The sequence below is a fragment of the Cervus elaphus genome, chromosome 14 (genome assembly GCF_910594005.1).
Source record: "Cervus elaphus chromosome 14, mCerEla1.1, whole genome shotgun sequence".
NCBI lineage: Eukaryota > Metazoa > Chordata > Mammalia > Artiodactyla > Cervidae > Cervus > Cervus elaphus.
In genome coordinates, this window is record NC_057828.1 from 76,432,351 (window position 1) to 76,547,143 (window position 114,793).

Below are 114,793 nucleotides of genomic sequence, written 5' to 3' on the forward strand. Positions count from 1 at the left end.
AGTGGGCGGGGGGCGGGGGCTGTGACGGAGGAGGGGAGGGGGGGGCAAAAGCGCAGCAGAGGCGGGCACAGTGGTGGCTGCCGCAGTGAAGGTGGCCCCACGGGCAGGACTGCCCAGTGCCACCCTCGGACACAGCGCTGGGTGGGGGTTCCACCAGCTGGGGCCCCGGCTTTGCCCGAGTGTGGGCACTGCTCACTGAAGGTCTGGGTCTCCCATGCCTTCGTCAGCCTGAGGCTTAGAGCAGTCTAGGGGGAGGGAAAAACAGGTTTTTGAGGGGGAGGGTGAAAGCAGGGATATGGCAGCTCATCTCCGACGAGTTGGACCTGTGGTTTGTGCTCCCCAAATAGGTTCTATCTCTGGCAGTCTCCCCATGGGGACAGGGGGTGGGGTCCATGGCAGCTTTGACGATCTGTTTGGATGGCCCTGCCCTTTTCCCATTTTTTTCCCTCTGTGTTCCTCCGCACGTCCCCTGCCAGGGCCATGGTTCCAGCTGTAGTCTCCAGTGAGGCTTCTTGCCTCCCGTCCCTCTCCTTTCCAGGCCCTTCTGCGTGCAGCGGCCATCTTGTCTTTCTTGCTCAGAAATTTAAAATGGTTTCTCTTCGTCTCCAGAGCGAGATCCCTTCCCTTTAACAGGATGCTGGAGGCTGTCTATGACTAGTCCTGTCTTAGCTCTCTTATACAGTCTCACCTTTCCGAGTTTGCCTAAGTGGACCAAGTATTCCAGCAAAACCAGACAACTTACTTTTTCTTGTCTTTTCTCTGTTCTCACTGCTATTTTCCATGCCTCCTCCACTGCACCCACCTGCGGCAGCCCCACTATCTCCCAAGGACCTTCCCTGATTACTTTCACGAGAAGCAATCCTCATACCCATCCCTGCCCACTTCGACCAAACTCCCATTTCTTCATGCTTCTTTTATGCTACTTTAGATATGCTGGGGTTCTTTGGGTTTAAGTCTTATGTCACCTATTAGATTGTGAGCCCCAGGAAGCTAGGGGAAATAAAGGAAACATGTACCTATATGGCGTTTTCTGTTCGGCAGGTACCACATCTAGTTCATTGACGGCGGTTATTTCATTTATTCCTCACTGCAACCCTGCAAGGAGTGGCTGGTAAGTGTTCTGTTCATGATTAGAACCCTGGTGTCTCACAGCCTTTGCATTTTTCTTCTCTCAGTCTTCAGTATCGATAAAATGCCTCTTAGGAGGTAGATCCCCAGAACGTTGTCTATTTAAGGAGTTCTGTGAGTCCCTGATGCTTTGTGGGAGTTTGGGTGGCTCATCTTCCTGAACCCAGGGTCTGGGTCACTTAGCTCTTCCGTGCCACTCTCCCTGCGGCCTCATTAACTTTCTTCTCTTGCTTTGAGGATAGGTTCACGCAAGAGGGTGAGTTTGTTTTATTTTTGTATCTGAAAGTAATGGACTACCAAACCTCAGTTTTCCTCTTGGACGAGGAGGTGGCGGTGGAGTGGTTGCATTACCTTCAGGGCAGACAGAATAACCCCCGGAATCCAGAGATCGGTAGAGACTGAAGAAGCAGAGACGTGGCACTTTGGCAGAGCTGGGTCTACATCTTGACTGCCTCACTCATCTCGGTGGTTTGGGACATGTTACTTGATTTCCCTTAGCATCCCCGGTCAGTGAAATGAAGCCACTATAGCTACTACACAGAAATGCCTAATATATTGTCAAAAAAGTAAGCTCCTAAGAGAAAGAGATGCAGCTTCGTTCCCCCAGCCGAGTTGTCTGCTGGGGACTTAAGAAAGGAATACACGAGGTATCTCCAGAAGAAATGGGGAAGCAGGAAGCGTATGTGTCTTCAGTGGTATTGTAGGCAGGGGCAAGGAGGAGGTAACCGGGCAGTAGGCACCTGAAGCCTGCAGGTCGTGCCTTTCCCCACCGGGGCTAAATACCCGCTCTTGCATTAGAACCTTCTGAATCAGGAAAGCACCATGGAAACGTAGATGAGCCATGTGGTGGCAGACTGAGGGTTAACCAGTGAGCCTCCCTGGGATCCTTTTGATGCCAGGTTAGTTTCCCTTCTTTCCCAGTGCAGCGGTGGCTGCCCGCTTCCTGACGCTATCGCATCCCGTGGGAGGGGACTTGGACACCCTGAGGCCCCTCGTCACCAGTTCCGGGGCTGCAGAGCAGGGAGTGACGACAGCTCATGAGTCGTCAGCCGACGGCAGCGGGGACCCTGGTGACGGCTGCTTTGTTGTTTTTTTCCTCTTCGGATGATGACTCAGTGTGTCGGGAGCCGGGAGATGGAGCACTCAGCCGAGTGGCCAGGACGTTCTGTCAACACGAAAGCAGCAAAAACAGCTTGTCGCGGCTCAGAGCTGACCCTGGGCTGGGGTCATTTTCAGGAAGGGCTTAGCAAAGGAAAGGCGACCGCCATGTACTGGGTTGGCAGAGGTAATAGCGGGTAACTTAACAGGGCTCTGTAGATCCTTGAATTTTAGAACCTGAAAAGAAAACGCGGCCGCTTGTGTTACTAGATGAGCCTGGCAACCAGGATCACTTCTTGAGCTCCTAGCACTCGTCCCCGACAAAGAGACATCTTCCCAGGTCCAGAACCCCCCCCTCCCCCACCACCACCCCGGGGATTTCTTAGTGTGGCTCTTTGCCTTGGATGGAGGGCAGCTCCCTTTATTTTTTTGGTGGGGGGGGGGGAGGGAGCAAGGGTGGGGCCTGGCAGCCCTAGTGCCCGTTGTGGGGATGTGGTGCCTTGGGGGGGGGGGGGGGTTCCTCTGCCGGCGTCACGCAAAGATGGTGGCTCCCGCATCACTACCTCAAGCCGAAGACCAGCTCTCTCGGGCAGCCTCGCTTCAGCGTCCCCTTTCCTTATCCCAAATCCCAAGCTTTTCTTCTTCTTCACCATCTTGCTCACTTCCTCCTCAGGTGCCGTGGTGGGCCTTGACCTCCGCGTCTGTCTATGTGGGTGTGTGTGGCGTGTGTGTGGCGTGTGTGGTGTCATCATGGCGGCTCGGGCTTCTAGGCTTTTCTCGCGTCTGCAGCAATGCGCTTTGTGCGCGTGACGCCCCCGCGGCCCCGCCCCGCCGCCCAGGCCCCGCCCCGCCGCCGGGCCCCGCCCCACCGCCCGGCCTGTCCCTGAGACCCAGGGAGGAGCCGGCCCTCCGCTCTTTCGCCGCAGAATCTCGGCCAAACCACCATCATCCCCAGCATCTGGCTTCCCTTCTCTCCTCCCCCGCTGTCGGCCAGCGTCTGGGGCAGAGGAGCAAACAACTTGTGGGAGGGGATGATGGAGGGACAGACAGCCTGGCCGAGCTCTCTGGCCGCCTCAGCCTGGGTGCCATTTTTCTCAGCCTCCTGCACTCCTGTGGACGATGCCCGCTCTGACCTTTGTCGCCGCGCACCTCCTCTTCCCCCGAGGACCTCCCCGCGTGACTCGTTGGGATCTGGGGTCGTGGGACCTCAGAAGGAGCAGGGAGACCCGGCCCAGGTCCCAGAGGACAGCTGAAGAGACAGGCGATGGGGTGGGAGCTGGCAGACCCCACCCAAGTACAAAGGCGGCCCCATCACCACCCCCCACCCTTTTTTGCAGTCATGTCTGTTCCACCCTAAGTAGAGAGCAACTTGACCTGAAAAAATTCGTGTCTCTATGTGGGTGTTGGAACGTCTGCGGATCTTTGTCCGGAATCTGTGCGGTGCCGAGAGCCCAGGTTCTGTGCTTCAGGGAGCTATTGTCCTTCGGGTTTGTTTTTGCGGCAGTGTGATGGATAGGTCCTCCTCGACGAGCCCCTGTGCCCGCTGCGGTTGGCCTTTCTCCAGGACGCTGGGCCCGGCCGTGGCCCTGCTTCTTTTCGGTGGACGGGGCTCCGCAGCGGAGGGCCATGTCCAGGGTCCCAGAAGAGACCCCGATGATTGGGGCCGGCGCATGGTGCCTTGCCTGGTGGTCCCTGGGAACTGAGCCCACCTTTCACTTCTTTCCCACAGAGACCTCAGGGGAGTTCGGCTCCAGGAGTAGGTGACAGCCTGCTGGAGACTCCGCTGATGACGTTGCTGGCGTTCAGAAGACAGTCGTCATCCTGTGGGGTAAACGTGTTGCCCGTTTTGCGTGTCTTATTTGGAACACACACAGAAAGGAGTTGCCTGGCAGCCTGGCTCTCCGCAGTAAGTATCTGTCTGCATTTTTTTATCCCTTCGAATGTCGGAAGTGGAAAGATGCGGCGCTGAACCCAGCCGCCACTTGTGCCTTCTCGGTACTTTCCTGCACAGCCTGGCCCTCAACCCTCCAGAAGCGGGGACTGGATCCGTTTCCCCATGCTGCTGGAGAGCTGCAGAGAGCCTAGCACTCACTGTTCTGCTAGTGGGTTCAGGAGAAGTTGATTCTCCCTAAAATGGAGCCAAGAGGCCAGGTCCCCCCGAACTGAGTGTTCACAGGCTGAATGGAAGGGCCCTGCGTGTTCTCACTGCCCCCAGCAGGGAGGTGACTCTCAGTTGCCTGGCTGGGGGGGTGGGTGGGGGAGTGGCGAGGTGGGGGATGTGCTTTGCCAGCATCTAGCATGGTTCTCTGCCAAGTTCTAGCTCCAGATCGCTAGGCCGCTAGGAACCTAGACTATATATAGCATTGTGCTAAGCAATTCTTATCGGACCTGCCTGTCCCCTCACCCCCACGGGGACGAGAGCTTCTATCAGAAAACCAGAACCTGGAGAGAGTTAGCCACCTCCACGGGGCCTTTTATTCTGGGAAGGGGTGTGGGTGTGTGTATGTGTGTGTGTGCATGCACATGCATCTGTGTGTCTGTGTGCACGCGTCTGTGTCTGGTCATCTAGTTCAGGGCTGCCAAGCTTTCTTTCCTTCCCTGTTTCAGATGCTAGCAGATTCAGAACCTTGCGGGTGCTGACGACGTAGGCTGAGGGGCGGGAGGAGCTGGTGGTTCTCGAAGGATCCTGGGTTGGTTTGGAGGAGAGGCTGGCACCCAATGTGGCTGAGAGCACCGTGTGGCCTCCACTGTGTCTTAACAGCTCCCGGTTTGCCCTGCTTTGCCCAAGCATGTCTTGACCTCTCCCTTCCTTCTTTGGAGCCTTCTGTCTTCCCTGCCTTCCTCCAGCCCTGCCTAGTCCTTCCTCTGGTTTATTTGGGATGGATGAGGCAGCCCCAGCTCTGGGCATCCGGGAGCTTGTCTGCGCCCCGCCCTCACCCTCGTTTGGGGTTTCTGGAAGTCTGGCTTGACCGGCAGAAGGGGTCAGTCGTCCGCAGAGGAGCTGGGTGGTGAATGAGTGCATCGTGCTGGGAGGCACGGGGCAGTGTGGCCTGGGTCTCAGCCTCCTTCTTCTCAGAGGTGCTGTTGAGCCCACAGTTTGTGTGGTTCTGTGACCGTAAGTGCTGACAGACGTGATGCGACCCTGGGCTTGTCAGCGAGCCACCGCCAGGCTGCTTCTCGGAAACCAGTCAGGAAGGAAGATTGGATCCCGCCACCTCCCCGCCTCCCAGGTAAGTCAGGTGTGGGCCACGCTGTCCGGCCCGCCCCCAGCCCCTCTCTGTCTCCATGGAGGGCGTTCTCCTTACTCAGTGGAGAAGCCTCAGACTTCTCCATTCAGAATCTCCCAGACAATTGCTCTCTTCTTTGCATTCTCCTCCTCCTGGCTTTTCTGTGAATGGGGTTAGTAACCAGCGAAGGCTCGGGGGCTGGCGGGCGGCCTAAGTGATCGGAAGCCGGCGATGGTGGGGGTGGCAGCTGGCAGAACAACCATCGGGCCTCCTGCGGTCGCTGCCCTCCCCAGACCCCTGTGTCCAGCACTAGGTTCTGGGTGCTGAGCCCTCAGGGGGTCTGGGAGCTGGGCCGCCTTTTCCCCGTGTCCTCTCTTACCTGGACGCCGGGGCACCTTTGGCCTCACTGGGCCTTAGTCTAGGCCCGTGGCCTGGACTTTGTGGACTGTGGGCTGGGCACTGAACTTTGGGGTTCTTTCCCTACCTTAAGGTTTGTTTTTTTTGAGTGAGTTACTTTTTTCTCTGGGGCCTCAGTGCCTTTCCTTTAAAATAAAATCCTGGCCCAGTGAGCCATTGCAAAGCATCTCCAGGCAGTTGACGTAGGAATGTTTTTCTCGCTGCCGCACTAGATACTGGTCACAATAACAGCGATGGTGTTTAAAAAGGATGAGGCCTACGGAGCTGGGAGGTCTGTCACTTGATGGAGATGGTGCAGACTGAGGCGCTGCACGCATCCTCAGGAGATCTCTCTCCTGTCGAGTCGACTCCTGCCCCGTCTGAGCCAGTAGGGCCGGATGGAGTGAGCTGACAGCCGATCGTCTGGGGTCTCAAGACCAAAGGGATGGTGCCGGGGAATTTTATGATGTACTCAGATGATATCATGAGGCCCCTGTGGGATCCCAGCTCTCCGCTTGTGCCTCGTGGATGAGGGTGGTGTTTCTGCCCCCACCCCCCGCCCACCCCTTTCCCCGGGAAGTCTGCTGTATGCTGCCTCCCAGTGTTTCATCTTCGCCTCTTCCCATCTGAGAAGAGACTCTGAGTTCCTGAGCAGCCTGGGATCCTTGCTGAGCAGATTTGGAAGAGTCCGATGTCTCTTCCTTCAAGGAATCTGAAGCCTCAGCCCCTCTGGCAGGAACAGAGTGAGGGATGGCTAGGAGTGTTGGACCTGGAACAGGAATAAAGCAGACAGATCAGCTCTGGTGCAGCTGGGGAGATGAAGCGGGAGCTGGCCAAGTCCCTCAAGATGTGCCGGCTAGAGTCTGGCCAGCGCTGGCTGCCGGGCTGGATCCAGATGGAGACGCTGGCCGTGCTGGGGAGCCGTGGCTCCCTGTGCTCAGCGCCTACCCCGGCCTGGCTCCGGGTGCCCGCTGCCCGCGTTCACAGCCCTGCCCCTGGCTCATCGTCAGGGGGTCACCAGGGTGCAGAGGCGAGTGTTGCTCCCTGAGACCCCATTGTCTCTGGGGCCTCTGGTATTCCCCCGGATTGGGGCTTGGTGCTCCCCTGCCGACTCGCCCAGCTTTCTCCCTCATCTCGTGCGTTCCTTGCTTCCTGCTCCCCAGCTTGGCTGCTCCAGAGGTGACGTGGAACGTTGTGTCAGAAGCCGGGCTGGCAGAGCATTTGGCATCTCCCCCCCCACCCCGAGAGGGGGGCCAGGCAGAGCCGGCGCTTCTCTGTTGACCTTTGAGTCCCCGCGGTCTGGGAGCTGGGAGGCGGTGCAGGGGCCTCTCTCCAGCTGGGGTCCAGCCGAGGTTAACAGGGCTGCTGGCCCTGGAGCCGCGCTGGTGCGGCTTGGCCGGGAGGCGTGCGGAAGGGGCCCTGCCAGGGGGCCTGGTTGGTCAGCACCTTCCTCTCCATCGGCTCCTGGTCTGCTCAGGACCGCGAACTGTTTCATGCACAGCTTGACTTTGTCCCCAGGCATGACTGCCCCCTGGGGCTGCAGCGGGGCTTAAGTGAGCATCTGTACTGCGTGCTGGTCACTTTGTTGGGCATTTTGTTGCTGCGCTCTTCCCCCCCCCGCCACCTCCGAAATATGTGAGAGTGCCTTTTCCACTCGCCGGCTGTCTGTGGGAGGCCCTCCTCATCTTGCGTTTCTTTTCTGGGACTTGGAGTGTCTGTCAGGAAAGTGTAGACGCGGTTTGGTTCCTTGCTAGCTCCCTCCAAAGGAGCTGCTCGTGGGCAGATGAGGCCAGAGAACGCCTCCAGCCCCCCTGGGCAGGTGCAGCCGCGTGGAGCCCCGGGCAGGGGCGGAGCAGGGGGGCGGGGATGGAGAGCCAGGCGGGGCCGGGGGTGGGGGTGGGGGAAGAGTTGTGCAGCATCTGACTGCAGGATCAAGGCTGGGGCTGGTGGGAGGAGGCTGCCTGTGGCAGCCTGAGCAGACACGTGTGCGTGGCGCCCATATTGGGGTCTGTAACGAGGCCCGAAGGCCTGAGACAGGCCTCAGAGTCCTTGGTCTTAGCATGCAGGCCAGGGAACCAGCCTTTGTTAGGCCCCCTTTTGCCTATCTGATTACATGCTCAGAACAATCCTTTTATGATTGAAGACACAGTGATGTGGGTAAGTGACTTAAGCAAGGTCACACGCCTGGTGGGTGGCTGTCCTGAGATTTAAATGGGCACCTCTGAGTCCAAAACCTGCACGTTTTCTTCATGCTCTTAGGCTGAAGTCCGAGCTGAGATCCTCGGAGGATTGGCAGCCAATGTGACCCAGAGGGCAAGGCCAGATGCTCTGTGATCCCCGTGCACAGGCAGGCAGATACATTCCTTCCACAAGGTGTCTTCAGGCCTCTGCCGTATATGTGCCAAGGACAGTGCTCAGTGTGGGGTTGCTGGACTCAACAAAACTAAGTTTCTGCCCTTGGGGGGTGTATATCCTCGTGTGGGGGAGATACCGTTAATGCTAGTAAACAGGATTTAAAAACAGAAGTATGTGGAAAAGAAGGACCTTCATCCTTATGCAGAAGCGGGATCCAGATGTTGGTCGGGGAGGGAACTGGGGAGACTGAAGGGCCTCGGCCCCCAGGGAAGCCATGTTGATTGAACCTCCGGAGAGAGCTGACACGCATTCTAACCCATCTCGTTTCCCACCAGCTGGGAAAATTCACCTGCGGCCCACAGGTGAAGCCTGCAGTGGGTCAGGAGTCAGGGTGGCCGTAGCTGTCAAACCTTTGGTCACCAGAAGACTAGGGGTTTTTTTCACCCCAATAGCCACGGCTACTCCTGACCTCCTGTCTCTCCCACCCTTACCAGGCGCCAGCTGGCATCTCCCCCGGGGCCTGGTCACCGTGCCCCTCGCTTGTCCAGGCAGTGCTGGGGGACATGCAGGGTCAGTGTTTGCCGAGTCACTAGGAGAACATGTGCCCACAGGAGGCGGAGCTCCACAGAGCTGCCCCTCTGCCAGCACGCATGGTTCCAAGAGCCTCACAATAGGGAAGGGAAGGGAGGGGAGTCCCTCGGTATCAGATGCTCGGAGGAGCTTTGTGTCCTGAGAGGTTGAGGCAGGTCGGTAGCTGGGGACGGGGGAGGGCGCGTTTCCTGTGTGCAGCGCCGGGACCCGGGGCTTGTTTACACGCTAGGAGTGCCGTGGCTGCTGGGCCGAGCTGAGGCAGGCCACGTGACCCGCCCGCTCTGGCACCACAGTCCTGGCGGCCCGGCCCACCCTGGCCGTGCAGGCTGCCACCTGCTGCCAGGGGGCCAGGGTTGCAGCGGCACCGAGTGTGGGCCTCGGTGGTGCGTGCCTGTGGGGGCTCACGGAGCCCGTAGACGAGTCAGCCGGCCTGGGGTTCTGGCTCCCTTGGTAAAAAACGTGCTCCCTCACTTCACCTCTGTGGGCCTCAGTTTCATTATCTATAAAAACGACAGGGGCTGAACCAGAATCTTCTCGGAGGTTCCTGTCAGCTCTGATACGGACGCTCCCTGGATGTTTGTGGAGGTATTTGTCTTTTTTATTAATATTGTTTATCTATTTTTGGCTTTTCTGGGTCTGCGTGGCTGCGTGCAGGCTGTCTGCAGTGGCAGAGAGCGGGGGCTGCTCCTCATGCCCTGCTTGGGCTCCTCATTTCCGTGGCTTGTCCTGCCGCGGAGCACAGGCTCTAGGCCACTGGGCTTCAGGAGCTGCAGCACGTGCGCTCAGCTGCCCCGTGGGATGTGAGATCCTCCTGGACCAGAGGTCAAACCCGTGTCCCCCTGCCGCATTGGCAGGCAGATTCTTAACCACTGGATCACCAGGGAAGCCCCGTGGAGGTATTTCTTAGCCAGAGACTCGGGACCTGCGTTACTAGGAGAGGGGAGGGACCCCAGAGACTTGTCTGCGTGCAGCGGTAACCATGTTGCCTGAAGGGACACTGTTGGAGTGAATTAGGGCGGGCGGGTGGAGGCACTTTTCGAAATACCCCGGAAGTAAATGCGAAACGTGAAGACCGTGAAAGTGTCTGCTGAGGACCCTCCGGGTGACCGAGGACATGGACCCCAGCTCCTGCTAAGAGCTCGTCTGGAGACGGGCCATGTGGGAACTGCTGTGGGCTGGCAGGGCTGCGGGGGGTGACCTGACATGCTATGCTCCCGGAGAAATTTGCCCTCCCTTTTTGGCCCTAAATCCTGGAGAGGACATAGGTCTGCAGGATCCCTGTGTCCTCTGTCTTCCGTGAAACTTCTCAGGGTCTGTGCCCCTGTTGCTGTCAGGAAGTTTCCCTTTATATTTAGCCTTCTTTCATGTGATTGTTAAAGCCCTTCCATTTAAAAAAATAAAAAATTACAGGAGCAAAGAAAACAGAAATATCTCAGAGCCACCAGTTCCATTTTGCCTTTTTAGTCTTGAGCTCCTCCTTAAAAGACAGCAAAAATGAAATACATGTATGGCAAAGCGCAGGGTCCCAAGCCCTTCTGGACTTGTGTGCAGAGCCAGGCTGCAGCCAGGCGTGGCGGGGCCCCGGCCTCCCTGCTCCACGGTGGCCTTGGTCCCTGACGTCCATTGTGTCTCTGGGGTGCGTGGGCAGGAGCCCCGAGGCGGAGGCACATGCTGTGCAACCCGCTAGACAGAATGCAGAGTTTTAAAAATAGCTGCGTTTCTCCCAAGATGCTATCTGCTCGCCACTCTCTAGGACACTTTACCTGGGGTTCATCACTATGAACCCAGCCTCCTGGACTCCGAGAATGGTGGTGGGAACGGGGGTTGGGGCTCGGACGCAGGCAGGAGAGGAATTGCCTGGTAAGCGTGGTCTCACCTGCCCCGCGTGAGGTTTCACGGTTCTCTTCACGTTTGCCACCTTGTCTGACCTGTCACGCCTTGTGAGGGTGCGTGGGTGGTATGAGCCCGGTGGCTGATGACCCTGAACTGGAGAGAATCCTGCTTGTACCTCCGTAATTCGGGACACCGTGCATCCAGGTCCCCTGACTCTGGGTGTTCTAGCCAGGGGACCCATGGGGAGGGGCGGGGACGGAGGTGGGTCTTGGGCAGTTGACTTGGACATTCTAGGTCTCGGGTCTTTTGTCTTATGTATTGAAGGGGCAGGAAACCTCAGGATATCTGGGTTCTCCGTTTTTTTCAACTCTCTCGGAGCTCTCGTGAAGACTGGCGTGCACTCTGTGGCTGGGAAGCCAGCCATGCACCATGCGTTTTTGGTGAGGTTTCTTGCATTTGGAAGCTTCTGGAATATGCTGTGCTTCCGACCATTCTGACACGTCTGTACAGCACTTCATGTTTGCGCATATGGTCTGTTTCTGCCAAGTAGCGCTCTCAGAAATGAGGCCTCACGGTGGGGTCTCTGAGACTTTTTCTCCACCGGACTTGTAAGCATTGCTTATGGAGCTCTGCCTAGCTGCTCGTTACCTGTTTGCTCGCTACTTAACGTGCAGCACCTGCTGGAAGAGCCGGCTCATGTGGGATGGAAACGCTCGCTGCAGCTCTGATTGTTTGCATGATGACTGATTTGAAGAAGTAGGCCTTTCCCGTGGAGAAGGTGATCAGAGACTCCTTGGGCAGCTGTGTTTTCTAAGTACTGAGCCCAGCCCCCACCCTCCACAGGGGCTTCTGAAGCAGAGCGTGGGCTGCACGACTCCTTGGCCATGTGGCCCTCTGTGTGGTCTGCATTTGGTTAGGAAGGGGGAAGGAGTGTTTGTTTATAGCATATTTAACCAGGGTGGCTTAGGCTTTATCTGGGGGGTGTTTGAGGAAGAATTGGGGTTGGGTGGGGGGCAGCACACTTAACATGTCTGCACCATCTGTCCATGCGTATGCCCTGAATGCGGCCCTGGCTTGTAGAGAAACCCTGTGATGGGGAAGCCACCTAGGAGTTGTTTTGGTGGCTGCAGACTTCAGGGACTTGACGTGTGAACGTTTGTCATTCTGGACCCCGTCTGTCTGGAGGATGGAGCGGAGGAAGTCTGAACCAGCACAGGGAGGGGGTTTAGGCTACACTCCGGGGAGGACCACCATGGCACCCTGATGGCTCCCGAGGAGAGAGAAGGCTTCTCTATCTGAGAGGGGTAGCCTGGCGGTCCTCGGAGGGTCCTTGGGGCCTGCGTCTGTGAACGCCGGAGCAGCACAAGATGTGGGTGCTAGGATCCGGCGTGGGCTCCGCTAGTCCTTTCTGCCTCTGAGACATGCCTGAGCTCGGGATGGGGAACACGCGAACATTGTTTCCCTTTGTGGAGAGAACTTTTGGCACCGACCCTGTAGGACTGATCGTATTTGCAAATAAAAAGGGAGAAAGGCACATTTGCCCCTCATCCCTGCCGGGAGAGCGCTGAGCTGCTCTGATCCTGATTTGTATCAGCCCCGCCGCCATCCTGCCGGCTGGCTTCTCTGCACTCTAGGGATCGCTGACAGGCGTCAGAGATACATTGTGTGAGAGTGTGTGTGTGTGTGTGTGTGTGTGAGTGTATATGTGAATTGTGTGTGTCTGTGTACGAGAGAGTGAGTGTGAACTGTGTGTGTGGGAGAGAGTGTATATATGAATTTCATGTGTGTGTGTGTGTGTGTGAATGCGGCACGTGAGGCAGGAGGTGGAAGAGGAGCTCTCAGCGCAGGTCCACAGCTCTGGGACCCACCGGCATTGCCGGCTCTTTTAAAGGCATGGGGGTGTGTTGAAGCACACCTAACATACAATTTAGAAGTGACCAAAGTCCAAAAATCAACCAGTTCACGTCTGAATGAGGGTTGTGTTAAATAACAGAGAATCGTATATCCTTTAGTATTACTACCTTCTGCATGTTTAGCATCGAAAGACCTGACAAGTCAGGAACCTTCCACTGCCGCCGCCCCCCTGCCACCACCGTCTGTAAGCTGCTTCTTTCATGTCAGTTTTTGGTCTCCCTTCTTGTCTGTTTCCCACCCTCGCTCACTCCTTAGGCATACAGGAATATCTGTCCTTGCGTCTGTGGTATCGTTTCCTTGGGGACCTGTTCTTCCAGTGTTTCTGACATCCTAAACGGTGTTCCCTTCGTTTCACATGTGAACACGGCGCAGGCTTGCTGCAGAGGTGAGCCGTTTCTGAGACGGGGCAGCTCCCTGCCTGGTCCCGGAGGAGGTCGTCTAGACCCCTGAGGAGAGCAGATCAAGGGTACCCACGTGGGGGCCAGCTCGGGGCCCCCCGCATCAGGCTTCCTTTCTGGGGTGGGAGTTGCTCAGGCATGAATCCCCCAACCATCCTAGCTGTTGCTGCTTCTCAGCTTGAGCCCTGAGTAGCGGCCTTGAAAGTCTGAGACCCCGTTCCCCTGCTAGGTTGAGTGCAGGCAGAGAGGGTCAGAGAGGAAGTGAACATGGCTCCTGGCCACGGGCCTCCGTCCGAGACAGGTGAGCTCTGTGTTCAGAAAGGAACTCATCTAATCTTTTGGCCCTAATGGCCCTATTTGTGTTTTTTCTCCCTCTCTCTCTTTTTTCTCCTCCCTCTCCCTCATCTCCCTCCCCCGCCTCCAGAAGAATTTAATCTGCTGGACAACAAACAATACTGTTATAAAACTTGGAAAACAAGAGGGCGAGGCCTCCCTGACAAGGGGAAGGGCATGCCGGGTAACTGCCAGGGAGCCTGCCAGGCCTGAGACGGAGCCGGGCGAGGGCCCAGTTGGCTGGGCACCTGGGCACCCGCCCGGGCCTGGCCCACCAGCCGTGCCATCCCCGGTCCAGAGGGGAAGGAACCGAAACACAAGTGGGGGCCCAGCAGCGCTTGAAAAGGGGAAGTAGTCGGCGTTCCCCTCTCCGATCTGATGGGAATGCACTAGACTGTGAAACTTCCTCCTCCCTCCCCTCCCTCCTCCCCTCCGTCTTCCCTCCTCCCACTCCCTCCTCCCACCACTCTCTGTTGCAGGTCCCGGACTGGACTGGCAGACCGGGGTCCTGATAACAGAATGAGGCTGGTATAAGCAGTTTAGGCGCAGCTACCTGCTGGGCCAGCTGCAGGGGAGGCAGGAGAGGAGGGTGCTCCGGGCTGGCCCGGCACTGCAGACCTACCCTCTGTCTGCCCTCCCCCACCTAGGGAAGTGGAACCAGGTCAGGGGCGTGCCCCGGTCCACGTGCTCCGCCAGGTGTGGGCCCAGGTACCGGGTAGAGTTGCCACTGGGAGGTCCGTGGGTGCTCCACGAGCTTCCTGGAGCCCACGGGGGGCATGCTCCCGGGAGGATGTCCAGCTCCGGGAGAGGCCCCGCTCTCCTTGCAGGAGGAGTCGGGCAGTGCCGCAGAGGCTGGGCACGCCTGTGGACCCGTTCCCACGAACGGACACAGTGCTTCTCCCCACAGGCAGGCGTGTGGCCCTGTGAATGGGGCTCCCCGGGGGGCCCCGCGCCTCCTGTTCACTCCAGTGGCAGGGACCCTGGGCTCTGGGTGTCTCTTCCCCCAATGTCCAGGGTTAGGTTTCCCCTGAGCCTCCGAGTGCATCCTCACCGGGTCAATAAATGATGTTGGGGGGGACAAGCGGGGAGTGTTGGTGGCTGCTTCTGGGGACCTGCTCTGGCGCGGAGCCGCGAACTGCGGTGGGCATCGTGCATGTGACACTGTGCGCACGCTCCCTTTCCTGCTTGTGGAAAGCGCCAGCTTCCGTGAAGGCAGTCCAGCACTGGCCCACGCCCCACCCAGGCGGAGCCACTCTCTGGGCAACAGGGAGCCGTCCTTGACCCCGTCGTCACCCCCCGCCCACTGTCTCTCGCTGCCCCCCAGGCCCCGCGGCATCCCCGGGGCGGGGTAGCCTTTTGCATCCTCCCGGCGTGGGGCCTCCATGCCCTGTCCTGAGTCCGGGAGGTGGGGAGATTTCCAGACCCAAGCCTTTGCTGGTGGTGTCGAGGAAGGGACGGAAGCCTCAGCACATCGGCCCCCGCACGCCCGCCCCAGGAGAAGCCGAAAGTGCAGGTGCTGGGCCCGCCGCAGCTAAGAAGGCAGTGATTTCTGGCCTTGTTATCTCAAGGGCGTTGTGCGTGCGCAGTGGGGAGGGGTGATGGTTAGTAGGTCCACGCGTGCCACCCCCACTCTGGGATCCAGGGCGGGCGAAGCATGGTGGCTCCCAGACGCTGAGCCCTCCTTGCGGCCCAGCCGCCCGAGGAGAGCGAGCCAGCTCCATGCCCTCGCACCTCCCGGCTCCCTGTACCTACACCTGTCGTTTTAGCTCCCTTTCCTCTGATTCGTTAACCACAAGCTAGTTGGCCACAGGCCCCACCCTGACCGCTGGAGACAGAATGTTCAGGACACTGGGCCGGGGCTGGAGCTGAGGGTGGCAGGAAGTTGGGCATGGCCTCTGTGTTCAGACGGACAGTGGTCCAGGAGTGCCTCGAGGGCAGACCGCTCCCTGTTCTTCAGGAGGGCTTTCTCGGGGCCCCTGTCTCCCCAAGATGACTCTTCCTCACTACTGGGAGCCCCGAAACCAGCATTCCCAGCGGCAGGAAGATGGATGAGCTGGCCTCCACTTCCGGCTCTCCTCCCCCGCTCCGGCTGGAACTTGCGTCAGTCGCGTAAGTAGCTGTGACTCAGCACCCAGCGGGTCGGAGGGAGGGGGAGGCTGCCGCCTCCCAGGAACCTTCCCGGCTCTGGATCTGAGCACGCCATGGTGGCGCAGGACACGGCCGGTAGCCCTGGGTTCCTGTGTGTTCTGTGTCTCTGCTTACGGATCTCATAAACAAGGGTTCCTCTCCTTCCTGTTCTCCTCCTTTATTATATTTTTTGTGGGGGAGGGGGCACCATACTGGGCATAGGATTCTTAGGACTTTAAATGACACAGACAGCATCATTTACAGAAACGCAGTAGATACTCTCTTTGCCATCTCCAGACTGTCAAAGGCCCATGGGTTGTATTTAACCCTCAGGTGTTTGGTTCACTGTGTCTGACTCTGCGTGCCTCAGACTGACCAGCACCAGCGCACTTCACACTGCCGCTGCTTCCCTTGTTTCCTGCCTGACCCCTCCTCACGTTGGAAGGTGCAGTGACCAGTCTGCGCCTGCCCCTCTCTTTTCGGGTGAGCACCCTGAGGCCCGTTCCAGAAAAGTGCAGGCCCCCTGTTCTCAGAACCTGGGCCGAGCAGAAATTAAAGCCACTGTGTTCTGATGCGCTGTGCGGTGACCTTTCCTCCACCCTTGGGTCCCTGCCCAGGCAGAGGAGTTTTCCTAGGCATGACGGGGTGGGGAGAAAACCTCCAAATAGAACGTGGACACGGAAGTGGACTGGAGCAGCCCTGAGGCCCCCAAAGCCTCTTGGGGGTGGCACCGCCAGGGCTGATGCCCCCACTCCTCCAGGGCTGGTTCTCCCTCCTGGGCAGCCCACTGAGCCCCTGGCCACTGATGGGCTTTCCCGGGGCCGCTCAGTTGCGGTGGAAGGACCTGGAAGCTTCAGCAGACTGGGGCTTTCCCAAGCCGCCTTCCTCCAGATCCAGGAGGCCTCCGGGCTGGGTGCCAGGGAGAGCACGCCGCTTCCAGCCACCTCGGATCACCTGGCTGCGTGCAACTTGGGGACAGAACCCGCCGCTGGTTTCAGGTAAGCAAGTCGCTCCCTGCTCGACTGACTTGGAGAGAGAAGCTTGGTTCTGTCAGGAGGTCTGAGACTTCACCAGATCCTTTTTTCTGGTGGGCTTAGGAGGGCAAAAGCTTTGGATCCTAAGGTCTCCTTTCAGAGTGCTGCAGCAGCGTGTTGCTGCTGATCTCTGGTCTCCCTTTCCAGGGCACTGAGAGTGTTTCAGCTCCAGAGTTGGGAGCCCTCACTCGGGTTCACGCCCCGAGCTCCCTCGGCAACAGTTACCTGTCCGCCTCGCGTGGCCCATGCTCTGCACTCCGGGCTGACGCTGACGCTTCCCAGGGAACCGGGGAGCTGGGGATTAGTCGCTCTTGTGACCCAATGACCTAAGTGTGTCCTGAAGGACCAGAGCGGGGTGGAGTGTGAGGGGAGCTTAACCAAAAGCCGGGCTAGACTGGAGCACGTTTCTGAGGACGGGGCAGCCCCGCTGAGACCTGAGGGAGGACTTGAGACCACCAGGCTTACTGTGCAGGGTCAAGGCGGGTGGTTTAGGGCTGGGAGTTATGGGATAGTAGATGCAGAAGATTCCAGAAAGAGGGAGCGGCATGTGCAGAGAGGCCTTCTGGGGTGGGGAAGAGACATTGTGGGTCACCGAAGGACTCCTGTGATGCCTTTGGGAAGGGGGTGGAGAGTGGCAGCTGGAAGTTACTAAGGAAGAAGAGTTTGGCTGCAGTAGAAAGCAGCAAAGCTGAGAATTGCCAAATGCAGATCTTCAACTCCCTCCTTTTATATTTTATTCATATCCTGTAGTCATGACTCATGCTCAGTCTTGACCTTAAGCCTCAGCGATGACCTGATTCACACCCCGACCCCACTGACCTCACCTCTGCTGTTGACCGCAGGTGCCCATACTTAGAGCCCTCCCCTGCAGGTAGTGCCAACCCCCGCCCGGCCCGGACTCCCCGGTCTGTGAGTGAGGCCTTGCAGAGCCGCACAGGTTGCAGAGGCGTCCAGCACAGATGCTGCAGGGCCCTTCATCCCCCGCGTCTTCCCCACTGCCGCAGCCGCACCATGGGGACCACCCAGGCACGGCTTGAGGGAGAGCGAAAGCAGTGTCAAAGTGCCGGGTGTGCTCCCATCTCCCCTCAGGTTTAACCCGCTGTACAGTCAGCAACACCCGCCACTGCCGAGGGTTCCCCCAGCCCTCAGTCTTGCTCATAAGGGCGAGGGCAGAGGGAAACAGTCGGCAGGCTACAGAGCAGGCAGCAGTGGGCAGAGGGGCAGGAGCGCAGACGCTGGAATCAGACCTGGGTTGGACCCAGCTCACTAGTCACGTGACTGTGGACAGGCTTCCGAACCACATTGAGGATCAGTTTCTTCTCCTGCAGAAACAGGAATAATCCCCGGTTCGCCATACTGGTGAGAACTGAAGAGCACAACTTGGTGTTCGCATTTTATTTCCTTCTCTTCCCTAGAGCAGCACGTGATGCTATTTCCAGGAGGCAGAAAAAGCAATGCTTTTATCTGGAGTCCTGAAGAATTGGTAGGGACCCTGAGAGGTAAAGACTTTATGTCTCTTCCTTCTCTCGGTTATGGAATCAGAGGAAATACAGACATACTTTCTTAGCTTCACCCATAGGAGATGGAAGTCTGATTTGAACACTGCACATCTTATTTTCTGACTGAACTTGAAAACAACACAAAACTCCATTCTTGTATTAGAGAATTGTCTACTTAATACAGTTTTAGGACACCAGTTCTGTATGTCACAGTAGAGAATAAGGTTGGTGGTTCATGAGGTCATACTTGAATGTCCTGACCGCTCATCTGTGATGGGGAAGGGGGAGCCCTTGATCTTCCTCACTCCGGTTCATGGGCGAGTCAGCCTGGCCCAGGTGAAACCCACCTGTGAGTAGTGGTTAGAGCCTCCCAGGCAGAAAGGGTGCTTGTTTCCTGATGCAGTGAGATAACATCAGAAAATGCTTTGCAGACTGTGAAATAGTTTACGAAACAGGGCAAAACTAATGTGAATGTTCACACAGTTCAATGATAACTTACACTATTTTATTTCATTATATATAATAATATGTAGGAACTGGTTATGGAATTGAATAAATTAGCCTAGAATTCATGACTTTTGTATTGCGATTGTCTATGTAACTTGTCAGCTTTGACTTTCATGTTCTTTGAGCATCACTTTGTAACTCTTCTCTGTGCCTTTCGAATGGACCGTTATGATGTGTCCCATCACAAGTATAACTGCAGTAAGACAGCTTTTGCTCAGGCAAAGATCGCATCTGCCTCCATTCTTCAGTGAGAATCCTCTTCTTCTGGAAGCTGGTTTCACATGGTGGCTTAGATTTTTCCATCTTTGTATCTAGCACCATTTGAAATCAGTGTTTTAGGAGTAAGAATTGCAGCGCAGCCAAAGGCCAACCGCAGAGGAGCTGCTGCCCTGGGACCAGCTCCCCTCCTCCTGCCACCTGAGCTGGTTCAAGAAAAGAAGAACTTGAGAAGCAAAGTTCACTCTTGAGCGTATTGGGTGGTGGAAGGGGGACAGTGCAGGGGTGGGGTGGTGTTCGGTAGAAACTCCGGGGCAGCCATCAGCAGGAACCTGTTGGTGGGGTCTTTGAGCGTGTGATCGGGCATCTCCAGGTTGGGTACCTGATCGCAGTCGGCAGCGGGAGGGCCGTGGACCGGAAGGACTCTCTCATCGCACCAGCACTGCCCACCTGCTCCTACACGCCACGGGACATCCAGCTGCAGTGGCCGAGTAGGTGAAATCAGACTTGCCACCTGCACCGTCACCGTGTGGACCCCACTGAGCGCCGCCGGACCCATCTCTTACACAGGCTGACCGATTTCTCCTGGTGTTCAGAGTCTGTTTTTGTCTAGCACCATTTGAAATCGGTTATGATGTAGGGGGAAAAGCAGCGGCCTCGAGGTCTCACGCCAAGTCCGGTCGGCAGCAGCCTGTGGCTTCCCGGAAGATGGATGGGCAGAGAGGGGGAGGGAGGTTACAGCTTCTCCTGCTGACGTCCTTAACTACATCTGCAATACTTTATGCACAGGTAATAGATCATTTAGCAGATTTTTAGAAACAAATCATTGTAGTGTACCTAATGTCCTCAGTTTGCTAAAATGTGGTAGTGCTATAAACTCCGAATTGATTGCTATTATCTTTCTGTTCACGCATCCTGACCTTAATAAATGTTTTACTGTATTCAATTTATCATGTGTTTGTTTTTCATCGATTATTTTCCATTCGTAATTCTATGATGATAAGTGGGGTCCTGAAAAATTAATTTGCTATATGCAAATATTACCTACTTCATAAAGAGTTCAAAGTCTGTTACAGCAAACAGATATTAAAAATGTAGTCTGTTAAGACAAGAAAGAAATTCTATGAGCCAAGACATAAAATGAGAAAAAAGACGATAGATAAGTGTTGCAGACCCGAGCTGAAGGGGAAACTGACCTCAGTCCCAAATAGGCTGCAGCCCCGGAGCCTCTGCAGTCAGCGTTCCCGCAAAAACCTTTGCTTAACTGAGGCTGGACTCACATGGCCCCTAGAGGGAGGTGCGCTGATGAATTCAGCTACGTTAGGAGAGATGCAGGCGTTGTCTACTTTGGTTCTTAGTTTCTATCAACCCCTGAAGACAGAGTGAACCAGTTGTGTAAAGGTGCTCAGAGATGAGCCAGATTTGACTTCACAGGGGGTTTCTCTTGGGGAGTCTTCAGGTTGGAGGGCTGTGTCCCCTTGATTGACCTTTTTGAGCAGAAAGTGCAAGGCCAGCCCTGATCTTCCTGCAGGACTTTGATTTCACACCTGTTCTCCATACATGGTGGCACCTCAACCACCCGGGAAGCCTTTCAAGGTCCAGTTCCTGCCAGTCTCCCCCCAGCTGGCTGCCCTGCCCGGTGGGGTGGGGTGAGGTGGGTGAAGCCTCTGTTGGGAAAACTTCCCTGGGAATGGGGGGCACCTCCCACTGTAGCTGCAGGGCTATTTGGGGCTGTTGACTGGAGAATTCAGGTTCTGGTTCCCAGGATGTGGCGGGAGCAGTTAACGACCCTGGATTGCCTTATTCACCTCTGCTGAGGTAGCTACAACACAGACCTATGGGCATAAAAGCTTTGGGTCAACTGTAACAAACTGGACAGCTTCTGATTCACCTACTGTGTCCCTGGCTCCAGGCTATGTATTGCCAATAAAGCAAGTAACCCATGGATTCTGCCAGCAGGTTGCTATGATTCCAGTCTCCAAATGAGAAAGTGCCAGAAGATCTAGGTTTAACATGAAAGCAGAAAAACAATGACTTGGGACATCTTTTCTGTGAAAGTAGTTTCTGGAGTTCTCATGAATGCTTAATTTTAAACAAGTGCTCGTGGCTGTGTCATAAGAAGCAAAACGAAAGCCCCTTAGTTGTAACTGAAGGGCCACTCATGGAGGATTATTTTTCTTTATTCATCTGAAGGTTGACAGCTTTTTAGCTAAAATTAGCATCCCAAGGTAGTTTGTGCTAATAAGATTGCTGAGCAGTGTTTATCTTGAAGACATCTTGAATCTGCTTTTGTGACCACTTAGAAAATCCTTTGCCAGGCATGGGTCTACGTAAGTTACCACATGTTTATGGCTTTCTGGGTTGGCTCAGTCAGTAAAGAATTTGCCTGCAATGCAGGAGACCTGGGCTTGATCCCTGGGTTGGGAAGATCCCCTGGAGAAGGAAAGGGGCAACCCATTTCAGTATTCTTGCCTGGGAAATCACCTGGACAGAGGAGCCTGGTGGGATACAGTCCATAGGGTTGCAAAGAGTCAGTCACGACTTGCGACTACACCACCACATGTTTATCATGCTCTACGGGTTTTCTCGAACCAGCAAGTGAAGAATCAGGGTGGGTAACTTTCTCAGTGGGATGCAGACTTGGATCGATTTGGTCACCTCCTGCTGGTGTGCATACCAGAGGGAAGGAAGATAGTTTATTGACCACAGACCCCTGTATTATGCTTCCCCCTATATTATGCTTTCCCCATATGTAAGCCATAAGGGACTGAGATTAGCCATTTTTAAGGGTAATTCTTTAGAAGGTAAGTAGGAAAGAGCTAGTTATTTAAAACAGAATTGAAAATGACTTCTAGGTAACCCAGCAGTGACTAAAACCTCTGAGTTTGAACCAAGCAAAGAACTTGTCAAATGCCCTCACAGTCCACAGGAGGGCAGCAGTGTGGGGATTTTAAAGTCTGCCCACTACATTCCAAGGTAAGGTTTTCTAGATGAGCCTGGAAATGATGAAAGCAATGCCGATTGGGAAATACAAACAACATCCCCACCCGACCCCACAAATTTGTGTGAAGATCAAATGGTAATTCACTCCAGTATTCTTGCCTGGAAAATTCCATGGAGAGACGTCTAGTAGGGTATACAGTCCATGGACTCGTAGAGTCGGATAGGAGTGAACGACTAACACTTTTCAGTTTTGTATCATTTCTGGAAGGCGAAGACTTTTCATTATCACCATAAAAGCTCTTCCAGTATATCTTACGACAATTAAAAGAAAATACAGCAATTCCGTGGAGGACCACTGGTTAAAAATCTGCCCGCCAGTGCAGGGTTTGATCCCTGGTCTGGTAAGAGTCCACACGTCACAGGGCAACTCAGCTAACTCGCCATAATTGCTATGACCATGTGACGAACTAATGATGCCCTTGCGCCCTAGAGCACACGCCCTGCAACGAAAGAAGCCTGCACACCGCAGCCAGAGAGCAGGCCCTGCTTTCTGCAACTAGAGAGCCCTGTGCAGCAAGAAGACCCAGCCCGGCCCAAGACAGTAGTACAGTAGTCTCAGGTTCGGTTCAGTTCAGGAGCTCAGTCGTGTCCGACTCTTTGTGACCCCATGGACCGCAGCACGCCAGGCATCCCTGTCCATCACCAACTCCTGGAGTTTGCTCAAACTCATGTCCATCGAGTCGGTGATGCCATCCTACCCTCTCATCCTCTGTCCTCCCCTTCTCCTCCCGCCTTCAATCTTCCCCAGCATCAGGGTGTTTTCAAATGAATCAGCTCTTCACATCAGGTGGCCAAAATATTGGAGTTTCAGCTTAAACATCAGTCCTTCCAATGAACATTCAGGGCTGACTTCCTTTAGGATGGACTTGTTGGATCTCAGGTTACAGGTAAATAAAATTTGGCAAAATGTTCTTTGTAGCCAACCTAGTTCTCAGTGTTGGCATTACAAAGATTGCTTCCTTTCTTTTTAACCAGCTTCCTTTGATTAGCTGGGTGACAAGATCTTAATTCAAGTCTTAGTCATCTTCTGACTTAACAGTCTGAATTACAAAAACACAATTTTCTCTTGCAAATATAAGCACTTACCTTTGTCGTTACAAGTTTGTATGTGCAAGTTCACATGCAGACGTGGACTGTGAGGCTGAAGAACCACTGACGCAGAGGTTCTCCCTTAGCTGTATATTAGAATCACTTGGGAAGCTTTACAGATGTCTAATGCCCAGGTACACCTCAGGTCAACAGTGTGACAGGTATCTGGGGGAGGGTGTGGGGGTGCCCAGGCATTAGTAAAAATCCCCAGGGGATTCCAGAGTGCAGCCGTGGTTCAGAAACATGCTATGCTTTCATGGTTGGGACCTGGGTTTTTACTCAGCAACACCCATGCATAAAAGTGATGCGGAAGATATGTCTTCTACCACACACATAGACGTGTGTTCCCTCAATGCCAGGAAATCATGAAGGCTGAGAGCCAGGCAGGAATCGGGAAGGGCTGCACATGAAGGGCTCTGTGAACTGGGCCTGAGTGATGCCCAGGATCAGACAGGACCAGAGGCCTTCGGGCAACAGTGAACCTGGAATACAGCAGAGAGCACAGGACGGATTGTCTGGCTGGGTTGAGAGCAGGTTATCTGAAGTGCTGCAGGCGGACAAAAGCTGGGCGTTAACTGTAGAAAGGTTTCAAGTATCATGAAATGGACTTTATGCTGTGGGTAACGAGGTGGGACTGAACACCGTGAGCGGGGGAAGCATGAGACAGGCTGCGGGGGAGAAGCCTGGACAGACTTCAGGCTGAGATTGGAGGTTAGAAGGGGTGACTGTGGGAGGGGGATGCTTCCAGAAGGTGGGCCCGATTAGAGGTGCACTCTCATTTGAGATAAAACACACTGGAAATAAATGCATCATCACATATGAGACTTCTCCATAATGACATTTTATTTTCAAAATAGATTCAAAGGTTCACTTCTCAGAAAACAAACAATACAGACATGAGACGTCTCATTCCACTGGGGATTCACTCTTGCAGTTTTAAGTTTAAATTCAAATACACTTTCCCCTCTCATTCAGACAGACATTTCTAGAGAAAAATGGTTTCTCCATGTATTTAAGTAATTGACAAGTTATTTGCAGACAGAACATAATTTATATGTACACACATATTTCAATCTTACATGTAACTATGTTACCCTGGAGAAACTAAATTTGAAGTGGAAGCTATTGTGAAAGTCTATTCTGGTAAGCACAATAAACTTTGGTTGAAAACATTTCCTTGAGGTTTTAAGAAATATGTACCACAACCACCCCCTTGCTTCTGAGAAAGTGTTAGATTCTTGAAGAGTATGTGATAAAAGGGTACAGCAAAACTTCAACTCTGGATTTGTCTCAGAATTTCTAAATTTATTCTGTTCAAACTTATGTTCCAAGTGCCTTACCCAAGATTACAAAGGGAAGGACCACTTACAGAGGGCCTTACAAACATGTCCTTAGGGAGAAAAACAGTATTTACTCCTGTTCACCCTTGAGTCCTCATTCATACCTTTATAAGGAAACTCTTCTTTGGCCCAGTTTGTGCTACTAACTACGAAGTGTGAGGACCTTCCTGATGGCCCAGTGGTTGGGTTTCCGTGCTTCCACCACAGGGGGCATAGGTCTGATCTCAAGCTTGGATAGCTCTGCATGTCAAGGTATGGCCAAAAAATTTAAAAAAAAAAAAAAAATTTTTTTAACGTGTAAAAAAAACCTGTAAAACTGTGAGTTAGAGCAGAGTCCCTCATCTGTGGCCGCTGGTGTGAGGACAAAGAGGGCTGGGCCCTGTCCAACCTGAGTGAGCAGACCCACCTGAGCTGTTCTGTCTCTCCTCCCCTCTGCATGACCACAGCTAATCCAGAGTTGAGTTTGCTTTTTTGAAATACAGGGTTCGTTTTCACTCTGCCCTTTACAGATGAGGTGAGGAGCCCACAAAGACTTAAGATTCTGATACAACCTGAGGTTATCTGCTGAATTTATTCCCTTCAAAACTGCTCACATTCTGATGACATGTGTAAAGTAAGACATATCTTTATCCAAGTGGGGAGAGAAAACGCCCTGGAGCCAGACTCTAGAGTGGACTCTGATTCTCTCAGAGAGTAGAATTCTTCAGCAGAAACAGACACAACATTGTAAAAAAACAACTATAGTACAATAATAATAATAAAGTGGAATTCTTCTTAAGGACACTGTAAGGCCGCAGCGTCCCCTTTGTCCTGAGCTGGTGCTGTTGCCATGGGTGCTAAGAGTACTCTAACTTGGTACAGAAGCCGGAAACTGATGCTGAATTCTTGGTTTCTCAGACTGGCTTATTATAAATAAAAGGGGTGAAGAACAAATGCCAGACAAAAACTTAATAGCGTCTCTAAATTACCACGAGGTTACAAATTTTTAAAAATAGCATTTTAAATCTATTAAATGTAAGAGTAGTTTCCAGTAAGATTCTTAGTTAAGAAACTCAAAGAATGAACCTTAAGAATTGGTAATCACCTCGGAACAAAAAAAGACTTCAAAATCACTTTCTTTGCAAATGAAATGTAAGGTCATTTTGCAATATATTTCTCTGAGTTTGGAGATCTTATAGAAAAAACAACAAAAAAAAACATTTCCCTACCTTAGCACTACCGGGAATACCATGTTGACCTGCCGCATAAATCAAGTGTTATTTAAGGAAAAACAGGCAAGATGTTCAAAACTAAATTTATACATGTTTCAAAGAAGCATTAAAGAATAGTGACTATACTTCAGCCACATTAAAATGTTCTAATGTTCCTATGGCTATCACTTAGTTTTATTTCTGACAGTTTAACAAAGCAGCAAATAATTTTTATACTTTTTTTCCCTTCAGTATTGAGACAAAATTGAGAGAGAGCATTGTGTAAGTTTAAGGCATACAGCATGATTCAATAATGTCAATAACTACAAAAGACTTTTTTCTTCCATGTGATTAGAACTACAAAAAACTTTTTTCTTCCATGTGATTATAACTTTTTAAGATCCACTCTCTTAGCAACTTGCCAATATAAATACAGTATGAGTAACTCATGGTAGCCACTGTGCTGTAATTACATTCCACTACTTTCTCACCCTATAACTGAAGGTTTGTCTTTTCTGACCACCTTTACTCAATCCCACCCCTGCCACCCCCCCCACCGCTGACATCGACAAATCTCATTTTCTTTTTCTGAAAGCTTGTTTTTTCCGATTCCACATATAAGTGAGATCAGACAGTACACATGTCTTTCTTTATATGACTTATTACCCAGCAAAATGCCTTCAAGGTTCATCTGTATTGTCACAAATGGCAAGATTTCCTTCATTTTCATGGCTGAATGATACATGCGTTTCTGGAAACGGTTCAGTTCATCTATTCTGTTGAAGTGGCTGCTTTATCCTGATAAGTGCTGTATGTGGCGCTACATTCTGCTTTCCTATAAGGGAACAGAACAGTACGTACCGTCATATTGTGGTTCCCTACGAAGCAAGGTAAGAAAATAGCATCAGAGATGAACACAATAAGTACATACATTAATTCCAGAAGCCCATTTAGAATAGGGACAATTAAAAGAAAAAGCCAAAAAACAAAAAACTATATACTAGTAAGAGTCAATGAACTAGGAAATAAATGATTTTTAAAGTTACTCCAGTATTCAACCAGGCTCACTCTACAAACTCTTTTTTCTATTTCTGTATTGTAGTTTGGATTTCCTCCAAGACAAGAAATAGAGCAGTTGCATATACTTAGTAAATATCTCCCTATCTTAATTTAGGGCCAATGGGAGAGACTAGAGAGAAACATATTTTCCTAATATTCCAATTTAAAATCCAGCTCTGAGCCCATTATACAGAGTGAAGTAAGCCAGAAAGAAAAACACCAATACAGTATGCTAACACATATATATGGAATTTAGAAAGATGGTAATGATAACCTTATATGCAAGACAGAAAAAGAGACACAGATGTATAGAACAGGCTTTTGGACTCTGTGGGAGAAGGCAAGGGTGGGATGATCTGAGAGAACAGCATCGAAACATGTATACTATCAAGGGTGAAACAGATCGCCAGTCCAGGTTGGATGCATGAGACAAGTGCTCGGGGCTGGTGCCCTGGGAAGACCCAGAGGGATGGGATGGGGAGGGAGGTTGGGGGGGGGGCGGGGTCCAGGATGGGGAACACATGTAAATCCATGGCTGATTCATGTCAATGTATGGCAAAACCCACTACAATATTGTGAAGTAATTAGCCTCCAACTAATAAAAATAATTGGGGGGAAAAAAAAAGTCTTTCTGCATGATGTGACATAGAAGGCTCAGAGCAGGCCTCAAGGGTAAACGGGCAGTTTAACAGCGTGACTCTGGGAACTGAGGCAAAAGGGGTGGAGAAAGGGACGAGGAGTGAGGCTAGAAACCAAATAAGGGCCAGGTTTCGAAAGGCCTTAGGTGGCACATGTATTAATTAAAATTATGTTCTGCTCTAAAGATCTGAAAATCACACTCTAGCAGCTTAAGGAAGTATGGAGTTAGTCTTTCTCACATACCTGACAATCTGCGGTGTCTATTTGATAAATACTTATATGATGCCTGCTTTCTAAGCCTTTTACAAATAATAACTCATCAGATGCTGATAACGGTCCTTTGTAGTGTGTATTATTTTTATCCTTATTGTACAGATGGAGAAACTAAGGCATGGAATAGTTAAGGAATTTAATAGTGCACAAGTAAGTAATAAAGTCATGTTTGAGTCCAAAAATAAAAAAACAAAATAAAATCCAGCCAGCCCTGAGATGAAACTTTTACAAAGGTAATGATTCAGAGTGTTCACGTTCAGTAATGCTTCATTTACCCCTCACTGTCAAGGAAATCACATGTTCTGGTTAGAGAGTCTCCTAAGTAAGTAAAACTCACACCACACAGTTTTTGGGTTTTTTCTTTTTTTTTTTTATAACAAGGAACATCTTTCTAAACCCTGTTATTCAAATCCAGCGGTTTCCAAACAAATACAATGCAAATTACACAGGGAATTTTGAATTTTCTAGAAGCCACATTAAAAATGGGAAAAGAAAATTAATTTTCATATAGTTTACATAAGCCAATATCCATGGGTTGTACCTTTTCCCCCATGAGGTCTTTGACTCTGACGTGTACTGTGCACCCAAGCTCAATTACGGAGGATGAGCCGGTTTTGGCGTTCGCAGCAGCCACTCAGGACCACGGACTCTGGAGCTGCAGAACGCAGTTCCACTCCCGCTTAGGAAACTGACTACAACAGGCAGGCTACAACCAAACGTGGGCCCGGCGGTGACTTACAGCGTGCCTGCCCCAGCAAACCCTCGGGGGGCCCACCTCGCGGGAGAGCTAACTGTTAATCCTGGAGGCTGTGTTATTCCCCTGGCGGGAGAGGCTTCGCTGTGAACCAGCGCCGTCACAGCACGGCCCCTGTTACATGGCCGTGTCCTCAGGAGAGCACGTCAGCAGTCAGGCTCTCAAGGAACCCTCCAACGCCACTGTATTCTTCTACTTGCTGAAGGGAAAACACTTTTTTCCCCTCTAGTAGAACTCTTATTTTCTTAAATAGAGTCTTAAACAGAAATCCAATATATGAGAAGGATAAATAAGCATTTATATAAAGTTAAAGAAACAACTCATTGGATATAACAAGCTATTTAAAGATGATTAAAATGTGAAAGTGAGTTACTAATTACAGTTATATTACCTTCAGCATTCACTAAGGTAACTTCAAGTGTTTACAGACAATTTGAAGCTCACAGCCTGTCTGAAAACCACTTTCCTGGTTGGTTGTAGCCTCAAAGGACTCCTTAGAGAACTCAGCAGATATATAGGGCGGGGTAGTTGGTATGTTTTTGTCTTCCCCTCTGCCCCTGTGATCAAAGACATCGCTCTGCTTTTACTAAGAAACCGCCTGTCTTACTGGTCTTTGTGGAATCTGCTCTCAAGTTCATGACTGTCACCTAAGGTAGCGCCTTGCACGTGAGTGTGGAAATCTATCTCCTCTCTTCCTAACTATGCAGAGACATTCAGGCAGAAAAAGAACTTCCAATTCATTTCATTCAGAGATGGAGGAGATTAAATGGCTAAAGGGAATGCATTTCATATAAAATTTGAGGATTTTTGTTGGTGCTGGTTTATTTACTTTTTTATATGCTAAAAATATACTGACTGAGGGAATCAGTTAAATGCCTTTACAGAACTAATATTTACAAGCTGAAACTAAAATTCTTTATCAAAATTACATAAAATGTAGTTTGGTTTCTGTCAAAAAAAAACTAAAAGTGAACTTCAAGTGGACCAACTATCTGATGATTTCCCATTAGACTAAAAAAGTTCCCCCAGATTTGGATTCACAGCTGCTAGAAGGTAGAGCTGAGCTGTTTCTTTAGCTTTATATAAATGCTTATTTATCCTTCTCATATATTGCACTTCTATTTAAAATTCTATTTAAGAAAATAAGTGTTCCACTACTAGAAAGAAAATAAGTGTTCCACTACTAGAAAAAAAAAAGCCTATTTATTCACTTCACATGAATATAGTGATCTTTGAGGATTCATTGATAGGCCTAACTATTGAATTGCTCTCCACAATAGTCCTGAATAAACAGCTATATCAAATACTTGTTACAGTCTGACCAAAGGTCAAGGGGTCATTACTCTGTTGGTGCCAATGTCAAAGAAAAAGACTGTCAGTGCATATTATTTTACATTAAAACAGGGAAGGAGAAAATATAAATATCAATAATCTTGCAAAGGGGAACCAGAATTCAAATGCCCTCCTTGATGTCTACTGTCCACTTAGCTCAGCTCAGGATATCGATATCTAATGTTCATCAAATATTTTATAGAAGGACACCTCTGAAAAGAAACGCAGCAGAAAGCAGATACCTTTTAATGATAAAAGCAAACGTTTCTCTCATCTCTTCTCAGAGAGAAATAAAATTTATTGTCTGTGGCTCTCACCAGTTAGGTATGTGCTGAACAGAGGAAGGGAAAAGTGTGGAATAAAATAGTGAGGTCGCACCAAAAGGAAGCAAGAGTGGCATAAAAATGGGATAAAATCAATGAGGGAGGAGAAGGGAAGTAAAGCTGACAATTAGGTGCATAAACTATGTCTCTCCTGATTCTCATTAGGAAGTTGAACCAAGAATTTGGTGCAAGAAGCAACTTTACCCTTGAAGTCTTATAGATCATACAGCAGATAAACAGATTCTAAATTTGCATACAAGCTGTTTACTTCTGAAACCACCTAGTCTCAAGTGAATAATGTAAACTCCTTTTCTCAGAATGAGAGTGTGTGAGGAGACATCGTCTGGGTCTCCAGCACCATAGCTTTCGAGGCAATACATGGGGCCTGTATTAATCCCCTGTAATACTGTCTCAGAAACTGATTTTATGACGTCCTCCATTTGATGCACCTTTTGCATCAAGGACAGTTTCTTCCTGTGGCACAACTATTTTCACCTGAGGAAAGACCTCTCTAAAGCATTATATGACCTCCCATTTTTCTAGGATGGATCTAAATTTTGTAAATATGCTCTCTCAACTAATTACAAAATCTTTGTTATTTACTAGTTCTTGCTTAAAAATGTTAAAGCCTTTGTTGAATGGTTAAGAATTTTGAGAACCAGGTAGAAAAATGTTCAAGTTAATTTGACCATTCAAGTTTTGGACCATGTCGTTACACTCACCACCACCTGAACTGGATTTACCATTCACAGTATATCCAAAAAAGCTTCAGTAAGATGCATTTAAGCACACAACTTAAAAATTATAACATTTCTCGATCAATCTTTATTAAGATAACATTAAAGTAGTTTACAATTGCACATGTAATAAATATCCTTAATGGAAAAAAAGAAAAAAGGTATTTGGTTACTATTACTAAAACACATAAATTACTTCAATAATTCTACTAAACTTAGCAAACTCTCACTTATCCCCTGATGATTTAACCTGAGCAGAGAAAAATGATACATTTATTAAAAAAAAAACTTCACCACAAATAATTGAAAACATTCATGTAAACAAAAGACATCTGGTGTTTGGAACCACATAATCAGGACATGCAAACAGGACTCGGGCAGGAGCAAAGCAGAGAGCGAAGGGCTGTGGCTCCAAGTCTGGAAAATGTGGCAGAAGAGCTGGTTAGCAAAGGACGCTGTGTGGGAAAGGGAAGGGGTGTGCAGATGGAGCCTGTCAGCTCACCTGCGACCCTATTCTGTTCTCAGGTGACAGCTAAGAAACAGAAAACTATAGCAGAATGCTTTAACCTTGTGGCCATTTTTCATAATTTAATGATCTTAAAAAAATACACACACACTACTTAGGGGATTTCCCCGGTGGTTAAGGCCCTGCTCTTTCAATGCATGGAGCTTGAGTCTGATCCTTGGTCGAGAAACTAAGATCCCCCTGGCAAACAAACTACTTATTTTCATGCTTTGGTATAAATCCTGTAGGAGGGTAACTGTGTTCCCAAATTATCGAAAATACAAGTTCATATCAAATCCATTTTGTATCAAGTTTTAACAGCAAATGTGTGTTTCTGATTTGTTTTGAGGCTTGTAGGATCTCAGCTCCCCAGCCAGGGACTGCACTCCTGCCCAAGGTAGTGAAAGCGTGAGTTCTAACCACTGGACTACCAGGCAGTTCTCATTAATAGCAATTTTTGCACCTGGTATCCTGCTTCCAGAGTTATCCCTACAAATAGAGAAGGAACTGCATATAGTTTACAGTCTTGTAAGGGAGTTTCCAAAGCAATGAAAGCAATTTGGGGGGGCGGGGGGGAGAATGGACATTAAATAGTGCAAAAAATATATCAATAATAAAAATAATTACCTTTTTACAAGAAAAGAAAACTAAAGCTAGGTATTATTTCACATTCTTTTAAAAAAGCATGCACAAAAATGAGAAGTCTTTAAACAATCCATTTGATTGTCTTGAACAGGTGAACCATTTCCCAATAAGCTTGATTGTGCTTCCTCAAAGCTGAAGAGCGCGGGCACATCATTAACAGTCTACACCCTGCTTTTTCTAAGTGTCCTCCAGGCCCAGCAGCAGCCTCACTGGGGAACTCTTTAGAAATGGGATCTCAGAACTCTAATGCTACTGGTACTTTAAGCTGGGGATGTGATGCTCAGATACTTGTTTAGCTTTAAAAGACTCATTCACTGGTAGACAAGAGTTTGGTTAATATTTGTTAGGAAACTGTATTTTCGTGTAACGACGTTTTACACAAAGGCCAGTAAGGAGCAGAAAGCTATTTTGTTCTGCTTTCTTTAGAAGTTACTTCTAGTTAACAAATTTTAGACTTGTCAAATATTTCACTGATGGTGTTTCCGTGTTACACCGCCTGTGAATATGTAGTTTTAAAAATACACCACTGATAGAGAAATCAAACGTGCATATTATATGTTCTATAAGATTCAAGGTTCAAACAAAGGCACTGTGGATATTTTTAAAAGATGACCAAGAAATTAAAAAAAAAATTTAGCTCTTTATGAGTGAAGAATGTACTTTTATTACACAGTCCGAATGCAATGATTAAAATAAAAGGAATATAAATATCATAAACCCATTAATACCACTTTTAATTATTAGTTTGATTTACAAAGCAATAGGGAAAAAAATCACTAAAAATCAGAAATATCAAAGCACCTAATCTTGGTCTATGCGCCAGTTTTATTCTAAGTCTTTCATTAGATTTTAAATTACTTCATTAAAATTTAAGATGATGTTTAAAAGCTCTATTCTCTTTAGAAATTATACATTTGTACCTTTTTGCAATTTTAACTCTCTCCCTTATTTCATTTTTATAGATAAAAAGACAAAGTTCATGAAGTTCCTTATAAGTCTTACCCTCTCAGCAACTTTTAGTTTAACCCCATCAGTTTTACTTCGACCTAGTAAATTAAGAGAACATAAGAGGGAAATCAAATAATGTTGCTTTAAATTCTCCAGTTTAACTATAACAAATCTAAAAGAAAAAAAAAACAAATTTGGTATCTGAAAGAGACATCTATGTAGCTTCTCACAACTACCTACCTAAATTATATAGACAACTGACAACTTTCACTGTCAAAATTGCAGTGACTACAGCTATCAAAGTCTCCACAGGGAATCATTTTATATGTAATCTTGGCCATTAGTCCAGTCTAGGAAGTTGGGTATGCCTAGGGTAGAGAAGACCCCAAAGCGGTCCATGATTTATTTCAGCACTTACACCTCAAATCCCACAGAAATTTTTCTTACATCAGAATTAGCTGACGCGACCTGCACAGATTACTCTTACAGCAGTGGTATTAAAATCAGCTGAAGACATCTTAGCAAAGAAACGTAACTCACACAGCACACTCAAGCAGGCACAGCTTTTAAAGGCACGTAATACAGAGCACAAACAAACACTGCACAAAAGAACGTCAACAGGGAGAAGGAGCAATAAACTAAAAAAAACATGCTGTACTTTACCCTTTCTTCCTTTGTCTGCAAAGACAGTGGTACAGGCAAAACAATAATCCAATGCCAAGAGCAACTACAAGAAATCAACAGACAAACGTCACATGACCAAGAAAAATCACTGCCAAGATCCAAAACCTAGCAGAAAAAAATGAATGCTGATCACAGGTTCCCTGGAGGCTCAGATGGTAAAGAATCCACCTGCAATGCAGGAGACCTGGGTTCCATCCCTGGGCTGGGAACATCCCCTGGAGAAGGGAATGGCAACCCACTCCAGTATTCTTGCCTGGAGAATTCCACAGACAGTGGAGCCTGGTGGGGTTGCAAAGCGTCAGACACGACTGAGTGACTAACACTTTCATTTTCACGCTTTCAGATACCCATGGCCAGAAAATGGTATCTAATTTAAGCACATATATGTTTCTATTCCATTTGGACTCTTCAGTGTCTTGTATTCTTTGAATTAAACAGTATACAGTAAGTCAGAGAAATTCCTGATTTAGAAAATTACCCAAAGCATATTTGGGATGAAAACTCATATGATGAAAACTCACCTTTGAAACAACATATATTATTTAGAGTTTGTTAGTACGTGGACATGCAGAATAGAAAGGAATAGAGTAATACTAATACAAGGTAGTGTATTATGTAAAAAGTCAGGTTTTCCTGTTTTACTTAATTTCAAGCTAAAAAGCTATATTGAAAAACCTTACAAAAAAAAAACCACACTTCTTGAGAGCAATGTCTTGATTTCATTGGTATCAAACTTTCTGACACTTACCTACAGCAATAATAATGAGCACAATGTATCCTGTACCTAAGAAAAATGAAAACAGTTTGGGGGATAAGTAAGTATCTGGGATCTCCTAGGAGCAGCTGCATTTTAATTTCATCAGATCATCTGTAACTACAGAGAAAAAAACTACCAATCTAGTTTTAGCAAAACTGCTCGTGCTTCCAGGTTATTTGAATCATAGAACCCTTCTAATCAGATTCCACAGTTAGAACACACCTTTGTGACACTCTTAGTAAGGAACCTCACTTTTTACTGCTGTTTGCTCTGGCTACCATGTCAGGTTATTTAGTGAAGGTTAACCATTAGAATTCACTAGTTTAGAGGAAAACCATTTTTAAAATGTGAGTATCCAACTACGGTTGGTTTAGTTTGACATTCAGTTCTTTCATCACTTATGACTTTGTTAGACATTTAACATCTATCTTTCCCTCAAGTCTGTGGAATAAATCATAAAGAGTGCTCTGAACCCATGAAGAGTCTTCACAAACAAGACTTCATCGTATCCCCACAGCTGCGACCCCACTCTCTCCCCAGATGAAGACGTGGCCCTAACTCCCCAGGGAGACTCACTGAAAGTAACGCAAATGAAGAATATAAAGGGGACACCAGGGCACGTGGGTAACACCACGCACAGAAGCGCAAGCGCGCATTTCTGACCGTCCAGAGGGCTCTGGATGCACCGCCACATCTCCATTCTGGGAAATGCTGGTCAGGAGTGTCTCTGCCTCTAGACTGCCACTACTCATTACCTACAACATATAGCGTGTAACACAGCATGCAATGTCAGGCACAGCTCCGCTCTTCATTTCATAAATGTCATCGAATGTAAACATCCTGAGATGGCACTGGATTTGCCTGGCATAGCGCCAGTCTGACCACAGTTTTCACAGGGAAAATATAACAAGCCTAAAGTGCATTTTAGAAAAAGACTAACTAAACTAGTCTAGTGTAAAGAAAAGTAAGCCATTTTTCTTCATTCCCCTATCAGTAAATCTTTATATTTAACTGTCACAACTGTACTTCCATCAAGTTTTTTAACACATACTGTGTGAACGGTGTGTGCCAACATTAGTGTGCTACCCCACCCTTGTATAGAAAAACTAACCCGACTAATAGTACTTTAAGGCTTGTGTTTACAAGGTACCAACAGAAAGGAAATTCATCTACAAACAGCCATTACAAAGTAAAACTATTACCTGGAAAATAAATTTTATATATGTTAGACTACATATAGCCATATTATTAATATTTAAAAAAGCAAACTTATTATTAGGTATCCTAAGCTGAGCAGCCTCCTAAAATCTATATTATCTACATGTGTCTAAAAGTACCATTTAAAAGTGTCATGGGAGCTGAACCTTTAAAATTCCTTAAAATGTACAATTTTATAACTACAAATTGAACAATTATCACCAATTTTTAACATGTTGTTTTTCTCTAATTATAGAAAATGGTAATATTTCCACATAGAAAACTAGGGCCTTATGACACAAGGTTATATCAGTAACAAAATAATACCTAAACCCTGGGCATCGTTAGGGGGTGATGCATCAGTAGGACTGGGATATCCTAGAAAAAAGGAAAAAATGCAAGTTAAAAAAAAAAAGGAGATAAAACAATATAGCTTAAAGTCCTCTTAAGTTTACAGGTTTTGATTTTTTTCACTTTGTACAAAAACTCTTATAATTTCATTCTCCTTATATAAACTACATTAATGTTTATCATTAAAAGTAGTTATCAAAATCTTATAAATTTATATTCAATACCAAAGCATTCTACTTCTTGTCCAGTAACATTTCCTAGGACAATATTCTGTGGTACAGCAAGCAAATTTATCATTAGTGTGGTGTCAGAATAACCCTATGGATTCGATGTGATTATACTTAAAACTAAAATAGAAAAGTACACTTGTGGAGGATAAACAATATTCTACTAAAAAAGCAATGGATCACTGATATAATCAGAGAAGACATTTTTTTAAATATGTGGAGAAAACGAAAACAAGGAAACAAATCCAAAATCTATGGGATGCAGCAAAAAGCAGTTCTAAGAGGGAAGTTTACAGCAACATAAGTCCATATCAGGAAAGAAGAAAAATCTCAAATAACCTAACCTTCCACCAAACCAATCAGAAAAAGCAGCACAAAAAAGGGCAAAGTTAGTAGAAGGAAAGAAATCATGAAGATCAGAGAAGAAAGAAATGAAATAGAAATTTTCAAAAAAATAAAAAAAGATCAATGAAAGTAACAGCTGGTTTTTTGAAAAGATGAACAAAATTGATTTATCTTTCGCCATACTCATCAAGAAAAAAGTTGGCCCAAATTAACAAAATCAGAATGAGAAAAGGTACAACCCACAAACACTGAAGAAATTTCAGAAGCTACACAGATCAATTTAAAGAAGGACGTGAATAACTAAGTGTAGATGAAAAAAAAGCTCAGCCACTTAACCTGGATGACTTAGTCCTGAAGTCGTGGTTGGAGAAGTGGGCTTGGAATCTGGAATGGAAAATTACATTCAATTCTCTAGCCTTATCCATATAAAATTATGGATTTAAATTTGATATTTGATTTTTTAAAAAGACTCTCAAAATGAAAAATACATGTACTCCCTAAATTTTGTAATTCTACTTCTGTAAAGTTAACCTAAACACATATTTACCCAAGTACAAAGAATGTATGCACAGGAATGTTCACTGTGCCTTTGTATATAATGGAAATCCTATATTATATAGTGGAAATCCTAGAAGTTAACTAATAATAAACCATAAAAATAATGTGCTCAGAATAAACACATGGTTCTTTAAAAAAATACCATTCAGATAGTTTCCTGTTGTGTAAGTTGTATCCTTCTCCAGTTAGTATTTTGCCTACAGTTTTTCACATGTGCATAATCAGATCTACTTGATCACCATTATATGTTGCTAATGATCTTTTTCCTACTCTCTGAGGACAGAAAATGATTGACAGTCTCATGAGGAATTTTGATTTTTGATATTTTAAAATAATCCCCATAGTTTTATCTTCATTGTACATCTGTCCTCAGAATTCTTCTTTCAAACACTAAACTGTATTAGTGCTTTATAAATTCTTTATGAAATGCTTATGTCAACTCATTAAAAGTCTGCCCAGAATGATACTCTTCCCACCCTTCCTCTGGTCTCTTGCTTCTGCCGCAACTAAATACAAGCCAGAGATAGCAGCCCTGAACTTAGGAAAACAATTCCTTCCAACATAGCAAAATACTCATTCAAGTCTTAGGCAGAGGAGCTGATCAGGAGTCCCTGCTAGAATTCCTCCGTTTCATTCCAATAAGCAAGGGCTTTGTCTGCCTTTTAGTTGTTATACCACTTACTTTCTGTTGCCAACTCCATCCCCCTCAAAAAAACAAAAACAAAACTCCAAAACAAACAAACAAAGCCCAGTAAAGAGAAAAACAATAATTGTTACGAGTGGGGAAGTGACGGAGGTGGTAGAAATACTAGTCTCATTCTAGAGACAATAGAAATCTCCCAGTTTATAAAAAAGAACCAAGCTGGTCAGCCTGAGAAATGAAACTATAAAAAAGAACCAAGCTGGTCAGCCTGAGAAATGAAACAGTCCTGGACCCAGAAGACACCTTGTACGGTGTCAAGAGATCACTTTTAAAATGAATAAATTATCCAGGTTGATGACACAGAAAACATACATGCTAAAAAACAGAACTGCGGACCTTCCTCTACACTAATATTAATCTGAGTGTAATTGGAACAAGCTACCTTTTAAGAGCTTTCTAGATACCAGGGACTATGCTAAGCACTTTAAATGAATCCCATTTTAAATTTACTATCACTAAGTAAGGAAGCCAAAGAATTGAGGCTTTTGAACTGTGGTGTTGGAGAAGACTCTTGAGAGTCCCTTGGACTGCAAGGAGATCCAACCAGTCCATCCTAAAGGAGATCAGTCCTGAATATTCATTGGAAGGACTGATACTGAAGCTGTAACGCCAATACTCTGGCAACCTGATGCGAAGAACTGACTCATCGGAAAAGACCCTGATTCTGAGAAAGATTGAAGGCAGGAAGAAAAAGGGACGACAGAGGATGAGGTGGTTGGATGGCATCACCGACTCGATGAACATGAGTCTGAGTAAACTCCAGGAGCTGGTGATGGACAGGGAGACCTGGCGTGCTATGGTCCATGGGGTCACAAAGAGTCGGACACGACTGAGCAACTGAACTGAACTGAACTGAAGTAAGGACGCTTTGAAATCATTTTACAGATAAGTAAACGCTGGGCTGGAAGAAGTACAAGCTGGAATCAAGATTGCTGGGAAAAATATCAATAACCTTAGATACACAGATGACACCACACTTATGGCAGAAAGTGAAGAGGAACTAAAAAACCTCTTCATGAAAGTGAAAGAGGAGAGTGAAAAAGTTGGCTTAAAGCTCAACATTCAGAAAAAACTAAGATCATAGCATCTGGTCCCATCACCTCATGGGAAATAGATGGGGAAACCGTGGGTAACAGTGTCAGACTTTATTTTTTGGGGCTCCAAAATCACTGCAGATGGTGATTGCAGCCATGAAATTAAAAGACGCTTACTCCTTGGAAGGAAAGTTATGACCAACCTAGATAGCATATTAAAAAGCAGAGACATTACTTTTCCAACAAAGGTCCATCTGGTCAAGGCTATGGTTTTTCCAGTGGTCATGTATGGATGTGAGAGTTGGACTGTGAAGAAAGCTGAGTGCCGAAAAATTGATGCTTTTGAGCTGTGGTATTGGAGAAGACTCTTGAGAGTCCCTTGGACTGCAAGGAGATCCAACCAGCCCATCCTAAAGGAAATCAGTCCTGGGTGTTCATTGGGAGGACTGATGCTGAAGCCGAAACTCCAGTACTTTGGCCACCTCGTGCAAAGAGTTGACTCATTGGAAAAGACTCTGATGCTGGGAGGGATTGGGGGCAGGAGGAGAAGGGGATGACAGGATGAGATGGCTGGATGGCATCACCAACTCGATGGACATGAGTTTGAGTAACCTCCGGGAGTTGGTGATGGACAGGGAGGCCTGGCGTGCTGTGATTCATGGGGTTGCAAAGAGTCAGACACAACTGAGCGACTGAACTGAAACTGAAACATATTTAAAGCTTTTACTTAACTTGCTATCTGCTTCTATCTGCAGATCGCAAATAATTTTAGAATCACTCAATCTAAGAACTAAAAAGGCTGTTAATATTTCATTATTAAAATTGGTAAATGAATATAAATCATTGGAATTTAAAAGATTTTGAAAAAAAAATCACAAGAAATGTAAAGGATTTTGAAATATATAATCAGGAAGTTACTAAACCTGAGACACTGGGAATTGGATGTTGGGTGCTGGGAGGAGTCGACACTGGAAAACAAAATAAAAAAAAAATGCAGATAGGATCAAACATTTGGGAGTTACTACTGGCCTTTTCACCAGGAATTTTAAAAATTTTTGAAAAAATATATGTAGGAAGTTACTAAACCTGAGACACTGGGAACTGGAGGGTGGGTACTGGGAATTGGAGGGTGGGTGCTGGGAGGAGTCGACACTAGAAAACAAAATAATGTAGACTGAATCAAAAACTTGGGCATTAATACTGTCTTTTCATTCACATGAATTATGCCTTTAATTCTTGACTTATTTAGGTAAAACTCCCTAGGCTTCAATTTACTCTGAAAGATGACTGCTATCCATTTTTACATTTAAGAATGCCTAGCAAGAGAAATTTATACACCTGTGTTATGTACATGAAATGCTAAGACCCTACAAAGACAGAAAATCGCTGCAGCAGATTTCTTGTGAATTTGAAGTCATACAACTATAGAAATGAATACAACACAGTTAAATATGAAACTATTTCTCTTCAATTATTCTTGCATCAGTGATATTTAATGTAAAATAATAAAGAACAAAAACAAAAGGAAGACAGTATTTTTACCTTTAATACACTTTGGTAGCTCAGGCTCCCAGGTACTGTTCACACCACAGACAACTGTACTGTTGCCGTGAAGCTTAAAACCCTCATTGCATTTAAATACAACCGTCGCTTTGTAGTAATATTTTGGTCCAAATCCTGAGACTATCATTCCATGTTCAATGCTTGGATATACACATTTGACCACTGAAAAGTCAAGAAATTCCAGAATTAATGGAAAGCCGCTTCCACACGGGAACAGAAAAACTAGTGCAAAGTAATTCCAGAGGGAAGAAATAGGAAAGAAATGAAAAGATACTAATTGGGGTAAAAAAAAAAAAAAGAAAAAAGAAAGCTTTGTGCATCTGAATTCCAAGAGATCTGGAGAAATCTAGCATTTTTTTTTTAAACCTAGAACTGACTGTCATAGTTCATTTGCTTTTCTACATTTTCTTTCCATTACTGACAAGTTTTGAGAACTGTCTGGCTACCAGATACAAACTCAGGGTAAGGTCAAAAGTAATTTTCTTCGGTTCGGGGATTGTTTTAAGATCATTCTGACACTAATTACATACCTTGCTTTTTTTAGAAAGGGAGCAAAAGCTTTTCTGAGAAGGTAACAGTTTGAGCTCAAATTTATGTTGAAAAGAAGCTAGCCATGCCAAGGTATGAAAAAGAAAGTTTTCAGGTAGCAACAGAACAAAGAAGCTGGGATGTTCAAGAAATAAAGGTCAGTGGAGTTAGGGCAGTGTTTTCCAAACATTCTGGACTGTTACCAGAGATCAAGAAACACATTTTATGCTGTCAATCAGTATATAAACCAACAGGCCTGAGATAATCTTAGAAGTAATACTCAGCCTTCACACCAGTGTGCTGTGGCATTTCCCATTCTATTCCACTCACAAAAAGTACTCATCCTGACTCTCTTAGTTGACTTTAGTATCCACTAATGGGTTTGGCAGAATTGGGGGGAAAAAAATCAAGAAAACACTTGCCTGAGTAGTGAGTTCAAGAGAACATCTTATGAGATTAAATCTGAATGACAGATAAGGGGCAGATAATATACAGCCTTTTAAACCAGAAGAGTGCGCTTTCTCCCTTTCTTTGGGTCTGAATTTCCATCAGGTATCATTTCTCTTCAGCCAGAAGAACTTCCTTATCAATTCTTATAATCCAGGTTGTTAAAGTTGCTCAGTTGAGTCTGACTCTTTACGACCCCGTGGTCTATACAGTCCATGGAATTCCCCAGGCCAGAATACTGGAGTAAGTAGCCTTTCCCTCCTCCAGGATAATCCAGGCTGACTAATGACAAATTCTTCACACAGCATTCTACATGAACTGTTTTTGTTTGTTTGTCTGTTTGTTTTTCTTTCAGCATATTAGCAGAAATTGTCCTCTTGTTTCAATAGCTCCATAAGAAAAGTCGGCTGTCACTCTTACCTTGGGCGAGGAGAAGAAGGATACAAGGTTCTGGTCTGTGTCTCCCTCTCATTGGCTGCTGCTGCTTTTGTTTCTCCTAGTTCTAACATGCTGTGCTTAGCTTAATTGGGGGTTTCTCCGAAAATTTTAAAAATTTATTCTGCTAAGGGCAGTGAATTTCCCAGACATGTGGGGTTGTTGTTTGGGATCAAATTTACATAATTTTTGGCCAGTATTTACTGAAATGATTTCCTGCGTTGTTCTCTCTTCTGAAACTCCAATTAGATGTATGTTCGACTGTTTGCTTTTCCTCCCAGAGGTTTCTGTCTCTATCTCTTGTTTTAATCTTTCTTTCCAAACCATGCTAGATTTCTACTGTCCTGTCTTCAGGTTCCCTGATTTTTTTCACTGTTGGGCCAATATGCTTCTAATTGCACCTAATGATTTCCTTGTCAGTTAGGTTTAGTAGATACAAAGAGCATACAGTAAATCTCACCCTTAAGGTGTACAACTGTATCAGTTTTCATCAATCAAAATAATCATGTAATTACCAACACAATAACAAAAATTCCATTATCTCCAAATACTTCATGTCACTTTGTATCAACCCTCCAGTTCTCACACCTTCCCCACCCAGCCCACCACTCATCTGCTTCCTGCCTGATAGTGTTACTTTCCCAGAATATCCTAATGGAATCACAGCCTCTGAGTATGGCTATTTTACTTAGCGTAATGCATTGGAGATTCTTTTGTTGCATGATTCAGGAACTCATTTAGAGTATTATTCCATTTGCATGGATACAGATTAGGCTGTTCGTCCATTACCAGCTGAAGGACGTGAGTTAATTCCAGTGTGGAATGATTATGACTAACGCTGCTTTGAATATTCTCATGCAGGTTTCTATATAAACATACATCTTTTTACTTACATTGCTGAGGTGTATGTTAAGTGTATATTTAACCTTATAAGGGATTGCCTAACTGTCTTCCAAAATATTCATGTCACTCTGTATTCTTACCAGCAATGTATTAAGCATTCCTAGTGCTTATATTCTTGCCTATTAATCATATTGTTAGTCTTTAGTTTTTGGGTTTTTTGTTCAGCTATTCTAATAGCTGTTTACTGACATCTCATTGTAGTTTTAAATTCCATTCTGTAGTTTACTATGAACTGAGCAACTTTCCATGTATTCTTGGATCCACACATCTTCTTTGGTGCAATAGGTCTATTCATGTTACCCATTTTAAAAACCTGGGTTGTTCTCTGTGTTTTGAGAGTTATTTATATATTGTAGATTCACGTCCATTAGCAGATGTGTGCTTTGCAAATGTTTCCTACCAGTTTATGACTCATTTTATTCCTTCTTTTAATAGTGTATTTGAAGTAGAAATTTCAAATTTTAATAAGCCCAGTATATTAACATTTCTTCTTTAAAGAATCATGGTTTTAGAGCTGTATTTAAAAAATCTTTAACTAAGGCGCAAATATTTTCTATTGCTAAAGCAAAAATCTTTCGGTTTTAGATTTCACATTTAAGTTTTGGTTCACTGTGAGTAAATATTTGCAAATGGTGCTAACACAGTGTTGAGGGTTTTTTCCCCCAAAGGTTGTATTTTCCTGTTCCACGCTCTGCATGGCTGTCCTTTCACCAATACCACACTGTCTTGATTATAGTCCTCATAGTAGTATTTATCAGAAGTCTTGACAACAGGTAGAATGAGATGACTTTTTTTTTTCTTCCAAATTTCTACTGACATTTCTAGCTTTTATTTTTCTAAATAAATTTTACAATCTTTTTGTCAAGTTCTGCTGGGATTTTATGGGATTGTGCTGAATTTCTAGATCAATCATAGAGGATTGACATCTTTATTATATTGTATTTTCTAACCCATAATCACTGAATTTTCTCTATTTATTTGACTTTTGTTTGATTTCTTAGATTTATTTTTACCATTTAAATATTTCACATTGTTGTTAGATTTACACACAAGTATTTTGGGTTTTCAAGTTGGTGTAAATAGTACTTGAAAAATTTCAATTTCTACTGGTTTTTTACTAGTATATAGATGTACAGTTGATATTTGCATGCTGATCCTGCTAAAACTTCAGTCTTTCAGGTTTTCTACAAAAACAATCCTGTTGTAAGTGAATAAAGTCTATTTTATTTGTTACTCTTCAATATGTATGGCTTGTTCTACTATCTAAGAACTCCAATACAAGGCTGAGTAGAGTTCTAACATAAGACATTTTTGTCTTGTTCCTATCTTAGATAAACATAACCACTCTTTTACTATTATAGTATTAGCTGGGGAATTTTTATAGGTGCCTTTTGTCAGCTTCAGGCAGTTCCCTTATATTCCTCATTTGCTGAGCTTTATAATGAAAAGATAATGAATTTTGTCATATGTACTTTTTTCTCTGCATCTATTAAGGTGGTCATTTTTTTTTCTTTCCTTCAGTTTCTTCATATGGTAAACTGCACTGATTTTTAAATTTGAATCATTCATGCATTCATAGAATAAATTTCACTTGATTATGATGTACTTTTGTTTTTTTTAAAAGGATTTGATTTACTAATATTTTGTTTAAAAGTTTTAGTTCTATGCCCACTTTGGATACTATATAACACTTTTCTTGCAGTGCTTCTGTCTGGCTTTGGTATCAGAGCAACACTGTTCTCATGAAATAAGAAGTACTCCCATCTCTTTAATTTTCTTGAAGACTTTGTATAGGGCTGCTACTATTTATTCCTTAAATGTTTGGTATGATAATACCCTAGCAAGGACATGGGGCCTGCACTACACTTCATGAGGTTTTGGAAAAATATTTATTGAATACAGTTGATCTGCTATATTGTGTTAGTTTCAGGTGTATGGCATAGTGATTTGTTTTTTGTTTGCTTGTTTTTTTTTCCCCCAGATTATATTCCATATATTATTATTACAGATTACTACAGATATTGGATATAATTCCCTGTGGGTGCATGCTCAGTTGCTCAGTCGTGTCTGACTCTTTATGACCCCATGGACTGGAGCCCACCAGTGTCCTTTCCCCATGGGATTATTCCAGACAAGCAAACTGGAGAAGGCTGCCATTTCCTCCTTCGGGGATCTTGCCACCCCCGTCTCCGGTGTCTCCAGCACTGGCGGATGGACTCTTTACCACTGCGCCACCAGCGAAACTCCAGGTAATTTCCTGTACTATACGGTAAAATACTAGATGCTTATTTTAGGTGTAGTAGTTTGCATCTGTTAATCCTATGCTCCTGATTTGTTGTCCCTACCTAATCCCTTTGGTTAACTATAAATTTATCTACTTCATCTGTTTTTGTTTTGTATGTAGTATCATTCGTAATTTCTTTTTTATTCCACAATCAAGTGATATCATATAGTATTTGTCTGTCTGTGTCTGACTTAATTCACTAAGCACAATATTCACTAAATCCATCCATGTTGCTAAATACTTGTTGCTTATTTATTTCAGGTATAGCAGCTTGTATCTGTCAATCATCCCATGCTTCTAATTTGCTGCCCCCTTCCCTCTTCCCACTGGTAACTATAAGCCTGTCTTCTACATCTGAGTCTGTTTTTGTTTTACATGTAGAATCATTTGTATAATTTTTTTGATTCCACATTCAAGTAATATCATATAATAATTTGTCTCATTTATTTCACTAAGTATGATAATCTCTAAGTCCATCCATGTTGCTGAAATGTAAATATTTTATTCTTTTTAAAAAACCAAGTAATATGCCAATATAGACACACAAAAACAGAAAACATTTTAATCCAATCACCTGCTAATGGGCACTTGAGTTATTTCTGTCTTGGCTATTGTGTAAACAGTGATGCTATGAACACTGGGGTAAATGTACCTTTTTGGATTAGAGACTGTTTTTTTCACATGTATACCCAGGAGTGGGTCTGCAGATCATAGTTCTATTTTTAGGTTTTTAAGGAACCTCCAGACTGCTTTCTTTACTAGTTGTACCACTTTACATTCCCACCAACAGTTTAGGAGGGTTCCCTTTTCTCCACACTCCCTATAACATTTATTATTGATAGACTTTTTGATAATAGCCACTCTTTAAGAGTGTGTTTTTGACACTCTCACCTGACTGTGTTTTTGATTGCATTTCTCTAATAATTTATGATGTTGAACATCTTTTCATGTACATGTAGGCCATCTGTATGTCTCTTTTGGAGAAATGCTGATTCAGGTGTGCCCATTTTTTAATTATGTTGTTTGTTTTTTCAATATTGACTTACATGAGGTGTTTGTGAATTCTGGATATTAACCTCTTGTCATTTGCATCATTTGCAAATATTTTCTCTCATTCCATAGGTTGTCTTTTGGTTTTGTTTATGGTTTCCCATGTTATGTTAAAGCTTTTAAATTTGATTATGTGCCATTTATTTTTCCCTTTTTTTTTCTGCCTTGGCGAACTGACTTGAAGAAAATATTGCTATAATTCTGTCAGTGTTTTATGGTGTCATGTTTTACATTTAGGTTGTTACACCATTTGAGTTTGTTCTATATGTGCAATTTATTTGTGTATATGGTTCTATCTAACTTCACTGTATTACATGTAGCTGTCCAGCTTCTGAAGCACCACTTGTTGAAGAGACTGTCTTTTCCCCATTGTATATTCTTGCCTTCTTTGTCATAGGTTAATTGATCATAGGTGTATGGATTTATTTCTGGGCTCTCCATTCTGGTCATTGATCTGTGTGTCTGTTTTGTGCCAAGTATCACACTGATTTGATTACCGTGGCTTTGCAGTACAACCTGAAATTAAGGAAAAGATATACCTAGGGCTTTGTTCTTTTTCTCAGGATTGCTTTGGCAATCCTGGGTCTTTTCCATATAAATTTTAGGATTATCTGTTCTAGTTCTATGAAAAATGTCATAGGTATTTTGAGAACCATTGTATTAAATCTGTAGATTGCTTTGGGTAATATGGTTATTTCAGCAATATTAATTCTTCCAATCCAAGATCCAAGAGCACAGGATATTTCTCCATTTCTTTAAAAATTGTTCAGATTCCTTTATTGATATTTATAGTTTTCAGTCTACAGGTCTTCCACTTCCTTGGTTAAGTCAATTTTAGGTGCTTTTTATTTATTTTGGATACAATTTTAAATAGAATTTTTTTTTTTTTTTAACTTAGTCTGACATTTCATTATTTGGGTAAAGAAACACAACAGATTTCTCCATGTTCATCTTGTATCCTCCTACCTTGCTGAATTCATATATTAAGTTCTTCCAGTAGCTTTTATGACCAACCTAGACAGCGTATGTAAAAGCAGAGACATTATTGCTGACAAAGGTCCATCTAGTCAAAGTTATGGTTTTTCCAGTAGTCATGTATGGATGTGAGAGTTGGACTATAAAGTAAGCTGAGCACCAAAGAATTGATGCTTTTGAACTGTGGTGTTGGAGAAGACTTGAAAATCCCGTGGACTGCAAGAAGATCAAGCCAGTCAATCCTGAAGGAAATTAGTCCTGAATATTCATTGGAAGGACTGGTGCTGAAGCTGAAACTCTATACTTTGGCCACCTGATGCAAAGAACTGATTCACTAGAAAAGACTCTGCTGCTGGGAAAGGCTGAAGGCAGGAGGAGAAGGGGACGACAGAGGATAAGACGGTTGGAAGGCATCACCGACTTGATGGACATGAGCTTGAGCAAGCTCCAGGAGACGGTGATGGACAGGGAAGCTTGGCGTGCTGTAGTCCATGGGATTACAGAGTTGGACACGACTGAGCGACTGAACTAGAGCTCTTATGAAGACTTTAGCTTTCTCTATGTAGAGTATGATGTCATCTGTAAATAGTGACAGTTTTACTTATTCCTTCCTATTTTGGATAAATTTATTTCTTTTTCTTTTCTGACTGCTGTGAACTATAGGACTTCCAATACTATGTTGAACAGAAATGGTGAGAGTGGACATCCTTGTCTTGCTCCTGAATTTCAGGAAGGCTTTCAGCTTTTCACCTTTGAGTATTACGTTGTCTGTGGGCATGTTGTAAATGACCTTTATTATGTTGAGATATGCTCCTGCTATACTCAACTTGGTGAGTTTTTATCATGAATGGACATTTGACTCATTTGACAAAATTTCCTTCTGCACAAAGATGATTCAACATAAGCAAGTCAGTCAATGTGATATACCATAATAACAAAAGACAAAATCTGCATGAGAGAAAGGTTTAAGCTGTTATGTTTAAAGCTGTTTGTTTTATTCCTTTATTGTCATTTAAATGTCTACAGTATATTTCGTGACATCTCTTTCACTTTTGATACTAATAAGATACAGTAATCTGTATCTTCTGTTTTCTGTCAAACTGCATACTGATCTTCTACAAGAAGCAGGTGTTGATTTCTTGACTGTCTCTATATTCTCTTTTCAATTTCATTGCTTTTTTCTCTGTCTTCATTATTTGCTAGTTTTGGTTTATTTGCTCTTTTTCAGTTTCTTATGGTGGAAGTTTAGGTTACTGATTTGAGACTTTTCTCATTTTCCAATATAAGTACTTCATACTTTAACTATCCTTCAAAGCAATGTTTCTGTTGTATCCAACAAGTTCTGATATTTTGTGTCTTATTTTCACTATGTTTAAAGAAATTCTAATTTCCTTTGTTATTTTGTCTTTGATTTATTAATTGTAAGTGTCTTGCATAATTTTCAAATATTTGGGGATATTCTAGATTATGTTTTGATTTATACATTCACCCCATTGTTGATCAGATAATGTACTCCAAATGATTTCAATTCTTCAAGATTTGTAAAAATTTTCTTATTGCCTAGAATATGGTAATAAGAATGGTCCCTCTTCACTTGAGAAATATTTTGGTATTATTCAGTGGATCCTTTCTTTCAAGAGTAAAAATCCCTCCAGTGTCTCCCTGCTTTTTGATCATGCTTTAACACCTTAAATATTCTTTTTAAAAAAGATTTCCCCAAGCATTTATCAATCATATCTATGAGACAGTTTACATCTCTTACAATTTACACTACCATTTCCTGCAGCCACACTGTCATACTTCTTGTAATACGAGACAACAGTTAAGAAAAAGCGTGTTGAATTTTTGATGCTTTCATGGAAAACAGTCTTAACGCATGCAAATACATAGTAGTTTGCAATGTATCAACTGGAATGCCAAGAACCTGCCAGGTGAGAGGTTGGAAACTCTACAACGAGAAGTACTTTTTATTTGGTTTGACTGATATTAAATCAAACTAGAAACCAACTTAACAGAAGACTCAAGCACATACGACTGTTTTTACTTATAGGTAAAACTATTTACAAAGTTTCTACAGTATTTACAAATTAAGAAGGAAATAAATAGAAATATTATTACCTTTACACTGAGGAGGTTGACTACTCCATTCATCATTTCCAATACAAGTAAGCCTGCTCTCTCCAATAAGTGAATATTCATCTGGTCCATCTGAAGGATTACAACTATAAGTTACTACTTCATTGTATTCAAATGTGTCCTTGTCGCTATTGGTGTATTTTCCATTTTGAATTGCTTCAGGTGGTTTACACTTAATCCCTTAAAAAGAAAAAAAAAGAGAACATGAAAGTCTAAAGGGAAGCGTAAAGGATTAAACAGCATTAGTAAAGTCCTGTGAATTGCCTTCAATAAATTCATTACCATATGATTGCTATATGCTAGTTGTGAATCCACTATCCATTTAGAAGAAGCTTTTTATGAGAAAATATATTATCCTAAACTCAAGCTATTAATCTACAAATGAATTTCTAGAATAAAACTCATTTTCTTAAAATCATGAAATACCTACATGAGATACATATATTTACCTGTAAGGCCAAACTAAGTTTTGTTCTCATCATAAGTGATGCTGACAATTTAAAGATATAATATGATCATGATTAAAAACAGAACTCAGTGCTAGTTGAGAAATGCTTCATAATTTGTAAATGTATCTGTTTGCTAAGTCAGTTCTTCACATTAATACTAATTATTACTGTCATTTTCACTTTCATCCTTACAAGTGTATTGTGAAATTTTCCAGAGTCTATAAATTGTGTGATTTTTCAAGTGACTAAATCCTGATGCTTTCCTTAAAGCCAAACATTGAAGAAATTTGCAAAAATGTAAAACAAAACCATTAGCTAGAATGTTTTTATTTTTTCATTAAATATGTGTTATATACTAATAGGTACACATTTATTCTTCTTGAAAATGAATTAATAAATAATTATTTTGAAAACTTTTCAGGATTAATTCAATATAATAGAATTGACATAGCATAACTCATAAGATTATATGGATTACGTCTATACACATTGTTCTGACACTAGACATACCCATATAAACACAAGCTCACTGGTGTCTATGTTAGTCTGAAAGTATAAAGGAGTCCTGAGGCCAAAAGTTTGAGAATTGCTGCTCTACATTCTGACAACATACTTACTTTCACATGTTGGAGGATTATCACTCCAGTTCACACCATCTGCAGAAAGCTCACAATAAGAAATACTTGGCCCAGCTAAGTAGTAACTAAATGAGAAAAGAAAAGTTACTATATTCTTTAGTAGTTACAAGGTGAAAATAATAATGAAAACAATTTTACATGGCTGTTTTTCTGCACTAGAGTAATTGGAGAGAGAAGTTCCTTAAACAAAGTATAATGGAAATGCTTACTTAATCTGCAACTTAATCAAATAAAAGTTTCTGCATCTGAATGAATACACATTGGCCCACAGCAAAATGTCTGAATTACTCTGTCATGCTGCCTGGCATCTTTGCCATATCTGACAAATGCATCACACATTCACGTCTACGCTTTTGCTCACACCTTTCTGCTCCGTAAGAACTAACAGAGAGAAGGCCCTAGAGCTTGGATTTTGCCCACCCCAGCGCCTGCAGGCTACTTATAACCTGCTCCAGCGGCACATGCACAGATGCCTGCCTGGATTCAAGTTCCAGCCCCAAGATCGACTTGTTACCTGGGCTTGGGAAAGTCCATTAAAGTGCTCTTGTTCAGTTTCCTCATATATGAAAAGTATAGTACACACCTCACGAGACTGTTTTAAGGACTGTGTGCGTTAGCATCGGGCACAGTGAGTACCAGCTAACTTTCAGTTCTTATTAATAGTCTTTAGAGCAGTAATATTCAACATACAGGCATACCTCATTTCACTGCTGTTCACTTTATTGCGTTTTCAACAAACTGAAGGTGTCTGGCAACCCTGCCCCGAAAAATCTACTTGTGTTCATGTTTCCAACAGCGCTTGCTCACTTCATGTCTCTGTGTCACATTTCGGTAAATCTCACAGATTCTCACTTTATTACCATTATTATGTCTCTTATGGTGACCTATGATTTCTGTCTTTCTTGTGACTACTATGATTCTCTGGGGCTCAGATTACGGTTAACACTTTTTGGTAACATCGTATGCTGAAAGTAAGACATGTACATTTTTTCAGACATGATGCTATTGTGCAATTAACAGACTATAATACAGTGTAAACACATGTAAAAACACTCAGTTGATCTGCTTTACTGCAGTGACCTGGAAGTGAACCTGCGGTTACCTCCAAGGTATGCCTGTATCTTTCTAGTAGTAAAATGGTTTAGGAACACTACTCAATGAAATCTTCTCTGATCATTTAAATTCATACTACACTCTTCCTCCAGGACTCTCATGGTAAAGATCACGAAAATTATCTATTTGGTGCTTTTCATTTACTATTTTGTTTTGACACCTCTCTATATATTGTGTTTCTCAAGAAGGCTACAACTTCCTTGAGTCTCCTGGTACCTAACAGCCTCTTTCTTTCTATTCACTGGGTCTCCCACTATTTTTACTTGATCAAGTTAAAAAATACCCAGTGTATCTGCCTGTACCCACTTCCAGATGACTGTTCCCCAAGGGTTAGTGCACTGATTCCAGATTATAACGCGTTAAGTAAAGGACTCTGGGATGATGGGAAAACAGGTGGCAACGGCAATCTGTCTCCCCACCTTGACAACAGATTCACTGATAGAATCTGCCTGACTTCCACTGTTTTGGAAATCTGGAATCTCTTCATGGCTTGCACTTCGGAGGAGAAGACTTGAATAGGTAAGTTAACTTAATTCCGGTCAGTCTGAGCTCTCAGCACAGTGGCAGCTCCCGCCCCCCACCTCAGCAGCCATCTGTTCACACACAGCTGGAGCAGCTTATACGCGGCCTGCGGGAGCTGGGGCGGGCCAAGAGGGCCTGCCCTCCCCTCCAAGGAGCAGGGATTTATGCTCTTATCACTGCTGCTTCCGATCCCAGAGGTGCAAAAAAGAGACGGGCAGCCACTGTCGTCACACCTCCCCCAGCTTTTTCAAGCTCCTTCAACACTGGCCAAACGATTTCCAAGAGATTTGAAATCCAGCACCGCTTGCTCCCTCTTTCACTTTTTTTCCCCACTAGCAGAAGTATGAGTGAAAGTGGCTCAGTCGTGTCCGACTCTTTGCGACCCCGTGGACTGTATACAGTCCATGGGATTCTCCAGGCACGAATACTGGAGTGGGTAGCCTTTCCCTTCTCGAGGGGATCTTCCCAACCCAGGTCTCCAGCATTGCAGGCAGATTCTTTACCAGCTGAGCCACAAGGGAAGCCCAAGAATCCTGGAGTGGGTAGCCTACCCCTTCTCCTGCAGATGTTCCTGACCCAGGAATCAAACCGGGGTCTGTTGCATTGCAGGCAAATTTTTTACCAACTGAGCTATCAGGGAAGCCAATAGCAGAAGCTGGACATTAAATACTGCTGCTGCTAAATCGCTTTAGTCATGTCTGACTCTGTGTGACCCCACAGACGGCAGCCCATCAGGCTCCCCCATCCCTGGGATTCTCCAGGCAAGAATACTGGAGTGGGTTGCCATTTCCTTCTCCAATGCATGAAAGTGAAAAGTGAAAGTGAAGTCGCTCAGTTGTGTCCGACTCTTCGAGACCCCGTGGACTGCAGCCTACCAGGCTCCTCTGTCCATGGGATTTTCCAGGTAAGAGTACTGGAGTGGGTTGCCATTGCCTTCTCCGGTACATTAAATACTAGGATATTCCAAATATCCTAAATACAAGATGTATTTAGGAGATACAAAAATGTATCTCAGGTACATTAAATACTAGGATAATTGCCATGTGGAAAAAAAAATTAGAAAACGACTGTGCATGCCCAGAGAAAGGCTCAGAAAAGACCTGAATCAGCACTGAGACACCATACAATAATCAAAAAACAAAATCAAAATAAAAGAGGGGCCAAATCTGATTTTTCAGAGTTACCACACTGTTAGATTTCATATACTGATTCCAAAAAAAAGTCACATGGCATACGAAGAAACAGAAAAAGAACATATGGCTCATATAATGGAAAGACAAATTAGGTGGGTGCCGGTTCTGCCACCCCACTTTTTGTCAACAAAGCGGTCAGAGAGCAGACCTGCAGATGTAGATCTCTGTGAAGACCCTGATGGACAAGACCATCACTCCTGAGGTCAAGCCGAGTGTCACCAGGAAGAAGGTTAAAGTCAAAATCAAAACACAGGGCATCCTGCCTCACCAACAGAGTTTGACTTTTGCAGAAAAGTAGCTGAGTGGCCAAGCTTTCTCAGACTATAACATCCAGAAGGAATGCACCCTGTCCCTGGTGCGTCACACGTGGGGTGGCATCATCAAACCTTTCCTCTGCCAGCTTTCCCGCAAGTACTGCTGTCACAAAACGATCTGCTGCAAGCGCTGCGCTCACCCGCACACCCGTGCTGTCACCTGCCACAAGAAGCGAGGCCACACCAACAACCTGGGCCCCAAGAAGACCAGTCAAATACACCCTTTTCACTGGCTCATCTCTGCCCCACAGGGCGGCCCCCTACCTTGGCCCCGTGGACCTGGAGCCTCAGTGAAACTGGGAAGAAATAACAGTTGTTAAGATGGACAAAGAACTAAAGGAAGAAATGTAGAAAGTATAGAGAACAATATGTGAACCCAGTGGAAATATCAATTAGAGTCAGAAAACCTAAAGAGAATCCAAAAGTAAATTCGTAAGTTGCAAATTACATTAATGGAAAAGAAAAAGTCACTAGAAGAATTGAAGGCGTATTTGAGAGGAAAGAATTAGTAGAACTGATATAGGGCAACAGAAATTACTGACTCTGAGAAAGAAAAAAGATTGAAGAAAAGAGGATAAAGCCTAAGGAATCTGCGGGACACCAATAAGGAGACCAGCATATACACTACGGGACTCTCAGAAAAGGGACAGAGAGAATTCTTATAGAAATAACAGCTGAGGACTTCCCAAATTCCATAAAAGACAGGAATATAAATATGTCAAAAGCTCAAAATTCTAAGTAAGATGAATACAAACAGACCTGCACAAAGCCATCATAATCAAACTTTCAAAAAACAGAGACAAAGAATACTGAATACTGCAAGAGACAAGAGAAACATCGTATGTCAAGCATCGTAAATAAGATTATCAGCAGCTTTGTCATTAGAAATTCAGAGTCCAGAAGAAAGTTATTGATATAACTAACAACAACAAAAAACTCAACCAAAACCCCCCATCCAGCAAAACTGAGCATCAAAAATGAGGAAAAATTTAAGACATTCCCAGAATTAAAAACTTAAGAAGTATGTGAGTACTATACACTCAAGAAGAAATGTGAAGGGAGTACTAAAAAGGGAATGAAGGGTCTCAAAATCTTATGTATTAAAAAAAAAAAAAACTCAGCAAAGGTAATTATAAAAGCTAGCATTACTGAAACAGTGGTTAGCAACTACAAATTTTGCTTTCTATGTGATTTAAAAGACTAAATTACAAAATAAATAAATAGATTATTAAAGTAGAAGCTAGTATTACAATTATTTGTATAGACAGCAGTATGATATCAACAACCAAAAAGGGCAAGTATGGGGCAGTAAAGGACTGATATTGTAATTTATCAAATTTAAGTTGGTATAAATTCAACCTGGAGTGTTGTAACTATACAATGTTTTTTTTGTTTTGCTTTGTTTTGGTCATGCTGTGAATCTTACTGGATTCACTGCTTGGATCTTAGCTCCCCACTCAGGGATCGAACCTGTGCCCCCTGCAGTGGGGTGAAGATTCCGAACCCCTGGACTACCAGGGAATTTCCATGTAACAATACAGCCATAGGATATACATAAAAGGAAATGAGACAGGAATTTAAATATTTCACTACAAAAATCAACTACACAAAAAAGAAGACTAATGTAGGAAATGAGGGACTAGGAAAGAAAGCTATAAAGCATATAGAAAATAGCACAATAATAGAAATAGGTCCCTCCTTGCTCCAACCAAATCCTGTCTATAAGAGACTCACTTGACAACAGAAGACATAAATGGAGTGAAAATGAAAGGCTGGAAAAAGATATTAGTAGCCAAAACACAGTTGAGTAGCTATACTAAAATCTCACAAAATAGACTTTAAATTTAAAAAAAAGGTTACAAGAGACAAAGAAGGAAATTTTATATTAACAAGGGTTTAATACTGCAAGAAGATATAACAGTTATAAACATTTATGCACCTAATGAGAGGCCATCAAAACATATGAAGCAAGAAATGACAGAACTGAAGGGGCAAATAAACATTCCTACATAATAAGCATTTCTCCAATATTAGTTGGAGACTATAATACCTCACTCACAATAATGGACAGAACAACTACACAGAAGATAAGGAGGACCTTACTAAGAAAACAACCTGACCTCACAGATATATACAAAGCATTCTAGCCAACAAAAACAGACTATCCAGTCTTTCCAACAGCACATGGGATATTTTCCAGGATAGACCATATGCTAGGCTATAAATAAGGAAACAATGTTATTCAAAAATAATTATTTAACAAATAATACTGTTTATTTTATGCTACAAATTAATTTTAAGTAATAGATTTTAAAAGGTAGATATTATACAAAGTATATTCTTTGACCACACTAGGAAGAAGTTAAAAATCATTACCAAAAGAAAAACTGAAAATTCATGAAATTGTGAAAATTAAACAGTATGTTTTAAGTCAACCAATGGTTCAAAGCAGAAATCAGAGTGATTAAAACATACCTTGACAAATGGAAGTTAAAATATAACATATCAAAACTTACGGGATTTAATGCCAAAGGGGAAATTTACACCTATAAATGTTTACATTAAGAAATGATACCTCTGAAAGTTCAAACTAAGTTTACAAGTGAAGAACCAGAAAAAGAAATAAATCCAAGGCTAACAGAAGGAAGTAAATAATAAAGATTTATTATGGTTTAGTTGCCATATTAGAACAGAGATAAACAAACAAAAAAAGAGCAAAACAATAGAGAAAAATCAAAGAAACCAAAAGTAGGTTCTTCAAAAAATGCAAGAGTTGAAAAACCTTTAAATAGACTGCAGAGTTGAAAAACCTTTAAATAGACTAATAGTGATTAGACTCAAATTACTAAGTCAGAAATAAAAGTAGTAACAGCACTACTGATTTGACAGAAATAAAAAATACTATAAGAGTACCATGAACAATTTTATGCACTAGATAAAACAGACAAACTCCTGGAAACACAAAACCTACCAGGACTCAACCACCCAAACAGATAATCTGAATAAACCTTAACTAGTAAGGAGACGGGAGAAGGAAATGGCAACCCACTCCAGTATTTCCTGCCTGGAGAATCCCGTGGACAGAGCAGCCTGGGGGGCTGCTGTCCATGGGGTCGCACAGAGTCAGACACGACTGAAGCGACTTAGCACGCATGCATGCATTGGAGAAGGAAGTGGCAGCCCACTCCAGTGTTCTTGCCTGGAGAATCCCAGGGACAGAGGAGCCCGGTGGGCTGCCGTCTATGGGGTCGCACAGAGTCGGACACGACGGAAGCGACTCAGCAGCAGCAGCAAGCAGACAGACTCAGTAACGAAAAATCTCTCAATTAAAAAACAATTCTGGATCTAATGGTTTCACTGGTGAATCTACCATACATTTAAAGAAGTAACACCAATCTTTCCCAAACTTTTCCAAAAAGCTAAAGAGAAGGGAAGTCTGAGCTCATTCTATGAGATGAACATTACCATGATAGCAAAATTTGAAAAAGACACAATGAAAGTTAGATCAACAGCCTTTAAAAACACCAATGCAAGCAACCTCAACACAATACTACTAAACAACTCAACAGCATTTTAAAAGGATTAAACATCATAAGCAAGTGAGAGTTATCCCAAGAATGCAAGAGATGGCTCAACACATTAAAAAATCAATCATTGTAATAAGCTGTATCAAAAGAATGACAGAAAAAAAGCACATGATCACCTCAACTGAGGCAGAAAAAAAACTTGACAAAATTTGATCAGAACAGGCATGGACAACTAGTTTTACGACTTTTATTCAACATGGTACTGGAAATTCTAGCTAGAGCAATTAAGCAAGGAAATATATATATATTTCTACTACATAGAAAACCCTAAAGATTATGCATGCACACATAAATACAAAAATGTGGGACCTAATAAACTCAGTAAAGTACCAGGATACATAGACAGTAATAAAAAACCAGTTGCATTTCCAGAGATATCACATTTATCTTTTAAATCCACAGTTTTAAAAAATGCTCAGTATCCTTAATATATACTATTAAGAGAGCCCTGCAGAACAAAGGCTGTTATTAAATACTCAGGACCTCTTTGAGATGCTTCACTCCTTTGTAGCAGTTTCAACAATAAGTTTTCCAACTAAAAGATTCTGATGAAGATTACTGTCTAAGCTAGCCAGGTCAACTTTGGTCTAGTAACATCTTACAGATTACTTCGATATAAGAACAACTATAGTTGGCTAATCCACTTCTCAGTTCTATAAACCCTATTTCGAATCTCAGAATTGGACATTTTATTGACAAATAGAGTGCACCGTGTTGTCAAGGCAACAGTCACCATGATTTTCCAATGTTTATGATAGGTTTATTAATACATATGCTAAATTTTATACCATTTCACTTTCCTTCAATTTAAATTTCTATTAGTTACTCATCTTTTCAATCTTCATAAAAAGCCCAGGGTTATTTGACTACTGTATGACTTACATATATAAAGCAAAATGAAATCAACTGTATGGCAATGCTTAAGAAGAGAGGCAAAATGAAAATGGACTTAGTCACACATAACCTTATTTTCTCTAAGGAGCAGCCTACTTACCCCTTATTACAAACATAGTGAGCCTGGGAACCAAACTCAGTACTTCCATTTACAAAGACAACTTGGCCATTTATGGGATCACCTAGGGAAGGACACCGTCTTCCTAAAAGCAAAAGATCAAACTTGTTTTACACCCATTTCAAAATAGATCTGAATCAAATTCAAAATTCTATATGGCTTGTTTAAACTCATGGGAATATTATTACTTTTATTATTATTTTCTTGTTTTAACTATTATAATGCCACATAAAATTCATAATTACCCAGGCAACCAATTGTGACGAAAACGAGTCCCTGGAGATTTTTCAAAGCCTGAATGCATGGCTATCTAAAAACCTACATTCACATGAGAAGATGATCATTTCAGTAGTAAAATACTCTAAAATGTGTGAAAATCTCTACAGCAATAAAAAGTTTTTTGAATTAAAAAAAAAATTGTTTACTTACTTTTACAGCCCTCCTGGAGAGACGACCATGTATTATTATTCTGACAAATAACAGAGAGGACTTGACCAGGAGTTATTTGCTGGAAACCCAGACGACATTCATACAGTACTTCATCCCCAGGTTTATAACTGGATCCAATGGCACCCTTGCGCTTCATAGTGACAAACTCTGGTGGGTCACCACAGGCATCTAGGAATAGAGAGAATAAGAGCATAAAAATAAATCATTTTATCTTATTCACCAGACAGGGACTGTGGCCTGGCAACAGATAGGTAGTACAGAACAAACGGAAAAGTTCTTAGCAGGATTTTATATGTGCCTTGCTTACTTTAAATAACAACCTCTGAGCTTCTGGCCTGTTGGAGAATAAGATGAATTTTAATTCAGCAGGAAATGGAAGAGACAGCATCAATGTGCTTGGTTCTGAAATGTAAATGTGTTTATAGGTCCATATCCTTCTCCAGTTCTTTTTAAACTCATCATTTCAAAACTCACCTCTCTTCTAAGAAGTCTCCTATAGTACTATGCTCAGATTATTATTCCAGAGTTTGAAACACAAACATATTAGGCTGTTTTCTCTAACAAGACAAGGGCCCAGAGGGCAGGAATCATATGTCTTCTTTTTCTACTAAACTGTATACTCAGTTGTAACTTAAGACATGCTGTGGTAAGAGGTTAATATAAAATACACATTGAGGGATTAATAAATCAAAATAAATAGGGACCAAAGTATTTCAAAATACTTCATTTGTTTTCTATTAGTGAATTGAACATTTTTTAAGTGATATATATAGACACCGTGTAAATATCAAAATATAATATTTGGATAGTATTACATGAAAAAAACTTGCTTTCTTGGATATTAAATATAATTTCATTTTCCTTCACAGATCAATTCCTCAGAAGCTCCCTAAGGTAGCTGGGTTGTTCATCCAATATATCCTGACATAAAGCTACTATCCTGATACGCTTTTAGAGTTTTTTACTTCTGGGGTTTTTGCGGGGAATGTTGGGGGAAAATTTTTTCTCCCTAGAATAATGTCATTTCTATTCAGCAAGTCCTCTTCCTTTTAAGTACCTGAGCACTTGACAACCTAACAGACCTGTTAGAAAAGTTATATAAAATAATGTGATGGAGACACATCAAGTCCTAAAGGGCTAAAGGAATGCAAAGGCCTCGCTTAAAAGGAAAACAGAGGCTCGCTTCGGCAGCACATATACTAAAATTGGAACGATACAGAGAAGATTAGCATGGCCCCTGCGCAAGGATGACACGCAAATTCGTGAAGCGTTCCATATAAAAAAAAAAAAAAAAAAGGAAAACAGAGACAGACCTATTTTGATCCCTGAGGAACATTTACTTACTTACTTCCTGGATCTAGGTCTTACTTCAGACTGAGAGAACTCTAAACAAGTGAAATATCACCCTTCTTTCCCATCACATTCTAGATTCTAAACTTCTCAATACTCGTCCAACATTTCACTTATAACACGTCTTATATTATGTCAAGTTAATTGTTTCAACATTTATCAAATGTTTTCAACATTTCTACTTTGCTGATCATGATACATGAATTTTCCTCAATTAACTGCCCATAACAAACCAAAATCAAAGTCACAGGTATTAACATAAAATTTACTGAATACTCTGAGGCACACATTCTATTTTTTATAACAGAAAAGAATATGGGCTAGAAATGTTACATAATTCTGTTTTAGATAAAAACACATATCATCATTCAAGAATATCCTGGAAGCACCAAGAAAGAACTCAAGTGACCATGCATATGATTAAATTATATATGCGCTCTTTGCTTTATGCATTCAATTTCAGTAACTATCTTGAAAGCATAAAAAGAAGGGAGAAATATCTGATATGACTCTCACATACAGTGCTGTTTATGAAAAAACATTTGTCAATTGGTTTTTTTAATCCATTCAACTAACTTCAAGTATCTCTTCCCATAACATGTATCATGAAAACAACGCTTTCAACAATACACAGTTTAGAACGTCTGCTTTGGCAATCAGTGGATTATAATCTTCATACACTATAATGACTGAGTTCAATACCATATTTGTTTTATAATCAGATTTCCTCTCTTTCTCAGAATACTGAATTCTTTTTCCTATAAAGATTTACAAACACTGCCAGCATCAAAAAATAGTATCTTGACTCAGTTTTTCCTAGAGAATTTACAATATGAACATTACCAGGCTGCAATGCTATACTTTGCCTGATGAGTTACAGTCCAAAAGAGCTGGACAACGCTGAGTACCACACACAATGCAATACTTTAACAGGTGCCATTATATAATTCAACAGGCTGCATTCAGAAAATGCTCCAGTTTTCCAGACGAGTTTCAGAAAGGTGAAATCAGTCTCTACTATGGATCAAGAGAACTGCCCACCTCCGTACACTTACAAAAGTTGTGCAAGCACTCCCTACTTGCTTGCCAAAGTCATAAAAGTAACTGAGTCAAGCACAGGCCCACATCCGTGCCCAGGTGGCACCTTTGGATAATCACAGCCTCTGATCAAAACTAGAACTTCAGTTAAACCTGAAGACTCTTTCCCTTTTCTCTGTCTACACAACCTATTTTTAACCGTTCCTTTGCTTCCTCAAAAAGGAGGCTTTAACATCTATACCTATCCATTTTATTTCTCACATTCTACTCATTTCTAGACCTTAAAAAAAAAAAAACCATCTACCAGGTTCAACCAAATAGCCAGCCTCCTTCTAGGTAAATTCAGCCTCATCCTCTGTCCCTCAGTAATTCGCGTTAACCTCCTGTACCATCTGGAGCTACTGATCATTCTCTTAGCTCCCTCATGCCTGAAAAAGCTCTCTTTCCTTGCTACTTATATATACTGGGTACCAAGTTGCCTGTTAACCTGAATTACAAAAAGCGCCCTTTTCCCCTCTAAAACCTTCTAACCCTATCCAGGGCCTGCTCTCAGCAGAGACAACGAGCACCACATGGGCTCCGCAGGCCCCCGCTTTAAAGGCAGGAAGCTTTCCTGTTGCGCATTCGGCCCAGCTGGACTGGCCACTTTTTCAAAGCACACACCTGGGCACACGTGGCCCGGGCTACCCTAATCCTAGAAAGGCCCCGCGGGTCACGAGGCACCCCCCCCCCCCCGGAAAAAAAACATAGGGCAAACTCTCCCCAGAGAAACAGCAGCAGCCTAGCAACAACCCCGGACACCGTCACCACCCTGCAGGTCGGCTCTCGCCTTACCGACTGCATCAGTCCCGGAACCACTCTGGAAGCTTCGGCGGGGGTTCCAACCCGGCCCCAGGTAAACCCCCCAGCCACACCACCCAGGAAAGCCGTCTCCGTGGTGCCCACTCCCCGGCACACCTTCCACCCCACCCCTGACGATCGCGGGGGGGGCCCGGCCCCGCGCCTGCGGCCCGAGCCACGAAGGCTCCCAGCAGCGTCCAGCCGGTCCGCCCCCGCGCCCCCCGGGCCCGCTCTGGTCCCCCTCCCCCGACAGGGCGCACACGCTACCGGAGGACGTGGGCAGCAGGAGGAACAGCGCCAGAAGATGCACCCCGACGAAGCGCCCAGAAGAAGCCAGTCTTTCGGGGCGGCGGGGCGGCGCCTTGCGCGCTGCGCAAGACGCCCTCATTTTCGGGGAGACCAGCGGGACACCCGAGACAGCTCCGCAGAGACCTCGCTGAGTCCAGTTCCCCGCGATACAAGACTCGGACACAGCAGCTGCGCGGGCGGCCGGAGCCCCCGGGCGCGCCCAGGGCGGAAGTGACACGGGAGAAGCGGGCGGGGCCGATGGGCCGGCGGCCCCCTCCCACAGGCCTGCAGGGAGGGGCGTGGTCTTCCCCCGCCCATGCGCGGGAAGTGCTGCGCGTCCCGCGGGGACCCGGACGGCCTCTAGCTCCGCCCCCGACTGCCTCTAGCTCCGCCCTCTTGCGGACCTACCCGGAAGCCGCTGCGGCTTGCGGGAAACAGCTGGTTCCCCCGGGCTGGGCGTTGTTAAAAGGGACTGTTAACGCCCTGTGCAGGAAGGGTGGGACGGAAACTCGAGGTGGCGTTGTCATCGGTGATGGTTTTCCGGAAGGCTGGATTAAAGAATAAAGGGCAGAGACCTAAAAATAGAACCCTAGAGCTCGGGCAGGGGGAGCAGACATCCCCTCAAGACCCCATTTTGGCCCTGGGATCCAGTGTCAGGACACCTCTGCCCTTGCTCAGACTTTGGCTTGAGTCAGTGTCAACTATAAATTGGCACTTACTGAGAGCCCTGCTGACTACTGAACAGCAAAGGCATTTGCCACCTGCCTCTAGGGAGATTGAACCCCATGCTGCTGGAAATGTTGACCTTCAGCAACCCCTGAGGGAGTCCAGGGTGGAGTGAGGCTCTCTGTCCTCCAGGGAATCTGGTGGGACAGGGCTTTGGATAGTTGGATGTTTTTAGGAACAGATTTTATGATCTCAGTCCTTGCATCTCCTCATAGCTAGAGAAGCACTAAATCCCTTCATGGTGACATCAGATCCTCATGACTAACAAATACCTTTTTGCTTGTTTTTTTTTTTTTTTTTTTAAGGGGTGATGGGTATATTCATTATCTTTATTGTGATGGGGGAGTGTCAAAACTTACCAAATTATGCATTTTTCATTAGTTTTGCAATTTATGTATTTTTAAATGTACTTATTTTAATTGGACGCTAATTACTTTACAATATTGTATTGGTTTTGCCATACATTGACATGAATCCGCCACGGGTGTACATGTGTTCCCCATCCTGAACCCTGCTCCCACCTCCCTCCCCATCCCATCCCTCTGGGTCACCCCAGTGCACCAGCCCCGAGCACCCCGTATCATGCATCGAACCTGGGCTGGCGATCTATTTCACATATGATAATATACATGTTTCAGTGCTATTCTCTCAAATGATCCCACCCTCACCTTCTCCCACAGAGTCCAAAAGTCTGTTCTTTGCGTCTGTGTGTCTTTTGCTGTCTTGCATAGGGTCATCGTTACCATCTTTCTAAATCCCATATATATATATATGCGTTAGCATACTGTATTGGTGTTTTTCTTTCTGGCTTACTTCACTCTGTATAATAGACTCCAGTTTCATCCACCTCATTAGAACTGATTCAAATGTATTCTTTTTAATGGCTGAGTAGTATTCCATTGTGTATATGTACCACAGCTTTCTTATCCATTTGTCTGCTGATGGACATCTAGGTTGCTTCCATGTCCTGGCTATTATAAACAGTGCTGCGATGAACATTGGGGTACATGTGTCTCTTTAAAATGACTGCTCCATGGCATTGAGCTCCCCTTTCACCAGAACTTTATATATTGACTTTCCCCCACTGCCCTTTGGAGCAGTCTCTCAGAGCTGAGGTGTTGCCTCCCAGGCTGCAGTCCTTGTGTTGCCCCAAATTAAACTTAACTCATGACTCTCAAGTTGTACATCTTTTTTTAGTCGACATCAGTGATAATTTGGGACAATAAATGAGATTTCCATGGCTGAATGTCTGCTACTGAAAGTTTCTCCTGGCCTGGTAGATATCAAAAATCATGAAAGGTTTGGCCATTGCTCTTCCAACTGCTAAAGTTAGTTTAGTTCAGTTGCTCAGTCGTGTCCGACCCTTTGCTACCCCATGGACTGCAGCTTGCCAAAAGTTAATTAGTCTCCCCTATTATTCCCAGGAGAGGACCCTGGGAAGCTAAATTATTAAATAACACCGGGCCGTTAGCATACGGGGCCTCAACTCTATGGCCTTGCCTTTGAACAACTAAATGTTTTATTGAAGATGAAATACACATGCATGAAAAAGACAAGGATAAAGGGTGCCTTAAGTGCCATATTTCCAGACGCAATGAATGTCATTAGAGTTGGGATGGGTAGGAATTAATGAGTGACAACTTCTCTGATGAACCAATCTCTTAATGCTGGAAAATGAAGAATGAGTAAAATTTATTTGTAGAGTTGAGAGTAAACCAGTATGTCTAGTAATAGGAAAGAAAAGTAACGTGACCGGTATTAAACGGCAGACAAAGGAGTTGACATTTTCTTGGTAATAGTTGGTAAAGGATAAAAATGTCAACCAATGTGTAAACATTGCAGGCCAGGGGAACCAGTACCCTCAAACTTTTAGTTTTTAACATCACTTTTGCTTGGTTTAAAATTTTAAATGGACATGACTTTGAAACCACTAGTTCCATTTAGAGTTTATCCCAAGGAAATCATCAGAGTTGTGAACAAAGAGGTATAATTTTGGATAAACTCTTAAATATTTGGCAGAAGTATAAGATTTTTTTGATAGGTATCTTTTTGAAAAGAAATTTTGTACAGCAAGAAGTGTAAAAAAGTGGGAAACTATGTCATATTCATAAGTTGAAAAAGCAAACTCCAAATCAGTGTGTGCTTTTTGGCATTCCTTTTATTAAAATAGTATATTGACACACTTTTAAAAGAGTTTACTTGAAAATAAATAAAAATCAACAGTTGATAGGCTTATGTATATTTCATTTTGTGTGTGTGTTTTAATTTTCTGCATTGACCCTTTATTACATTTGGAATCAGGTAAAAAAAATTTTTTTTTAATCCAACCTGTATATCAACTATTCTTTTGTTCACAGAATGGTGGAAATAGAACCTGTATCACATATGGTTAATGTATGAGGATGGTAAGGAAAGAAAGCTCTTCATGTAAACCTCAAATGTATCTTCTGTAATTATAGAACTTTGTATATATTTTAAACAATTTTATATCTGAGATGTATTAAAGATTTTCTCGGCTCAGCAAACTTTGGAATTTCTGCTTCCTCCCAGATCAGCACAACTTTTGGATTTTTGGCAGAGCATACCAGATACTAATTGTGAAGGTGGTGTATAAAATGAACACCTTAGTATCTTGGGTTATAAAATCCAGACACTTCATGATGACGATTAAAGTAGGTATAATTAAGGAGACAGGGAATAGGAAACTCAATGTTTCTTATAGTTGTAAAACAGTGATACAACAGAAATGTCTTGTGGCTCCGTGTTGGCACTTAAGAAAACAGATCTACTCACTGTTCTCTGCAGGTACCAGTATGTAATGTCACATGTCAGTTATAGCTGAGTAAAATTGAAAAACACTTCCAATCTATTTCTAGTTTTAGAAGTAAATTCTTTTCTCATGAGAAAATTTAAAAGGAGAAAAATATGACTACTGTTTGGTTTCCTAGTTACATGTGCTATATTAGATCCAAGAATTGGGTTTTGCTGGAATTTTGTTTCAGTCAGTGATATTTCTGGGGTTCATCAAGTCATTCTTAATATAAATGAAGCATTTTACATAGATTTCTTAACTTATTTTGGTTTGACTCAAGGGATGCTCCATTTGAAAGGTTTTTGAGCCTTGTTCCCTATTTTTCTGAGCAAGCTCCATGGGGCAGAGATCGTTTTCTTGCTGTATCTCCAGTGTTGAGACAGTTCTAGACCTATACTAGGTGCTTAACAAATATGCATTAAATACTGAATGAAATAAATGGATGTTGCTGTCAAGTGCTTATAACATATTACTGCTGGTTCTCCCCTAGTGAGGATTTACCAAATGCTGGAAAAATTCTGAGAAATTTTGATTTTAATAATGTTAGGCACTGGGAACAAAGCAGGATTTGTCTCTGAAAGGAATGAGCTACATGTCTACACAGAAAACTTTCCTGAATCAGGAATGGCAAGCTGACTTCTGAAGTGGATCCACTGTTTAACACTTAGCCTTGAAGAGATCATTTTAGTGACAGAGTTCAGAGGCAGAGTATTGACTGTGAACTTCCTAAGGTTCTGAGAGGCATAGGACTTCAGAGTCAGGCTTTGAGTGAAGTAGGGGATTAAACACTAGCGGTTCCTCCAAATCCCCCAAAGACTTTGTCAAACGGCCAACAAGAAAATGAGGAGAGAATGGAGAGTATGTCGTTCGTAGACCAGGTTTTGAGCTCTGTAGTAGCTCTCCTGCAAGCTTTAGGAATGGTGGTAAGATGGAAGGAGGTGTCTGGGGATGCCAGTACATAAAACAAAGTTAGATATCCTTTTCCTCCTAAATTGGTTTATTTACATTTTGTTGTTCAGAGGTGACGTAGCAATATGAAGGGGCCTGTAAATGCTCTCGGAAGAGGCTTTCCCCTCTTTTTTTTCTTTTTTGTTTTTGGTGTTCAGTCACTAAGTCCTGTCCTTTTCTCTTTGTGAGCCCATGGACTGCAGCATGCCAGGCTCCCCTGTCCTTCACTATCTGCCGGAGTTGGCTCAGATTCATGTCCATTGACTAAAAAGATATACAACAGGAGAGCTGTGAGTTAAATTTTATTTGGGGCAAAATGAAAACTTCAGCCCGGGAGACAGTACCTCAGATAGCTCTGAGAGCCTTCTCCAAAGAGGCAGTGGGAGGTCAGTGTAAGATTTTGGTGAAGGGAGAGTTCAATGAAATGAAACACTTACGTTCAAAAGGTTTTCTGCTAGTCACAAGGAGCTGATGTCACCATGAAGGGATTTAGTAATTTTCTAGCCATGAAGAGATACAAGGATTGGGGTCATGAAATCAGTTCCTGAAAATATCTAACTACCAAAAGAAATGTTCCCCCAGTTTCCTGGAGTACAGGGTGCCTCACCCTCCAGCCTGAATTCCCCTCAGGGAGTCTTGGAGGTCTGCAGCTGCAGCACAGAGGGTTCAGTCTCTGCAGAGGCAGATGGAAATGCTCTTGTTTTTGTTCAGTCGCTGGCAAATGCTCTTGGCAAGTGCCGATTTGTAGTTGACAGAGTGAGTGATACTACCTAACCAGCTCATCCTCTGATGCACTCTTCTCATTCTGCCTTCCATCTTTCCAGTGAGTTGGCTCTTTCCATCAGGTGGCCAAAGTACTGGAGCTTCAGCTTCAGCGTCACTCCTTTCAATGACTATTCAGGGTTGATTTTCTTCAGGATTGTCTGCTTTGATCTCCTTGCAGTCCAAGGGACTCTCAAGGGTCTTCTCCAGCACCACAGTTCAAAAGCATCAATTCTTTGGTGTTCAGCCTTCTTCATGGTCCAACTCTCACATCTGTATGTGACTGCAGGAAAAACCATAGCTTTGACTGTATGGACCTCTGTCAGAAAAGTGATATCTCTGTTTTTAATAGGCTGTCTAGGTTTGTCATAAGTTTACTTTCAAGGAGCAAGCATCTTTTAATTTCATGGCTGCAGTCACTATCTGCAGTGATTTTGGAGCCCATTTGGAGCCCACAAAAATGAAGTCCATCACTGTTTCCATTTTTTCCCCATGTATTTGCCATGAAGTGATGGAACCAGTTGCCATCATCTTAGTTTTTTGAATGTTGAGTTTTAAGCCAGCTTTTTCACTCTCCTCTTTCACTCTCAACAAGAGGCTCTTTAGTTCCTTTTCACTTTCTGCCGTTAGCATGGTATCATCTGATATCTGAGGTTATCGATGTTTCTTCCAGCAATCTTGATTCCAGCTTGTGATAATATCCAGCCTGGCATTTTGGATAAGGAAGTCTGCATATAAGTTAAAAATAGTTCAGTTGGTAAAGAATCCACCTGCAATGTAGGAGACCCCAGTTCGATTCCTGGGTTGGGAAGAGTCCCTGGAGAAGGGAAAGGCTACCAACTCCAGTATTCTGGCCTGGAGAATTTCCTGGATTGTGTAGCCCATGGGGTCACAAAGAGTTGGACGCGCCTGAGCACCTTTCACTTTCACCTTCAAACAGGGTGACTGTATACAGCCTTGTCGTTCTCCTTTCCCAACTTTGAACCAGTATATTTTTCCTTTTCTGGTTCTAACTGTTGCTTCTTTACCCACACACAGGTTTTTCAGGACACAGGTAAAGTGGTCTTGTAGATTCCCATTTCTTTAAGAATATTCCACAGTTTGTTGTGATCCACAGAGTCACAGACTTTAGTCAATGAAAGAGAAGTAGATGTTTTTCTGGAATTCCTTTACTTTCTCTGTGATCAAATGGATGTTGACAATTTGATCTCTGGTTCCTCTGCCTTTTCTAAACCCAGCTTGTACATCTGGAAATCCTTGATTCACATACTGCTGAAGCATAACTTGAAAGATTTTGAGCATTACGCCACTAGCATGTGAAATAAGTGCAATTGTGTGGTAGTGTGAATGTCCTTTGACATTCCCCTTCTTTGGGATTGGAATGAAAACTAACCTTTTTCCAGTCCTGTGGTCACTGCTGCCTTTTCCAAATTTGCTGACATACTGAGTGCAGCACTTTAACAGCATCATCTTTTAGGATTTTAAATAGCTCAGCTGGAATTCCATCACCTCCACTAGCTTTGTTCATAGAAATGCTTCCTAAGGCCCCCTTGACTTCACACTCCAGGATATCTGGCTGTAGGTGAGTGACCACACCATCGTGGTTACACAGATCATTAAGACCTTTTTTGTATAGTTCTTCGTATCTGTGAAAACTTAAGAGAGAACAATAACTAACCACCATTAAATGTGAAGTAGCTCTTCGTGAGTCCACGGACTGCAGCCGCCAGGCCCCTCTGCCCGTGGGGATCCTCCCGGCAGGAGCACTGGAGCGGGGCACCGCCGCCGTTCTGATACTGGTCCTGGGACCTCAGCCCCCTCTGCTCGGCCCTCGTAGGCACCTGCCAGTCACTTGACCTTCTTACCTCTCTGTGACCTCACGATACTGTGGCTCCTTCACTGCCGAGCCACACCCAACACAGGGATCCAGAACCCAGCCAGGCACAGAGCGGAGGGCATTTCTCAGGAGGACCACGACCTCACTGTGTTTCCTCTTGGCTTTTGAAAGCTTCACACTGTAAATATTACAAGTAGGACTGCAAAGATAAAATCTTCTATTCCTTCCTCGTTATAGTGGTGGAGACAGTACATTTAAACATCATAGACTTAAACTAACTTACAACTCACACTTAACTGTACAAAAAGTCAAGCAAAACAAAACAAAATTAGAATGCTAACTTAGGAATAGCTTTCTAAACCAGTTGTTCCAGTCCCTGCTTTTCAGATGAAAAATGTAAGGCCAGGGTTGAAAAGAATTGCTCAATAATGCAAGTTAGGCTATATAATATTTTAGAAATTGTTAATATATACAGTATTTCCCAGAGATAGCTGATATAATAGTAAAAAATCTCACAGATTCCTGCAGTTACAAAGTCTCAGGTATCAGATATTTGTTAATCTAATTGTTCACCGACCTATTCCATCATGAGGGGGAAAAAACCAGAACTTTTTTCTTGTGATAGAGACTTTTCATTCTAAGAAAGTTGTATTTCCATACATTTAATTTCTAGGTCCTTTATATGTTACTTCTTCAGAAACCCAAGAATGAATAGAGATTATTAAAGTTTCAACTAAGAACCACTGAGCATCTTTTCATGTATTCATGGACTACTTGCCTTTCTTTTTTGAGTTACCTGCTTGCATGTCATTTACCCATAATTTAGGAGGTTGGAGGAGGACTGGTATTTGAATAATTAATTCCTTAAAGAAGCCAGTTATCCTTTGTTTGCAATATAGTTTCCTTTTTTTTTGGTCACAGTTTGTCAGTTGACTTTGCTTATGCTAGTTTTTTTTTCTAGATTGCATAATTTCAAACTGAAATTCAAGTTGGTGTCCAGTTCACTCTTTATATTTATCAAGGTAAATATGGCAGAATATATTCTAAAAGTAACTATTAAAACCCAGAATTATACAGAAGTTAGCAGTAGTCATACATGGATCTATTGTTAAATATTCAGAAATATCCTGACATTTTCTAGAGGTCATTAGCAAGTCTCATAATATCACACCATATAAATTTTAGATTTAGAAAAATGTGGACCAGGTGAGACTCTAGGGCCTCTTATTTAGAAAGTATCAAAACATGTTTGCTAATTTGATGAATTCTTAAGTCATGCTTTCTTAATTTAGTTTCTTCTGAATCCTTTAAAAGTAAGCTAGCTAATTTTATAATAAAAATTATTCTTTTATTTAAATATTCATGGTTTTTATATAGAATGTAATACAAAGTACTTTTGAGCTAGAGTTTCAGAAATATTAACTTCCTCATTTTCTTTCAGATATTTCTTTGACTCGCCTCTCTGTAATCATTTAATGCCTTTTTACTAAACAGAAATTAATTTTTTCCTAGAGAAAGTGAAAACTGGCACAGCATAAACCTTACTCAGATCTATCTATATGGATTGGGTTCTCCTCTATAAAAGAAAAAGAAAGTATTTAACAAGAAAGATACCTGTGTTTATAAAGAAATATATCTGAAGAAAGATGAGCAGAAAATGAATTAAAATATGAACAGTGGTTATCACTAGGTAATATATTTATAGGTAACTAATCAGATTTTCATATCTTCCTCCTGCGTTTTCCAAATTCTCTTCCATGAGCCCATTCCATGTTATAAATATTTAAATATAAGAAAGAAAAGTGACAAGCATGTAAACAGAAATCCTCAGTGATGTCTCCTTTCTCTAAGTAACTGAGACTGCTTATACATCCAGAGCGTAGTTTTCCCCTGACTAGATAATGTGTGCTTTCAACAGGAGAGAGGAGCGGGAGGAGTGGCCGGAGACCAGACTGAGAGGAGGAAGCTTCAGGACGTGCTGGGAGGGCTTCCGCAGCCTCAGGATCCCGTGTGTGGACCTCTGTGTGCTCGGTCACTGCTAAGGTTTTAGGAATTGCAGGTCTTCTTCTGTTGAGAATAACTGGCTCCTTGTCAGTGTTTTCTTTCGAGAAGTTCTCAACTGTATAGTGCTTTGTCAAGGAAGGGCACCGAAATCCCAAGCCCCTTTATTTAGATGACAGCATGGTTGACAACTGACCTACCCCAGAATTCACATGCTGATAATCATGATGTGAGCATCATAAATAATAAGTTCAAAGGAAGTGTTTGTTGCCCTCTGTGGTTGCTATGTTGGGAACAAGAAAGTATTGCATAATACTGAGGAGATAAGTGAGAGGAAAGAGTAACTTGACCTTTCCTCTTGCTTCTTTTGTCAAAGCAAAGTGTCCTCCAAGTTGAGTAACTAAAAAGAGCCTCATTCTAGAACACATCCAGGTCCCTATTAACACAAAATATATTTTCTTGTCTCTTTCTCTGGATGATGGTTTTGTTAGAGGAAATAAACAGAACTGGTAGTTCGCAGGAGGGTCAGCTTCAGAGAGCATGTCCTCCTTTCCCGCTCACAGTCAGGACTGAAAGAAGTTATTGTATAATCCAAGATATCAGAATGCTCTCTTGGCCGTGCTGGTACCTGGCTCTGGTTTTGTAAGGCCAGGAACATTGTCCTTCCACCAACAGACACCCATGATGAGGCCTGTCAGTTTATCTGGCATCCCCAGTTACTACTGGTTGCTCATCATTGTCCTGCTTCATAAGACTTTCCAGCCTCATGAGTTACCTGCATCATCACTGAGTATTCTCATGGCCTTCAAACACAGCTGTGTCTTTGCAGTCTGCTTCTTCAATGTATTGCCGTCTCTGTCCCTGCACCTGGCCTGGGTGCACAGGTGTTAAGCTTGGTAGAGACTCTGACTTCATGTCTATGATACGTTACCACAAATAGTTAACCTTGCTCCTTTGGAAGACTGTGACCAAGACTGAAAGCTTAAAAGGAAACATTTTGAGAAAATTTTTATTAAAAGTAGTCAACATGAAAAAAAAAAAAGTAGTCAACATGCACAATTTGAGATGTACCTTGGTATAAAAGAATGTTTTCAAAATGTTGAGGATAAGTGAAATTTTGGTAAGTTCATTTTCAAATGCTTACTGTATACTTCTTGTTTGACTAAGTCTATATTCAGAAATGTGGAGACAATTAAAAAAGTGATCCTTACACATAAGTTAATTTAGTATGGGAAAGGAAATACATAAGCACAAAGTTTGGTACATTATAGTTAACTACTGAGTAAAGAATGAATCACGAGCAAGCAAATGAATGTAATACCATTGCTAGGTAAAAAAGACATGAAATACCAAATACTATGAGATGTGTTCAGATAAATTTTAGGGGAAATGATGAGGGAATGTTTTTCATTCAGTGAAAAAAATATACAGTCAATATAATCTCAAGTTATAACCTTGCAAATGTAAAATATAAAAGAAGCCTAAAAATACTAACTACTGCTTGGAGGCTCTTATAGGCAATTTTAATATTCTTCATATTTTTCTGTATTTACATGCTTTTGATAATGAGTGTATATTACTTTTACAGAAAATAGGTTATTTTAAAATGGTGTAGAAAGTAAGTGCTTTGAGTTCCAAAGAAAGACATCACTTTGCACTGGAGTTGTTTGGGAGAGTAAGTGAATTCTGAGCTGGTTATGCAATTTAGATATAAGAAAGATGAAACATGTTTTAGACAGGCAACCTGGCAGGAATGAGACCAAATCCAATGATGTTTTTAGATCGCTTATGGAATGTTTTTTTCATTGAACACTTGAAAATACAATATTGCTTCTGGGTCTGCTCTGTTTACATTTGGTGACAACATGGCTGCCTATGGAACAGTTTTGCACAACTTTTCCATCCTAGCATCTCAAAATCAAGAATCCCTTAGAAGAGATGGAGTGGCCCTCATAGTCAACAAGAGTCCAAAATGCAGTATTTGGGTGCAATCTCAAAAATGACAGAATGATCTCTGTTTATTTCCAAGGCAAACTATTCAATATCACAGTAATCCACATCTATGCCCCAACCAGTAATGCTGAAGAAGCAGAAGTTGAAGACTTCAATGAAGTCTGCGGAGACCTACAGGACCTTCTAGAACTAACACCCAAAAAAGATGTCATTTTCATTATAGGAGACTGGAATGCAAAAGTAGGAAGTCAAGAGATACCTGGAGTAACAGGCAAATTTGGCCTTGGAGTACAAAATGAAGCAGGGCAAAGGCTAACAGAGTTTTGTCAAGAGAATACACTGGTCATAGCAAACACCCTCTTCCAGCAACACAAAAGTGTCAGGGAATGCCTGGGAAACAAAAATAGGCCTAAGAAAAAACCTTAAGTTAACTCTTATCATGTCCTTGGGATACACAGCCCACTCTATCTAGGACTCCAGCCATTAACAAATTGGTGGAGCTGAAAATAAATAAATAAAACAAAAGGATATTTTAAATTTCAAATGGAGAACTATGCCTATGTATCTAAAATTATCTATGTCTCAATGTATGTCTTTGTTTTTAGATAGTGTGGAATTAATGAGCTCTATTTAGATTCAGCTTTACATGAACTGAAGGGTATTCAATGTTGGGTATAATGTTTATTTAAATGTGAATGTGATTTAAATATAATTATTTGTTAATCTAGTTGGGACATGTCTTGAGTCATTAACATTATATAATACTTTTATTATGCCTTGGTTTAAAGTAAACTAAGTTTGTCAACAAAAGGGTAACTCTTTATATATGTATATATACACAAATATATAGATGAGATAAAAACTTTTAGATAAGCTCTATTAGAAATAATTGTATTTTTGATAGAATGATCTATTATCTATAATCTGGAGCCATCTCTTGGGATTGGAGTGACTTAGGTTTCTAGAGTTGTGCTGAACTAAGTAGTAGAAGTTTCTGAATGGCTGGGTCATGTCCAAATGAAGTAAGATTTTGAAACGTTAATTGCTGAACATTGGCTTACTCTTAAAAGGGGTTTTTCTTGCAGAAGAGCTGAAGAGATTTTGAGCTGTTAATGAATATAAATATATATTTATATATGAATGGATATATATATAATATAATATGATTTGAGAAATATGTTCAACGGTCTATAAAATGCTAACATACAAGACATTTCATGGTTGCTATAGAAAAGTAAAATATATGCTTTTAATAGAAAGATATAAGAAATGGCAAATAAAATGATGAATACAAAAATATTTTTTTTAATTGTTGAAACATTTATTATAGAATAAAGTGGTATTTACATGAACTTTACTAGACTAGTTTTTCATTGTCGTTCTAGCTACAGCAAATGTTCTTTCTCCAAATTAAACCAAATTGGAAACGAGAAAAATTCTAGGAAAACAATATTTAATAGAATTAACTTTGGTCAGCAGATACATTCAGGCTGCAAATATATTAGAAAATGCAGTTGAAATGCTTGGGTGGATCACAATGAAAACCACAAAGTATAGTATGTTTATTTAAAATAAACATTGGATTTGTTTATTATGCTATCATACTTTGTTTTGGCCTTTTAACTTTTAAAGATATTTACTGCTAGAATTTTAAAAAGGCTTATGACAAATGAAAGAAAATTTTATGGCAAATTGATGTAACTCATTGTCCTGAACTTTCTTCCTCTTCCTTCTTACATGTCTCGATCAATACAAATTCTTCTTTTCTAGGGGCAACACCTCTCTAAGGTAAGACTACACAACATGTTATAACTCACCTATCAACTTACTTCACAATAATGAGAACACCTAATTCTATAAAAACAGACAATGACTCTGCCTATATTTCTAAGCAGTTCAAACAATTTTTACATTCATTCTCTATTAAACAGATTGCAGACATTCCTTATAGTCCACAAAGACATGATTGGACAAACACATTACACACTGTAGCTGCAAATAAAAAATTAAATAAGAGAAAATACACAGGAACACTTTTGTCTTCCTTGTCCAGAGCAAACTTTACTAGATTCTGATGTAGTGTAGTCTTTAAGCCTATAACTATTGTTGGTGTGACTTTATTTCTGTTCCCAATCTGTAAGATTCTTAAAGCAGGGCAAAAACGGCATTAAAAAAAAAAAAAAAAAAGACACCATTTCCCGAATGGATTATTTGTTCCTAAGAATATCAGAAATGTGGAATGTTTGCCTTCTTTTCAGGTCTGTCTTGGAAGTGTAATCATCCTCTTTAACACACTGAACAGTGAGATTCAACAGTTGCTAAGCTGCATTTCTTTTTCAAGGACAAGGTCAAATATATTTGGATGTGAGCAACATTTCATTTGTCAAGTTGTTCTGCATCACGTTTTCAATAATTTCACTTAGGAAAAAATATTTGAATGGTTACTCCTAATCCTTTGCCCCAAATAACACAAACCACAGCCAAATACTAGTCCCAAACAGATTTCTGAATGATTTTTTTTCTTTTAGACTGAAATATTTCCTAAGAATGTTTTCATCGTTATTGCTTTCCTCTCTTTTTATAACTGTTGTTAATATAGCCTTATTTGTTTTATAGTTTTTAAACTTACCACAAAGAGATGTTTTGACAAAAGCAAAAAACAAACAAACAAAAAAAGAAGTTTTGAAACATTATAGGACACTTCCTTTCCTTTGCCCATTTGATATCAAGACGGGTTAACTAATCAATAGAAATCTAAGAAACTAATCTTACAGGAAAAGGATATGCTTCTATTTCTCCAGATGGATCCAACGAGCTCACATGACTTCCTCTTCAGAAGATTCAACCTAAGGGGGCCCCCAGCATTCAGACTAGAGATGAAACAGCAAAAAACCCAGGAAGAAAGAATTCCAATATAAGCCATGGCGACATTAAAAATTTCCAAAAAACGCCGCACTCGACGTCATCAACCTTATGATCTCCCTATTTGGGGACAGATAAAAACCCTTGCTAACTAAACTGAAAACCTGATTTCTCAACAGGGAATGCCTCGGAATCCTAAAAATATTTTTCTTCGCTATGCTTGCTTTGCTTGCTTTTGCTTCCCCCGCTCAGGCTGACCTATTGATCACACTTACTGGGCTTATATACCTAACCCCCCTTTTTTATTGTAGGTTGTAAAATGGACAGATATAAGACCAACCATATCCACTAATGAGTCAACACATATGCCTCCTCCTTAGAACTTGGAGGGGCCCTCTCATCCTGAAGAAAAAGAAAAACTAATTAATATCGTTCTAGGTTATGAAGTCCTTCCTTTATGTATGGGCCCCAGGATTATGTATAAACGTTAGTCGACAAACTTGGGCTTTCGTCCTGCCTCCAGAAAAGGATTTTCGGACACTACTTGGATTATTTACTGCCCTTTCTTTGTCAGTAAACCATGTTTATACTACTGAAACTTTAGGGAAAGAATTAGGGAAAGAACAAAGAACAGCATGCCAAGGGTTTACTAATAAGAACTTTAAATATATTCCTGATCATTGGGACAAATGTCAGGCCAAACCAGGAAAATTAATGTTTATAGCTAATCATACAATTGTCAATTGGGGAACCCATAGTATGTGGTTATTGAACTGCTCAGATGATATTAACAATACTATGTATGATTATATTACTCAAGTAACATGGAAGGTTACTAATACTACAATGGAACATTACCATGACAGAGGACTTCTTGGCTAGCTTGATGATGGAATAGGCCCCCACCTCGTCCTCGAATCATCTTTGATAAACAGATTGGGCCTAAACAATGGGACATCTGGAAATTTGCTGCAAACACCGAAGAACTTAGGACTTGGACCAGACATTCCACAGGGACCAATCATAGCTATAACAATTATTTCTTTTGCTATAATCAATCATATTTTATACAAGCCTGTGTTCCATTTCCTTTTGTTACAGCTATAGGAAACTTACAATTCAATAAGACTATACGTTCTGTAACTTGCATAAATTGCAGATTATGTACTTGTCTTAACTCCTCTATTTCCTTAAGATATGATTCTCTTTTAATTCTTCGATCTCGACGTAGTCTATGGTTACCAATAAATCTCCAACGGCCCTGGGAAGAAGGTCCCATGGCTGGACTTGCTTCCTGGTTGCTTACTAAATTGCTCTAGCGATGTAAATGATTCATTGGATGGCTGATTTTTGGCATTATAAGATTAATAACTATTTGCACCATTGCTGTCATCACTAGCGTTACTTTACCAACCTCAATTCAAACACATAATTTTATCCAAAATTGGACTAAAGATGCCCATACTATATGGCCCACTCAGACTCAGATAGATGAGGAAATTCAAGAAGAAATACAGGAACTGAAAACAGCCATCGAATGGGTTGGAGATCAATCAACAGATGTACAAAAACAGGTGATGCTAAAATGTGACTGGAATTCTACTCAATTTTGTGTTACTCCTGTTCATTTTAATAATAGTGCCTACAACTGGGAACAAATCAAGTTTCATTTACAAAACATACGTGATAATACCTCTCTGAATGTACAATTATTACAAAAAGAAATATGTAAAACTTTTTCTAATAATCTGCCCTCTTCCACTAGTATGGGAACTTTAGCTATACAATTGGCTAATCAATTATCTGGGCTAGACCCACATAGATGGTTTCAAAGCCTTACTCATAGCATTGGGTCTAGAACTATAATTTTGGTGATTGTCTTAACAATTATATTTGTTGTCTACTGTTGCCTTCATGCAAAGACTGTCAAAACTAAACAAACTCTGATGGTCAGAACTCTTCTTACAAATATTATAAATAAATAAGGGGGAATTGTCAGGGAATGTTTGACGGGAGGATTCCTACGTGCTGTCTCTCATGAGTCCTTTGTCCCTCTTCAAGTGGAACAGCACGCTGCTCCCAGGGACTGAGGTCATTATGTGAGGCAAGCATGAGTCTCCTTTGGTAAACATTCTCCTTAGGACAAAACAGCTTAATCTCCTTCCCCTTACTTGAGATATGGATGTGTCCTGACCTTGTGACTAACGTTACCCCTTGGTCCCTTGGTAACAGTTGCTGTACGTTTGGTTTTCTGATCTCTATCATTCCCGAAAGAAGTTTCTTGTACTGCAGCCTATATATACTCATAGAAAAATCATTAAAGCACCTTTGCTCCATCAGAGCTTAGGTCCCCGGGTCTTTTTTGTCTCTCTCTCTCTCTCTTTCTCTCTTTCATTTTCTTATCGTCGACTCCGCACCACAAGGTTCCGGTCCATTAAAGGACCCCAACACAAAAGAAGACTCTACACACAGATGGTCAATACAGAAATCAGATTGATTATATTCTTTGCAGCCAAAGATGGAGAAGCTCTACACAGTCAGCAAAAACAAGACCAGGAACCGACTGTGACTCAGATCATGAACTCCTTTTTGCAAAATTCAGACTTATATTGAAGAAAATAGGGAAAACCACTAGACCATTCAGGTATGACCTAAATGAAATTGCTTATGATTATACAGTGGAAGTGAGAAATAGATTCAAGGGATCATATCTGATAGACAAGAGTGCCTGAAGAACTATGGACAGAGGTTCATAACTTCGTACAGGAGGCAGGGATCAAGACCATCCCCAGGAAAAAGAAATGCAAAAAAGGCAAAATGGCCATCTGAGGAGGCCTTACAAATAGCTGAGAAAAGAAGAGAAGTGAAAGGTAAAGGAGAAAAGGAAAGATATACCCATGTGAATGCAGAGTTCCAAAGAATAGCAAGGAGAGATAAGAAAGCCTTCCTTAGTGATCAGTGCAAAGAAATAGAGGGAAACAATGAAATGGGAAAGACTAGAGATCTCTTCAAGAAAATTAGAGATACGAAGGGAACATTTCATGCAAAGATGGGCACAATAAAGGACAGAAATGGTATGGACCTAACAGAGGTAGAAGATATTAAGAAGAGGTGGCAAGAATACACAGAGGAAATATGCAAAAAAGATCTTTATGACCCAGATAACCACAATGGTGTGATCACTCACCTAGAGCCAGACGTCCTAGAATGCAGTCAAGTGGGCCTTAGGAAGCATTACTACGAACAAAGCTAGTGGAGGTGATGGAATTCCAGTTGAGCTATTTCAAATCCTAAAAGATGATGCTGTGAAAGTGCTGCACTCAATATGCCAGCAAATTTGGAAAACTCAGGAGTGGCCACAGGACTGGAAAAGTCAGTTTTAATTCAAATTCCAAAGAAAGGCAATGCCAAAGAATCTTCAAACTACTGCACAATTGCACTTATCTCACAGGTTGGCAAAGGAATGCTCAAAATTTTCCAAGCCAGGCTTCAACAGTATGTGAACTGTGAACTTCCAGATATTCAAGCTGGATTTAGAAAAGGCAGAGGAATGAGAGATCAAATTGCGAAACAACTGTTGGGTCACTGAAAAAGCAAGAGTTCCAAAAAACCATCTACTTCTGCTTTATTGACTATGCCAAAGCCTTTGACTGTGTGGATCACGACAGACTGTGGAAGATTCTTAAAGAGATGGGAATACCAGACCACCAGACCACCAGGTCACGATTGAGTGACTGAACTGAACTGATCCCAACAGCAAAGGGAAAGGAATGCATCACCCCTGAGCCCTAGAGTCCTTAAAGCATCTCTTGAAGTACAGTATTCTCTCTCTTATTCATCTTAGAATATCCTGGCTTATTTGTCTTCTGCTCCCTTATTATATATTTGTTTTAATATAGAAATAATGCTGTTTTCCATTTAAACTACTGAAATAACATTAGAAAGAATAGTCTCCCAGGAAGCCTTGCCATTTTTATTGCATTATTTCTATATCCTATTTGTATAGCAGCCAAGAACCCCCAGGATATATGCAAACACCCTTAGAAAAGGATTGTTAAGGCTTCAAAAAATAAATTACCAATTCTGAATTTTTAAAAACAATGCATATTTCATTTTTTCCATTAACAGTCATGAGAAACAAGCTGCTTGACAGAAACAAACTGACTAGCAACCAGAAAGTAAACATGTTGTTCAGTCACTCAGTTGTGTCCAAATCTTTGTGACCCCGTGGACTGCAGCATGCCAGGATTTGCTGTTCATCAACATCTCCCATAGCTTGATCAAACTCATGTCCATTAAGTCAATGATGCCATTCAACCATCTCATCCTCTTTTGTCCCCTTCTCCTCTTGCATTCAGTCTTTCCCAGCATCAGTCTTTTCTAGTGAGTCGGCTTTTCGCATCAGGTGGCCAAAGCTACAGCATCAGTGTTTCCAATGAATATTCAGGGTTGATATCCTTTAGGATTGACTGGTTTGATCTCCTTGCAGTCCAAGGGACTCTCAAGAGTCTTCTCCAATACCACAGTTCAAAAGCATCAATTCTTCGGTGTTCTTCTTTCTTTATGGTCCAACTCTCACATCCATGTATGACTACTGGAAAAACCATAGCTTTGACTAGATGGACCTTAGGTGGCAAAGTAATGTCTCTGCTTTTTAATATGCTGTCTAGGTTGATCATAGCTTTTCTTCCAAGGAGCAAGTGTCTTTTACCTTCATGGCTGCAGTCACCATCTGCAGTGATTTTGGAGCCCAAGAAAGTAAAGTCTGTTACTGTTTCCATTGTTTCCTCATCTATTTGCCATGAAGTGATGGGACCAGATGCCATGATCTTCATTTTCTGAATGCTGAGTTTTAAGTGAACTTTTTCACTCTCCCCTTTCACTTTCATCAAGAGTCTCTTTATTTATTTATTTATTTTTTTTAATCAATTTTTATTAGAGTTTAGTTGATTTACAATGTTGTGTTAGCTCTTGCTACACAGCAAAGTGAGTCAGCCATTCATATACATACAGCCACTCTCTTCTAGACTCCATTTTCATATAGGTCATTACAGAGCACTGAATAGAATTCCCTGTGCTATGCAGTAAGTTCTTGTTAACTATGTTTTATATATTTGTTGTTGTCACTGTTTAGTCGATAAGCTGCGACCAACTCTTTGCGACCCCATGGACTGTAGCCCTACAGGCTCCTCTGTCCATGGGATTTCCCAGCCAAGAATACTGGAGTGGGTTGCCATTTCCTTCTCCAGGGCAAGAGTCTCTTTAGTTCCTCTTTGCTTTCTGCCATAAGGGTGGTGTCACCTGCATATCTGAGGTTATTGATATTTCTCCTGGCAATCTTGATTCCAGTTTGTGCTTCAGCCTGGCATTTCACATGATGTACTCTGCATATAAATTAAATAAGCAGGGTGACAATATACAGCCTTGACATTCTCCTTTCCCAATTTGTAACCAGTCTGTTGTTCCATGTCCAGTTCTAACTATTGCTTCTTGACCTGCATACAGGTTTCTCAGGAGGCAGGCCAGATGGTCTGGTATTCCCATCTCTTGAAGAATTTTCCACAGTTTGTTGTGATCCACACAGTCAAAGGCTTTAGCATAGCTGATGAAGCAGAAGTAGCTGTTACATAGGCCTTTCCAAATTCATTTCTATTTAGGAGGAAATTGACCTCATCCTGTACATTATTGTTTAGAAAAATTTGAATTTCATGTAACTTAACCATAAAATGCCTCTCCCACTTTCTTATCTTTTCCTGTGGCCCCTTCTACTGTTGTCTGTTAAATTTATAACTTCAGACATGTATGTAGGTATAAAATGCCAGATTTAGATTAATGCACACTGATGGAGGAAAGGGTAGGTCATAAAGAAAGGAAATTTACTTTAAAATGTGATGATTTTGTTTCTGCTTCTATAGCAATGGCCTAATCCCTTTCTAGTGCTTTTGGTGTGGTTTCTAAAAATGCCCTAACGATCTTATGGATAGGAAATTTTAGAACTCCTCGTCATAGGTGGAATAAGCCAAGATCTGGTGAATTACTCTGTATGATAAAGACAACTGAAGTTTTGCATTTACAAGGATACCAAGAGTTGAAATGAGATACCCTGTGATTAGAGAAAAGATTTGAGGGGATGAATGTCTATTGGGAGAACGGCCTTCTTGAGAAAAGGGTGAAAAGCCACAGCTTAAAGGAGGACCCACCTTGAGAAAATCTTGATAGGCTGATATGATATAGTTCAAGGGTTCACAAACTTGTCCTCTTATGGGCCAGAAGTAGGTGTTTGGCTTTGCGTGTCATGCAGTCTCTGGGTCTCCGTGGCATGCACTCAGTTCTGCTGTTGTGATGTGACCGAGCCATAGACATTGAGTGAGGAATGTGTGTGCCTGTGTTCAGGATAGATATTTACAAACAGTGATGTTTAGTTCGGTGATTTCTGCTATTCAGTCTCAGGTGTGTGCCACTTTTGGTTGTAGCATAATTTCCCTTTCCACCCCAAACCCTAAGCAAGCAGGAACATGTTTATTACAACAGCTTCTGGTAAGGCTACTTTCAATAGGTGGGATGATGGATAAGGTCTGGTACAAGCCCAAGTGGAGGAAGACAGAAAGGAGACAGCAGTCACTGGAGGCCAGGAGAAGTCAAGAATTCAGAGGACGTCAGAGCAGGGGAGGAGGTAAGGCCAGAGTCTTCACAGGACCCTTAGAGGTCCTGCATGCTTAAGGGAGTTAGAGGGCTTGGAGACTCACCCAAGGAGTCGATGCTTAGATTCCACAAGAGAAAGAAAAGTTTACTATTTCTCCAAGTTCATAGCATAAATGCAAAGTATAGGAATGTTTTGAAAGAAAAACAAAACAAAACAAAACAGTGCCTGTGCACAGCCCTGACAGAGTCATCACCCCTGATCACTGGAAAAAACAAGGATCCAAGAAAACAATAACAACAACAATGCGTTTTTACCAGTGATCCAACTAATGAAGTACCATATTCAAATTGGGTTTCCATTTTCAACATTTGAATTGTTGAAAAACATTTTAGTTCAGTGTGTGTATTCAGTTCAGTTCAGTCTCTCAGTCGTGTCCGACTCTTTGTGACCCCATGAATTGCAGCACGCCAGGCTTCCCTGTCCATCACCAACTCCCGGAGGTTACTCAAACTCATGCCCGTCGAGTCAGTGATGCCATCCAACCATCTCATCCTCTGTCGTCCCCTTCTCCTCCTGCCCCCAATCCCTCCCAGCATCAGGGTCTTTTCCAGTGAGTCAACTCTTCACATGAGGTGGCCAAAGTACTGGAGTTTCAGCTTCAGCATCAGTCCTTCCAGTGAACACCCAGGACTGATCTCCTTTAGGATGGACTGGCTGGATCTCCTTGCAGTCCAAGAGACTCTCAAGAGTTTTCTCCACACTGGGAAGACCCAGAGGAATCGGGTGGAGAGGGAGGTGGGAGGGGGGATCGGGATTGGGAATACATGTAAATCCATGGCTGATTCATATCAATGTATGACAAAACCCACTGGAAAAAAAAAATAATTAAAAAAAAAAAAGAAACTACCACTTGTAAAGTTTTGTATCAAAACAGAAAATCATAATTTCCTGGAAAGGCTATTAAAATATCCCTTCCTTTTCTAATTACAAAAAAAAAAAAGAGTTTTCTCCAACACCACAGTTCAAAAGCATCAGTTTTTCGGCACTCAGCTTTCTTCACAGTCCAACTCTCACATCCATACATGACCACTCGAAAAACCATAGCCTTGACCAGATGGACCTTTGTTGGCAAAGTAATGTCTCTGCTTTTTAATATGCTATCTGGGTTGGTCATAACTTTCCTTCCAAGGAGTAAGCATCTTTTAATTTCTTGGCTGCAGTCACCATCCGCAGTGATTTTGGAGCCCCCAAAAATAAAGTCTGTCACTCTTTCCACTGTCTACCCATCTATTTCCCATGAGGTGATGGGACCAGATGCCATGATCTTAGTTTTCTGAATGTTGAGCTTTAAGCCAACTTTTTCACTCTCCTCTTTCACTTTCATCAAGAGGCTCTTTAGTTCTTCTTCACTTTCCGCCGTAAGGGTGGTGTCATCTGCATATCTGAGGTTATTGATATTTCTCCTGGGAGGTTATTGATATTTCTCCTGGCAATCTTGATTCCAGCTTGTGCTTCTTCCAGCCCAGCATTTCTCATGATGTATTCTGCATAGAAGTTAAATAAGCAGGGTGACAATATACAGCCTTGACGTACTCCTTTTCCTATTTGGAACCAGTCTGTTGTTCCGTGTCCAGTTCTAACTGTTGCTTCCTGACCTGCATACATGTTTCTCACGAGGCAGGTCAGGTGGTCTGGTATTCCCATCTCCTCCAGAATTTTCCAGAGTTTATTGTGATCCACACAGTCGAAGGCTTTGGTGCAGTCAATAAAGCAGAAATAGATGATTTTCTGGAACTCTCTTGCTTTTTCGATGATCCAGTGGATGTTGGCGATTTGATCTCTGGTTCCTCTACTGTGTGTGTATTAGTTACTTGCTATTTTCTTGATTTGCAGAGTTTGAGGATGAATACTACTGCCTTGTTTGAAATGTAATTGGATAATCACTTTTTTAGATTTTTCATCTGTTATTGCTGATTGGCAAGGGATAAAAAAAATAAGAGTTTCTCAATCATATGTTTCTTATAATTTCTTAAAAGAACTTATTGGAGAAGGAATTGGCATCCCACTCCAGGTTTCTTGCCTGGAGAATCCCATGGACAGAGGAGCTTGACAGGCTACAGTCCATGGGTCACAAAGAGTCAGATGCGACTGAGTGAACTAACAACTTAAAAGAAATTAGACAGTGGCTTTCATTTTTAAATTTAAAGCATAATTTGCCTCAAGTTTTGAAACACTTGCAGTGTCTAAAAGGAACAACTTAGCTAAGTCCCAAGTTTCAAGGCTAAATGCTTATTAGGAAATAATAATTAAACTGTATCCACTGTGTCTGGGCTTCCCTGCTGGCTCAGTGGTAAAGAATACACCTGCCAATGCAGGAGACATGGGCTGGATCCCTGGGTCAGGAAGATCCCCTGGAGAAGGAAATGGCAACCCATCTGGTATTCTTGCCTGGGAAATTGCATGGACAGAGGAGCCTGGTGGGCTAGCATGCACACTTGAAAGAGTTGGACATGACTTAGTACCAAAGAAAAGCAGTCCACTGTGTTAGAAGAATCTAAGTTGCCTATTAGACCAGGGCCCATGCCTTAAGACAATACATTTCACTCTTGCCAAAGCGATGTGATTACTAAATATTGTTCACCACAGCATTGTGACATGCAGGCTTCACAACATGAGTGTCGTTGCACTGCAGTCTGACTAGGCTTCCTTCTTCCCCTGGAGTGAAGACACAAGTTCTGTTTTCTGTACAGTTAATACCCACAGTCAGGAGAGCAGCGGTAGTTGGCATGAAGGTATATGAGAACTGACAGCATATGGAAGCATTATATTTAATCACACTGTTAAATGTCAGTAATTTTTCTGACGTCCATCTGAGACCCTGTGTTAAATGAAGTAGAAACTTCAATTTTCCATATTTTATAAGCAAGGAGATTAGAGTTTAGGTAGGATAAGTATCTTGATGAGGGTCTCATAGCTGGTCAGTGGGTGTGAACACGGGTCTTGGCGATTGCAAAGCCGAGTGTCTTACCTGGTATGCTCCTCTGCCTCTTTGTGGGTCATTTAATAAGCACTTCATTTTACATAAATGAAATGATGAATCCTGCCATACCAGTACCTTTCGACTTCAAGGCTGGGTTGGTGTTAAAGATGTGAGAAGAGAAGCACAGGAAGCTCGCTCACCCCACCGCTTCCAGATGCTTCCGCATTCCTCAGTGACTCTCTCCCTCCCGTGGAGGCTAGATGATAGCATCACTTGAGATGAAAGCAGAGACTGTGAGTCAGGAGCAGAGTTTCCCCAGGATGAGGAAGGTCAGCTTGAGGTTAGGCGTGAGGGAGCAGAGAGCGCTGCACAGCCGCGGGGTGCGGGCTTCCACGGGGCAGTGAGCATGCGGTTCCGCGAGTGCTGGCATGCAGTGGTCCTGGATGCTGGGAGGTCCGCAGGGTGTGAGGAGACAGAGCTGTAGTGAGTCTGTGTTCAGAGAATGGCTGAGCAGCCGGCTGGCGGTGGCCACTGTGGGTTTTTTCCTCCAGTAGCTTCCCCAGTAGTCACCTATGGATGTGAGAGTTGGACTATACAGAAAGCTGAGCGTCGAAGAATTGATGCTTTTGAACTGTGGTGTTGGAAAAGACTCTTGAGCGTCCCTTGGACTGCAAGGAGATCCAACCAGTCCATCCTAAAGGAGACCAGTCCTGAATATTCATTGGAAGGACTGATGCTGAAGCTGAAGCTCCAATATTTGGGCCACCTGATGCAAAGAACTGACTCACTGGAAAAGACCCTGATGCTGGGAAAGATTGAAGCTGGGAGGAGAAGGGGACAACAGAGGATGACATGGCTGGATGGCATCACCGACTCGATGGGCATGAGTTTGAGTAACCTCCGGGAGTTGGTGATGGGCAGGGAAGCCTGGCGTGCTGCAATTCATGGGGTCACAAAGAGTCGGACACGACTGAGAGACTGAACTGAATGTGAATATAGGGCAATGCAGAAAGCCTTTCCAAAGAGCGGCCTGAATAGTTTTGAATTCTACATGTAATATTAATGAAGACTTATGGCTTTGTTTGACTGTGGACAAGATAGTGTTTTGTACAGAAATGAGAGTGGATTAGAAGCAGAAACAGGCAGAGATTAACAGGCTCTGTGGAGCAGTCTAACATTACTTCCCAGTAATCAGTGCCTGACTTCTCTTGTTTCACACTCATCACAAATCATTGATGGATTGTAGTAAATACAGAGTAAAATATCAAATGTGTTGATAACAGTATTTTTTTTTTCACCATTGTCCTGAGGGGTAGTAGGGCTCGGGGTAAGGAGTTTGGTGGTGTCCAAAAAGATGACAGAGGATTTGATGAGTGTGGGAAAACCCAAAGCAGAGGATGGGAAATCCACAGGGTAAGTAGACATCCTGAATCTGGGAAAGCTGAGGATTGAGGAGGCATGTGAAATCATCAGTAATGTGATGTATCTAAAACAAAGTTTGCTCACTTAGGTCAGTGTCAGTAGAGCAAAACAGTGAAACCTGGGGTGACAAGGTTTAGGACAAGTTGGAGGTACACTGTTTAACACAGGAGCAAGTTGTGGCAGCATTTCCTGAGGGAGAGGGGTGGCAGTTTCATCCATCAACACCCTTCATTCCCAGGGCACCACAAAACCCCTAGAAGGTATTGCTAACTGATCACCACACTGCTTTCCTCTGGATTCTAAACACACCTGAGCCCACTGACCAGTATTTGTAGCTGGTATTTCCCCTGCTAACATCGCTGTCTGGCTGTTTCATTCCTAGTATCCTCTCTAAACAGGGCATGAAAAAGTATCTGCTTTAAAAAAAAAAAAAGCATAAGCAATTAGATGTTTTACTGCGAAATTAAAATGAGAAAAAATAAAAAGAATACACATACACACCCCCAGAAAGATCTCAGTGAGGTCTACTCTGACCCTTGTGTTAAAGGTTTCATGTCCCCTACACATGTGTTCCTGACCTCTGCTCCTCTGCTCTTTTATTCATAGCATTTATCCCCTGAAATATGGGTGTTCCTGGTGTTCCGTGGTAAAGAATCCACCTGCCAATGCAGGAGCCACAAGAGACCCAGGTTCGATCCCTGGGTTAGGAAGATCCCCCTGGAGAAGGAAATGGCAACCCTCTCCAGTATTCTTGCCAGAAACCCCATGGACAGAGGAGCCTGGCAGGCTAGAGTCCATGGGTTCACAAAGAGTCAGACAGGACTAAGCAACTCAGGGTGCACACAGATGCATCCCCTGTAATGTAATTCATTAAGTGTCTTGTTTCTAGTGTCTTCCTCCACTAGAACAGAAACTCCTTCTAGGCAGAGAGGAAACTTCTGCATTCTGATAATTTGGGCTTAGAATGTCTTTCTCTACTTTAAGTCATGCATTAGTTCTAAGATGAAAATAAACGACATTTTGTTATTGTCATTTTCCAAGAAGTAAATCAAACCAAAAATATTTTTTTCAATATTTTGAAATTTTCATAAATAAAACCTAATAGGTCTCATTCTGCATTGCTTGTTATCCCAAAAAGTGAAGCAAGCCAAAAATAAACATTTTAAAAATGTTTTGAAATTTTCGTGAATTACACATAATAGGTTTCATTATGAGATGCTCACATGCTTGGGAGGTTTGCTCTCTGACCTTTAAGATCAAAGAGGACTATGATCTTTTCCCCAGCCACATTTCTGGTTGCCATTTGTCAGAGAAAGAATGCTCCTCCATGGACATTACATGTTTATAGAACCTGAAAAAAACAGCAGGCAGGTCTTAAGAGATGGAATACGCAAAGACATGGTATGTGATCTAAGATTGATTAATAAGATTATAAGATAATGATTTCTAAAGAAGTGCTTTTATGAAACGGTCATTGAATCTTGTTTATCCTTGTAGATGACTAATACGAGCATGTGATCTTAAATTACCTGGGTGAAAGAAGTCAACAGTTAGACTTGGGAATTTGACCCTCCAGTTGATGAGCAAGATACGGGGATGAGGATGAAATAGTTGAAAAGGAGGAGATCCTTCCCTTTAGGTCACTGGCATGTCTAGGCACAGCCTTAAATACCAGGAGGCATTAAAAATATAATAGGCAGCTTGGACAAGGAGAGAGCTTTGAGAGAAAATGAGGGAGCTGAGGCAGAGTTGAACAAGGTCTATTTCTTACATGAAACTATTCCTTCAATACTGAGAGAAGTGTCTATTTCGTCTACTATAAATAACCAACACAGAGAGCCAAACAAAATGAAGAAACAAAGGAATATCTCCAAATGAATGAACAAAATAAAACCTCAGGAAATAATGAAACTGAGGTGAGTTATTTACGTGATAAAGAATTCAAAGTAATGGTCATAAAGATGCTCACCAAACTGGAAGAAGAATGGATGAATGTAGTGAGGACATCAACAAAGATTTGGAAAATAGAAGAAAGTAAATAAAGATAGAAGTCACAGAGCTAAAGAATACAATAACTGATCTGAAAAATATAATAGAGGGACTCAACAGCAGACCAGATGAAGGAGACAAAGAATCAGTGCGTTGGGACGACTGGGCAGTGGAACTCACCCAAGCAGAGCAACAAAAAGAAAAAAAAATTAAAAAGTGAGTATATGGGTCTAAAGAACCCATAGACCATATCAAGAAGACTAACATTCATATCATAGGGATCCCAGGAGGAGAAGAAAAAAGAGAAAGGGGCAGAAATCTTATTTGAAAAATAATGACTGAAAACTTCCTTACCCTGGGGAAGGAAGCCAGCATCCAGTTCCATGGTGCTGGGAGAGAGTTCCAAATAAGGGGAACCCAGAGACACCCGCACCAATACACGTCATAATTAAAATGCCAAAAGTTAAAGATAAGAAAATATTATAGTGTCCAGAGGTGTAAAACACCTCGTTACGTACAAGAGAACCCCATAAAACTAAAGCTGGCTTTTCAGAAGAAATTTTGCAGGCCAGAAAGGAACAGCACACTATAAAGTGATTCAAAGTGATAAAGGAAAAAACTCCCAACCAAGACTGCTCTCTACCCAGCAATGTTATCACTCAGAAACGAAAGAGAGATAAAGAGTTTCCCGGGCAAGCAAAAGCACTAGATCAGCCTTACAAGAAATGTTAAAGGGACTTCCCTATCCTGAAACAAAGGGAGCTAATTAGTAAAAAGAACATACAAGAAAGGCTATATCTCACTGGAAAGGTAAATATATAGTAAAGGTTGTGAGTTAATCAGTTACAAATCTTGTATGAATTTTAGGAGACAAAATTAGTAAAAGTAACCATGATTACAACAATCACTTAAAGGATACTCAGAATAAACAGATGTAATATGCAATATTAAAAACATAAATGTGAAATGATAGAGTAAAAATGCTGATTTTTACAATGGAATCAAACTTAAGTTGTTATCAACTTAAAATAGACTTTTATCTGTAAGTTGCTGTACATAAGCATCAGGTATCCAAAACACAAACACCCATAGTAAATACACAAAAGATAGAGAGGAAACTTAAGCATACCATAAAAGAAAGATATCAAACCACAAAAGAAGATATACAAGGGATAAGAGAGAGTAGTAAGAAATAGCTTAGTTTAAATTTCTTTTTAAGGTAACTGTTTTAGAGCATTTTAGGTTCAGGACAAAATTGAAGGGAATGTTCAGAGATTTCTCCTATACCCACAGCCCCAGTGAAAGCATAGTCAAATTATCAACACCTCTTACCAAAGTTACATTTGTTGTTCTTGATGAACCTACACTGACGCATCATAATCAGCAAAAGCTACAGTGTACATGAAGGTTCGCTGTTGGTTTGCAGATTTTATCAATTTCGGCAAATATGTAACATGCGTCCATCATTATAGTATCATTCAGGGTATTTTTAGCTCCTTAAAATTTCTCAGTGCTCTGCTTGTTAGTCCCTCCTCTGACCCAAGCGCTGGCAACCACTGATGTTTTTATTGTCTCCAAATTCTAGAATTAATTTTTTTTCACTATGAATGATTTTACTATGAATTAAAATAACAAGTAAAATGAATCAAATGACTGCCTAAATAATTAAAATATGGTTCTTCTAATATTTTATAGTATTCAGACATGTTGTTGACATCATTGAAATTTTGTGTGTGACTGAGTTCTGTACATAATTATTCCATATAAAAATATCTATGTATCATTATGGTTTACACATTTGTGATTTTTAGTGAATAATCTCTGTTATTATTTTTTTCTTACTGCTGGACTGTTTTTTTTATTGATTACTGAAGTAACAGCAAGATATATATACTGCCTCTGATAACTACTCATGAAGAAAACAGAGAAAAGAAAAATATAATAAAAGAGAAGCCAAGAGAAATTATAATCACAGAATCAAGGGTAATAAAATTATAATGAAAACTGTTCTCTCATAATAAATTTAAAATATTGGCATAATTGGTTGCATATATGTTTCCATAAATGTACATAATCAATATTGACTCAGTTAAATGTTTGTTGTTGTTCAGTTGCTAAGTTGTAAATCACGTATATTCAATAAGGGCTTAATATCCAGATTATATAAAGAAGGCATACAGCTTAATATCCAAAGAAAAAGCAATGTGATTAAAGCGTGGGCAGAGAACCAGAACCTTCTTCCAAAGAAGATAAACAGATGGTCAGCATGAAAAACGGCCCATATCACTAACCACCATGGAAATGCAAATCAAAACCACTATGAGATATCACTTTATATGTTTCAGAATGGCCATTTTCAAAAGGACAAAGAATGTGATTGGTGAGGAAGTGAAGAAAACAGATACCTCATTCACTGTTGACGGAATTACAAATTGGTGTAGCTACCATGGAAAACAGTAGGGATGTTCCTCAGAAAATTAAAAATAGAACTACCATATGATCCAGCAATCCTACTTCTGAGTATTTACTAGAAAAAGTTAAGAATGCTAGAAAAGATATATGCACCTTGTGTTATATTGCAGCATTATTTGATCTAGTCTTTAAGCAACCTAGTGAAAGAAAGAAAGTGAAAGTCACTCAGTTGTGTCCCACTCTTTGCGACCCCATGGACTGTATAGTCCATGGAATTCTCCAGGCTAGAATACTGGAGTGGGTAGCCTTTCCCTTCTCCAGGGGATCCAACACAGGAATCAAACCCAGGTCTCCCACATTGCAGGTGGATTCTTTACCAGTTGAGCCACAAGGGAACCCCAAGAATACCAAAGTGGGTAGCCTATCCCTTCTCCAGTGAATCTTCCTGACCCGGGAATTGAACCAGGCAAATTCTTTACCAGCTGAGCTATCAGGGAAGCCCAAATGTCTATCAACAGATGAGTGGAATTGGTATAGGTATACAATGGAATATTTCTGTTGCTGCTAAGTCGCTTCAGTCGTGTCCGACTCTGTGGGACACCATAGACGGCAGCCTACCAGGCTCCCCTGTCCCTGGGATTCTCCAGGCAAGAACACTGGAGTGGATTGCCATTTCCTTCTCCAATGCATGAAAGTGAAGTCATTCAGTCGTGTCTAGCGACCCCATGGACTGCAGCCCACCAGGTCCCTTTGTCCAAGGGATTTTCCAGGCAAGAGTACTGGAGTGGGTTGCCATCACCTTCTCCAACAGTGGAATATTACTTAGCCATAAAAAATGAAATATTGCTGTTTGTGACAAATGGATGGACCTATGCAAAGTGAAATATTAGAGAAAGACAGACTCTGATGTTATGTATGTGTGGAATCTAAAAAACAAAACAAGTGAACAAAAAAACAAAACAGAAACAGACTCACAGATACAGAGAGAAACTCAGGGTTTCCAGAGGGAAGGGAATGGAGGAGATGGGCAAGATAGGTGAAGGGGAGTAGGAGGTACACACCTTCACTTATAAATGGGTCATGGTGACACAATGTACAACATAGGAGCATAGCCAATAATATTGTAATGAATCTGTATGATGACATGTTCATTATTTCATAGTGTATATAACTTATAAATTATAAAAATAATGTGTACAATGTAATTGCGATGTTGTACACCTGAAACTAGTAATATCATGGATTACTATACTTCAGTAAAAGCTCAAGAGGGACTGTCTACTAGTCAACAACAAATGCAGCTAAGAGAATGAGCCCTTATAAGCCCAAATAAAAATGTGAAGGAAGATGAAAAATGAAGAATGACCAGAGGCTTGGGGAAATTATTTCATTGTTTGGAGAAGAATAATGAGGAAGTGAGCAGTATAATTCCTGGGATGGTATTGCTATTTTAAGAAGTAACACAAACAGATTTAACTTTCTCTAATATCTTTTAAATTCGTCACTAAGGAGAATGATCTTTTTACTGGAAAGGATTTACTATCAGAGCAGAGCAATTTTACCTGTTTAAACATACAGTTTCAAATAAATTTCCTCCTTAAGGGGGAGAAAAAAAACCTAGAAGGACCATTCAGTACATTACTGCGATTTTCAAATATCTGAGAGATTACTCTGTGGAAGAAGAATTAGAATTTTTCTTTCTAACCCCGGAAACAAATCAGGATCATGTGGAGGGAGTTGTGGGAAAACTTACTGACTCATAAATAGGTGCCTTCTTATCCCAGCTGACCTCACTGCCCAACGAGACAAGCAGCAGAAGGGGACCCGTGAGTCAATACCTAGAAGCAAAGAATGAGAAATGATCACACTCTACACATATTTCCCACTTAAATCACCACGAGAAAATAATAGCAGGAGGATGTTACAAATGACTAATTATGCATGGGAGACCACAAAGAAGAAGAAAGCCCATCTCCACCTGCACTATGTCCTTTATTTCTAAGGACAAGCTTAAATTCTTACCTCTTTAATTCATCTTCATTCCTGGTCTCTGCACAACTTAATGCAGTAGTTTCCTGATTCATCTTGAGGCTTTTTTTTACTTGTCTTTAGGAAACCTTACAGAGTTATTTGCGTGTATCTCCATCTGGAGAATTATAAACTCCTTGATAACAGGGAAGATGGCTAATTGAAATATATGCACTCTCCAGTACCTCGCCTAAAGGCAGTTAAGCTTGGGGTGCTCAAAAAAAATTTGTTGATTTAAGGAAAGAATGATGCTTTTGCCCTGAAGACTCAGTAAGACTCAGAGGAAATAACTAACCAGCCTGACTCTTTGCAAACCCTTTGGACTGTAGCCTGCCAGACTCCTGTGTCCACGGGATTTTCCAGGCAAGAATACTGAAGCGCGTTGCCATTTTCTCCTCCAGGGGATTTTCCTGACCAGGGATTAAAGCTGAGTTTCCTGTGTCACCTGCATTGCTGGCAGACTTTCAGGGAAAGCCCAATATAAAAGGCAAAGTTGCCATAAAATCATTTAGAGGAGACCCCCAAATTTGGAACATTTCATTCTTTAATTCTTCATCATTTTTGATAGTCTCTTAGTACTATGAGAAATGTCAGGAAAGATACTCAGCCAAGCTCCTCATGTGTTCCAATGTACAACAGAGCTAAAGCTGATAAAGTACAAGGTAAGGGGCATAATGCAAAGTTATATAACCGTGAGGCAGTTACGGGAACAGCTGGGAACTTTGCTTCTTGATTATCTAAGACACGGGGTCAGGGCAGTGGCCATTTCTTGCAGAGACTGCTGAAATCTCCAATATTCACTTTCCTCTTCTTCGTTAGTAATAGGACCCTGTACTTTTAACTGGATCCTTGGCCACCTTCCTAAAGGCTTCATTTCTCAGCTTTCCTTATTACCGTGTGACTATGTTCCATCTAGACAGATGCAAGTGGGATGTCTTGAAAGTGTCTTTAGAGGGACCAGCGCTTCCCCCCTCCATTCTTCCTCTTTGTTGAATGGTGTTTGGTCCATGAGTTGAGATGGATGCTTTCATGGAAGGTCCCAGGTTTCTGTGGCTCTTGAAGCCACCATATGAACCCTGGGCTGCGGATGGTTCTTAAAGAGAGAGAAGTAACCTGGTATCTTTTCCCCCCTGTCTTTTACAGCTTAGTCTAATCTTAACAGATATACCAGTACTTCCTGGAACAGTGGCATATAAAGATGATGGGAGCCATGTGAGCGTAGCCGTGACAGGGAATATTTTTGCAGAGTGTGTCAGTTTTGTATTTAGGTAGTGATTGAATTTAGGTCCATACCATCTCTGTCCTTTATCAAACCCATCTTTGCATGAAATGTTCCCTTGGTATCTCTAATTTTCTTGAAGAGATCTCTAGTCTTTCCCATTCTGTTGTTTCCCTCTATTTCTTTGCATTGATCGCTGAGGAAGGCTTTCTTATCTCTCCTTGCTATTCTTTGGAACTCTGAACTCAAATGGGACTACCTTTCCTTTTCTCCTTTGCTTTTCGCTTCTCTTCTTTTCACAGCTATTTGTAACAGAAGCAGAAGATACTAAGAAGAGGTGGCAAGAATACACAGAATAACTGTACAAAAAAGATCTTCATGACCCATCACACCCAGATCACGATGGTGTGATCACTCACCTAGAGCCAGACATCCTGGAATGTGAAGTCAAGTGGGCCTTAGAAAGCATCATTATGAACAAAGCTAGTGGAGGTGATGGAATTCCAGTTGAGCTATTTCAAATCCTGAAAGATGATGCTGTGAAAGTGTTGGACTCAATATGCCAGCAAATTTGGAAAACTCAGCAGTGGCCACAGGACTGGGAAAGGTCAGTTTTCATTCCAATCCCAAAGAAAGGCAATGCCATAGAATGCTCAAACTACCGCACAATTGCACTCATCTCACACGCTAGTCAAGGAATGCTTAAAATTCTCCAAGCCAGGCTTCAGCAATACGTGAACCGTGAACTTCCAGATGTTCAAGCTGGTTTTAGAAAAGGCAGAGGAACCAGAGATCAAATTGCCAGCATCCGCTAGATCATCGAAAAAGCAAGAGAGTTCCAGAAAAACATCTATTTCTGCTTTATTGACTACACCAAAGCCTTCGACTGTGTGGATCACAGTAAACTGTGGAAAATTCTGAACGGGATGGGAATACCAGACCACCTGACCTGCCTCGTGAGAAACCTGTATGTAGGTCAGGAAGCAACAGTTAGAACTGGACACGGAACAACAGACTGGTTCCAAATAGGAAAAGGAGTACGTCAAGGCTGTATATTGTCACCCTGCTTCTTTAACTTACACGCAGAGTACATCATGAGAAACGCTGGGCTGGAAGAAGCACAAGCTGGAATCAAGATTGCCAGGAGAAATATCAATAATCTCAGATATGCAGATGACACCACCCTTATGGCAGAAAGTGAAGAGGAACTGAAAAGCCTCTTGATGAAAGTGAAAGAGGAGAGTGAAAAAGTTGGCTTAAAGTTCAACATTCAGAAAACTAAGATCATGGCATCTGGTCCCATCACTTAATGGGAAATAGATGGGGAAACAGTGAAACAGTGGCAGACTTTATTTTGGGGGGCTCCAAAATCACTGCAGATAGTGATTGCAGCCATGAAATTAAAAGACACTTACTCCTTGGAAGGAAAGTTATGACCAACCTAGATAGCATATTAAAAAGCAGAGACATCACTTTGCCAACAAAGGTCCATATAGTCATATGCAAAACAGAAAAAGAGACACAGATGTATAGAACAGACTTTTAGACTCTGTGGGAGAAGGCGAGGGTGGGATGTTCTGAGAGAACATTGAAACAAGTATACTATCAAGGGTGAAACAGATCACCAGCCCAGGTTGGATGCATGAGACAAGTGCTCAGGGCTGGTGCACTGGGAAGACCCAGAGGGATGGGATGGAGGGGGAGGCGGGAGGGGGGATTGGGAAGGGGAACACATGTAAATCCATGGCTGACTCATGTCAATGTATGGCAAAAACCACTAAAATATTGTAAAGTAATTAGCCTCCAACTAATAAAAATAAATGGGAAAAATAAAAAATAAAATAAAAAGCAGAGACATTACTTTGCCAACAAAGGTCCATCTAGTCAAGGCTATGGCTTTTCCAGTGGTCATGTATGGATGTGAGAGTTGGACTGTGAAGAAAGCCGAGCTCCGAAGAATTGATGTTTTTGAACTGTGGTATTGGAGAAGACTCTTGAGAGTCCCTTGGACTGCAAGGAGATCCAACCAGTCCATCCTAAAGGAGATCAGTCCTGGGTGCTCATTGGAAGGACTGATGCTGAAGCTGAAACTCCAGTACTTTGGCCACCTGATGCGAAGAGTTGACTCATTGGAAAAGACCCTGATTCTGGGAGGGATTGGGGGCAGGAGGAGAAGGGGACAACAGAGGATGAGATGGTTGGATGGCATCACCGACTCGATGGACATGTGTTTGAGAAAACTCTGGGAGTTGGTGATGGACAGGGAGGCCTGGCGTGCTGCGATTCATGGAGTCCCAAAGAGTCGGACACAACTAAGTGACTGAACTGAACTGAACTGAGTGATTGAATTTTGCTTAGTATTAACTTCTTTTTTATTGGCTATCTTGTAAAATCTTTTAAGCGTGCCAGCAAATAGTTAATCTTCAGAATTTCTGCAAATAGTTATTTTGAGAACCACTTGAGTAAGGAAGAATAATCCTTGTGCAATCTCTGTGTTTCCTTCTGCTGGTTTCCTATCGTACATTTAAACTTTGCCTTAGGAGCACAGGGTCATGGGTGTCCTCAGACTTTTGATGTAATAAAGGTTGCTCTTAATGTTTTCATTGTGACTAAGCTAGAGCTTTGGAATAAAAATATGAAGCAAGTTCCAGCCTCTGTATGACTGTAATGTATTGTAAAACACTAATATACTACAGCAGTGATTATATGGTAATTTTTCCCTATCTGATTTCCCATCTCTGTGAAATACTTTTATTGGAGCCCACATAGCTCCCCTGAGTATTAGTAATCTGGGTAGCCGTGGATCTAAACTGTTGTTTATGAGTCATAAGATCCCCTTTGTTGTTGGTGTTTACTTACTAAGTCGTATCCGACTCTTTACGACCCGTGGCTGTGGCCCGCCAGGCTACTCACTCCGTCCCTGGGGTTTCCCAGGTAAGAATACTGGAGTGGGTTGCCATGCCCTTCTCCAGGCAACCTTCCCAACCCAGGGATCAAACACACATTTCTTGCATTACAGGCAGATTCTTTACCACTGAGCCACCTGGGAAGCCCAACACATGAGTTTTTCTGTATCTCTCATTTTTAACACTCCAAGAAACCTTTCCATCAGGGGGCTTTCTTTTTCCTTTTTAATTCTAAAAGAGAACTATTTTTTCCATTATTTCTTCAATACTTCCTCCTTTTCATTTCTTATTTCTGTGGTGTTGGAGAAGACTCTTGAGAGTCCTTTGGACTCCAAGGAGATCCAACCAGTCCATCCTAAAGGAAGTCAGTCCTGAATATTCATTGGAAGGCCTGATGTTGAAGCTAAAACTCCAATCCTTTGGCCACCTGATGCGAAGAACTGACTCATTGGAAGAGACGCTGATGCTGAAAGAGAGAAGGCCAGAGGAGAAGGGGACGACAGAGGATGAGATGGTTGGAAGGTATCATCAATTTGGTGGACATGAGTTTGAGTAAGCTCTGGGAGTTGGTGATTGACAGGGAGGCCTGGTGTGCTGCAGTCCATGGTGTTGCAAAGAGTCGGACACGACTGAGCAACTGAACTGAAGATTTCTATTGTTCATATGTGAGTACTGCTATATCTTCTCCTTATCTTTTAGCTTTTTGTTTATATATTTTTTCATTGTCTTTTTCTCCTTTGTTCTGGGAGATTTCTTTAATCTAGAATTCTAGTTCGTTCAACTGTATCCATTCTGCTATTTCATCCATCTGATGTTAATTTTTTTTTAAAATTTCATCTTTTGTATTTTTTAAGCCTGCTATTTCTGCTTGGTTCTCTCAGCCGCTGCTTACTCTTGTTTCAAGTTGCTAATATCATCCCTATTTCTTTCAGGATTGATTATCTGTCTAACTTTGAATGCTTGATCCATTTCTTCTATTATTTCTGTTCTCAGTCATGTCTGACTCTTTGTGACCCCATGGACTATACAGTCCACAAAATTCTCCAGACCAGAATACTGGAGTGGGTAGCCTTTCCCTTCTCGAGGGGATCTTCCCAGCCCAGGGATCAAACCCAGGTCTCCCATATTGCAGGTGGATTCTTTACCAGCTGGGCCACCAAGGGAGCCCAAGAATACTGGAGTGGGTCGCCTATCCCTTCTCCAGGGGATCTTCCTGACCCAGGAATCGAACCGGGGTCTCCTGCATTGCAGGTGGACTCTTTACCAACAGAGCTATTCGGGAAGCCCCTTTTCTTTTCCAGTGAAGCCTATATACTGTCCTCTTTGGGAATACCTGTGCTCTCAGCATTCTGTTATTTTTCCCTGGAGGACAGCAGGTCTTCTGATAGGAGAAGCATAAGGGAGGAGACCGAATTCCACTCAACATGAGTCACAGTAAGCCGAGTAAGGCACGAAATGAGCACTAAGAAATGAGACTCCTTTACCTGTACACGTCACCCACTGTGGAGAATCATACTGAAGCTTTGGAGAGCCCTTTAAGGAAGATGCAAGAATCGAGGGCTAGGATGGAGTCGTTTTTGTCTTTCCCTTTTGGTCATGCATCTTGGAATATTTTGTAGTAGAAGAAATTGACAAAGACATTAAAGGAGATGCAGATTATTAAAGAGAGTTCACAGATATGATTCCGTGGCAGGACTCCTTTTTTTTTTTTAAGGAAACTTAGAACTTTATTGGATTATAAAAGTTGATGTATATTCATTGTAGACATTTTGGAAGTCACGAATAACCCAAAGATCGAATAAACTGCTATCCGTAATTCCACCACTCAGTATAGTTAATATTTTGCTGTGACTTCTTCTAGCCTGTTCATCTGAAAATACACATTAACCCAGAGAACGACTGGGCTCAGCTACCTTTACAGCAAGAACTGGTTAAATTGGACACAAGCAGCGATACCACATCTGTAAAGACTCCCACCTGCCCTTACCACCCCTGCCCCAAACACGCGTTCTCAGATGCCTTAGGGGTTACTTTCTTGCGTTTTCTCTGTTTCTTTACCTCTGTGTCCATACCTGCTGGCTAATGGTTCTACCTGCAATATTTACTTGCAAAGCCAAAGCCTCTGTGAACTTTTGTAAAAAATTGACTCAAATTCAATTATTTTATGACTTTATTATGTTTATTGGGGATTTGGAGGAGATTCACTTGGACAGCACCTCTATCCATCTTTTTGGCTTCTCTTTTCCTAAGCCTCCTTCTCTGGAATAATAAATATCTTATATGTATCTTTCACAGAATTGTCCCCCCATATTTAGTCTCCTCTTTTTCTTTGAGTATTTTCTAAACAAATGCAATTCCTTTCCTAAAAATGATTAGTATAATTTTAGTTTCTTTAAACCTTTATGTATAGTTATCATTTAAGCCAAAATGTTTGAACTCATACCTTATACAGTCTTATAACCTTCTTTATCTTTATTAACTATATTGTGAAATTTTTCCTCATTATTACATATTACTCCACAACATCATCTGTAGTGGTTGTTTACTGTTATTACTTGGATGGTCCGTCATCTAGTTATCTAATTACCTATTCTTAGAAATGAACTACTTTTTTATTTTGATAATTAGAATGAGAACCACAACACACACTCTTGTAGATACAAAAAGAAATGAGGTGGAAACTTTACTGACTTCAAAGAAGTTTGAGGATTCAGATCTTAAGGGTTACCTAAGAGAGAAGGTTGGATGGCTTCACCGACTTGATGGACATGAGTTTGAGCAAGATCCAGGAGTTGGTGATGGACAGGGAAGCCTGGCATGCTGCAGTCCATGGGGTCGCAGAGTCAGACACAACTGAGTGACTGAACTGAGCTGAAGAGAGAATTATAGATTTGAGTGAAAGGCTATGCCTTCTTTTAAGATATTAGGTACCCATTTCCAAACTACCCTCCACAAAGTTTTGACCACAATTGCTAGTAAGTCAAAGCAGTGCCTCTTTTTCTGAGCCTTTATCACTATTAGTTTTTGTCAGTTTCCCATTTCTTAGGCAAATAAGGTATTCCATTTCTAAAGTGCATTATTTCTCATGTTACAAGTGAAGCTAAACCTTTTCCATATTTTTGTTTTACTACTTCAACTTCCCTTTTATAAATTATTAGTTTTTAATTTGTTAAAATTTTACACTTGGATGTTTTTTAATTCTCCCATTTGTCTATTATCTTAAATTATTTTTCTATGTACAAAGTTTTATTTTGTATCCATTTTTAAAAATCTTGTCTGTAGTAGAATTTTCCGTTAAGATACATCTCTAGACCTCTCATATCAGAAAGATATTTGCCTATATTTCCATGTATTTCTGTTATAGTTTTATTTTAACATTTAGTATTTAATCCATATGGGCTTTGCCCTGGTGAATGACATGAGGCAGGAATCTAACTTATGTATTCAGATAGCTGCCTTTTTAATAATTCCAGTTTTCCATGTCTTGAAACACCATGTTAATTACAGTCAAATTCTTACAAAAACTTGTGCTATTTCAAGGGCTCTGTGTTTAGTTTATGGATCTATGTCTTTATCCCTGCATCATATCAATTATTTTTTTAAATTCTTTTAAATAATTTTTAATATCACTTATATTTGGTTCTGGAGCTGAACACCCTTCTTTTACTATTTCAGTAAATTCTGTTGATCAGTCTCATGACATTTATAATTATTTCATTAAATTAAAAAAAGAATGTCATTGAAACTCTGATTGAAATTACATTGAATTTGCCCTCTAATTCAGAGATACTTAACATCTCCACAGTATTAAATCATCTTTTAAACAAAAATTCAGAGATAATTAACGTCTCCACAATATTAAATCCTCTTTTAAATAGAAATTTCATTATTTACTTTTTCAAGCATTTTTTGTATCCCTCCCAAAGTGTTTAAATGTTCTAATTTGTTTCTAGATGACTTGTTGCTATTGTGAATGGTACTTTTCCCCACTATATTCACTTGGTAGTTACTCAGATAAAGAATGTAACTAATTTATGAATATTTACCTTTTTACTAGATACCAGCTAATATCTCCAGTTAACTCTGATCACTATTTTGGTCAAGCAGGAGATGGCAAGAGTGAGCACTGACATTTTAAGAAACTGAACAAAAATGGATGGGAAGGGGCATATTTAATTTAGATGACCATTCTATCTACTATGTGGGCAAGAATCCCTTAGAAGAAATGAAATAGCCCTCATAGTCAGCAAAAGAGTCTGAAATGCTGTACTTGAGTGCAGTCTCAAAGATGACAGAATGATCTTGACCCATTTCCAGGGCAAACCATTCAATGTCACAGTAATCCAAGTCTATGCCCCAACCACTAATGCCAAAGAAGCTGAAGTTGAACAGCTCTATGAAGACCTACAAGAACTTCTAGAACTAACACTGAAAAAAAAAAGTCCTTTACATTGTAGGGGATTGGAATGCAGATGTAGGAAGTCAAGAGATACTTGGAGTAACAGGCAAGTTGGCCTTGGAATACAAAATGAAGCAGGACAGAGGCCAATAGAGTTTTGTCAAGAAAACACACTAGTCATAGCAAACACCCTTTTCCAACAACACAAGAGACGACTGTACACATGGACATCACCAGATGGTCAATACCGAAACTGATTATATTCTTTGATTGATTATATTGATTGATTATATTCTTTGATTATTTTTTTGATTATATTGATTATATTCTTTGCAGCCAAAGATGGAGAAGCTCTATATAGTCAGCAAAAACAAGACTGGGAGCTGACTGTGGCTCAGATCATGAACTCCTTATTGCCAAATTCAGACTTAAATTGAAGAAAGTGTGGAAAACCACTAGACCATTCAGGTATGACCTAAATCAAATCCCTTATGATTATACAGTGGAAGTGAGAAATAGATTCAAGGGATTAGATCTGATAGACAGCCTGAAAACTATGGACGGAGGTTCATGACATTGTACAGGATGCAGTGACCAAAACCATTGCAAAGAAAAAGAAATACAAGAAGGCAAAGTAGTCGTCTGAGGAGGCCTTACAAATAGCTGAGAAAAGAAGAGAAACAAAAGGCAAAGGAGAAAAGGAAAGATATACCCAACTGAATGGAGAGTTCCAGAATAGCAAGGATAGATAAGAAAGCCTTCTTAAGTGAACAATTTCAAAGAAACAGAGGAAAACAATTGAATGGGAAAGACTAAAGATCTCTTCAAGAAAATTGGAGATACCAAGGGAACATTTCATGCAATGATGGGCACAATAAAGCACAGAAACTGCAGGGACTTAACAGAGGCAAAAGAGATTAAGAAATAGCAAGAAATCACAAGAACTATATAAAAAAGATCTTAAGGACCTGGATAACCATGATGATGTGATTACTCACTTAGAGTCAGACGTTCTGGAATGTGAAGTCAAGTGGGCCCTAGGAAGCATCACTACAAACAAAGCTAGTGGAGGTGATGGAATTCCAGTTGAGCTATTTCAAATCCTAGAAGATAATGCTGTGAAAGTGCTGCACTCAATATGCCAGCAATTTTGGAAAACTCAGCAGTGGCCGCAAGACTGGAAAAAGTCAGTTTTCTTTCCAGTCTCGAAGTAGTGTAATGCCAAAGAATGTTCTAACTATCATACAATTACACCCATTTCATATGCTAGCAAGATAATGCTCAAAATCTTTCAAGCTAGGCTTCAGGAGTACGTGAATTGAGCTGCTGGATTTAGAAAAGGCAGAGGAAGCAGAGATCAAATTACTACCAGCCACTGGATCATAGAGAAAGCAAGGAATTCCAGAAAAACATCTACTTCTGTTTCATTGACTAAGCTAAAGCCTTTGACTGTGTGGATCACAAAAAACTGTGGAAAATTCTTTTATTTTATTTTTTATTTTTTTCCATTTATTTTTATTTGTTGGAGGCTAATTACTTTACAATATTGTAGTGGTTTTTGCCATACATTGACATGAATCAGCCATGGTTTTACATGTGTTCCCCATCCCGATCCCCCCTCCCACCTCCCTCTCCATCCCATCCCCCTGGGTCTTCCCAGTGCACCAGCCCTGAGCACTTGTCTCATGCATTCAACCTGGGCTGGTGATCTGTTTCACCCTTGATAGTATACTTGTTTCAATGCTGTTCTCTCTAAACATCCCACCCTCGCCTTCTCCCACAGAGTCCAAAAGTCTGTTCTGTATATCTGTGTCTCTTTTTCTGTTTTGCATATAGGGTTATCGTTACCATCTTTTTATTTTATTTTATTTTTTTTCGTTACCATCTTTTTAAATTCCATATATATGTGTTAGTATACTGTATCGGTCTTTATCAAATTTTTGGCTTACTTCACTCTGTATAATGGGCTCCAGTTTCATCCATCTCATTAGAACTGATTCAAATGAATTCTTTTTAATGGCTGAGTAATATTCCATGGGGTATATGTACCACAGCTTCCTTATCCATTCGTCTGCTGATGGGCATCTAGGTTGCTTCCATGTCCTGGCTATTATAAACAGTGCTGCGATGAATATTGGGGTACATGTGTCTCTTTCAGATCTGGTTTCCTTGGTGTGTATGCCCAGGAGTGGGATTGCTGGGTCATATGAAAACTGTGAAAAATTCTTAATGAGATGGAAATCTACAAGACTGCCTTACCTGTATCCTGAGAAACCTGTATACAAGTCAAGAAGCAACAGTTAGAACCAGACATGGAATAATGGACTGGTTCAAAATTGGGAAAGGAGTACATCAAGGCTGAATATTGTATATAGGCAGTGTTTTCATCTTAAAAATATTAAGTCTTCCAATCCCTGAATATGGATGTTTTTCTATTTATGTCCCTCTTTAATTTCTTTCAATGACAATTTATAGTTTTCAGTGTATGTCTCTGTTTCCTTCGTCAAATATATGTCTAGATTGTTATTCTTTGTGATAGTATTATAAATGAAATTTTCCTATGTCATTTTAGTTTAGGAATGTGTCTTCAAATATCATGCAGTTTGAAGTTTTTTATTTAGTATATTTAGAAAGTATAATCCTTCAAAAGGGAAATGTAAGCCATTTACATATACTTTCATACCTGATATGTTTATGTGTTTGATCTTGCTTGTAGAGTTCTTTCCTTTTTATTTATTTAACAGTTCCAAGGACTGAACTCAGCACAGTACAAGACCAACTTTGCTCTTGGTCTGCTGATGCTGTTTCCCGCAAGAAATATAGAAAGCTTCCCCATTCTTCCTTTCCTCATTCCTCTTTTGTTACGTGGACCAAGTGGTTTTGCTGCTTCGATTGTCTTTGTGTTTTAAAGTTGCAGTTTTCCATTTTATATTAGTATTGAATATCATTTTCTCTTTATCATGTCAAGAATAGGTATTTCTTATTTTACTTATTCCATATATATTACAAGTTAAGTATAGTTTTTTTTCTTTACTTTCATCCTCAACTTCCTAGTTGTATTGACAAAATCTATTATTTTATATCAAGTTTATTATTTGTCTTTTCATTGTCCATGAGTTCTCTTTCAAGATTTGCCATACCGTTAAGTCTAGCTTCAGATCCATATTTTTGAAAAATTTGGTTACACTATTTAACTAGCTTGTGCCTCATTACTATTTTGCTGATTTCTTCCTTAAAATTTCCCATGAGTTTGTGAGAATTTTTCTTTTCATGGGAAGAATATCTCTTAATAATTGGTGTGTGTTTTGGGTTCATGCTTATGTAAGACTATTTATCTGTGCCTTGTAAGATACATGATAGCTTGGGTGAGTACAGAAATTTTATGCCACATTTTCTCTCAAAACACTAATTTCTGGTGTTAAGTTATGAAAGACATGCTTGATACTAATACGAACTTCCTTTTTTTCTGTTTACTTTATCTCTAGATAGTTACGGTATTTTTTCAATATGTGAATTTTATCAGTTTTCTCGATATAGGGCAGGGTCACTTGTCATTAGACTGGCATTTGTTTAGTGAGCCTTAATGAGTCAACTAATGGAGTCTTCCTCCTCTTGATCTGGGAAATTAATCATATTTATTTGCTAATTCATACTTCACCTCTTCCTGCTTTCTTTTATTTCCTCATATCTAGATGTGTGTACACACCTGTGAGCTCAAGTGTCTGAATGTAAGCATAATTTACCGTTTGGTCCATAGTTAATTGGGGCTTCCCTGGTGGTTCAGCTGGAAAAGAGTCCACCTCCAATGCAGGAGACCCCAGTTTGATTCCTGGATCAGGAAGATCCCCTGGAGAAGGGATAGACTACCCACTCCAGTATTCTTGCCTGGAGAATTCCATGGACTGAGGAGCCTGGCGAGTCCATAGGGTCACAAAGAGTCGGACTCGACTGAGCAGCTAAGCACAGCACCACGGTTAATTATGGAGAATTTAAGACTATTTTCTCATGATCTCTTTGGTGTGTCTTTTTCTGGATTCAATCTCCTCATTATTGCTGCTTTTTAGACTTCCTCATGTTTTATTCATATGTAAAATTTTTGATGTCAAGTCATTAAATCTTACAAATGCCTCCTATCATTTCATGAATTTTGTGTTACAAAAACATGAGCAATTTCTAATATTCTGTTTTGGACTTGTTGTTCCCTTGCGTATTTTAGTACATTGATTTGTAGAGGGTGTTCTGTCTCAGATTTCTTGGATTAGTCTCTCTTATTTTCAATTGCAGAATCTTCCTTAACATTTGATAATGTCTTGTTTGCGCCAGAGCCACTAAGCCTAAAGGCTTATTCACAATGGGAGGTGAGAAGGGATTGGTGATAAGATAATGTGGCAACCTCCCAGGCTCAGGAAAAGTGAGAAGGGGCTAATATTGATTTATATTAGTTTAAACTTGCCCAATCACAGCTACAATAACTTGGGTAGAATAAGATAAGACCCATGACTAACGGGACTTTTCTCAGGAAGCTTTGATATAGTTTTACCTCTGAATTGATTTGCAACAGCTGCAAATTAATACACATTCTTTAACTGCTCTTTCTAAGTTGAGGTAATGGCTCCGAGCACGGGTGCTGGTCTCAGGGAAAAGTCAGGAGCAGAAGCTCCGAGGAGGCCCCCACTGTGTGCACTTTCACACTTATATTCCACAGAGGTGCTGTAACATTTATGATTACCCTCCCAAGTCCTGCTCCGGGGTCACTAGTCAACTCCATAGCCACTGATCTCAAAGATGTTTGCATGGATTAACCAGCATTCTTCCTTTCATTTATTTGGCAGGCTGCTCCTTTTATCCAGTGAATATCTTGCTAGCTTTCTCATGTCCTACCTTCAGCAGGAGCCTGGTGCCCTCCTGTAGTTTATTATACAGCTATAGACTGCTCCTTCATTTTATATTCCTTGATCATATGCTTTATGTTCAAGCTACTGTCTCAACCCAGAAGTCCTCTTGCATACTTTTTGAAGTACAGATGCCATTAGTCTGGTTTCCATATCTATGACTGGATCAGCGGTTGGCATTGGTGTTCTGGAACTCCCATTCCAAAGACAGTGCCCCCAACTCACGCTTCATTACCAGAATTTTTGACTGCTAATTCGAGCTGGGCATCTGTGTTTATTTGTACCATGTCACAGTAAAGTTTTGGAGGTTTTGCACATAATTTTCTTCCCTTGTAGCTCAGCTGATAAAGAATCTGCCTGCAATGCAGGAGACCCTGGTTCAATTCCTGGGTTGTGAAGATCCACTGGAGAAGGGATAGGCTAGCCATTCCAGTATTCTTGGGCTTCCCTTGTGGTTCAGCTGGTAAAGAATCTGCCTGCAATGTGGGAAACCTGGGTTTGATCCCTGTGTTGGGAAGATCCCCTGGAGAAGGGAAAGGCTACCCACTCCATTATCCTGGCCTGAAGAATTCTATGGACTGCACAGTCCATGGGGTTGCAAAGAGCTAGACACAACTGAGCGACTCTCACTCTCACTTTTCTTATGAAACAAGCAGAATTCAGGACTAAGTGTAGAATTCAAAACCCTTTTGTATTTAAGATTCAGCCTGGAGTGTAACATACGGAGAGGCCTGTATGCTTCTGATTGTTCCACAGAATGGACCCCTTTGAGAAAACACTATACAACCTTAGGATCAGAGCACACTTTGAGAAAGACGGTACCGCATCTCCCAACAAAAGTCATCCCTGACTGAAGAAGTGTTTTCTCCTCCCATGGGGTGCAGAGTCTAGAGCTGGTATCAGAATTGCTCGGGCGTCCAGCACAGATGCTGCAGGGCAGTTCATCCCCTGCATCTTCCCGCTCCCGCAGCCCTGCAGGGGAGACCACAGAGGCACCAGTGTGCTGGAAAACAGAGCAAGTATCGAAGCACCCAGTCCCTTGCAGAACCAGGCATGCTCCCATCTCCACCCAAGTTTCACGTGTTGTACAGTCAGTAACACCCCCGCTTCCATGCAGAAGTGTTGCCTAGGACTGTCCCCCACCCTGAGTCTCGCTCATAATTAAGTTCAAGAAGAGAATAAGACAATATACTACAAAGCAGGCAACAGTGGGCAGAGGGGCAGGAACACAGACTTTGGAGTCAGACCTGGGATCGACATAATTCACGAGTCATGTGATTGTGGTCAGGTTTTTGAACTACAGTGAGGATCAGTTTCTTCTCCTGCAAAAACGGGAATAATCCCTACCTCGCCAGACTGCTGTCAGAATTGAAGAGAACAACTTGGTGTTCGCATTTCATTTCCTTCTTGTCTCTAGAACAGCACGTAATGTTATTTCCAGGAGACATAAAAAACATAAGGCTTTATCTAGAGTCCTGAGTAATTGATAGGGAATCGAGAGATAAAAATTTTGTGTCTCTTCTTTTTCTTGGTATCAGAGGAAGTACAGTCATATTTTCTTAGCTTCAAACAACCAAAAACAACAGTACAACCAGAAGATGGAGAATCTCACCTGAACACCGTTTGGGCATCTTATTTTCAGGCAGAATTTGAAAACAGGACAAAACAAAACTCCGTTCTTGTATTGGAGGATCATCTACTTAATGCAGTTACAGACACTAACTTTTTTTCTGTCACATTAGAGATAGATAAGATTGGCAGTTATCGGGGTCTTATTTGAATGTCCTGACCACTCACCTGCGGCTGCAGAGGAGGAGCCTGGGCCTTTCCTGCCTAGGACACTTGGAAGAGTTGGACTCCTGGCTGAGGAGACACTTGCCTTTGTGTAGTGGCTAGATCCTCTCAGGAAAATAGGCTGCTTGTTCCCTGAAGAACCGAGATAATATCGGAAAATGCTTTGCATACTGTGAAATATTTTACAAAGCAGAGAAATACTAGTTTAACTATTAACACAGTTTAATAACAGCTTTGGCTATTTTATTTTGTCATATATTATGTAGGGACTGGTTATGGAACTAAATAAACTAGCGTAGAATTTATGACTTTTGTATTGCAATTATAAATTATCAGCTTTGACTTTCACGTTCTTTGAGCATCACTTTGTAACTCTTTTCTGTGCCATTCGAATGGACCCATATATTATGTCCCATTAAAGAAGGAATTCATAGGGCCTGGACCCCACCTTAGGCCTGTCCCTGCGGATCGTGCTCGGCCGCCTCTCCAATGGACTCTGAACTCTCTGCTCAGTGCCTGTGGGAATGACAATGGAAGGATAAGACCCCCTCCCGACAGGGGAACCTTGAAGATCCTATCCAGGTTACTCATTGCCTAAGAGAAAACATACTCTAATCAGCCCTGCCTCCGGACAGTATCTATCGGAATGTAACCACAGGCTTATCGGTTATTAACTGGTTGGAATGTAACCACAGGCTTATTGATTATTAACTGATTGAACACATAACACATGGATGATGGGGTTACTGTGATTGTATTTACCCTTCCTTTGTAAGGCTCAAGGAATTTGGGGTGGTGGGTTCGGACACGTACACATAGTGTATAAAAGATTTTCACAAATGCTGGTTGCGGTCCTTGGCTGAGAGGAGACTCTGCCTTGGGCCCGCAGGTGTAATAAACTGCACTCCACTGTCTGCATTGCCCTTCTGAGTGAGTTTGTTTCCCAGAACGCGTGGCTATAACACCATCACAAGTATAACTGCAATAAGACATCTCAGGCAAAGGCTGGGTCTTCCGATCGCATCTGCCTCCATTCTTCAGTGAGAATCCTCTTCTTCTGGAAGCTGGTTTCACATGGTGGCTTAGATTTTCCCATCTTTGTATCTAGCACCATTTGAAATCAGTGTTTTAGGAGTAAGAATTGCAGCGCAGCCAAAGGCCAACCGCAGAGGAGCTGCTGCCCTGGGACCAGCTCCCCTCCTCCTGCCACCTGAGCTGGTTCAAGAAAAGAAGAACTTGAGAAGCAAAGTTCACTCTTGAGCGTATTGGGTGGTGGAAGGGGGACAGTGCAGGGGTGGGGTGGTGTTCGGTAGAAACTCCGGGGCAGCCATCAGCAGGAACCTGTTGGTGGGGTCTTTGAGCGTGTGATCGGGCAGCTCCAGGTTGGGTACCTGATCGCAGTCGGCAGCGGGAGGGCCGTGGACCGGAAGGACTCTCTCATCGCACCAGCACTGCCCACCTGCTCCTACACGCCACGGGACATCCAGCTTCAGTGGCCGAGTAGGTGAAATCAGACTTGCCACCTGCACCGTCACCGTGTGGACCCCACTGAGCGCCGCCGGACCCATCTCTTACACAGGCTGACCGATTTCTCCTGGTGTTCAGAGTCTGTTTTTGTCTAGCACCATTTGAAATCGGTTATGATGTAGGGGGAAAAGCAGTGGCCTCGAGGTCTCACGCCAAGTCCGGTCGGCAGCAGCCTGTGGCTTCCCGGAAGATGGATGGGCAGAGAAGGGGAGGGAGGTTACAGCTTTTCCTGCTGATGTCCTTAACTACATCTGCAATACTTTATGCACATTATTGCATTTAATGTATTTTTTAAAACAAATCATTACAATTTATCAAGTGTCCTCAGTTTGCTGAAATGTGGTAGTGCTGTAAATTCTATAAATTTCTTGCTGTTAAATTACCTTTCTGTTAAGAAAACTCTGTTAATGCATCCTGAAACACTAATAAATCTTTTGGTACATTTAATTTATCATATCTTAGTTTTCCATCTTTTATTTTTCACTCATAATTCTATGGTGATGAGAATGGGGTCCCCAAAAAGTTAATTTTATGTGCAGATCTTACCTTCTTCATAAAGAATTTGAAGTCTGTTAAATCAGACAGATGTTTAAAATATCCATTAAGACAGGAATGAACTTCTCTGAGGCAAGAAATAAAATGAGAAAAAGATCACAGAAGAGAGAAGCGTTGCAGGCCTGGAATGAAGGATGCTATTGCTTGACGGGGACACTAACCTTGCTTCCTTCTGGGCTGCAGCCCCAGGAGCCTCTGCAGTCAGCGTTCCCGCAGAAACCTTAGTTAACTGAGCCTGGACTCATGTGGCCCCTAGAGGGAGGTGCGCTGATGAATTCAGCTACGTTAGGAGAGATGCAGGCGTTCTCTACTTTGGTTCTTAGTTTCTATCAACCCCTGAAGACAGAGTGAACCAGTTGTGTAAAGGTGCTCAGAGATGAGCCAGATTTGACTTCACAGGGGGTTTCTCTTGGGGAGTCTTCAGGTTGGAGGGCTGTGTCCCCTTGATTGACCTTTTTGAGCAGAAAGTGCAAGGCCAGCCCTGACCTTCCTGCAGGACTTTGATTTCACACCTGTTCTCCATACATGGTGGCACCTCAACCACCTGGGAAGCCTTTCGAGGTCCAGTTCCTGCCAGTCTCCCCCCAGCTGGCTGCCCTGCCCGGTGGGGTGGGGTGAGGTGGGTGAAGCCTCTGTTGGGAAAACTTCCCTGGGAATGGGGGGCACCTCCCACTGTAGCTGCAGGGCTATTTGGGGCTGTTGACTGGAGAATTCAGGTGGATGTGGCAGGAACAATTACGACCCTGGATTGCTTTATTCACCTCTCTGCTGAGGTAGCTACAATAGATCTGTGGGCATAAAAGCTTTGGGTCAACTGTAACAAACTAGACAGCTTCTGATTCACCTACTGTGTCATTAGCTTCAGCCTATGTATTCCAAATAAAACAAGTAACACGTGGAAACTGCCAGCAAGTTGCTGGCCTTCCAGTTCTCCAATGAGAATGATTGATGTTAATATGAAAGCAAAATTGCAATGACTTGGGACATCTTCTCCATAAAAGTAGTTTCTGATATTCCCATGAATGCTTAATTTTAAACAATGCTCATGGCTGTGTCATGAGAAGCAACGTACATGAGAAACCTGTTACTTCTAACTGAAGGGCCACTCATGGAGGATTATTTTCCTTTATTCATCTGGAGGTTGGGCTCATTACCTAAAATTGGCATTCCAAAGTGATTTCGGCTAAAAAAAAAAAAAAATTGCTAAGCAGAATTTCTTTTGGAGACATCTTGAGTTTGTTTTTTTGTGACTGTGCTTTCCATATATAGAAAATTCTTTGCCAGGCACGGTCCTCCTTACCTAAGTTTTACCACACATTCATCACCCATACAGGTTTTCTCAGACTAGCAAATAACAAATTAGGGTGAGTAACTTTCTCAATGTGATCCATTCTTAAAGGGATTTGGTCACCTTCTGTTGGTATGTACACCAGAGAGAAAGGAAATAGTTTATTGACTACAGACCCCCAAATCCTACTTCACTCACACGTAAGCCAAAAGGGAAAAATGTTTGTCTCTTTTAGGAAGTTAATTCCTTAGAGGTAAGTAGAAAAGAGGTAGTTAATGAAAATAAAATTGAAAATGTCTTCTAGGTATCACAGCAATGACTGAAACCTCTGAATAATGCAAAGTTTGAACAACTAAGCAAGTTCAGTTCAGTCGCTCAGTCGTGTCCTATTCTTTGTGACCCCGTGGACTGCAGCACGCCAGGCTTCCCTGTCCATCACCAGCTCCTGGAGCTTGGTTAAACAACTGTTCATCCAGTCGGTGATGTCATCCAATTCAACGAAGCAAGGGGCTTGTCAAATGTCCTCATAGTCCACAGGAAAGCAGCAGCACTATGACTCTCTAAAGTCTGCCCACTACATTCCAGGGTGATATTTTCTAGAAGAGCCTGGAAATGATGAAAGCAATGCAGCTTAGGAAGAAAAACAAAAGAACCTCCACATCTTTCTGTGACTATCAAGTTTGACTCATTTCTGGAAGTCTGTAGACTATGTTAAATGTTGCCCTTTAATACAAATATGCAAGTTTTTAAAAATAGGCATAAACGTTAATTTTTGGACAAAATGCTGTCAGGCATTACAACTTTTAGAATTCAGCACCAGATTTGCCTATTTTCTTAAATCCTACAATGTACTTTATCAATCAAAATTCAACTTCCTACCTACCTCAGGTCTCTTCAGCAGTCTTACAGAAGACTTTTATGATCACATTAAAAGCTATCCCTGTATATTTTATGACAATTAAAAAAAGATACAGTAGTCTCAGGTTATAGGCAAGTAAAATTTGACAAAATGTTTTCTTTCTTTATAGCCAACCTAATTTTCATCTAGTGTTGGTATTAGAAAGATTGCTTCTTCTTCTTTTTTTTTTCTTTAACTACAGATGGCTTCCTTTGATTAGCCAGCCATCAATATCTTAATTTGAGTCTTAGTCATTTTCTGACTTCTTTAACAATTTTCTCTTATAAATATAAGCACTGACTTTGGTCTTTAGGGCTTCTCAGGTGGCAGTAGTGATAAAGAGCCTGCCTGCCAATGCAGGAGGTGTAAGAGACTTAGGTTCGATCCCTGGTCAAGAAGATCCCCTGGAGGAGGGCATGGCAACTCATTCCAGTATTCTTGCTGTGGATAACAACGTAGGGCTGAACACCATGAGCAGGGGAGGCAGGAGACAGGGAAGGGAGAAGCCTGGACAGACTTCAGGCTCTGAGATTGGAGGGTTAGAAGGGGCGACTGTGGGAGGGGAATGCTTCCAGAAGGTGGGCCTGATTAGAGGCATACTCTCATTTGAGATAAAACACAATGGAAATAAATGCATTATCACAAATGAAATTTCTCCAAAATGACATTTCGTTTTGTAACAGTTTTAAAGACCCAATCAATTCTCAAAAAAAAATAAACAAACAAAACAGACATGAGACTTCTCATTCCACTGGAGATTCACTCTTGCAGTTTTAAGTTTAAATTCAAATACATCTTTCCCTCTCATTCAAACTGACATTTCAAGAGAAAAATGGTTTCCCCATATATTTAAGTAGTAGACAAATTATTTGCTAGACAAAATAATTTATGTTTGCACATATATTTCAATCACTTATAAATATATAAAATTGGAAAAACTAAATTTGAAGTGGAAACTACTATGAAAGTCAATTTATTTTAGTAAGCATAAAAATCTTTGGTTGAAAAAAATACCTCTTGAGGGCTTTTAAAGTGTAAGTACTTAAAGCCATGCCCTTGCTTCTAAGCAAGTGCTACATTCTTGAAAAGCATGTGAAAGTAGGTACAGCAAAACTTGAACTGTATAATTTTTTAAGAATTCCTGAATTTATTCTGTTCAGGCTTATATTCCTGAAGTGCTTCACTAGGGATTACCAAGGGAAGAACCATTTACAGAGCCTTATCAACATGTCTTTTGGGAGTAAAAATAATATTCACACTGGCGCACTTTTGATTCCTCACTCACATCCTTCTCAAGGCCATGTTTCTTTGGCCCAATTTGTGCTACTAACTATGAAGTTTGAGGACTTTCCTGGTGATCCAGTGGTTGGGTTTCCATGCTTCCACCATAGCGGGTATGGGTTTGATCCCAGTCTGGGAAGTTCTGCATGCTGAGGTCCAGTCAAAAAATTAAAAAAAAATTTTTTTCAAAGGTGTACAACAAAACCTGTGAAAACATAATGTGAGTTAGAGCAGAGTCCCTCCTCTGTGGCCGCTGGTGTGAGGACAGAGAAGAGGGATGGGCTCTGTCCCACCTGAGTGAGCAGACCCACCTGAGCTGTTTCATCTCTCCTTCCCTCTGTATGACTACAGCTAATCCACAGAGTGAGTTTGCTTTTCTGAAATGCAGGGCTTCATTTTTACTCTGCCCTTTACAGATGAGGTGAGGAGCCCACAAAGACTCGGGTTCTGATGCAACCTGAGGTTATCTAATGAACTTATCCCCTTCAAAACTGCTTACATCCTGATGACATGTGTAAAGTAAGACATATCTTTATCCAAGTGGGGAGAGAAAACACCCTGGAGCCAGACTCTAGAGTGGATTCCAATTCTCTTAGAGAGTAGAATTCTTTTTTAAGATAACATCAAGCCCACAGGATTCACTTTGTCCTGAGCTGGTATTCCTGTTTGGGAAGTTATCACCCTCTGTTTACAGAAGCCTGTAATGTGAGTTAGAGCAGAGTCCCTCCTCGGTGGCCGCTGGTGTGGGCGCAGAGAAGAGGGTTGGGCTCCGTCCCACTGAGTGTCCAGAGCCACCTGAGCTGATTCGTCTCTCCTTCCCTCTGCATGACCACAGCTAATCCACAGGGTGAGTTTGCCTCTCTGAAATACAGGGCTTCATTTCTACTCTGCCCTTTACAGATGAAGTGAGGAGCCTCACTCATACAGAAGCCTGATTCTGAATTATTCTTGATTTCTTAGACTGCCTCATTGTTCTTAAAAGGGGTGAAGAACAAATGCCAGCCATAAACTTCATAGCTTCTCTAAATCACCATGAGGTTACAAATTTTTTGAAATGATATTTCAACCTATTAACTGTAAAAGTGTTTTCTGGTGACATTCTTAGTTAAGAAAGTCAGATTTGTTCAAATTCCCAATATTCCTTGTTTTTACTGTCTAAGGTCTGAAGTAGTGCCATATTTGTAAATGCTTTTTA

General features: G+C 42.3%; 2 protein-coding genes, 1 non-coding gene and 1 pseudogene across 11 annotated transcripts; 3 read left to right on the forward strand and 1 right to left on the reverse strand.

The window, feature by feature from the left end:
* Positions 1-5,362: 5,362 nt before the first annotated feature.
* Positions 5,363-19,602, forward strand: LOC122707641. Its single transcript, XM_043923356.1, has 5 exons — positions 5,363-5,456; positions 15,231-15,382; positions 15,734-15,883; positions 16,161-16,398; positions 17,850-19,602. Exons 2-5 carry the CDS (start codon positions 15,322-15,324, stop codon positions 17,908-17,910), a joined length of 510 nt encoding a protein of 169 aa, XP_043779291.1. The 5' UTR covers positions 5,363-5,456; positions 15,231-15,321; the 3' UTR covers positions 17,911-19,602.
* Positions 19,603-23,573: 3,971 nt separating this feature from the next.
* CD46 (CD46 molecule) lies at positions 23,574-61,731 on the reverse strand. 9 transcript variants are annotated; one of them, XM_043923084.1, is made up of 14 exons: positions 61,444-61,731; positions 57,928-58,116; positions 57,481-57,583; positions 49,737-49,822; positions 48,653-48,850; positions 39,892-40,074; positions 39,436-39,501; positions 39,273-39,317; positions 36,391-36,438; positions 35,459-35,509; positions 33,926-33,961; positions 33,157-33,220; positions 32,548-32,591; positions 23,574-26,113 (listed from the first exon to the last, which is right to left on the reverse strand). In XM_043923084.1, the coding sequence occupies exons 1-13, from the start codon at positions 61,562-61,564 to the stop codon at positions 32,582-32,584; spliced, it is 1,200 nt and encodes a 399-aa protein (XP_043779019.1). In that variant the 5' UTR covers positions 61,565-61,731; the 3' UTR covers positions 23,574-26,113; positions 32,548-32,581. The 9 variants fall into 9 exon arrangements, with proteins under 9 accessions (XP_043779019.1, XP_043779020.1, XP_043779017.1 ...); XM_043923085.1 differs by having other exon boundaries at positions 23,574-26,156; XM_043923086.1 differs by lacking the exon at positions 23,574-26,113 and adding an exon at positions 30,457-30,812.
* On the forward strand, positions 52,740-53,219 carry LOC122708026 (annotated as a pseudogene).
* Positions 59,126-59,230, forward strand: LOC122708352. The gene has a single exon (XR_006345139.1). It is a non-coding gene; the product is annotated as a U6 spliceosomal RNA (small nuclear RNA).
* Positions 61,732-114,793: the final 53,062 nt, after the last annotated feature.

What these genes read in the sequence shown, in the direction of transcription:
- LOC122707641 (XM_043923356.1), top strand. Translation starts at nt 15,322, where the DNA reads ATGAGCTGGCCTCCACTTCCGGCTCTCCTCCCCCGCTCCGGCTGGAAC. An exon ending in CTGGAACTTGCGTCAGTCGC is followed by an intron (nt 15,383 to 15,733) that starts GTAAGTAGCTGT and finishes TTTAACCCTCAG; the next exon opens with GTGTTTGGTTCACTGTGTCT. An exon ending in GCCTGCCCCTCTCTTTTCGG is followed by an intron (nt 15,884 to 16,160) that starts GTGAGCACCCTG and finishes CCACTCCTCCAG; the next exon opens with GGCTGGTTCTCCCTCCTGGG.
- CD46 (XM_043923081.1), bottom strand. Translation starts at nt 61,564, where the DNA reads ATGAGGGCGTCTTGCGCAGCGCGCAAGGCGCCGCCCCGCCGCCCCGAA. An exon ending in TAATCCTCCAACATGTGAAA is followed by an intron (nt 48,851 to 49,736) that starts GTAAGTATGTTG and finishes TTTCTTTTTAAG; the next exon opens with GGATTAAGTGTAAACCACCT. An exon ending in TCCAGTTCCCAGTGTCTCAG is followed by an intron (nt 39,318 to 39,435) that starts GTTTAGTAACTT and finishes TTTGTTTTCCAG; the next exon opens with TGTCGACTCCTCCCAGCACC.